The sequence below is a fragment of the Castanea sativa genome, chromosome 10 (genome assembly GCF_040712315.1).
Source record: "Castanea sativa cultivar Marrone di Chiusa Pesio chromosome 10, ASM4071231v1".
Lineage (NCBI taxonomy): Eukaryota > Viridiplantae > Streptophyta > Magnoliopsida > Fagales > Fagaceae > Castanea > Castanea sativa.
In genome coordinates, this window is record NC_134022.1 from 12,485,834 (window position 1) to 12,630,012 (window position 144,179).

The window sequence follows — 144,179 nt, forward strand, 5'->3', positions numbered from 1 at the left end:
GTAAAATACGAATGGGCTATCTAAACACATTCAATCCTCATGAAATTTTACAGAGCCACTCCTTTGGATATCTAGTAAATTTCAGATTCAAAGCATAAAACCACGATTTATTAAAAATCATATAAGACAACATGTTCAAATCTGTCTTGCCAGAATTTCATGCAACTTAGAAATTAAACCATTATTTTTATATTGATCCAATGGCTGTGAGACCACTTCCATTAGAACCATATGTGTCTTAGCATTCATAAGAACTACTCCTAGTATCATAATTCACTATATACAATTTAATACATAATTTATCATGTGTAAACTCAGAATCTATCACAGTGATAGTTTTGAAACATTTTCTTGTAAAATTATAAAATGATTGCAAATAGTCTCATTATCATATGGGAATTTTAATACATTCATTAGACATGTTAGAAAACACTTATTTACAGTCATATAACCATTTATAGCAAAATTAAATATAACAAAAATCCCAGCAGTAACATCAAAAGTACTCACCCTAACTTTATCTTACTTCCTTAATCATATACCATCATTAATTAGTAAAAACTCTAATTTACCTTCAACAAACTATCAACACAGTTTCAAAGCATCTTAAAACACTATATATATATATATATATATATATATATATATAGAGAGAGAGAGAGAGAGAGAGAGAGAGAGAGAGAGAGAGAGAGAGAGAGAGAGAGAGGTAAAATCCTCTCTTTGAAAAAATCATGGATTCTAAGATGAGAGTAGCTAGAACCCTTACCAAGTTTCTTGTTCTTGAGGGGAAAATAGGAATAGAATCACTCTTGCATAAAAGGATTTCCCTTTCCTAGTGGCTGGACCTGAAAGTATGAGAGGTAAAGACCTTGAGAGAGTTTTCTTTCTTTTGGTGTTGGACCTGTGGGTATGAGAGAGAGCTGAGAGCTTCTTGGAAGTTCTAGTTGTTTTGAGAAAGTCAAAGAAGAATGAGATGAGGTGCTACCGATAAGAACAAAGAAAGAAGAAAACAATGGAGTAAAGAAAGAAGAGTGGTGTAGCAAAGAAGTTAAGGAAAATATCTTGGGTGGGGCACGTGTATGCTAAGGGGAATAGTGAGTTGATGACTCACTTTACAACCTTTTAAAGTTTACTTTCCACTCCCCTCACAAGCTTAAACACTTAATTAAATACTAACAACTATATATCTAATAACTTAACCACTTAATATAATTTTGTACATACTTAGTATACATTATAATACAATTAGCCATTCAATTATTTATAATTTTTTAAAATTCTTATTCAATGGCATTTTAAAATAATATGTTTATTAAATACTCTTCTATTAATTATAGAAAGGAAAAATGGCTTAAAAAATAATAATTAGCAACTTGAACACATAGGTTAACTATAAAGTTGGGCTGGGGTGTTACACTTAGTCAACATGTCTGCCGAGTTCTTAGATCCACAAATCTTCTCAAGTATTACCAGCTTATCTTCAACAAGGTACCGAATAAAGTGGTATTTTGTTTGTATATGCTTCGACTTTGAATGAAAAGCTGAATTTTTAGCAAGAAAAATTGCACTCTGATTGTCACTATGTAGAATGCCTATCTCTTGCTTCTTACCCAATTCATCTAAGAAGCCATGTAGCCAAATCATCTCATTTCCAGCTTCAGTTGCTGCAACATACTCAGTTTCTGTAGTAGACAAAGTAACATTCTTTTGTAAATTTGAAGCCTAAGATATAGTTGTACTACCTAGAGTAAATACAAACCTAGTAGTACTCTTTCTACTATCAATATCACCACAAAATCAGCATCTACATAACCTTGCAATTTCAAACTTGCACCTGTGAAGCAAAGACATGTATTTGATGAACTTTTCAAATATCTCAGAATCCACTTGACTGTCTCCCAACGTTGCTTTCCTGGCCTACTCATGTATTTGCTCACAACTCCCACTGCATGTGCAATGTCTGGCCTTGTACACATCATAGCATACATCAAGCTGCCAATAACTAAGGCATAGGGCACCTTGCTCATACAGTCCCTTACTTCTTCTGTCTTCAGTGACTCTTCTTTGCTTAGTTTGAAATGACTACTCAAGGGTGTGCTCACTGGTTTAGCTTCATTCATGTTGAATTTACTGAGAATTTTCTTCACATACTTTGACTGTGAAAGCTTCAATATACCATTAGCCTTGTCTCTAATGATTCTCATACCAATGATTTGTTTTGCAGCTCCCAAATCCTTCATTGCAAACTGTTTTGACAATTACCTTTTCAGATTATTAATCTCCTTAATGATAGACCCTACAATAAGCATATCATCCACATACAACAGTAAAATGATGTAAGAATTGTCAAAAGACTAAACATAGCAATAGTGATCAGCTTCACATCTCTTAAACCCAATTTTATGCATAAAACTATCAAATTTCTTGTCTTATTATCTAGGAGCTTATTTTAGGCCATACAAGCTCTTTCTCGGTTTGCAGACCAAATTCTCTTATCCTTGAACAATGAACCCTTCTGGCTGAATCGTGTAAATTTCTTCCTCCAAGTCACTATGAAGGAATGCCGTCTTCACATCTAACTGCTCAAGATGTAAGTTTTCTGCGGCCACCACTCCTAGTACCAGTCTAATTGTTGACATCTTCACAATTGGAGAAAATATATATGAGTAGTCAATGCCTTTATTCTGCTGGAACCCTTTAATCAACTAATCTGGCCTTGTAACGTTTGCTACCATTATGCTCATTCTTTATTCTGTATACCCACTTGTTGTGCAAAACCTTCTTTCCTACTGGCAATTTAGTCAGTTCCCATGTCTAATTCCTCAACAAGGAATCCATCTCATCCTTCATGGCTAACTCCCACTTGCTTGAATTCTCATCTTGCAAGTCTTCATCATAACACTCTGGCTCACCACCATTAGTCAACAGGAGATAATTTAAAGCGGGTGAATAATGTTGTGGAGGTCTAATGGTCCTAGAAGATTTGTGGACTTCAGCTATAGGTGTACTCTGATCTACCTGTGAGTCTACATTCTCCTTATCTTCTTCACCCATTTTCTGGACAGTATATTCAGTCAATTCATCTAAGTTGACAAACTCAAATTTATTTTGATCTATCTTTGTAACATCTGACACTACAGTTGACCTGTCCTTATACATAACCTGTTCATTAAATATCACATTTCTACTTCTGATGATTTTCCTGTTTCGTTCATCCTAAAACCTATAGCCAAATTTCTCATCACCATAGCCAATGAAACATATTTTAGACTTTGCATTAAGTTTACTACAAGAATCAGAATCAATATGAACATAAGAAACACAACCAAAAACTTTTAAATAGGAAAACTTTACCTCTTTACTGCTTCAAACCTCCTCAGGAAGTTTGAACTCCATGGGAACTAATGGTCCTCGGTTTATCAGGTAAGTTGCAATGCTAATAGCATCAGCTCAGAAAGTTTTTGGTAGTCCAGCATGCAACCTCATACTCCTAGCACGCTCATTGAGAGTTTTGTTCATGCGCTTAGCCACACCATTCTGTTGTGGTATCCCATGAATGGTCTTTTCCATCCTAATTCCTTGTGTAGCACAATATTCACTGAACCCTCCATCTATCTACTGATATGCATGAAATATATACAATGAAGTACCATAGATTTGCATAGTTAGCCTTATTTTTATATTATTTTATGACTAATTATATATTATATTTGTTTTGTGGAAAATAAAGGGTATTCACAATTGAGAAGCTGAACAAGTCACAAATTGAATGCTAGGTGGGTCATGCTGATTATAAAGCCAATTCAAGAGAAAAGAGCTTGCCATGAAGTAAAGATTTAGCCCAAGTAAACATCCAGCCCAGGCGTGAATTCAAAAGCAAAGAAAGAAAAATAAGAAGAAGCCAAGATGCATTCCAACGTGTATGAAGTTTGCAAGGAAAGAAACTCTAAAAGCAAGCACAGGTGTCACAAAAGAAAAGCACAACCAACATGGTGGGCTTGGGCTTGAGAGTCCAAATTTGTTAATTGTTGGTGGGCCTCTCTATTTCTTATTGAAACACAAACACTCTTGGGCTGGTCTTTGGTTTCGGCTGGGCACAACTTGAAGCATAGCATGTGGCTTACAATCCTAGTCTCACTTGTATTAGGAATTTTTATAGAGTCAGGCGACTTCTCTTTGAAGTGCGTGTGTCTTTGTGTGATATGAATAGGAGCAAACAGAAAAGTAAGGGAGGGTGGCTAGCGCTGGAACTAAAGGGCAGGCAGCAGCACGTAGTTTCTTTTATAGCTTTTCTCTAGCACTATGATTATTTCTTTCTCTATTTTATTTGTCTAGTTTAATGTTTAGTATTTTATTTTTATGTTTTCTTTTAATTACTATGAGTAGCTAAATTTATAATTAGGGCTAAGGATGAAACCTTGTTAAGGATTATCAGTAATATTTATGTGATTTGATTTTTCCCACAATAGTTGTTCTTTAATGATTTAAATTGTTCTTACTTCATATCAATTGACTGAGATGAAATTCTAGATATGAGTTCAATCATGTTTTTCTCATGATTTAGGATTTGTTTTAATTAATTGAATGCTTGGTTTATTAATTCTTGATTATGAAATTGGATATCGCTTATGATTTGTTAGTTAATGGATACAATTTATGATTTGATTTTTAGAATTGGATATATCTTGTGATTTGTTTGGCTACGGATATAATTGATGATTTGATTTTATACTTAAGAAGTGAAGAAGAACATGCTTTTGATTTTTAAAATAAGAATTTTAATGAGAATATTTTCCATGATAGCAAGATTGATTTCTAGATTATCATGTAGTGAGTTGGGAAAAATTAATGATCATAAATATATGTTGATATGACTTACAAGGCGGATTCCAAAACCTTAATTCCTTTCCTTTGATTGTTTACATCTTTTTAGTGCTTTATATCTTTTGCTTAGTTTAACTATTTGCTTAATTTGATTTTTTGCTTAGTTTATTTAATTTCAAAACAACCAATTTTTATTAAACTAGATTAGGATTAATTTGGTTAAGATTTAATTAATTTTCCTACGTTCATTCAAGTCCCTATGGGTTCGACCTCATTCTTGTCAAACTATACTTTGGTACGGTTCGTACACTTGCGAGTATTTTAAAATTTCACAACATCTACTCTCTTCCATTATCTGATCTCAAACATTTTACTTTTAAACTTGTTTCTGTCTCAACTATGGTCTTCCACTTCTTAAAAGTTTCAAATACATCAGATTTATTTTTCAGAAAATAAACCCATACCTTTTTGCTTGAGTTATCAATGAAAGTGATGTAGTATCTTGAACCTCCAGGGGATGCAACCGGAGAAGGCCCCCACAAATTAGTGTGTACTAACTCTAATTTTTCAGCTTTCGAAGTCCTACCAGTTTTCAAGATGCTCACATTTTTTTGCTTTCCTAAGATGCAGCTTTCACACATGTCAAAATCAATGCACTTCAATTCTGGTAGTTTTCCTCTTGACAGTAGCATCTTCATCCCTTTCTCACTCATGTGACCAAGTTTTCCTCTGGACATCTCCCATACTGACAACATCCAAGGCTACGCCATCAACTAAATACACCTTATCAAAATCGCATGCAACATAATTCTGTATGATTTCTCGATGTGGAGTGGTATGAAATGAAGCTCTTGAGTCCAAAACCCAATCATCAAGTGGACTGTCTACTGCAATAAGTAATGCATCTTATACCTCTTTTGTTACAGTATTAGCAGAATCATCTTCATTCTTCTTCTTAGGACTTTTGCATTGTCTCCTAAAGTGACTTGTTTTCCCACAGTTCTAGCAATGTATTTGTTGGCCTAATCTAGATTTACTTCTGTTCCGATTAGAATTTCTGGATTTTTATCTTCCCCGATTAGAATATTTGTCATTACCTTTGCCTCTTGTCTCAAGGTTTAGGGTAGAACCAGATCCTGAGGTTTCACCTGCATCTCTTCTGTGAATCTCCTTAGCCAGAATTAAATCTTGTATGTCATTGTACTTTAGCTTTTCTTTTCCTTGTAGAATTGCTTACTGCCATCCTCGTTGCCTCCTAACTGTTTGGCAAAGAAGCCAAAATGATCAGTGCACGGATCTCATCATCAAAATCAATTTGTACAGACGACAATTGATTTGTGATAGTGTTAAATTCGTTCAGATGTTGTGCTACTGATGCATTCTTTGCCATCTTCAAATTGAATAGTTTCTTCATCAGCTGCACCTTGTTGTTTGCTGATGGCTTTTCATACATACCAAACAAAGCCTTCATCAGATCTGCTATGGTCCTTCCTTTACAACATTGTGTGTAACAGACTTAGACAGAGTTAACCTAATGACTCCTAGTACCTGTCTCTCAAGAAGAGCCCATTCCTCATCCTTTATAGTTGTAGGTTTTTCCCCTAAAAGCAGCAGATGCAACTTCTTCTCATAAAGATAATCCTCGATTTGCATCCTCTAGAATCCAAAGTTTGTGCTATCAAACTTTTCTATTCTAGACGCCTTTCCTGTTTCTTTTGTCATTGCTCACACTCAAACCTAACCCTAGGCTCTAATACCAGTTGTAGGGAATTAACACGAAATTCCCAAACCTGTGAGAAATAAAAATAGAGAAAACACACGCTAAAGAAAAAAAAATCACATGCATAAGACAGTATTTACGTGGTTCGGCAATTTGCCTACGTCCACAGAGTTGCAGGAATTTCAATATTATTAGGGAAAAAAATACAAAGTGCGGCCGTACAGTTTTTCACTCCGCTCCATGGACTAAGTCTCAGAAAATCTCCCATTAAAAACCACGCAATATTATTTTGGGTCGGTTCGGGTCGTCAACCAGATCAAATACAACTAGGTTCCACAAAGCCCAACAATTTTCACCTTAAAACATGCTGTTTCCTTTGCCTCAACACAATCCTAAATACATAGCAATCAATCTTTAATTCTGTAGCTACAAAAGGAAAGCTTAAAAGGAGAAATTATAAGGGGGCGTTTATCACGGCAAATTTACAAAGATGTGTTAGTCAACCTTTTTATATACCTATAAAACCAAATGTAATGATGTTTCTTAATACATACGAAATAGTAATAAAATTCCTTATTCTGTGTTTTACTCTTCCTTCAACTTTTGTGGGCATTAATATGAGTTCAAAGCTTTGGTTTGTGGGTGCATACAACCATAACTTCAAGCAATTTCTGCACCAAGGATAAATTGCATCCAATGGGTGCAAAAATCACATTTTAGGATAGTAGATTGAGTTACACGCCTCGGCTCTCTCTCTATCATCGATAAATTTCCTCTAATCTCTAAAATTTACTCTAGTGGATATGTTTTGTTTTTGTTTTTTGTTTTTTAAATTTTTTATTTTATTTATAAAGAATCGGGTTTTGTTAATTAGGATGGGTTTGGATTGGGCTGAAACGTAGTGCATCTGCGTTTCAGGCCCCCCCCCCCCCTTTTTTCCCCTAGACGCGCACCTGTCATTGTTCATTGGTCATGAACAGATAAATAATGTTTTGAGGCGTGAACAGTATTTTTACACATTAAAAAATTATTTTATTACAGTGTTTTTTAATTTTTAGTTTTAATTTTCAGCTGTATCCAAACGCTAAGGGTTCATTTGGATAGAACTTATTGCTGAAAACTAAAAAAACTGTAGCAAAATAATTTTTAAATGTGTGAATAGTGCTACGGGACCCATTCTTAATAAAAAATTGCACAGTGCACTCATGGCAGTTTTGGCCCGGCAACATAAATGAAAAAAAAAAAAAGAAAAAAAGAAAAAAGGAAAATGCAAAACACAAAAACGCAAAAAAAATAATTCGGATCTAAACGCATTCTTAGGGTCCGTTTGGATAGAACTTATTTTGCTGAAACTGAAAATTGAAAACACTATACAAAATAATTTTTAAATGTGTGAATAGGACTATGAGACCAATTTTTAATGAAAAAATGGCTGAAAGTGAAATGTGAGTCCTATGAACAGTAAACAGTGTACTGTTTACAGTTGAATTGGTCAAAAGTTGCGGCTACTAAAAAAAAGAAAAAAAAGAAAAAAAAGAGAAAACGTGCTGAAGAAAACACAGACCCACAAAAGTTGGATCCAAACGCTACTGGTCGGGCGGCTACTGGGCTACTAGTCTCAGATGTTTCCAACTACGGACAGACTGAAATTTTCGGGCGGCTACTGGTCGTATTTAGGAATTTTCGGGCGGCTACCTTCGTAGAATGGTAGTGTTTAGGAATTAGGAGTAGGGGTTAATTGAGCCTGAGGTCATGATATGAAAAAAAGGATCGAATCGTGAGATTCTAAAACACATGGTAGCCATTAGCCAACCTTATCGTGAGATTCAAGATACCTTTAAATATCTGCCAATGCGTTACAGGGCTTACCACTCAAATCACGATAGACTCAACACTATCACTACCCCATCCACAACCACCATCAGTCACCATGGCCCTCATCTCTGATTTGCTCCACACAAAGGAACTCCCACTCTCACCTCTCACCCTCCTAGTTCTTCTCATCTTTACGCTCTCTTGGTACACATGGAAGAAGCAAAGGACCTCGCTGCTGCTGCTGTTGCCTCCAGGTCCACGTGGCGTCCCCTTATTCGGTAACCTCCTCTCTCTAGACCCAGAGCTTCACTCCTACTTCGCTGGCCTAGCCCAAATCCACGGGCCCATATTCAAACTCCGTCTCGGCTACAAGCTTGGCATCGTCGTCACCTCACCTTCCCTCACTCGCGAAGTTCTCAAAGATCGTGACGTCACCTTTGCCAACCGTGACGTTCCCGAAGCTGGTCGGGCCGCCACCTATGGTGGCTCCGATATTGTATGGACCCCATATGGACCCGAGTGGAGGATGCTGAGAAAAGTTTGTGTGATCAAGATGCTGAGTAACACAACGTTGGACTCTGTTTACGAGCTTCGTCGTAAACAGGTCCGAGAAACAGTTGGGTACTTTTACAGGCGGGTCGGGTCGCCGGTGAACATTGGGGAGCAGATGTTCTTGACTGTGATGAACGTGATTACGAACATGATGTGGGGTGGAACAGTGGAGGGGGAAGAGAGGTCTAGCCTTGGGGCTGAGTTCAAAGAAGTGGTGTCGGAGATGACGGAGCTTTTGGGGAAGCCCAACATCTCGGATTTTTTTCCGGGTTTGGCCCGGTTTGACTTGCAAGGCATAAAGAAGAAGATGGATGGCTTGGCCAAACAGTTCGATCGGATCTTTGATGTTATGATTAATCAACGGCTGAAGATTGATAAAGAAGGTGGGAGCAAAGACAGTAAAGATTTTTTACAGTTTTTGTTGAAGTGGAAGGATGAAGGTGATTCCAAGACACCTATGACCATGATCCACCTCAAGGCCTTGCTTATGGTACGTCCTTTTCATTCACAGTAAACACATTGTCTTAGGACCCTTTACTTTTAAAGCAATTGTTAAAAAGTAATTGGAAAAAGTATAGTTATAAAACTGGTTACAGTATAAGTTTATAACTTTAGTCGATAAAATTCTGGATAGCATTAGCAAAACTGGAAATAGGGTGAGCAGCCCGGACCTTACTCTTGGCATGTTAGAGAGAGAAAAACTAGGTTCCAAATTCCAACCCCAAGCATAATTTTTTCTTTTCTGCCAAAAAAAAAAAAGCATTAATGTTCTTTGTATTTAATTTTTTTCCCCCTGCAGTCCTGCTAGATTTATGTTTTTCTATCACACTTTCCCCACCTTTTGGTCCAAAGTTCACCAGAGGGAGAGAAAAAGTTTGTTTGGCCCTTCAAGATCCTTGGCACCTAGGGCCAAAGGAAAAATAAAAAATAATGAACGAGAAGATGAACATTGTTTGTCACTTTGTTAATTGTTTGCTTGCTTGTTTACGGAATTGTAATCTCCATAATTTTAAAATGTGTATATATATTGCCGTTTGGATCCACGTTTGAGATGCTTTTCACATTTTAGTTTTTCCTTTTTTATTTTAATTTTTTTTTATTCACGCGCAACCACTTTTAGGAGGAGATAGTTCACTGTTCATGCACTGACAGTGCATTGTTTATTACTATTTGTATGCTGTTTGTGCTGTTTATTAGAAAAAAAATATTAAAAATAAGTTTTATGTTAGTATTCACATTTTTAAAAATTATTTTGCTACAATATTTTTAGTTTTTAATTTTCAATTTTCAATAATAAGTTTTATTCAAACCAACCTATACTATTTTAAGTGTAATTAATTATTGGCGCTGCAGAAAGAGAAACATATTACAATATTCCAATATTTTAACATATTACAATATTTTGATATCACTAAGCACAGGGGCCCCATATTTCACAGGGATCAGTCTCGGTAGGCAAGACCCTCGCTAAAACACCGTATTATCTTTTTAGTTGCAGCATTAATATTACAAGAAAAATGTTAAAACCATATTTTATTTTACAAAATATTTTATAAACTGTTCATATGATGAGTAATTATTGGTAAGTAGAGAAAAAATATTAGTGGTGTTCTGGTAAGAAAACCAGTAAGAATTTGCTAAATACAATTTTTTTAATTTTTCGTTTGGTTTGGTAGCTAAATTGTCTAGTCAGGCATTTGCATAATGCCATAATCTAGTGATATTGTGAACAGGATATGGCGGTTGGTGGGACAGACACAACCTCCAATACAATCGAGTTTGCCATGGCTGAAATTATGAACAAACCGGAGGTGATGAGGAAAACCCAACAAGAATTGGAAGCTGTAGTTGGCAAAGATAACATTGTAGAAGAGTCTCATATTCACAAACTACCATACTTACATGCTGTGATGAAAGAAACATTGCGCTTGCACCCAGCTCTGCCATTGTTAGTTCCTCATTGTCCCAGTGAGACATGCACTGTAGGAGGCTACACCATTCCAAAAGGGTCTCGGATCTTTGTGAATGTATGGGCGATACAAAGGGACCCCTCTATTTGGGAAAATCCATTAAATTTTGATCCAGAGAGGTTCTTGAATAGTAAATGGGACTACAGTGGAAATGACTTCAATTATTTTCCATTTGGGTCTGGCCGAAGAATATGCGCTGGAACAGCAATGGCAGAGAGGATGGTGATATATTCACTTGCAACACTTTTACATTCTTTTGATTGGAATCTGCCCCAAGGAGAGAACTTGGACATTACAGAAAAGTTTGGGATTGTACTTAAAAAGAAGATCCCTCTTGTTGCAGTACCTACACCAAGATTATCTGATCCATCTATGTATGAGTAAGTTAGAAGTTTATATGCTCTCGATATGATGAGTGGAATTGCAACGTCCATAGTCCATACTACCATAAGAGAGCAATAAGTTCACGGGCACAGCTTTTTCCATAATGGCTGGCATGCCTTGATGTGATTGATATATAATAAATGTGGTGTATTCAATTAAAAGTGATATTACTTTAATCCGACTATGTCAACAATGGTGAAACATTGCCCCTAGTATTACTTATTACTCAAAAAAGAGTAGTTTTCTTGGCCTTGTCTTTTGAGTTTCCAAAACTGACATACACTTCATAGTTTATACACTAATAAAAAATTTGAGACGCCTCTAGAGAGTTGGTGTGAGCGTTTTAGACAAATATTTTATTATTGTTATTTTTATGTTGATTAAAAGTCTGCTTCTTTTTTAGTTTGTATATTCTTGTGGCTTCTTTTAGTATCTTTAGATATTGGGATTTGTTTGGTGATTGGATCTTATTTCAAGTTGGAGGGTTTTTTGAACCCAATCCAACACATCATATGTATAGAAACTAATCCAACTTGACCCATGGTGGGTCGGACTTAAATGTTTCATTTTTTGTAAAAATGTGTTTTCATCAGTTATCTATGACATCTTTTTTAATAAATTATTACAACTTTTTTAATATTCTTAAAATATATATACATATATATATATATATATATATCAATTATCAAAATACCAATATATAGGAAAAAAAGTGTAATTAACTTATATATAAGTCGGGTTGAATTGAAAAAAACTGTCAATCAAAATCTAACCCAACATGAGTCTTAAAAAGAATTCCAATTCCACCCATTAACTAGTGAAAAATTAATATGAGGCATTGTGTTGTGTTGGGTTAGGTTAGTTTTGTTAAGTTTGTGGATTGGATGCACACCCCTAACTGTTGGGGGCTTTGGACTGCTGGGTGCTTAGCATCCTTGGGAAGCTAAGGGCTTGTATGGTAAGAGATTCTAAACAACAATTTTCAGTGTTTAGATATTAAAAACTATGGGCTAAAAAAAAAAAGGCGTTTGGTTGGAAATTTCATTTAGGAGTATTTGAGTTACGTTTCTCATTTTAGGGTGTTTGAATACTGTATTTAGAGAACTCCTCCATACCAATTTTCAAATAACATTGTTTAGTAGTACTTTTGTAAATATGTTAAAAACTGTAGGCCCAACTGATAAAATTACACATACATGTACCAAACTGTAGGCCCCACTTAGTGAGGGAATTTTCTCTCTCTCCAAATAAAATAATAATACTTTTATTGTACTCATTAGTTTTTTTTTTAAACACATACACATACCAAACAAAAAATTATGTTTTTTATATTTTAAAATATTTTATTTGGAACATGGTACTAAACACATTTTTTGTATTATAAATACTTTTAATACGTATTTTTATAACACTTTTTAAACCACAATTTTCATATCATTTTAAACAACAATACTTGAAATTTGCTATCAAATAGGCCCTAATACACTATGTGGTTATTTTGACCAAGCCAAAAGCTTCTTAGACACACCACTAGACCATTTTACATTTCTAGCTTCTTCTCTACGTATTCTTGACTCTCTCACATATGTTGTTTTCTGGAAAAGAAAAGAAAAACTAGTTTCTCTCTATTAGCATGGAACAATAATTTCAAAAGGTTGTTCTTAAACCTTTGTATACTGTGTAATCCCTTTGGTTGTGTAATAACCTTTAAAGAGAACGCTTTCAATTGATTTTATAGTTTGGTGGCATTTGTTCTTAAATTTGATCTAAGTTTATGATTAAACATTATTTGTGATTTTTGGAATATTTACAGTTGTCCTTTAGAAAAGGAAAATATTATATATTGTCCTTCTTGTTGATTTATTGGATTAAACTTTGTTTCTTTGATTATTGCATTATCAATATTTCTTTCTAACAATTTTAAAGATTGATTTTTCTTGTATTTTGGTTGATACACAAATTCTTTTGAAGGCAACAAAAAATGGACATGTTAATGGAAATAATTTTAAATGTTGGCAACAAGAGGTTCTTGTTCTTTAAGATTTTACTGACATCTCTAGTGCTTAAAATTATTGATAAAGCTTGAACTTTGTGATTTATCAAAAGAAGGATTTAAAAATTTAACAAATTTGGAATTAGCAAATAAATTTTGTGTAGATACAATTTTAAATGGCCAATGAATTGTTTGATGTTTAGAATCACTTTACTATTACAAAAAGATAATATTGGGTGAAATAATGGGTACATATGCATTCAAGGATGAGTGTAACCCAAATTGAAATCTTGAAATCATGAATTTTTATATTTCTTAAGTATTCTTCAATTACTCTATCATATTTGAATGATGAATACTTCACCATCAAAATCAACACAAAAAAGAATTTGTATTAAAGAAATTAATAACTATACAATTTATATAAAGATACAAAACGTCAAACAATTTAAAAGCAAAATCACTCAAACAAGGGCAAATAGAAATTTTCTTTACAAATAAAGATCAATAAAAAATTAAACATTGTGAAACATATCAAGTCTCAACGTGTACATTACACCACTAAGGGAGATGGTGATTTTCTAGGGTCAGCAACTATGAGAACACCCCTTATTAGTTGAATGCATGTTGGACAACCTTAGAGACACGTGTATCATTCACAATATTCATGATATCTCTCTCAATGTCTAGGACTTGTTTCACAAGTAGTGGCAAAGTCGCCTAACCACGGGTCCCAGTGTCATGTTGGCGCAATTTTTATTTTTTAGTCAGTAGATAATATCACAGCTGTGGAAATGTCCAAAATAGAGAAATAATAACTTGACACAAGTCTTTGTACTCAGCCATATTCCTCAAACTATAAGAGGAACATGCAGCTGTATTTTTAGGGTAAGAACCCAAGTAGATATTTAGAGAAGAGGGTAGAAAGTTGATAAGATAAGAAGGTAAAAAACAAGGTCTCTTTTTAAGGAAGAACACCCTTATTGTATAATAGTGACCTCTTTTCCCCACCTAATACAAATCTGAGCATAGCAAGAACATTCTATTCTTGTTCAAATCGTGGTTTTTGATTCCTTTTCTAGTGTTTTCCACATACATCTTGTGTCCTTTTACGTTCTTGCTATCACTTTCTTTTTCTCTAACCTATGTCATGTCAAAGCTAGCATCTTTGTCACTTAAAAGCTTTTTCATGTAGATATACTGTTAGAAAACTTATTTTATTCCTCTATATAAGCTCAAATCTAACTTGCACGTACACAACATATCGTGTACATTGTGCAAGTGTATGTAAAACTTTATTACTTTCTCTATGGAGATTTAAGGAAACACAACTTTCAAAGCTTAAAAGTAGTTTCCCATCATCAATTACGTGTTTGGCAAAGGTGTTTAAGTATTATTGTTTAAAATGATGTGAAAATTGTGGTTTAAAAAGTGTTGTGAAAAAAGTGTTTAAATTATTTATAATGCAAAAAACGTGTTTGGTATAGTATCATATTTCAAATAACATGTTTTAAAATATGAAAAAAATATTAATTATGCATTTGATATGTGTATATGTTTATATATATATATATATATATATATATATATAAAGGCTATTCAACAATGTTACTTGAAAACTAAAAAGTAAAAACAGGTATAAATGTGTTTTCAAAAAAATATGTTTCACCCTAAATTAAAAATTGTGACTCAAAACACTTTTTGATAAAAATAACTCTTACCAATCACATTTTTCTGTTGGGCTTACTATTTTCAGTGTTTAAACCATTTTATTTGGGCTTACGTACCAAGCAAGCACTCCATTATTAGCGTCAGGTCGTGGGAGAGCTGTCATGAGCACCTTAGAATACTAGTGTTATATTATTTTTGGGTTGGTCAGTTTTGTTGGGTCAACGGGATGGATGCACACCGTAAGTCTTAAGGGCTTTGGACTGTTGGGTGCTTAGCTTATTTTGACCAAGTCAAAAGCTTCTAAGACCATTTCACACCCCTTCTCTACACGTTTTTCCTGGCTCTCCCACACACGTCGTTTAAAAAAAAAAAAAAAAAAATACTAGTTTCCCTCCATAAGCACATAGAGTCAGTTTGGATAAGACTTTATTGTTGAGAATTGCAAACTAAAAATATTGTAATAAAATAATTTTTAAATATATAAATAGTATTATGAGACTTATTTTTAATGAAAAAATTGTTAAAAAGTGAAGTTTGTAGGTCTCGTGGATAGTGCACTACAGGAAAAAAGTCAACACGGCTTAAAAAAAAAAAAAAAAAAAGAAAGAAAACGCGCAAGAAAAAATCGCAGCCGTGAATAAGTTGGATCCAAAAAATCGAGTCCGTTTGGATAGAACTTATTTTGCTGAAACTGAAAACTAAAAACACTGTAGTAAAATAATTTTTAAATGTGTGAATAGTATTGTGAGACCCATTTTTAATGAAAAAGTTACTGAAAAGTGAAATTTGTGAGACCCATGAACAGTGCATTTGTGCACTGTTCATGGCTGAATAGTCAAACCTTGCGGCTGGGTTTAAAAAAAAAAAAAAAAAAGGGAAGCAAAACGCGACGTGGAAACACAGAAGTTGTATCCAAACTCCACCTTAATATCAAAAGATTGTCTTTGAACCTTTGTATTTGGAAGTCTATCGTAGATGCTATAGTTTAATACTGAGGTTTGATAGGCCAATCAACTATATATGTATTTTGCACTGAATAATCGCTTTGGTCGTCTGAGAGCTGTCATGAGCATCTTGGAATACTAGTGTTATATTATTTTTGGAGTTACTCAGCCTCAGCTGCCTCAACTAATCAACTTCTGTCTTTTTTTAGCTGGTTGTTGCTATGTTTGTCTTCTTGGTCGGTTTGTAAAAGAATAAGATGTTATGTTTCCCAAAGCAAAAAAACCTATTATTTATTCTTCTGCTAGACTTACTGGGGGAAGGTGATAAGTGATAATAACTATGACAACTTCAAAAACCTAAAAAAGTAAAAGAATAAACGGATCGGCTCATGAGATTCCTAATCATATCAGAGCAAATGATCCCTGTCGTGACGCCTATTTGACCTTCTTTAAGAACCATTGAATGTCTATCGATCAATGGCAAGCCACGTACGTACATAAGCTTGCCATCCTTGAATCCATCCATCGATTGATCACAAACCAATACCAACATGACCCTCATCTCAGATTTCATCCATGCTACTCTTATCACCGCAAATGAACTCTCACTCTCACGCTTACTTCTCACTCTTCTTTCACTACTTCTTGTCATCTTTACGCTCTCTTGCAACTACGCATGGAAGAAGAAAAGAACCTCGCTTTTGCTACTGCCTCCAGGTCCACGTGGCGTCCCGATATTCGGGAACCTCCTCTCTCTTGACTCGGAGCTTCACTCCTACTTCACGAGCTTGGCCCAAATCTACGGGCCTATATTCAAGCTTCAGCTCGGCAACAAGATTGGAATTGTGGTGAGCTCACCTTCCCTGGCTTGCCAAGTTCTCAAAGATCACGACGTCACCTTTGCGAACCACGACGTCTCAGCAGCGGGCATGGCTGCCACCTATGGTGGGTCCGATATTGTATGGAGCCCATATGGGCCTGAGTGGCGGATGTTGAGAAAAGTGTTCAAGATGCTTAGTAATACAATAACGTTGGACTCCGTTTACATGATTCGTCGTAAACAAGTCCGAGAAACAGTTAGGTACTTTTATGATCGGGTTGGGTCGCCCGTAAACATTGGGGAGCAGATGTTCTTGACTGTGATGAACGTGGTTACGAACATGATGTGGGGTGAAACAGGTGAAGGGGAAGAGGGGGCTAGCCTAGGTTCGGATTTCAGAGAAGCGGTGTCGTTGATGACAGAGCTTATGGGGAAGCCCAACATCTCGGATTTTTATCCGGGTCTGGCCAGGTTTGACTTGCAAGGCATAAAGAGGCAGATGGATGGGTTGGCCAAACGGTTTGATCGGATCTTCGATGTTGTGATAAACCAACGACTGAAGATTGATAAGGAAGGTGGGAACAAAGAGAGTAAAGATTTTTTGCAGTTCTTGTTGAAATTGAAGGATGAAGGTGATTCTAAGACACCTCTCACCATGATCCACCTCAAGGCCTTGTTCGTGGTATGTTCTTTTCATTTACAACGTTGTAGTAAATATTATTCCTAATTTTAACGGTCCAATTAATGTAAACGTGTGCAGTTAGGATATATATTAATTATCTATTTTAAGAATTTTTTTTTGAAAAATTAAAATATTATAAAAATCAATTACTCTTTTATTATCTCATAAAATGTTTTTCAAAATAGTTTTACTAACGTATGCCTTAAAAATATATGTTATGAATTAAAACTTTATTTTGAAATGAATCACTGCACAGAAAGACTTATAAATTAGAGAGAGTTGTAGTACAAAGGCTCTTACTTAAAATAATATAGTGATTACTGTTGTACACGATGTGCTACACAATATTATCATATATACTCTAGTTGATATCATGTTTTGAAAGCATGATTTCAATTTTTTGTACCGTACAGATAATGTTTAACCATCACCAATTAAAATAAATATTATATTTCTAGTTCTGGCATTAATATTACAATCGTGTGGAGTTGTTTTATTTGGTAGCTATATTGTCTAAGAGACCTCCACATAATGCCATAATCTAGTTTATAATGTGAACAGGATATGATGGTCGGTGGGACAGACACATCCTCCAACACAATTGAGTTTGCTATGGCTGAAATCATGAACAAACCGGAGGTGATGAGGAAAACCCAACAAGAATTGGAGGCTGTAGTTGGCAAAGATAACATTGTAGAAGAGTCTCATATTCACAAACTACCATACTTACATGCTGTAATAAAAGAAACATTGCGATTACATGCAGTTGTGCCATTATTAGTTCCTCATTGCCCAAGTGAGACATGCACCGTGGGAGGCTACACCATTCCAAATGGGTCTAGGATCTTTGTGAATGTATGGGCAATACAAAGGGACCCCTCTATTTGGGAAAGTCCATTGAATTTTGATCCAAAGAGGTTCTTGGATAGTAAATGGGACTACAGTGGAAGTGACTTTAGTTATTTTCCATTCGGGTCTGGTCGAAGAATATGCGCTGGAACTGCAATGGCTGAGAGGATGATGATGTATTCACTTGCTACACTTCTGCATTCTTTTGATTGGAAACTCCCCCAAGGAGAGAAGTTGGACCTTACTGAAAAGTTTGGGATTGTGCTGAAAAAAAAGATCCCTCTTGTCGCAATACCTGCCCCAAGGTTATCTGATCCATCTATGTATGAGTAAGTTAGAAGTTTATATACTCTTAATATAATGAGTGGAATTGCAATGTCCATGCTACTATAAGAGAGCAATAAGTTCAGGGGCACAACTTTTTCCATAATGGCTAGCATGTCTTGGTACATAATAAATATAGTGTTAGTGATGGATCTAATTGAAAGTGATGTTATTTTAATCTCAATAGACTATATCAACAATTGTAAAAACATTGTCCCTAATATTACTTATAACATTCTCAAAAAAAAAAAAAAAAAAAAAACTTATAACTCATAAGAGAGTAGTTTTCTTGGTCTTACTTTCGAATTTCCAAAACTGACATCCACTTTATACACTAATAAAATTTTTGAGACGCCTCTAGAGAGTTGGTGTGAGTGTTTTAAACAAATATTTTATTATTTTTATTTTCATGTTGATTAAAAGTCTGCTTCTTTTTTAGTTATATATATTCTTGTGGCTTTTTTTGGTATCTTTAGATATTGGAATTTGTTTGGTGATTGGATCCTATTTCAAGTTGAAGGGTTTTTTCAACCCAATCCAACACATTATATGTATAATAACCAATCCAACTTGACCCATGGTGGGTTGGACTTAAATGTTTCAAGTTTTGTAGAAAATGTGATTTCATTGTTTATCTACGGCATTTTTTTTTCAATAATTTATTACAATGCACTTAATATTCTTAAATTATATTAAATCTCAAAATACCAACATATAGGGAAAAAAGTGTAATTAACTTATATATAAGTTGAGTTGGATTGAAACAAATATCAACCAAAATTTGACCCAACATGAGTCTTTAAAAAATTCCAATTCAAACCCATTAACCAGTGAAAAATTAATATGAGGTGTCATGTCATGTTGGGTTAAGTCAGTTTTGTTAGGTTTATGGATTAGATGCACACTCCTAACTGTTGGGGGCTTTGGACTATTGGGTGCTTAGCATCCTTGGGAAGCTAATACACTAGGCCGAGTTTAATCCTGAGAAAAAAAAAACCACAAGTTTAATCCTGAGGTTTAATAGGCCAAGCAACTGTTTTGCACTGAGTAATTGCTTTGGTTGGGTAATAACCTTTAAAGAGAACGCTTTCAATTGATTTTATAGTTTGGTGGAATATAATTTGTTCTTAAAATTTGATCTAAGTTTATGATTAAACATTATTTGTGTTTTTTGGAATGTCTATTATTGTCCTTTAAAAAAGGAAAATATTATATATTATTCTTCTTGTTGATTTATTGGATTAAACTTTTGTACGACCAAAATCTCAGCTTAATTATGGGTGATACTAAGCAAGATAAGGATTACAACTAATTCATATTATGGGCTAATATTGATCTACAATGGGAAACTTGGATGAGAACACATCAATAACTGCATGAAAAATATATTGAAATGAACTCCTCTTTATTTAATCTTCTAGATTGTGTTACAAAGATTTTTCTCAAAAACATGGATACTTTCTTTCTCTCTCTATTTCTTTTTTCTAGTCCCTTCCTACTCTAGTGTATTTTTTGTGCATGTTCAACTTTATTACATTCTCTTTGGACATTTGAGAAAACATAGCTTTCGAGGCTTAAAAGCAATGTCACATCAGCAAGTAAACCTCCTTTAGTGACAGGATTAGCATCCGGTTGTTGGAGAGCTGTCATGGGCATCTTGGAATACTAGTGTTATATTATTTTTGGATTAGGTCATTTTTGTTGGGTCAATGGGGTGGATGCACACTAATTGTTGGGGGCTTTGAATTATTGAGTACTTCACTTCCTTTTAAGGGGAAATTCTTCGGTGATCCGGGACTACAAGTCTACAAGATCCCAGTCAATAGAAAAGAAGCATATCAACAAAAATAGCTGAGATTAGCTTATCTACCACGTCACTTAAAAACAGTTACATATTTAACTTCCGTTAGTCCAACAATTTTAACCCTCTGTTGAAATTCAAATTTTGATTTGGAAATTGGGCGGGTTAGTGAAGGTAAAAACTGAAAATAAAACTTATCATTTTCAATCTTCTTAATTTTTGGAGCTCTCTCTCTCTCTCATCACCACCATTTGGCTGAGACTTCCTTCCATCTCAACATTGGCAACATTTCTGCACCTACACAGTTCCAATTTTGTTCCCTTTTTAGTGACACAGAAAGTGCTTGTTGAAATGCTTCATAGAGGTTCTTTTTTCCAAAATTCTTGTTGTTGCGGCCTTGTGATCTGATTATTAGGGGCTTTGGTTCTTGTTAGTGTGGTGTTGAAATTTGATTTTCTTTTTTTCTTTTTTGGATTTGATTGGTTAGATCGAATTTGATATGGACAACAACTATATTGATATGAGGTGCTTGCACCCAACGTAACAAAGAATAGGGGGCTGGTACTTTGCAACAATACCAGAATCTAGAGTTAGAAAAAAAAGAAAAAAAGCAAATATTTGTTCATTAGTTGGGTGTATCTCAGTTTCACCTTTTTGACCCTATCTTTTTTAAGGGAAATTTGACGTGGGTCATTGCCATAGAACTAAGAGCATCTCCAATAGATGCTCTATATCTATTTTTTGAAGCAAAAACACCACTATTCACACTTCAACAGATTCTTTATCTTCATTTTTTAGATTAGAATTGCTACAGTGTTTCTCTATAAGTAGAGAACGCTGTAGCTTTTACTATTCATCAAATGTTTTTTTCTATTATAATAATTAAATATTGAATAAAAAAAATATTGGAAGATGTGTAGTTGTTAAAAAAAGAATAAAAAATGAATGAAGAAATAATATTTAAATATGATAAAGAAAAAGATAAACCATGTGGGAGGGTTCTCTAACCGATGTGGGACTTGGTGTCAAGCCTGCGATTACAAGGCCAGCCCTTGGTTCGGGTGAAAATCCTACCTACACTCGGGGACGAGGACAAAACCGTAAGGGACTGACTCCCCAAAGAAGACAATAATCGATTAATTGGAGAAGTGACCTCACAGTGCTAACATAAGTTAATGAAATTTCTTGTCTTATATCATGTCAAATAATTTTAAATTATTTCACTTTTCTTTTGTCTTTTCGGTTTGTTTTGTGATTTTGATAGCACTTTATGTGTAATTTTTATATTTCAACTTGATGTATGAGGCTTCAGCATGTATGCAGCACGGATGTGTGAGGCTTTTGCAAGCTAAGAATGATGATGAGGATTAACATCATCAATTTAGCGTGGATGGCGTGAACATCTTGCAACAGAAATAGAAGATGCAAATGACTAGCAACATGGATAAAAGTATATATGAGTAATAGGTGGAGTGGTTCCTTTATCCAAGGGAGCTGTTAGTAGTCGATTAGAGTTAGAATTCAGGTAGAGCTATCAGATTGAGTTATTAGATTATTATATGTTCAATTATCTTATCATTGTAATTCGGTTGATAATCAACTTTGAGATTTGAATAATAAAGCAGGCATATTAATTCCAGAAATTCTCCTCTTGCAGGTTGCAGCTAGAAGTGTTGGGGAAGTTAAAAGTTGTTTGGGGTTTGATGTAGACGTTATATATATTGTCTTTGCAAGGTCTAGGTATATCCTTTTGGTTCTTTTGTATTTGATATTATTTTAGCTAAATCGCACTTAAATAAATCACATTTATAAATAAATCTTTTTTGGCCTATAACAAGTTATTTAAAATGTATTATTTTACAATCTATTCAAAGAAAAACTATTTGTTTTTGCCTCTATTATGCAAATTAATTTATTTTACAAGTCATTGGAAAACTATTTTGAGTGTTCAATAAATCTTTTAACACTAAGGTCTGTTTGAGATATGCTTATTTTGCCCAAATTGAAAACTTTTTGTTGAAAATATTGTAGATAAAAGTAAAAGTTAGTTGAAATAGTATAGTGAGACTCATGAACAGTATCAACAAATACAGAGAGGCCGATGAATAGAAGCAAAAATAAGCTGAATAGTAAAATAAGCTAACTTTTTAAGTTGTAGTCAAATGCACATTAAAATATCATAAATTTTCTCATAAGCAGTCTAATATAAATGTGATAATTTGCCTTAATTCTGCCTGTAAAAATAAACACTCTGCCAACGACAAGACACTTTTTTTTTATAACAAATTTAAAAGTAATTAAAAAAACTCTTTCGATGTGTCGATTAGGTGTCTTGTTAAAATAATGGAAACCTAAATAGTAGTGCCAAAGGCCTTGTAACTGAATTAGCACCTCCCCATGCGCAAAGTACTTAGAGGTCTAGGGGGGAAAGTGTTTGAGTTGCGGGATTAGCAAGATGTTGTAATTATCTCTAAAAAACAAAAGTAAATAGTAAGTTTGTTTACAAATTTAAAAATAATATTAAAAAAAAGTTCCACCAAATGTCTTCAATAAATTGAATTAGAATTAGATCCCAATACATTACAAGACTATTCAAACCATCCTTCCGAGTTTAAGCACATAAATGCAGTACATAACTTTCAATTGGCCCTATGTCAAAATGATTACAAAGTGAACAAATGTAATAGATAAGTCACATGATAATTTTAAGTACACAGTCTCAACTATCATGTAATAATAATTTTTGCTAGGGTTGTACACGGTATAGTGCGGCCGGTTTTCATGGCTATTTCTGCACCGCACTAGAATCTTCGGTTTCCTAAAAACCCGAGCCACCGCCGCGCCTAAGGAACGGTTCTCCGGCAATATCGGTGGCAGTTCAAGTTTGCGCGGTGGTTGATTTCCACCTGTCTATCACATATAAAGAGGAAGAGAGATCTAAAACCAAAATCAAACCCAGAAAACTCAAGGATTCAAACCACAAATCAAAACTTAGATCAAATCTAAATATCAAAAGATCCAAAACTCACTACAAACCCAAATATTAAAACCCAAACAAAGTAAATATTCTTAGGACTAACTATCGATTGACTCACCTATGAAGTCTAATCGACCACCAGGTGATGGAAGTAGAGACAACAACTTGAAGATTTGACCTAGGTGTAAAAATAGAGGTAATTACGAACGTGATTACGAACATGATGTGGGGTGAAACAGTGGAAGGGGAAGAGGGGGCTAGCCTAGGTGCTGATTTCAAAGAAGCGGGGTCGTTGATGACAGAGCTTATGGGGAAGCCCAACATCTCGAATTTTTATCCGGGTTTGGCTAGGTTTGACTTGCAAGGCATAAAGAGGCAGATGGATGGGTTGGCCAAACGGTTTGATCGGATCTTTGATGTTGTGATAAACCAACGACTGAAGATTGATAAGGAAGGTGGGAACAAAGAGAGTAAGGATTTATTACAGTTCTTGTTGAAATCGAAGAATGAAGGTGATTCTAAGACACCTCTCACCATGATCCACCTCAAGGCCTTGTTCATGGTACATTCTTTTCATTCACAACGTTGTAGTAAATATTATTCATAATGTTAATGGTCGGAATAATGTAAATTTGTGTTATTAGAGTATATATTAATAATCCATGTTAGGGAAATTTTTTTGAAAAATTGAAAAAGCAATGAAAAAAAAAGTCAGACATTTTTTCATTTTCTGATAAAAGGTTTTCTAAAATAATTTTATTAATGTATGCCCTAAAAACATATGTTACTAAAACTCTATTTTGAAATAAATCATTATGTAGAAAGTCTTATAAGTCAGAGGGAGTCGCAGTATAAAGGCTCCCACTTTAAAATGATGCAGTGATTAATATTGCACACGATGAATTACACACTATTGTATATTTCTAGTTGATATCGAGTTTTAAAAGCATGATTTTAGCTTTGTGTACCATACACACAGTGTTTGGCCATCACCAATTAAAACAAATATTATATTTCTAGTTCTAGCATTAATATTACAATCATGTGGAGTCATTTTATTTGGTAGCTAAATTGTTTAGCAAGGCCTCCACATAATGCCATAATTTAGTGTATAATGTGAGTAGGATATGGTGGTCGGTGGGACAGACGCTTCCTCCAACACAATTGAGTTTGCCATGGCTGAAATCATGAACAAACCGGAGGTGATGAGGAAAACCCAACAAGAATTGGAGGCTGTAGTTGGCAAAAGATAACATTGTAGAAGAATATCATATTCACAAACTACCATACTTACATGCTGTAATAAAAGAAACATTGCGGTTACATGCAGCCGTGCTGTTATTAGTTCCTTATTGTCCCAGTGAGACATGCACTGTAGGAGGTTACACCATCCAAAAGGGTCTCGAATCTTTGTGAATGTGTGGGCGATACAAAGGGACCCCTCTATTTGAGAAAATCCATTTAATTTTGATCCAAAGAGGTTCTTGGATAGTAAATGGGACTATAGTGGAAGTGACTTTAGTTATTTTCCATTTGGGTCTGGTCAAAGAATATGCGCTGGAACCGCAATGGCGCGCTGAGAGGATGATGATGTATTCACTTGCTACACTTCTGCATTCTTTTGATTGGAAACTTCCCCAAGGAGAGAAGTTGGACCTTACTGAAAAGTTTGGGATTGTGCTGAAATAAAAAAGATCCCTCTTGTCGCAATACCTACCCCAAGGTTATATGATCCATCTATGTACGAGTAGGGCTGCCCAAGGACTAGGCCTGAGGCCCCCACCACAAAAAAACTTCTACCCCTTCATAAAGAAGGCCCCATCGCCCATTTTATAAAGACCCAAAATTTATAATTATAATTTTTTAAAAATGGTTCTGCATTTTATTCTCATGAGTGATGATAGAGATCCTATAAATTTTACTATAGGCTTACAAAATGGCATGCCAATAAATAAAAATTAATTAAAACATTCATTAACTAGATTTTATTTCATTAACAATGTCTAAAGAACTATTACAACAATTCTTAGTCCCATATTTTTGGAGTCAGTTATGGATACTCAACAAATTAGTTAGGGTCAGTCACATATATGAGATGATTAAATCTAGACATGGCAAAACGAGTCAGAATTCGCTAACCTGACTCAAACCTAGTTTTTTTGAACTGAATAAAAAAACAGGTTGATTCATGAGCCGACCAGTTTTTTGTGGGTTAACCCGAACTGACTTGACTAACACGTGACATCCCAACCTCTCTTTTAAAAAAATATTTTGGATAAAATATAATAAAATTAAGACATAGTTGGTTTACTTGTTTCTTATGGGCTTTACATTACACAACCCAAACACAATTGAAAAATTAATATAGAGTTCATGTTTTTTTTTTTTTTTCAAAAAAAAAAAAAATCAAATTTTGAAAAAGAAAATTGTTCAATTCCATTAAAAAAAATATTTATATTTAACATCATTCAAATACAATGACCTCAAGAAAATGATTGAGACTTTTATATAGTTGCATGCAAATGAATTAAAAGATGATTATTGAGGCATTCTTGCTTGCTTGAGTAACTGATAAGTAAAGATTTTTAGATATGAAATGACAAAATACATACAAAAATAATTTGGTTGCAGTAAACTTAATAACATATATTTGAAATTATAAACATATATGAGAAGAACTTATAAGCATAGAAAGAGTAAAGTCAAAGTATATCGATGAAATTGACATAAATTATGGATGCTTAGGCCTACTTTTTAACAATCCATAGCCAAAATAAAAGGTTTTTAAAAATAAAATATGATATTTTTGGAGTGCATATTGCTTAACAATAACATGATATTTATAAAAGAGATCATGTATTCAAACTTTGATGTATATTCCCAAATTAAAATAGAATGTCAATCACAATGCATCTAAAATTAAACACGGATATCAGATTCTTTTTAGGATACTAGGTTATGAAATTAGTTTTCAAGATTTTTAAAATTTTATATGTTTTATTCTTCACAATATATCTAAAATTAAACACGGATATCATTTTTTTTTTTTTAGGATATTAGATTATGAAATTAGTTTTCAAGATTTTTAAAATTTTATATGTTTTATTCTTTATCAAATTAGGTATCGGCATTTGTAATTTGTTTTATATTTTGGGATGTTGATATTGTGTAGTAGTGAAATTTGAGTGTTTGTTTTAATTAGATTTTCAAATGGTAGACTAGACTCCTTTGTGTTTTTGCTATTTATTTTGATTAGTAATATTGGGATTTGTATAATTTTATAATTTATTGAACAAGTATAATTTGTTGAGCTGAACGCTTTCATGAAATGGGTGGTAAATTCAAAATAATGCATTTCACAGGAAGTAATTTGCTACATGACTTATCAAGTGACAAATACATGTTTTTTTTATTTTTTAAATAAACAAAATATTCATGTGAAAGATAAAGGTTAACCCGACCAACTCATTTTAGCCCGATTAAAATGACCCATTTTGTTACACAAACATGTTTTCAACCCAAACCCGATTGACCCAACCCGTACCTAACTTGACCCGCCTATTTGGCCACGTCTAACTAAAACATCGTTAAGTAGTTTAAATTCATTAGCTTATTTTTTTTGTTAATATAAAAATATAACTACATCAAAGAAAGAGAAGTGCTACCTTTACAATATTATCACAATAAATTGAAGGTGATAAGTTGCTATTGGTTCTAATTTAAATTCATCATTAAAATTACTTTTTTGTCCACTAATAACAACTAGTAACAACTTGCCACTTAGAATTTATTGTGAAAGTATTATGAAAATGTTATGGACATAGCATTTCTCAAAATGAAAATTAAAAATTAAAAAATTTGTACTTAAACAAAAGTTAGCTTAAAATCTCAAATTTTCTTATTTAGAAACAAGAACTTGATTTCATTTATATTATAAAATTGCAGATACAAAAAACTCTTTCAAAATAATAATATACATATAATCAAGTATTTTCCTATCCAAACATATTCAGACTCGTTACAGTCTGCTTGATGTTTCTAGACCTTGTTTTTGTTTTTTGGTAATGTGGGGGGATGAATTTGAGCTTGGGCAGAGAACCAAGGGCCCAACAGATTATGTCTAAATAGAGGGGCTCAGCCCAAAAAGATGGGTATAAGTAAGGAAACTCGAGAGATAGAATACAACTCCCAAGAACAAGTCCTATGGAGGCTTGAGGTAGTTGCCATTACGAAGGTCCACTCCCGAGGTAATAAGCAAGGCTCTTCCCCTAGCAGACATACATGGAACCACAGGTAACCAGTGCCCCTCTGACCTGAGATGTCATTGTCATCAAACTCGCCTTGAGAAACTCCATGAAGAGATAAGGACCACAAAGCTAGTCACTTTCGCATTAATGAGATGTTCTCTACCTAACCTCTTCTACATTAAATGCTTATAGACAAGCTTGAACAGTAAAGACACTCCCAAAAGTCTTGTTTCATGATGAAATAATGACAAAACAGAAGGGTGATGGGACAAGCATCCCCTGGATCTAGCTGGAGGAAAGCTAGCTGGGGGGATAAGGAAGGGAAATGTGCCTATAAAAGGGGGGGGGGGATGTGTAGCAGGAAGGGGGTTTAGAAAAATAGAGAGAGAAGATTTAGAGAAGAAACAGAGATAGAAGCAAAATAGGACTTAGAGTTTTCTAGCTTTCAATCCAACCTTTTGTACCTCGGGAAAACAATTTCCATATCAATAAACAACCATTTTGTTACTGGTTGCCTTGTAATCAGTTATTTAGATCTCACATTGTGGAATTTTCTCCCTTTAGTTCTTATAAATATATTGTGTATGTCATCTGCTAAGCACCAACCTTCTTGAGTGTTCGTTATTAACGCCCACAAGTAATATAAGATACTAATATTCATAAAAATTAAAGAAGAACATTAGCAGGCACTCCATGCCTATCACAGTACATGCCCAAATTGTCTAAACATAATTAAAGCTACATCAGAAGGGGTTCATCTAAAATTACAAAGTGTTGCTCTACCTAACACCCTTTTTGACAAAGCATAGGTACATTTGTTTGAATTTGCTTCTATATAGTTGTGCATGATCACCTTTAATAGGAATCTCCTAAGAATCTCCCTGTAGTCATCAACAAGTAAAGCAAAATCTCCTAGATGTTCCTTGGAACTATTCATACACTACGAAAAACATGACCTATAGTGGCGTTTGTAAAACACCACTACAGGTCCAAAAAACGCTACTATAGGCTGAAATTGTTTTTTTTTTTTAATGCTATAGTAGCATTTCAAAACACAATAGTGTATGACTTATAGTGGCGTTTCAGAAATGCCACTATAGCCAAATTATTTTTATTTTTATTTTTTACCTATAATAGCGTTTGTAAATGCCACTATAGGAGTGACCTATGTAAAATGCCACTATAAGGGTGTACCTATAGCAGCATTTGCAATTGCCACTATAGGTCAAGAATGGATTTCTAACCAATTGTCTATATTTGGCGATTTACAAACGCCACTATAGGTCCAAAAACACCACTATAGTAAATTTTTTTTCTATTACAAAATTAAAATAGCTAGCTGGGTCCACAAACGCCGCTATATATACATGCACACATATTTCACTTGTCCTAGGCAAATCACAAGCATAGGATGCACAAAACATATCACCCTTTCTAAGGGTACACAAAATAGGCCCTAATATTCACCCTTTCTAAGGGTACCCAAAATAGGCCCTAATATATATATATATATATATATGTTTTGTGTGCATTCAATTAACTACATATGGAGAAGTAGGACAATAATAATAACTCCATCAAAAAAAATATGTCATCACCATCATCAAGAGCATCCTCATCATCAAGTGCATCCCCATCATCAACATCAGCATGAGCATCATCTTCACCTTGAATAAGATGGAGGTAACATTATAATAAAGAAACAAACAAAGCCAAATATTGTATCAACTAAACTTGATACATGCATACATATATATATATATATATATATATATATATATATATATGTGTGTGTGTGTGTGTGTGTGTGTGTGTGTGTGTGTGTGTGTGTGTGTATCATGCATTCAATTAAACTACATAATCAATATAAACACATGGAGCAGAAGGATAATACTCATAACTCCATAAAAAAAACCTGTAATGACCACCATCATCAAGTGCATCCCCATCATCAAGTTCATCCCCATCATCAACATCATCATAAGCATCTTCTTTACTCTGAATAAGATGGAGGCAACATTATAACAAATCAACAAACAAAGCCAAATAGTATATCAACTTAAGCTTGATACATATATATCTCTATATATTAAGAGAATTCACAAAGTTAGTTATTGTCTTTTCTAATTTCTAAATTGCCCCTAAAATTTGAGAAGCACATCACAAAGTAATCGAGTATAAAAGTAATTTTTTTGGTAAAATGAAAAAAATAAGCCTGCAATATATTTTTCTCTATTTCACTTCTAAAATATGACACAAGGGTATAAACAAAATCGACATACCCAAATCTACCCTTGAATAACTCCCACTCATCAGTCTCTAACTGATCACAACCTTCCCACTAACACATACATAATAAAATGACCTATCTTTAAGCCATTTTTCAACATAAAAGCCCAAGTCAAGTGCTGAAATGACCTATCTTGTCCTTGTATGCATTTGTATCAAAGAGTACCAATGACTAATACATGAAACGACATTAATAAATTAAAAAGCTATACCTGACTTTGCAATGCACGCACATGCTGGCTAAATGAATCCATCATTTTTTGGAATTGGGCGTCTCGTTCTATCCTTTGAGTTCTCTCAAGTGTTACTAATCAGGCTAGTGCCTCAATTTTATTTGCATCCTTCACTCGAGCTTGGGTCAGTGCATCTATTTTATTTCCATCCTCCACTCGAGCTTGGGTTAGTGTCGCTATTTGATCCTCCAACTCCACAACCCTTTGATCATTGGCATAAGATTGTTGCGGAGTAGTACTGCACGGCAAAACGTCTTTCGCCTTTCTACCGAATGGGGTTGGTCCAAACCCTACTCCACATATGCGTTCATGACGCTCTTGCCCCATCACTTGAGCATAGGCATCATCTGGTGCCCAAAGAATGCCTCCACCATGACTATTCTCTCCTATTAATTGGGCTCCTGCATTCAGCAATTCTTTCATCCTCCTCTATTTTCATAATTTTACCAAATGACTTATTAGATTCTACCTATAGTGCAAAAAAAGTAAGTATATTTATAAACATTAATTTCCTTGTCAGTTTAAAAAATAAGCAAGTCACAAATGATTAATAGAGAAAATACTTACAATGTTTTCAGCAGCTTTATTTGTTACAGGTGTCCCATCTTTATCTCTATAAGCTTTATTATATACTACAGCATGCTCCACTGGCCCGCCTGTTTCATTTTCCTAGAACACGTTCATTATATCCATTAATTATTGTGCTAAGTAAAACTCTTAACATGTAAGACAACAATAAAAAAAAAAAAAAAAAAAAAAACACAAAACAAGACAAACCACCTTATTTCTATATGCCACAAATCTAAAATCTTTAAGAAACAAATATGTGATGCAAATTGCAATGCTTATATATTGGTTCTAAGCTCATGCATGCTTATATATTGGTCCCAAAAGTGTGACTATATGTCATTTATGGACTGATTCCTAAATTTTTTCCAAGGGAATAAGTAAAAATTCTTTTCTTTAAAAGAAAATTGTTTGCTAAGTAATTATGGAGGAGTCGAGGAGATGAAGGCCTTATGATCTAGAGCTTATATTGTCTATAATTTCCTAATGTATTAAGTAATCCAAGATTAATAAATCAAATTTGCAACTATGGCTGCTAAGAACTTTTCTTTTTTGAAATTTAATTCAGAATTTCACAAACCAATCTCTAATAGATGAACTTGTATCAACTAATGCTACACAAACTATAGTAGCTCTATTCATAATATGCGTAGCCCAAGATAAGGCTTATGAGTGATGAACCATGATATAGCTTTATAGCAAGGCCACAAATAATGAAGCAATGACTTTTTCAATAAAAGTAACCTCTTTAGTAGATTTGCTTTTTGATATGCTTATTATGGTAGAAAACTGAATTGTGAGAATAGCATAAGAAATATATAATTATATATTTGCTTTTCAATATATATAATTTGTAGCACTAAATCTCATATTTAAATCAATAGCCTATTTAGCATATTTGGTTTTCGTTTTTTTAAAGAAGTAATGTAAGAGGTAAACATCATACCATGATAGCAACTAGTTGGGCTAAACTTCTTAGTCCAATTGTAGGTATTTCTTCTTGGAATCCACGGCTAGCCTTGTTTAGCAGAGCCTTGTCCTATATGCGGTCACACAAATCAACACCAAACAGCATCATCAATCTAATATAGTACGTAAAGTCTAATAATATCAACCAAGTGTTACCGCAAATAATTTCAATAGGCAAAAAATGTTAGTACCTGTACTTCCTTTGTAAACCAATATTCCACCAACTTCTTCCACTGTTCTTCATTAAAATTATTTGGTATATTGTCTAAAACTTATTGTGGACTCATACCTTCCAAACAACGTTTCTTCTTTAAGAACATCCTGTGTGCCCTTCTCAAGTTCCCCAATAGTTGCATTGCTCAATCCTCTTGTTCCGCTAGCGGGACTTTGTCTACAGGGATGGCCCATCGTCTCTAGAAAGAACACACTTAGTAATATACATGTCAAAGTTGATCATTGTTGAAATTATAATTACATAGCTAATCATAATGATACTCTAGTCTATATTACATCATCTAGCATAACTACACATAACCATACTTATAATTTGATAATATTAAAGCAACATGCCAAAATTGTTGTCACTATTACCTCAATCTCCCCCCAACACTCTCGTTTATACTGGATAGGTAGTTCTTGCCAATCAGTAGGCACCACTAGGCACATATAGTACTTTCTCGTAATAGTGCCTACCCACCTTTTAAATGTCGCCCCGCTTTTCCCAATTGGTTGGCCTTGGCCATTCAAATATAGTACATGTTTTGTTCGTGGTGATAGATTCCAAATGTCTCGCATTAGTGTACTACCACTTTTTGCACGTGGTCCAACATTAGCAGGGGCTGCAATCACGTCATCTGTATATAGTGAACCACAATGAAAAACTACTTTCCAATATTCACATCACAACTAGCACACAAATGGAAGGAAGGATTTGAAAAGTAGAGTTCATACCTGGAGGTTGTGTGGCATCATCGTCATATGTAGCACCATGTGGAATGTCTTCCTCCAATGCAGCATCACGTGTCTCTTCTTGTTGGCTCCCTATTGCATGAGAAGAGCACTGCCACCTTTCCACTAACTCTATCCGCCGTTTTCTACCCATTCCTCCCTCCAAAATCTGAAAAACACAAACATAATAATAGTTATACAACAATAATTGCATTGAAAGGAACTGTGAAAGCTACAATGCTTATAGTAACAATCAATACTTATAGTAACAATCAATACCATGTAATTATTTAGGATATACTTCAAGCAAGTAATCATCTACCATTGGAGGAAGACAATCATTACAAAATACCATGCGCTAGATTTAAAGGTTTGAGCATAAAGGGACATGCTATCAACAACTTAAGAACGCATGGGTTAGTAAACTATACATACAAGTTACTCAATTATATCTACGGATCATTAGTGTTCTCATAATCTTCTTCGTCATCAATAACATCATTCTCGTCTATGTCATCCCATCCAGAAATGGCTAAGTCCCCAATGACTGAGGCATCAATTGTCATGCCCTCTATATTATCTGGAGCCCAGCCTTGGTTGTCATTGGCATCACCTAAATAATTGTTCGTACTTATATTGTAAGGAACGTGCTAACAATATGTATATGCATCATCATCATCATCACCACACTGTGGACCAGTACCAGCATCAAAAACATCTCTCGCTTTAGTTTTAACAACAACATACCAATCTTTCTCCATTTTGTCTGCAACATAAAAAACTTGTGAAGCTTCAGATGCCAAGCCAAATGGTTCATTAGTCATTTTATCCCCACGATGTATCAAGAGGGTTAAATTTACCATAGGAAACCCAAACTCATCAACCTTGTATCCCCTAATACTATGAACATCAACCCATCTTCATTTGAATAAGACGTGTCTAATTTGGTCACTATAATTTAGCTCGATAATATTAGTTAAGACACCATAGTATGTTACGCCACCTTCTGTGACAACACTAACTCCACTATTTTGGGTTTTCCTATGTGCCTCATCATCCACACATCTGAATTTCAATCCATTTATTAAATAATGCTTCATCCGCTTTACTGTCTCATATGACCATCTAGATAGTGTTATTATTGTATCACTCAGTCTCGCCCTATCAGCATCAATCATTGTCACCACCTAACAGAATCAAGCACATTAATTATTAGTAATACAATAGTAATTATTACAATGTTATGAATAATTAAGTTACATTTTTGAAACGTACGTGACGTCTAAGCCTACTACAGAATTGCTCCATGTGGTGCTTATTTATAATATCCTCAGATATACGACGGTGGGCATTTTGGAGTTCTTCCTCCACCAATTTTCTATGCATCCTGTGAAGGAAATTATGTTAGTCTTATGACTAGCTAGCATTATCGGATTGACATGTAGCGATATCGGTATACTTCTCTATTACTTACTCAATGAACTTGGTAATTTCTTTGCTCCATGTGGTGCTTATTTATAACATCCTCAGATATACGATGGTGGGCATTTTGGAGTTCTTCCTCCACCAATTTTCTGTGCATCCTGTGAAGGAAATTATGTTAGTCTTATGATTAGCTAGCATTATCAGATTGACATGTAGCGATATCGGTATACTTCTCTATTACTTACTCAATGAACTTGGTAATTTCTTTGCTACTAAATAGAATGCATTGATGAGCTTGGGTTAATTTGATATTCATTAGTTGCATACTCGACACAACCCTTGTAGATCCCTCAATCAACCTGGTTGGTCGATTGAATATAGTTTCAACTCAAAAGACCATGAAAATGCAATCAAATCAAATCAATCATACCTTATAGTTGTGCGTTTGTGGGTGGAGGATGAGGTGGAGGCTGGCAATGGCAGGACGCCTTGACGGTGACAGCTGTGAGAGAGTGAGAGAGCGAGAGAGAGAATGAGAAAGAGAGAGGAGTTTTTTTTATTATTATTAATTTTTTGAGTAAAGAGAGTTCAGATGATAGTGGCTAGGGTTTTTCATTTTTTGGGGTTGCTATAGGGTTTTTTTTTTATATATTTATTTAATAGATCCTTATTAATATAAAAACAAAACCCAGCCCAAAAGACAGAACGAAATAAAAAGGACTCTCAAATTCTTATTCTTTGTGGGTTGGGCTGTAAGTCCTTCTTTTAACTTTTTTCTTTATAGATCTTATATATATAATAGATCATTATTAATATAAAAACAAAACCCAGCCCAAAAGACAAAAGGAAATAAAAAGGGCCCTCAAATTCTTATTCTTTTTGGGTTGGGCTATAGGTCCTTCTTTTAATTTTTTTTAGATATATATATATATATATATATTTATTTATATATATATATATATATATATATATATATATATATATATATATTAATTTAAAAACAAAACCCAGCCCAAAAGACAAAACGAAATAAAAAGGACCCTCAAATTCTTATTCTTTTTGGGTTGGGCTATAGGTCCTTCTTTTAATTTTTTTTTAGATCTTTTATATATATATATATATATATATATATATATATATATATATATATATATATATATCATATACTATATAATAGAAGTCTCATTTAGAAGCACTGGTTACGCCAGTAACTTCACTAAATTGTAGTGGATTTTTTAAATTTTTCTTAAAAATAGATATAATTTTTCTTCTCCTATAATTTTTAAGTTGATAAAAATCATAATTGAAAAAAGAAAAAAAAAACCAGCAACATAGTACATGTTTATATGATTTTAATTTCTACTATAATTTCTAAGTTGATAAAAATCATAATTTGATTACAATCTAAATTCTATTTTATAAGAAAAAAATTTAATTAAAAAAACTAGCAACATAATACATGTAAGTTGAAAAGAGAAAATCTTAATTAAAAAATAAACCAGCAACCCAGTACATGTTTCTATGATAAAAAATAAATAAATAGATATAACTACCCTTAAAAGGAAAATAGCAAATAAAAAAAACATATAATAATAATACCACACGTAAAAAGGACCATAATTTTTATAAAAACCAACAACATAGTAGACATTTATATGATTTTAACTTCTCCTGGTGTGACTAAGTTGATGAAAATCTTAATTTGATTACAATCCAAATTTTATTTTAATTTGATTTCAATGTAAATTCTCTATCTAATCCTTTATAAATTCTTTATCTAATCCTTTATATATAAAAAAATTACTTAAACAAAACTTGCAACATATATAGTACACGCTTGAGTGGCCGGAAAAAAGATCTTATAAAAAAAAGTTGAAAACAAAATCTTAATTAAAAAAAAAAACTAGCAGCATAGTGCACGTTTATATGATTTAAAAAAAAAATCGATATAACTGCACTTAAAATGAAAACAGCCAATAAAAAAAAACATATAATAATACACGTAAAAAGAAAACAGCTCTACAAATGAAGTTTCAATCCAAGAGAAATTGAGTTCAACTCAAACTCTACTACAACTTTACTAAATCTACTCTACTTTACTATTTAAGAATGCTAAAATCAATGAATAAATAAACCAAAATTAAGTGAAGAACTACTAAATGAAGGATTTGGCTTTTTTAGTGAGAAGAGCTATCTTCTTTTTACTTTTTATTTTTTGCATTTATATTTTTCTATTAACGTAGCTCAATTATTGCTTAAATTCTATGATTTTTTTTAAAAATATTTTACATAACACAATTCATCTTTTTAAGTTGGATAAAAAAGAGCTACATATTTTGTAGGGGTGTCAAATGGGTGGGTTAGGGTGGGTTTAGAGTGGACATAATTGGGTTGGGTACATAAAACCCATTTACCCATTTATTGCCCATCTTTATGTTTGAAATTGGGGGGGGGGGGGGGGGGGGCAGGGGGTATTTTGGTAATTTTTTAGATTTAGTAAGTGTTTTGGTCATTTTTTAGGTTTAGGGAGTTTTTTGGTCAATTTTTAGGTTTCGAGGTTATTTTGCTCATTTTAGGTTTCAAGGGTATTTCATTCATTTTGAGGTTTAGGTGGTATTTCGGTTTCGGGGATATTTCGGTCATTTTTTAGGTTTAGGGGGTATTTTGGTAATTTTTAGTGGTTTTGGGGTATTTTGTAATTATGATAGTTGGATCATATTAGGTCTAATTGGGTAAAACCCAATAAACATTAATGTTAATCAGGTTTAACTGGGTTAATATCCATTTAATCTAATTGATTGGGTGGGCAAATGGATGTAGGTTGATTTTGTCTCCCCTAAGTTAATTAAATTTGTTAATTTATAATGACTTTTTTTCCTTCAAAAATTTACGTTTCATAAGTATTTTTTATGTTGCTATAGGTCTTCTTTCTCCTCTAGCCCTTATTAAAAAAAAAAAAAACCGGAAAGGAAAAAATAAATTAAAAAAAAAACTAAAATAAAAAGTGCCTATAATGGTGGTTTTCAAATGCCACTATAGGTCTTTCTTCCTCCTCTAGCCTTCATTTAAAAAAAAAATGCCTATAGTGGCAATTATCAAACTCCACTATAGGTCATACTCTTACAAGGTCCTATAATGGCGTTTCTCAAATGCCACTATAGGGCAGGGCCTATAGTGGCATTCGTCAAACGCCACTATAGGTCTTTTTAGCCCTTAAAAAAAAGTCCAACGGAAAAAAAAAAAAAAAAAAAGTGCTTATAGTGGCGGTTATCAAACGCCACTATAGGGTAGGGCCTATAGTGGCGTTTGATGAATGCCACTATAGGTCTTTTTAAGCCCTTATAAAAAATGTCCAACCAAAAAAAAAAACGAAAAAAAAGTGCCTATAGTGGTGGTTGTCAAACGCCACTATAGGTCCTTGGGAACACCACTATAGACCCATTGTTTTAAAACGCCATTATAGGACGACCTTAATGCCACGATAGGGTACCTATAGTGGCGTTTTTGACAAACGCCACTAAAAAAAAGGCCACTATAAGCCCAATTTTTTGTAATGATAAGACGTATCACAACTTTTGAATCAAGTTCAATTTCAATGGTAGAAAAGTTTAGTTGAAAGCAAAGCAATAAATCATCATTAAGACCCCATAATTCAGCCATGATCCTAGAGGTAAAGCTCAAAACTCTTTGGATTGTGAGAGACCGGACCTATAGGGGGGCTTTCAATCAAAAGAGAAAGTATTGACACCTCTCTTTAGGGGTTTTGATTATTGTAGAGTCTCCACTTATTTTTTTTTTATATTACAAAAAATAAGAAAAAATTAAAAATAAATACAAATTACATGAATAACATCGAGTTCTTTTTTATTTGAACATTTACAATTGATAAAAAGAAACTTTACATGGCTATGTTTCCTAGTTTACAATCTATAAAAAAGTTACGTGGCCTTGTTTTCTAGTTACAATCTACCAACAAAAAAGACTAATCTACGAAACTAAGATCTATGGTTCGGGGGCTAGGTTAAAGGATAGGAAAGTGTTAGGCACCCATTCTGTCTAGACAAAATCTAGTCTTCTAAACTCTAATGATCATTTAAGTACCCATTCATGTATAGTGATGAAAGGCAGCATGTATTTAAATAATAAATTTAAGATTAATTCAAGAAGTGAGATTTATGAATCTACCCTTTTTAAAACGAGGGGAGATTTTGACAAAGGTATTCAAGATCTGGTTTTATTTATTAGGACATAAGAGATTTATTGAGAAAAATCCAGATCTATTTTATTTAGAAGAAAAATAGTAGATTCTAAGAAGAAATTTCATATATGTTTTTAGTTGTTGTACAAAAATAGTAATTTTAAGGAGAAAATTTAGATATATTTTTATTGTTCTAGGAAAATAGTAATTTTAAGAAGAAAATTTAGATCTTTTTTTAGTTATTAAGAAAAACAGTAATTTTAAGAAGAAAATTCAAATCTGTTATATTAATTTTAAGAAGAAAATTTAGATTTGTTTTTATTGTTGTATGTAGAAAAATAGTAATTTTAAGAAGAAAATTCAGATCTATTTTTATTGTTGTAGAAAAATATAAGATTTGATAGAAAGAGTTATAAATTCATAAAAAGAACTTCATAAACCATCTTAGATCTATTATGCATGAATCATATGATTATGAGATGAACATACTAATCATAAAACACGAAAGAAGTACATCAATAAATGTAGACATGCATGCAAACAAATATATGAATCATGGAAACATTGAAAGGAAAGGACTTACAGACTAAGAACTTACTTGCATGAATTTACTCCATGAGAAGGGATTACTTTAGAGATCAAAGAGAATGAATCTCTCTGAGATCTAAAGTATGGTTACTTAACAAAAAATAAATTCCTAAAGTATGGCTTCTAGAATTTCTTTAACATTAAGGGGAAGAGGGGAGCTGAATTTTGAGTTTTCTCCTCTATTTATAGAGTGCATTGCTTAAAAATAAGTTAGGGTTGCTTTAGAAGTCAGCAGACACGAATTGGGCCATACCTTATCCATGAAAAATCGAATATGATGAGTTTCAACCTAAACAAAACATATCTGAGCCTATTCTGCAGTTTGTGCCAATCAGCACTGTTGAAGTGCCGAATGGCACTCCTGACTGCTTCGCCCAGTTGCGTCTGTTGGCACGTTTTAGACTCTTTTTTGGGCATTTTTCTGAGTTGGGAACTATACTTGTACGTGTCTTAGACTCATTTTCTGATAAAATTCACCTTAATTTGATAATTAAATCTTTCAAATAATTATCTCAAAGATAATAATCCTTAAAACTTAATTATCAATTCAATATTAATATTATCAAATTATTCTTTTTATTCCCATGCAACCAGACTTATTTTAATTAAAATAAACTACCAATCACAGAAATTCATTTAATTAATTTTGATTGTCGACTAATCAAAATTAATTTCAATTAATTACGTGTGATTAGTTCCACTCAAATGAATGCATGCCGACCATCAAAACTTGACTTGTGATATCTTTCAACCCGACGGTTCGATTTGGAAACCGAGCATATCATCATGATCGTTAGAATCACAAGATCATTTTTATGATATGTGATGAATGACTTAAGACATGAAATGTAACCATGATTTTTGGATACTTCGAGTAATTATTTGGTCATCTTTCAAGGTTAAATTATTGGCGTAAAATTGAGTGTCTACATGGATAACCTTTTACCCAATTCCCTTAACGTGCCAAGACTTTTAAACCTTAATCATTGCCGGTATCAGGTATGATAAGTACAATTTTATTTTTTTATGAATCAATAACTATGGATTTTTTTTTTCCTTTTTATGAATCAATAACAATGGATCATTATATGGAATAAACTGGCGATCTTGTCTAAAGGGTCATCTAAAGTATGTTAGACCGTCTAGGATAGAAGAACGTTGCCTACTACCACAATAAGGTCACAGTGAGCCGCCATTGAGTGCTGGTCATCCACTCTTATAGTGCTCGTCCGTATCAATTGCCACTCAACAGTTAGATAAATTCAACGATGCTTATATCACAAAATGGAATCTATCCCACAAGTCTACTACTTCAGAATGTAAGAGAAATCTCAATGTAATTCGCTCCTACTATCTCCACCTAGCTAACATGTCTCATATGAGGAGAGTGGCATAAAACAAGAAGACTCATTCATGATTTCCTATATAAAGGCCAAACCTCACTCAAATCAAGGTACATGAGAAAAAACTTAACTCTTATTATACTTTTTAGGTTCTTGGAGATCTTTATAGAATTCTAACATAACTATCGGAGGGACCTTCACCATTGCCACTTCAATAGTATCACTTTTCTATCTTTTCAAGTCTTCCATCTTACATTGGTTTGGAAAATCAGTTCATTGATATCTTGCATCTTCATATTATATTATTTATAATGGACCACAATGTTTGAGGGTTTTACAAAATATTAGAATGTGTACCCCTAATATTATAGAACATGATTGTAGAGTGTTTCCGGGTGGGGGAATTGTTGTTAATTTTTAGAACTTGGCATTGGCCCTTGGGAGTTGGGAGTTGGTACTTGGTACACGGAAGCAAGAAACTATTCTTTGGCACGATAATTGGCAATCATGCACGAGCTGAGTTATGGGTAAATAGTTTAGTTTAACATGTGCTTGCTAGTTTTCTCTCAAAAAAAAAAAAAAAAGTGTTTACTAGTCGATTTAGTATATATATAATCACGTTCATGCATGTGAACTGCTTTGAATTTGACGGGATTTGTTGGGTTGGATACTTGGACACTTGGATAACCATAGGACACATCGAAACAAATGATCTTTGTCCCTTGTGGTGTCATCTTTGTCCTATTGACTTACTGTCTGTCTAAGCCCTTTGCCAATTCCATGCCTACAAAAGCTTTATATATATCGCCAATACCGGTTGCCTTGAATCATAAACCAAAACCACTACCATGACTCTCTTCTCAGATCTTCTCCACGGTCTTAGCCATGGAAATCACCAACTTTCATGCTCACTCCTCACTCTCTTTATTGTCATCTTTACGCTCTCCTGGTACGCATGGCTTTACAACCCCAACAAATCTCACAAAAGGACCTCTCCACACCCACTGCCGCCAGGTCCACGTGGCGTCCCGTTATTCGGCAACCTCCTCTCTCTCGACCCAGAGCTTCACTCCTACTTCGCTGGCCTAGCCCAAATCTACGGGCCCATCTACAAGCTCCGTCTCGGCAACAAGCTTGGCATCGTGCTCGTGGTCACCTCACCTTCCATGGCTCGCCAAGTGCTCAAAGACCAAGATGTCACCTTTGCAAACCGTGACCCGACCGAAGCGGGTCGGGCTGCTACCTATGGTGGGTCCGATATAGCATGGACCTCATATGGGCCGGAGTGGCGGATGTTGAGAAAAGTTTGTGTGCTCAAGTTGCTTAGTAATACAACGTTGGACTCTGTTTACACGCTTCGTCGGAAACAGGTTCGGGAAACTGTTGGGTACCTTTATAGTCGGGTCGGGTCGCCCGTGAACATCGGGGAGCAGATGTTCTTGACGGTGCTGAACGCGATTACCAACATGTTGTGGGGTGGAACAGTGGAGGGGGAAGAGAGGTCTAGGCTAGGGGCAGAGTTCAGAGAAGTGATGTCAAAGATGATGGAGATTTCGGTGAAGCCCAACATCTCGGATTTTTATCCGGGTTTGGCCCGGTTTGACTTGCAAGGCATAAAAAGGCAGATGGATGGGTTGGCCCGAAGGTTTGATCAGATCTTTGATGCTATTATTGATCAACGGCTGAAGATTGATGAAGAAGGTGGAAGCAAAGGCAAGGACAGTAAGGATTTTTTGTCGTTTTTGTTGAAATTAAAGGATGAAGGTGATTCCAAGACGCCTCTGAACGTGACCAAAGTCAAGGCCCTTCTCATGGTACTTTCTATTTTCTATTCTTTCACAAATTTTGTGAAATAAAATTTGTCAATGGTTATATACTTATATTGATTAATAAAACACAATTTTTATATATTATTAAACATAATTAAATTCAATATAATTATAAAGTTTGAATCTAATAGAAAATCTGATGTTACATGTTTATTGAAACACTAAATTAATCTGTTACAATGGAACGACACTGAGCTCCATTTATCTCACAACAATGGTAGATATATATATCTACCATTGTAGTAGTAGATTTTGCAATATAGTAGTAATAAAATATGACAGTCAAGCCTATTAAAAAAGGTTTGATTGTTTTCCATAAAAAAAAAAAAATAAATAAATAAAGGTTTGATTATTATCTCAATTAATTACAAATATAAATTTTTTTTTTTCAAGAGTGAAAACAATTTCTCTTAAAATAAATGCTTCCAAAAACTCACATTACAACTGTGAAAATGTTGGTTATATATATAATTGAAATAAAAGTATTATTCAACTTCTATTTTTGATTGTTTTCTACGTTCTTTTATTTGAATCGAAGGAAAATATGAAAAAAATAGTCTTTTAAATTCGAAAAAGTTGATCGATTAAATTAAAGAGTGGGTAAAAGTCATAAAAATAACAACACAATTTAATTCGAAAAGTTTCCAACCCGCAATCAATCAGGTCAACTTCGAACACATCACCCAACTCGATTGTAAGTTAATCGTGTACCACATTGGAAAATCTCTAAGTTTAAAAGGAAATACTAAAGCAACTCTCAATTTTACTACATAAAATATAGGGGTGGCAATTCGTATTCGCGTGTCGGGTTCGTGTCGTATCAAGTCATGAGTATTCGACTACATAGGTCAACACTAACCCAACATGTTTATTAAACAGGTCAAGATTCCTCAACCCTAACACGACCCATTTATTAAACGGGTCAGTCGTGTCGACCTGTTTATCAGATTTTATCAGAATGAAAAATAAAAATTAATGAAAAAACAAACAAATAAATATTTTTAATATAAAATTCAAAACTAACGAGTAACTGCATCACAAATAATCATTCAAAATTAAAACATATCCCAATATCACAAATAATCAATCACAATTTGTCAAAGAAAATAAATCACAACAACTAATAAGTTTATATACCTAGAGTTTGAAGGGTATATTGGTAAAATATCATTTAATTAAACGGGTCAAACGGGTTCTATTGTGTTCAACACTAACCCAACCCATTTATTAAACGGGTTAGTCGTGTCAACCCGAATATGACATGAACCCATTAAGCCTCAACCCATAATCTACTAATTTCGTGTCGTGTCGTGTCGGGTTCGCGGGTCGTGTCAAATTTTGCCACCCCTAATAAAACATACTTAAATTGACATGGCAATTAATGTGTTTGGTGAATTTCAATTAATGTCAGAATTATTTTTTTTTTTTGTTTGTTTTATTTATTTATTTTTTTTACAACTGAATTTTTTTTAATGCATTTTGGGAACAGGATATGGTGGTTGGTGGGACAGACACATCCTCAAACACAATTGAGTTTGCCATGGCTGAAATTATGAATAACCCGGAGGTGACGAGGAAAATCCAACAAGAATTAGAGACTGTAGTTGGCAAAGATAACATTGTAGAAGAGTTCCACATTCACAATTTACCATACTTGCATGCTGTGATGAAAGAAACACTGCGGTTGCACCCAGCCTTGCCATTTTTAGTCCCTCATTGCCCTAGTGAGACGTGCATTGTGGGAGGTTACACCATTCCAAAAGGGTCTCAAGTCTTTGTGAATGTTTGGGCAATACAAAGAGACCCTTCTATTTGGGAAAATCCATTGAATTTTGATCCAGAGAGGTTCTTGAATAGTAAATGGGACTATAGTGGAAGTGACTTCAATTATTTTCCATTTGGATCTGGCCGACGAATATGTGTTGGAGTAGCTATGGCTGAGAGGATGGTCATGTATTCACTTGCTACGCTTCTACATTCTTTTGATTGGAAATTGCCTCAAGGAGAGGAGTTGGACTTCACAGAAAAGTTTGGTATTGGACTGAAAAAGAAGATCCCTCTTGTTGGGATACCTACCCCAAGGTTGATTGATGTATCTTCGTATGAGTAAGCGAGGAGCTTGTGATGTAATGAGTGGAATTGCAATATCCAATACTCCATACTATCATATAAGACAGTAGCCTGTTTGGGTACTATCTTTTGAATTTCCGAAACTAATTTCAAATTTACAGACTAATCAAATTATAATCTAAGGGGTGAAACATTCATTTACAATCATGTTCTCACAAAATTAATTAGAATAACAAAAGCAAAAAAATTAATAACAAAAAGGGGCAGAGACACCAATCAGACCCTATCTTGGTCGCATGTCCTTGGTGGAAGGGTGAAGGACTGAGGTAGAGATGTTGCTTAAGAGGGGAAGAGTGCAATAGAGATATTGTCAATGGAGGGAACAACAGGAAAGAGGCTTGGTGGTTTTACAGATGGTGGGCCTTGGGATGATCTAGCGATGGAGTGGACGAGGTGACATTGTGTGGTGAATGCTATTATGAAAGCTGGGCGAAGATGGAGTGGAGTAAATATTTAGCTGGGAAGTAAGGAAGAAATTTAAATAATTATTAGAAATGAAAATAATAAAAATTATCATTTAAATGAAGTAAAGAACGGATAGAGAGGCTATTGAAATATGTTTGGAAAAGTGAATAGATAAAATAGAAAGTGGGTTTTTTTTATCCAATTTGGGTTAGAAAACAAGAGCATCTCCATGGTTCTTCAAAGCCAAATTTCTTTCCAATTTGGATAGTGAACCCACAAGTTTGATCTTCAATAGACTCTCTATCTTCCTGATTTTTTTTTTTAAAGAGCTACTGTGACTCTCCATGCATGAAGAGCCATAGTAGCTCCATACAAAAAATTTTGGGACAAAATATTTAACATATTTTTTTCTTTAAATCTTTCTCTCCCTACCAATGTCCCTCTCTCTCTCTCTCTCTCTCTCTCTCTCTCTCTCTCTCTCTCTCTCATAGAAGTATAGAACAACTTCCTCCTCTCATTAAGAAAAACAAAGCCCAAAAAAGGAAAAAAAGAAAGATATCGATATGGACCATTGTTATTGATTCCGTTCCGTTCCGGCCGGAACGGCCGGAATTTTTCGTTCCGGTATGCAAACCGGTACCGGGATACCCAACGTTCCACCTCGGGCCAGATTTCGGGCCATTCCGGTCCATTCCGGCCATTCCGGCCAATTCCGGCCGAGATGTGAATTCCGGCCGGTACATGATTTGGCCTATGGAAAAAAAAAAAAAAAAAATTTTTTTTTTTTTATGGCTAATATTATGTTATAAATTTTGTTGGCTTATTAGTTATTAATTATTATGTGCTTATGTAATGAGTAATGACTTGTTATAAATCTTCTTATTGTTTGATGTTGTATTGAGGTTTAAGACATAAAAGTTAAGACTAAATATTTTGTATTATTTGATGTTTAGTTATTGTCTTGTAAATCTTCTTATTGTGTGATGTTAAATAGATGTTATATTGATGTTTAAGACTTAAGAGTTAAGACTAAATGATTTGTATTATTTGAAATTTAGTTATTTATTTATTAGAATTGACAATTTTATGTTTTACAAGAATATATATAATTTAATTTTTAGGAACCCGAAACACCTTAAAACGGTACGCCGAAATCGGCCGGTACCGAAATATTCCATTCCACTGGACAAACCGAAACGGGGTCCGAAACGGTATTAATAACAATGATATGGACTAAGTGCAATGGTTGTGTTGACAATATGATTCTCTCTCTCTCTCTCTCTCTCTCATCTAAGTGGATGAAGAAGACGTTGAGGAAAAACTCTTGGAGAGAAAATGAATGGATAACAAATTGACAGATATTTGAAGAAAAAAGTAATTTAAAAAATGAATAAAAATGATTTTTAAAATAAAATAAGGAAATGATAAAGAGAGTGTTGGAGAGAGTGTTAAAAAAGTGGTTTGGTAAAATAGAAAAAATAAAATCTTTAAATTTGGGTGAAAATTTAAAGATGCTCTTCAAAATTTTTTTTTTTTTTAAAGGTGGTGTGTGATAAATGCTCTCTCTCTCTCTCTCACACACACACACACACACACACACACACACACACACACACACACACACACACACACAGAAGTATAGAACAACTTCCTCCTCTCATTAAAAACACACACACACACACACACACACACACACACACAGAAGTATAGAACAACTTCCTCCTCTCATTAAAAAAACAAAGCCCAAAAAAGGAAGATATCGATATGGACTCAGTGCAATGGTCGTGCTGCTGATAGGATTCTCTCTCTCTCTCTCTCTCTCTCTCTCATTTGAATGAGGAAGAAGGCATTGAGGAAAAACTCTTGGGGAGAAAACTAATGGATAAAAAATTGACAAATATGAGAAGAAAAAAGTAATTAAAAAAAGGAATAAAAATGATTTTTTTTAATAAAATAAGGAAATGATAAAGAGAGTGTTGCAAAGACGGTTAAAAAGTGATTTGGTAAAATAAAAAAAATCTTTGAATTTGGGTGAAAATTTAAAGATGCTCCTCAAAAAAAAAAGGAAAAAAAGTGGTTTGTGATAAATGCTATGCTCTCTCTCTCTCTCTCTCTCTCTCTCTCATTTGAGTTGGTGAAGAAGACGTTTGAGGAAAAACTCTTGAGAAGAAAATTAATGACTAAGAAATTGACAGATATGAGAAGAAAAAAGTAATTAAAAAAAGGAATAAAAATCATTTTATTAAATGAAATAAGGAAAAGATAAAAAGAGCGTTGGAGAGTGTTAAGAATTTTTTTTTAATAAAATAGAAAAAAAAAACTTTAAATTTGGGTGAAAATTTAAAGAGCTCATTTTTTTAAAAGTGGTTTGTAATAAATGCTATGTTCACATATCTTTACAAACATTTTCACAATAAATTTTAAGTGTCATGTGGTTACTAACTTGTTACTAGTAGGCGAAAAAATAATTTTAGTGATGGATTCAAATTAAAACTAGTAACTTACTACTTAGGATTTATTGTAAAAATAGTGTAGATGTAACACAAGTGCAAAGAATTTATATTTATACTATATATAAGAGGATTCACCTCTTTCAACTGGATTTTTATGTGGTTCAAAAATACTATTATTAATTAAGGGTAACTTCATTTAAAAATATGGTCATAAATCTTAAATAATAAATTTTATTTTGAATTCAAAAAGAGAATTCTTAAAATTTAGAATTTTTTTTCTTCAATGTTCAAAAAGGAAATTATAGTTACTATTTATCTCTAAAATTTATCATTTTTATTTGATTGAAAAATAAATAAAAAATATTTCTAAATTATAATAGATCCTTTATTAACAAGTGGATCATCAGCACACCGCCACACCCATTATAATTATATATTTCCGGAGTATATGTTCCTCGACAAAGTTTTGATGATGACATTCTCAAAAAAAAAAAAAAAAACAAGGTTTTGATGATGAGTTTATCTTCCACGACAACGTTGTCATGATCTCAAAGGAGACACTTGACACCATTTTACAATCTTGGGGACTTTTAAACCTCCAAAGAAATGAGGTTCACATCTAAAATTTTACTCTCTACATTCCTTGAATTGACGGACGCTTCTTTTGTGCTATAAGATTCATTATCTTTTTCATATACTTACTTTAATCTATAGCCACTAATTTCTTTTCATGTTAGATTTCTGTCTAGTAAGTGCAAAACACATACCAGCAGAAGTATCTGATCTCCTGCCTAAAATAAATTGAAATTTGGAGACTTCTAATTCTTGATTCTTTCATTTCCCTTTTTTCCATTCACAAAGCCCTGAATGTTGGATACAGTCTCCACCATGTGGTCGTGGTGGGATGCTAACAACGACAAAGAAATCAAGAAACGTAATACCTCCATTGCCACCAGGTCCCCGTGGCTTGCCAATTATTGGGTACCTTCCACTTCTAGGCACCGAACTTCATAGGAAATTTGAGGAATTGGCAGGGGTCTATGGACCAATTTACAAGGTTTGGCTTGGACAAAAATTATGTGTAGTGGTAAATTCACCATCACTATTGAAAGAAGTGGTTCGTGACCAAGACACAATATTTTGTAACCGTGACCCTCCCATAGCTGCACTAGCTGCCACTTTTGGTTTTGGAGGAGCTGATATTGCATTTTCATCATATGGTCCTGATTGGAGGAAGCTGCGCAAGATATTTGTGCGAGAGATGCTAAGTAATGCAAATCTTGAGAGCTCTTACACCCTACAAAGGGAAGAAGTTCAGAATTCGATTAGAAATGTGTATGACAAAATTGGCACCCCCATAGATTTCGGGGAATTGGCATTTGTGACAGTGATAAATGCCATGTTGAACATGTGGGGTGGCACGCTACAAGGATAGGAAGGGGCTAAGTTTAAAAAATTGATAGCTGAAATGGTGCTATTTGGAAAACCAAATGTTTCAGACCTTTCCCAGTGCTTGCAAGGTTTGATTACAAGGGATTGAGAGGCAGCCAAAGATACTGCAATTGAAAAGCGGATGAATTCCAACGAAGGCAAAGAAGATGGGACAGGAAAGTTTGAACAAAAGGAGGACTTCTTGCAATTTCTGTTGGAACTAAGGAGAAAAAATGACGCTGCAACATCAATTAGCATGACCCAAGTCAAGGCCTTGCTTTGGGTTTGTCCAATTTTCTACTCTCTAGTTTGTACTAAATTAATTCAAAGCCAACAAGGAAGAGTCGACCTAGACCTAGACAATCTAAAGTAAAACCTTGTTAGACTAAGTTCAAACTGTTATGATAAATCCAGCCTCCATAGTTAATGTCACATTCTTGGTAATTCCTTTTCATTTTGTTTATTTTGAGTTAGTTCATAGTTTCTAATGCATGGCACATGATAATTTTTTATATTACTTGAACTTCTAGTATTACATTTCTCAGGCACTGAAACGTTGCTTTAATATTCTGCTTGTGCCATCCAATGAATACCTTAAGTTGTTAAAAGGTAAGAATGGTTCATATTCTGAATTAGAAATAATATTGGTCTATACTCTAGAGGTCTTGTGGGTGAAGCCAAAATGGGGAGAGGGGGATTAGGGTTTAACTGGATGCACTATAAATTTGTGGATGTAGGCACACTGTTGAACCACTGGGGATTAGGGTTTATCTCTTTTCTCTCTATACTTTTTACTAATATTGATAAGATCCGGCTTAAAAAAAAAATATTGATAAGATCCGAAATTTACAACATAAGTTTTTAACAGGTCATAATGGTGGGTGGATCCGAGACCACAGCAACCATGGTGGAATGGGTGATGGCAGAGCTAATGCAGCATTCAGAAGCAATGAGAAAAGTCAATGAAGAATTAACAGAAATTGTGGGATCAGACAGCTTAATAGAAGAATCCCATTTGCCCAAATTACACTATTTAGATGCTGTCGTTAAGAAGACATGCCGCTTGCACCCTGCGCTTCCCTTCTTAGTACCTCGTTGTCCAAGCCAATCTAGCACTATTGGTGGGTACTATGTACCCAAAGGTACTAGGATTTTATTACATGTTTGGGCTATACATAGGGACCCAAATATTTGGGAGAATCCCTTGGAATTTCAACCAGTGAGGTTCCTAAATGATCCTAGCAAATTTGATTTTTTTGGCAATGATTTTAACTTTTTAAGTATATTCCATTTGGATCTGGGAGAAGAATATGTGCAGGGATTCCACTAGCAGAGAGGACTCTAACATACACCATAGCTTCGTTCTTGCATTCGTTCGAGTGAAAATTGCCACAGGGTACAGAGCTAGAGTTCTCAGACAAATTCGGTATTGTTGCGAAGAATTTGAAACCAACAGTTGCAATTCCAGCACCAAAGTTATCCAAGTTTGAGCTCTACACAAAATAAAATTTTGTACGTGTGAAAGGTAGTTTGGGTTTTTCTCTTATTACCTCCGCTTGAATTTTCCTACCAATATATATGGCATTTTATGTACTGCAACATAATCTCTATTAATTTCTTCGAGTATAAATAAAGCTGAGATACTTTCTACATAATCCTGGATTGCCTGTGAGCATGAAGGCTAATGCATTTATTTGATTGGAGATTTGCGTTACCTTTGAAGTTTAGCCTTTCCAATCTGATCAAAACTCTTCCAACAGACTCCCCAACTTGTTTGAAACTTGACTCATCTTATCACCATCCAGTCTTAAGTTATTTAATGCAAAATTTCAAATCATAATCTGAAGTCCAATCAATCACGCTATTCTATAAACTCTCGTAGAATAGTGCAAGATTAAGAACGCAGGCATTCAGAATATTTGCTCATTGGCTTTGGAATCATCTAATTTTATCAAACTCTCTCTAATGTTATGAAGCACGGGTGCGTTTCCGGATTTGGATTCGGATGCGGGTGCGGGTGCGGGTGCAGGTGCGGGTGCGGGTGCGGGATTTGAAAATTTTTGAAAAAGTTGGGTATGGGTGCGGCGATTAAAAGATCATTAAAAATATTTTTATTTATAGTTTCTATATATTTTTACTATTAAAATATTCTTAAAAAACACATTACTATGCCTTGATTCACAAAACAAAGAAAGAAGAAGGCAAGAAATACAAAACAAAACACAAAAGAAGCAACAAATATTTAGAATAAAATTAAGGAATGACAGATTTAGGATGTTTGGGCCTCATTCAAAGCCGATTTCGGCTGTTCTGGCGTAATTCAAGGTAGATTTTGGCCTGTTTCGGTCGGTACATTTCGGTTGTTTTGGTCGTCGGCCGATTCTGCCGATACGGCTTGATTCTGGCCGAATCTGCCCGGTTCGGCCCAAATCAAAGTCGATTCAGCGAGAAGCGAGCCAAGTCAGCGCGAATCCGTGAAAAAAAAAAAAAAAAACTCAGACACAGCACCGACGTGTAGGCAATCGCGTCGGGCCACATCGGACTCCGGTGCGGCACCCTCCCAGCCACGTCCGTGCTTCATAGCTCTAATGCTTTGTATAAAATCATTCATTCAAGCTTTAAAAAAAAAAAAAAAAATCTTTGAATTTTCATGGGTTCCAAATTTCATGATCTCCTTTACACTTAGATGTCTGATATGCATTCTCTCTCAAGGATTCAGTTCATATGTTAAAAATTGAATGTCATATTCTCATTGAGGGGAGTATCACTAGAGTGGGGACTCCGCACAGAGTAGATGTGGAATTATGGGATCCCAAAAAAATTGTGTTACGTTTTAATATTCATGAATTGTGCCTAACTATTGAGGAATCTGTCTTCGTTGGATTGTCTTCATGACAAGGAAGGACTAGACCATCAAATTGAACCATGTAAACTTTTGTTTTTCTTCTCTTTCTTCTTATTATGTCTAGCTCTCACAACAATTTTATATATATCTTTAATTTTAACAAAGGTCATCAATGTGAGCCATTAATTTTTAAGGCTTTGTTTGCAAGTTCATAAAAAAATAAAATGAAATGGAATATAATAAAATGGAATGTATTATTATTATTATTATTATTATTATTATTATTATTATTATTATAAAAGAAATGAATGTATTTAATTAATGGAAAGGATAAAAGAAAAGAAAATGGAATTAAGTAATCTTATTTCAAAAAGTGAATCAAATAGTGAGGCTTTCATGGAGTTAGTATGGAATTTTCCTTAAGAAAATAATTTCCCTTTCTTATATATAAAAGTTGAAATGTATACGTAATATTTATTATTATTAAGCTTCTGTTGAACTACATTAGCAGCCGTATCAATATTTTTTTTCCATTAATAAATAAAATTATTTTTTCCCATTATTTTTCTATTAGTCTTGTAACAGTTCTACAGTTTTCACTTTAGTTCCATAGCACCCCTAACTCCATCTCTACATTGTTTTCAACTTCCCATATAAGCTTTTTAATGCCTTACACTCTCCATCTCCTCATTTCTTGCCTTTTTCTCTCCTCATTGAACTCAACCAGTTCACACATGTTCAGTAGCCATCACCCCTATAAAATCAAAGAGATAATATATGATATATAAAACTGTTAGACATCCTCAGTTGTCTCTTTAAATGGAAGGGGAGTGATTTCAGATTTAGCTCTTGCTAGAAAAGAATAAACAATACAAAATCATAATAAACTATCTAAAAATTGTGACTCTAATAATAATAATAATAATAATAATAATAATAATAATAATTATTATTATTATTATTATTATTATTATAACAAAATCAAAGCCCTTTCTAAAACGATTCACCAAATATAGAAGTCATCAAACACTATAAGAATAACTCTTTGTTTTCCTAGGTAATATAGATGTATGACCCAATGAGCATGTTCTCAATTGTTTTAATTACTTTAAATGAAAATTAATTGTATTTTCCTCCATTATATTAAAAAAAAATGTCTTAGGTTTTAATTATGTGATTTATTCAAATAATAGTTACATTCTTACTCACCTATACATTGTTTCAAACTATTGGTTTTAATTATGTGAATTCAAATTTTGAAAATCCAACCGTTGAAATACATGTTTTATATGTTTTTAACATACATGCCAAATTTCATGTAAATCAAATGTAATTTACCATTCGATTCACAAACTAATCTTTTATACCTTATTTCAAACTACAAAAATTGAATTTAAATAATTAATTGATGACATGGCTATTAATCTTTGATCGCCTTGAAATTTTACAAGCATGGAGAATATACAAAGATAATGTAATCTAACGGTGGATTTATCAAAATTTGCATCCAATTAAAAACTATTGGTTGGTGTAACATTGCTTAGAGTTACACCAGGTATAACTTGATCCTAACCCTATTATATATATATATATATATATATATATATATATATATATATATATATATATATATATATATATATATATATGAGATGAGTTCAAGTTACACCTAGTGTAATTCTAAACAGTTACACATTTTTTAAACTATTGGATTTAAGCAAATCTAACAGTCAAAAATAAGATTCCCATTAATGCTAGTATCCTAATTGATCTCATTTATTATCTCTTATTTAATACATTTTATACTTATTTCTAAGCCCAAAAAATTTATACGATTGACTCTTTCTCTCTCCACTTCACGTCTCTCTCTCTCTCTCTCTCTCTGTGCACCTTTTTTCTCTCTATCTCCTCCACGGTCAGCTCCTCGGTAGCAAAAAAAAAAGAAAAGCCACAGATGGTGCAGATTCAATCTATTGCAGACACAAAAATATTAAACATGCAATATATTTTAGAATGATTGACAACTCAAATAAAAAAACAATGTATCCATTCATAGTTGGCTTAACGTGCAAAAAGGTGATGAATCATCAAGGCATTTCGTGGAATACTATGGCAGGTCGGTGTTGTCAGTAGTGTTGGCCATAGCTCTTGTTCTTAGAGCATTTGCTACAATGGAGCTAAATAGCTATATAGTTATTTTAGCTCCACCAAAACACAAGAAATTACCTTCCTGCAGTGGAGGTATAGGTATATTTTTTTAGCTTTGAGATACAGTGCACATGGCCTCAGCCGGCCTTTATCTGTATAGATACATGTGCACTGTAGCTCAAAGCTAAAAAATAAAATAATTTTTTATTGCAGCTGAAGATTAAAATAATGCCACTTGCTCTTTTTTTTCTTTCTTTCTTTTATCATCTCATCACCATGCCTTTGTCTCTCTCATTCACTCTCATCACTAAAGCTCAAGCTCACTCTCTCACTCTGTTTACCGCCGCTGGACTGACTTATTGTCAATGTCGTCGCCACCGATCCACCAGCCGTCCCAAGCCGCTGATCAACTTAAACCCACGCCGCCGATTCGCCTCAAAGCCGCTTTTTTTTTTTTTTTTTTCATTCTTTAATCACACCGTGCCTCTCTCTCTCAAGTTCACTCTCTCAACTTCGGTCTCTCAAGCGCACTCTATATACCGCCGCCGGACTACCTCATCGTTAATGTCGCTGCCACAAACCCACCAGCCGTCCCAAGCCGCCAATTAGCTCTAACCCACGCCGCTGATCCGCCTCAGACCCACTTCTCTTTCGTCGATCGACTTCAGGTCAGTTGTCTCTGTCTTCTTCATGTGGATGCTTGGGGATATAGAAATTGTATTGGAATGGACAAAATGTATTTGTATTAGAATGTATTGGGAATTCTCTGTTTGCAGGAATTTGTTGTGTGGGTTTCTTTAAGTATTTGTGCATAATCATGTTCTACTGTTATAATTCTAAGTATTTTAATTTTTGATATAAATATTAGTTTGGGAATTTTTTGTGTGTAGGGAACTCTACATTTTTTTTTTTTTTTTGGCTTTTGATTCAGAGCATCCATGAATGGACACAATGATTTTGTATTGGAATGTATTGGGAATTTTCTTTTTGCAGGAATTTGTTGTGTGGGTTTCGTTAAGTATTTGTGCATATTCATGTTCTATTGTTATAATTCTAAGTATTTTAAGTTTTGATATAAATATTAGTTTGGGAATTTTCGGTGTGTAGGGAATTTTACATTTTTTTTTTGGCTTTTGATTTAGAGCATCCATGAGGTGGTGGCGGTGGCGGTAGCTATTGCGGTGGCGGCGGTAGTGGCGGCGGGTGGTTGTGATTGTTGTTTATTATAATAGATATATTATTTTATTGTAGTGGATATATTATTTTATTGTGATGTTTATATTATTTTATTGTGTTGAAAGCTAAAATAGATCCACTGCTGCAGCATGTTTTGTAAAGTGAGTAAGTAAAATAGATAAAGTAACTTTTTGTAAAGCTAAATTTTTAGCTCCACTGCTGTGGATGCCCTTAAAAAGCCAAATGGAAGAGTTTTCAACTTTGATGTGGTTAACAGATCGAGTTGATAATGTTGCTTGCTTTCTTTTCTTTTGATTAATTTATCATATCATAGTGGCAGACAGATCAATGAAAGAGGAAAAAACAAAAGCATGTAAAAGGGAAACCACATGTGCTATTGTATTTGTGTTTGGAAAACTTTCAAACCATATACAATCTGGAAAATTAAGTGGTCAATGGTTGTTAGAGTTCCCAATTAATATTTAATTTTAATGTTCAAAAATGACTAAACAAGAGTTGTTCTTTTTTAATATTTTTGTGTCTGCAATAGATTGTGGCTTTTTCTTTTTTGCTATCGGGGACCTGATCGTGGAGATAGAAGAGCCGTGGAGGAGATAGAGAGAAGAAACATGCAAAGAGAAAGAGAGAGAGAGAGAGAGAGAGAGAGATGCAGTGGAGAGAGAAAGAGTCAGTCGTATAAATTTTTTGGGCTTAGAAATAAGTATAGAATGTATTAAATAAGAGATAATAAATGAGATCAATTATGATATTAACATTAATGAGGATCTCTTTTTGACCGTTGGATCTACTTAAATCCAATGGTTTAAAAAATGTGTAACTTGAACCCGTCTCTCTCTCTCTCTCTCTCTCTCTCTCTCTCTCTCTCTCTATATATATATATATATATATATATATATATATATATGAGAAAACCATAGCATGGAGTCTACAATTATGAGAGTAATATTCAACCGCAAAAAAAAAATTACATAAAGGTTTGTCTTCTTTTCATTTTTCTACTTCTTTTTCTTATTATTTCAATTTGAATTCATTGTTTTTATAAAAGCCATGTTTACTCTATATTATATTTAATTATGAAGTTTCTAGGATATGTCATATATTTGATGGCTGATTTAAATGATTTCTTGATAAAATTTTGTTTGAATAATTTGATACATTAGGTTATATATCTTTGGTTTTTTTTATATTTTTTAAAGTAATGGTAGTTTATTAACTTATGTGGTAAGAATTTGTTTTGGTGATTCATAAAATAATCCATAAATAATTATTTTTATAAAATTATTACTTTCAAATAAGTTTAACCATAAAATAATCATTAATAATATTCCCATGTGGCTAGTGATTAGTAATAGACAACCATATATTTAAAAAGCAATGCTTATTATAGACAAAAAAAAGAAGAAGCTATGTGTAACAATGTAAGGTGTGTGTAAGAGTAATTGATGAAGCTCAGAATCAACCTTGTCAGTGCCAATGGGCGAGCTTTGGTACCTGTTGAGAAAATAAGGGATAGAAATGAAGGACATCAGGGTGGCACCAGCCAAATACCCTTCGATACTTAAGTTAGATAAACTCTAGTATATACTCTGTAATTAAATGTCTCTTAGGGTATTTACCTGAGCTTATTGGCTTTATATAGCCTAGCCTTGAGTTAATGCGTTTGCCCGTTGCACCTGAGTGATTTATGGCATTGATGGCAATGAAGTCTCTTAGTGAATAGGGGTTTGTAACGCCAAAACGACTCATTAAGGCTATTGTAATGGCTCGCTTGCCGTTTCCCCATTATTAAAAGGTTTAATGGAGTTTATATGTCTTTAATGTGTCTGTTTCCATCTTTCCCACTGATGATCAGAATGTGCTTACGGTCGTCCATACTGATGGACGACTATTTACTCACATATTCATCAGTTTCCCCCTATTCCATTCTTGTCTATGTCATGGATGAGAACTGGAATATGATTAGAGGTGATGGTTCGTATCTCTTCATTTCCCAAAGTTTTACTATTTGCAATAAATGTAATTTGACTTCCTTGCTAGATGACGAACATGTGTCCCTATTCTATTTGTGGCGTGTAAGAATTTTTCTTGGTTTTGGCGCGCCTTAATTTCAGTTTCTCCTTTTTTAGAAAAAACAGTTTCCTCTCCATCTACCTTATTTTCTTTGCATTTGAAGCTTCAGAGGATTTTCAAATTTCAAAAATTTTTCCTGGTAAGGTCCTTCTTCATGCTTACTTGATGGTTAATTTTAATTTCTTTAGACAGGAGTGCCCCTCGATTTCTTTTTTCTTTGCCAGACTAGGAGTTTTTCTTGAATATTCTTCTGGTTGGCGTCCCAAAGTAAGTCTGTTTGTGTCTCATTTTACCGCACTCAAACCTGTTTTACTTTCCCTTTTTCCCTTGATTCACCATTCCTTGATTAAACACCATTTAGGGATGGCTACCATAGAGTATAGGGAAGATGATGTTAGGTCGAGTGAGTTAGGGACAGGGTTGTCATCAAACGCTAAATCCCTAGGTAAGATGGTTGATACTGCTGCGTCGAAATTGCCCTCGTCTTCTTCTTCGCCCCCTTTGTAGCCCTTTCTAAAACTTGTTCCTTGAAAGAGAATCATTTGAACAAGTTTCAAAAAAGATTCCAGTTTCCCAAAGGCACTTGCATTTGTTTGCTCCGCTCTAGCGAAAAAGCTTGTAGCTTTGCCCACAGGGAAGTGTGCTTCTATGAAGCGAATTTCCTGTGTGGTCTTCACTTTCCCTCCACCCGTTCGTTATGTAACTTCTTCATAATTTCCAAATTTCCCTTGGTCAACTCATCCCTAATGCCTGAAGGATGATCATAAGTTGTATGTCGATCTAGGTGTCCGCCTGTGAGGTAGATATGATAATGTTGAACGAATTTTTGCATTTGTACCACTTAAAACCTTCCACCTACAATGGGTATTTTGAGCTCTTACCCTGGGATAGAAAGTCTAGGGTCGTCTGTAGGTTTCCATCATCCTTTCATGACTAGAAATCACTATATTTTTCATTTATGGAACTGGTTGGGAAACCGTGTTTGATGACTTCTGGGGGGAAGTCCCAAGATTACTACGGAAATGGGAAGTCCCTGCGCTTGGTGTGTATTTTCATCGTTTTTCTTAACTTTTCTTGATGGAAATATGCATGTTCGCAGCGAAAAACAAACGGATCTACTTCATTCATAAAAGTTAACATATACTAAACAAGTTTCAGAATTTAAGAACAAGAGAGTGTACCTTAGAGCGGTGAATTTCAAAACCGAAGATCAGAAGCACTTGGAAACGCTTTCAATCTTCACTCCAATTCCACTAACGCCCAAGATGTGTGGTCTCTCAATCAGTTCCAAAGGGAGAATGTCAAGGAGTGTCTAACACTTCTTACACCACTTCACAATAGTGTTCTCTAAAAAAAAAAACTTTACAGAAAATTCTGTATATTTTTCCCTTTGTGTCTAACCGATTATCTAATTGGGCTGGCCTTTTGGGTCTTTCCAATTGGGCTTAAGTGTGTGGCTTGGAGTGGGACCAAAAGGGACCAATAAGACACTAGCTCCAATGAGTCTTGGGCTTTTCTGTCAACTCTTGACAAGTCCAAAGTTACCATTAACTATATTTAATACCACTATATAAACATAGTTGCACTCTAGGCCTTATCAATAAATTATATCCCAAGACTTTATTGTACACGCAACCCCTTCATTAAAATATTTATAGTAACACAAAGTCATAAATGTAGACTGCCACTTTGTAAATTTCATCTTATCCTTGAGTACCCGGTTTAATTCTTTAAGTTATTCATCATATATTTATGAAATCCAATTCCATAAATATATACTCTAGTAACTATTTACTAAAGTAGTTAGGCCTAACATTCTAAATAACAAACCTATTAAACTTATCTCAAGGGAATATTTTGTATCTCCGCTAAGAGACTATAAATTCCATCTTGAGAATATATGTTCCATCAATATTAAATGTGGTTGCCCAACATAGTGAGGTTTTGACCGTAACTCTAGATCTCACTCCTGATATATCAAAGCAACCTACACCTCATAATCAAGTCCATTATTCTCTCAGGATTAAGAGTTCATGCAAATATAAGTCGTAAGTTTATTATTCATTTGACAGTCGTTAGAAGAATAATAAGTCTCACACCGGTCCTGTTCAATATGTTTTAATTCTTAAAACATATCAACCAGAAATCTCAATTTTCATGATCAAGACGAATCATCTTAGTTGATATATTATAGTCTTCGTAGATCAAATGCCCAATTTTCATCACTAACTATGAACTACATTTTGAGTTTACAAGGAACTTGTGATTTACATCTTCTGTGACTAAATCACATACAATGCATCTCATGGACTAAAAGATAATGTCCCAATATTCATGTTACCATTATTTTTAGATATTAATAAAAGAACTTTATTAAACATAACATTAAGTCATACATAATGTCATAAATAATAATATACATAGCATCATACAATAGGATTTAAGGGCATTAATCCTAACAATCTCCCACTTGCCCTAAAGACTATTATGCAATAATCTAATTCCCATCTCCTCTAAATGTGACTCGAAAGTTCTTTGGAGCAAGGCTTTGGTAAAGGGATCCGTTAGATTCTTTGCACTATCAATCTTTGCTACAATCACATCTCCACGAGCAACAATGTCTTGAATGATGTGATACTTTCTCTCTATGTGCTTTCCTTTCTTGTGATTCTTTGGATCCTTGGATTATGCAACCGCTCCACTATTGTTGCAGAAGAATGTAATGGGAACTTGCTCAATTCTCACAACACCAAGATCATAATGGAATTTCTTGAGCCAAACAGCCTCTTTTGCTGCCTCACAAGCCGCAACATATTTGGCTTCCATGGTGGAGTTGGCAATATAAGATTGCTTAACACTCCTCCAACTTATGGCTCCACCTCCCAAGGTGAAAACACATCCTGACGTGGATTTTCTGAAATCTAGATCCGATTGAAAATCCGAATCTGTATAGCCAATGGGAATCAAATCCTCACAATGGTAGACATGCATATAATCTCTCGTTCTCCGTAGATACTTGAGAATATGCTTTACAGCTTGCCAATGTTTTGGTCCTGGATTTGATTGACATCAGCTGACCATGCCAATTGAATAACTAATATTCGGTCTAGTATAAAGCATGGCATAGATGAGACTTCCCACAGCAGAAGCATAGGGAACTTGTCTCATCATATTTTTCTCCTCGAGTTTTAGTTTTTGGTCATCAGACAGAGGAACTCCATGTCTAAAAGGAAGTAATCATTTCTTGGAGTTTTGCATACTAAACTGTTCTAGAACCTTATCTATATATCCAGCTTATGACAAACCTAACATCCTATTCTTTCAATCTCACCAAAGCTTGATCCCTAGAATATTGTTAGCTTCGTCCAAGTCCTTCATATCAAATTGGCTTGACAACCAAACTTTAACTGATGACATTACTCCTACATCATTTCCAATGAGTAGAATGTCATCAACATAAAGCACTAGGATCATTACAATTTTGTCTTGATGTCTTTTGTACACACATGGTTCATCAAGATTTTGTTCAAAACCAAATGATTTGATTGCCAGATCAAATATGATGTTCCATGACCTAGATGCTTGCTTAAGTCCATAAATGGACCTTTTCAATTTGCATACCATATGCTCTTGGTTCTTTGCTATGAAACCTTTCAGTTGCAACATATAGATTTTCTCTTCAAGATTGCTATTAAGAAATGTAGTCTTGACATCCATTTGCCAAATCTCATAATCATAATGAGCAGCAGTGGACAAGAGAATTTTGATAGATTTAAGCATGGCTACTGGCGAAAAAGTTTCATCATAGTCAATGCCTTCTTTTTGTGTATACCCTTTCACCACTAGCCTTGCTTTAAAGGTTTCAACCTTTCCATCTATCCCTCTCTTCCTCTTGTAAACCCATTTGCAACCAACAGGTTTAATGCCATTAGGCGCCTCTACAAGATCCCAAACTTGATTGGAATACATGGAATCTAATTCAAATTTCATAGCTTGGACCCAATGATGTACATCTATATCATTTATTGCTTCATCATAAGTGTAAGGATCCGATTCAGCCTCTTCTGAGATAGCTTTATAAGTTTCTCCCAAACTTATGAATCTCACAGGAGGCCGAACAATTCTCCCACTACGACGAGGCTCCTATATACTAGACATCTCATAAGTAGTATCTTGCAGTGTATCTAATACAACCACATCATTCCTAGTTTTATCCAACGGTTATTGATTTATAGATTCATTCATTTCAGCCAATACAACTCTACTTCTAGGAGTAAAATTATTCATGTAGTCATTTTTCAAAAATCTAGCATTTGTACTAACAAAAACTTTGTTATCATTTTGACTATAGAATAAATGACCCCTAGTTTCTTTTGGATAACCCACAAGCAAACACACTTCTAATTTTGGTTCCAACTTATCAGGCTTCCCCTTTAGCACGTGTTCTGGACAACCCCAAATGTGGAGATATCTCATACTAGGCTTACGCCCACTCCACAATTCCATGGGTATTTTAGGAACAGATTTTGATGGAACTAAATTCAAAAGATGTATTGCTGTATCTAAGGCATACCCCCAAAAAGAAATTGGTAAAGTTGAATAACTCATCATGGACCTAACCATTTCCAAAAGAATCTTATTCCTTCTCTCCGCTACACCATTCTATTGAGAAGTTCCAGGTGCAGTCAATTGGGATATAATCCCATTTTGAATTAGGTAATCCTTGAAATCCCCAAGAAGGTATTCGCCACCTCGATCAGATAAAATGGCCTTTATGCGTTTGCCTAATTGATTCTCAACTTTAGCCCTAAACTCTTTGAACTTTTCAAAGGCTTCAGACTTCCATCTCATTAGACACATATAACCATATCTTGATAAATCATCCGTGAAAGTGATGAAATACTCATAACCTCTTTTTGCTTGGGTTGACATAGGACCACATACATTTGTATTAACTAATTCAAGCAACTCTTGGACTCTTCTACCTTATGCTATAAAAGATCATTTGGTCATTTTACCTTCCAAGCAAGATTCACAAACTAGAAATTCATCAAAGTCCATTGGCTCTAAGAGTCCATCTTTGATCAATCTTTGAATTCTATTTGAATTAATATGACCTAAATGCAAGTGCCAAAGATATGCATCACTAAAAGAAAACTTTCTCTTTAATGATTTTACATGAGAGTTATCATCTAATTCAGAATTATATAATTCATGCTTATCAGGAATTAAAATATAAAGACCATCCACAATATTGCCAGAACAGATAAACATGGCTTCTTTCTTTATTACAACATTGTCTTTAAGAATAATACAATACCCATGTTTACCTAAATAAGTAGCAAAAATCAAATTCCTACGAACATTAGGTACAAACAAACAGTCTTCCAATATTAAAACCCTAGAATTAAAACACAAATTAAGCACTTCAACAGATACAACTGGAACTCTACTCCTATCCACTAAGGTAAGAAACAATTCTCCTTCATTCAGCTTTCCCCAAACCACTAGCACTTGTCACATCTCTCAACGACCTAGATGGTATCATTCTGCATGGTCGGCCAAAAACATCCTGCTAGAACTGCTTTCCTAACGAGTGATCATGGGCCCAAATGATATCCACAAACACCTTTATGGATTTCTCGTAGTGTATGTGGCATCCTTAGAATCTAGGCACTTCAAGTAAGTTTGGGAAAACCCCCTCTTGTACAATTTTTCATCTAAAATCTTGAATCTAGACAACCTTACTCTGATCTTCCTGGCCTTTGATAGATCTAGCGGGAGTTTCCCATCTCTGATGTAAGTGAGTATTGGGTCCATCCAGCTGCTTTTTGGTTGGACATAAACTACATCCAACTCTTCTATGCTTAGGATGGTTTGCACTTCCATGTATAGCCCTGGTCACCCTGTGCCACTGTTAGATGAGGCTAGCCTAGCCACTTTGTCTACTTTGAAGTTCTCCTCCGTTGGTACCTGGCTGATCCTGACATCATCAAAGTTAGAAACTAACTGATCGGTCAGTTTTAAGTACCTTTTCATCCTATCTTCCTTCGCTTCATACTCCTTGGTTATCTGCCATACCACCAGCTTTGAATCTGTATTCAGCTTCAAATTTATGATTCCCAAGGCCTTCGCTACCCTTAAATTGGTGAGCATTGCTTCATATTCAGCTTCATTATTTGTTGCTGAAAACTAAAGCTAGAACTCGTATTTGAGGATGTCTTTTTCAGGAGAGAGAAGTATCACACTTACATCCCCAACACCTGCAGCTGATGACCCATCTGCATATACCGTCCAGTATTCTGCCTCTGGCTCTTAATTTGTCATAGTGAACTCGGCGACAAAGTCAGCTAATGCCTGAGCGTTGATAGCAGTCCCTGACTTGTAGTCAGTGTCAAATTGACTTAGTTCCACAACCCATTAAACCATTCTCTCTGCAGCGTCAGGCCTGCTCATGGCTTTCTAGATGGGTTGGTCTAATCATGACAAAGATGGTATGAGCTTGGAAGTACAAAGGAAGCTTTCTAGATGTACAATTAGAGAAAAAGCCATCTTCTCTATCTTCAGGTACCTTGCCTCTGCACCTTGGAAGGCCTGGCTCGTATAATAAACTGGCCTCTGAACTTTGAGCTCTTCGCGAACCAATGTCGAGCTTACGGCTGTTTGTGATACAGCAAAATAAAGGAAAAGGTCTTCTCCTTCTATAGACGGACTTAGGAGTGGTGGTTTGGACAAATACTCCTTGAGGGTCTGGAAAGCCACTTCATATTCTTCTATCCACTGGAAGGCTTGCTTTAGCGTTTTAAAGTATGGAAGGCACTTATCTATAGCCTTGGAAAATGAACCTGTTCAGGGCTGCGACCCGTTCAGTCAGCCTTTACACTTCCTTCACATTTCTTGACGAGGTCATGTAGAGTATGGCCTTAACTTTCTCCGGGTTGGCCTTAATTCCTTGTTGGGAAACCATGAGCCTAAGAAACTTTCCTGACGAGACCCCAAATACACATTTTGCCGGGTTTAGTCTCATCTAATATTTCCTCAAAGTATCAAAAGTCTCCTTGAGATCGTCCAGATGTGAATTTTCCCTTTTGCTTTTGACGAGCATGTCGTCCACATAAACTTCCATGTTTCATCCTATCTGTCAACTAAAAATTTGATTCACCAGCCTCTAGTAGGTAGCCCATTTATTTTCTAGTCCGAATGGCATGACCTTGTAGCAATATAGCCCCTGGCTAGTGATGAATGCCATTTTCTCCTGATCTTTCTTGTTCATGCAAATCTGGTTATAACCTGAAAATGCACCCATGAAAGTTAACAATTCATGTCCAGTTGTGGAATCTACGAGTTGATCGATTCTGGGGAGAGGGAAGCTGTCTTTTGGGCAGGCGTTGTTGTGATCCGTAAAAAAATGATGCACATTCGCCATTTTCCATTGGACTTCTTGACCATGAAGACATTGGCAAGCCACTCGGGATAATAGACTTCTCGAATAAAACCAGCGGTCAAAAGCTTCTCCACTTCTTCCATGACGGCCTTATTCCTTTCAGGGGCAAAAACCCTTTTGGTTTTGCTAGGTGGGCTTCTTTGTTGGATCGACATTCAATCGATGCTCTATCACCTTGCTGTCAATACCTGGCATATCCTTATGAGTCTAGGCAAAGATGTCTAGGTTCTTCTTCAGGGATTCCACTATCTTCTCTTTTATTGGTAGATCAAGTTCTCAACCTACTTTGGTGACTTTTGAAGGATCTCCCTCCACCAATTCTACATCTTCCAGATCTTTAGCTGGCTTTTTAGGCTCCTCCTCAACCATCTAGGCGTGATTTTCTTTTAAGGCTAACACTTCCTAATAGCATTCTTGGGCTAATAACTGGTCTCCACTCCAATCCCATGTGGGGTTGGGAACTTGACTTTGAGGTAGTAAGTCGAGGTTGCAACTTTGAGTCGATTTAGCATTGGCTATCCAAGGATTACATTATATGATGATAGACAATTGACGATCAGAAAATCCACCTGCTTTGTTACCTGAGCTAGATGCATCCCTATGGTGACTAATAGCAAAATGATGCCTTTTGGATAGATACGGTCTCCGTTGAAACTGACCAAAGGTGACTTGAAAGTCCAAAGCCATTTAGGGTCTAACCTCAGCTACTGGTATGCCGTCATGTACATGATATCTGCCGAACTTCCATTGTCAACTAATACCCTTCTTGTGTTGAAACCTTCTATTTCCAACATGATGATAAGGGGGTTGTCATGTGGTTACTTGACCCCGTTAGCATCTCATTCAAAAAAAGTTATGTCGTCATTGTCTGAACGTACTTTGTAGAAGGATGCTTGATGTAGATGCTGCTAACCTGTCTTTGATACGCCTTCCACAAGGACTTGTATAATCCTTCGGATACCAGTCCGCCAGTTATCATCGTTATTTCCCCCACTGCCTGCTTTGGATGATCTCATCCATCGTCCCTATTGTTGTCGTGAGACTTGTCTTCCATCCTTGGTCGAGACTGGTGATCTCTCTTAACAAACTTCTAGAGTTTTCCCCTCTAGATTAGTTCCTCATTTTGTTCCTCCAAATCATGACATTCTTCAGTGTAATTACCGTGATCCTTGTGGAAGCAACAATATTTCTTCGGATCTCGTTTCCTAGGGGACGAGCTTAACGGCTTTGGCCACTTCAGGCCAAGTTCATCCTTGATTTGCATTAGGATCTTGTTCACAGGCATTTCTAGCGGGGTGAAGTTCAACCTCTTCTTCAGAGTCTCTAGGCTGCTCTTACTAGCCTTGGTTTCCAATGAATGGTCTTTTCGATCCTTCTTCGTACCATGGGAGTCATTAACTTCTTCCTTCTTTTGTTTGCCAACCAGTCCCTTTGCATTCAAAGCATCCTCCCCATTCATGTACTTCTGAGCCTTGAACAGCAGATCTGCCATAGAAGTTGATGTTGTCTTTCCTAGTGAAAAGACGAGGTCGTGATTGTTGAGTCCAACTTGAAAGGTCGTCATGATAACCCAGTCATCAGCCTCATCAATCTCAAGAACAGCTTTATTGAAATCTTTCACATAATCTCTCAAGCTTTCCCTTTCCTGCTACCTTATAGTCAACAAGTAAAAGGTTAGCCTTTTGTGGCACTGACCTCTAGTGAAGTGTCGAACGAACGAGTCACTGAGCTGTTTGAAATTTGCACTTGATGATGCTGGCAGTTATTGAACCACACCTAAGCAACTCCCCTGAGTGTGGTGGGAAAGGACCTGCATACTACTTCATTTAGAGTTTGCTGGAGATTTAGAATTGTCTTGAAAGCCCCTATATGGTCAAGGGGGTCTTTTGTGCCATCACAGAACTCCAGTTACGGGAGGCAAAACTTTGGAGGCAAAGGGCATTCTAGAATGCTGGCGGTGAAGGGCCATCGAGGTTCATTGCCATCTTTCCCTTCATGGCATTCTTCACCTTGTCCAATTCCCTCCTCAAGCTCTTCATCATATGATCGTTACTGTGCGTGGATTGCTAGGTGTGCTCGGAAGCGTCTCTTCCCCTGCTATTCTCGAGGCAGCTAACTTCTTTGTCATGTTGGCTATGGTTACGTCACTAAAGGAAATTGTTGCTGCTCTCAGGACACGCTTGACGCTTCAACTCTTCATTCTATTTCATTAGCTCTTGCACATTAGCGGTTAGAGCTTGGATCTATTGTGCCATTACCACTGGATCCGGGGGTGCTGTCGTAGCTGATTCCATCGGTCTTAAGGAGCTTTATCGATAGAGTTACAATGACTTGTCGGAGGTTTCCCATAGACAGCGCCAAACTGATGAAACTCAGAATCAACCTCGTCAGTATGCTCCTCGTCAGTGCCAATGGACTAGCTTTGGTACCTATTGAGAAAACAAGGGATAGAAATAAAGGACACCGAGGTGGCACCAGCCAAATACCCTATGATGCATAAGTTAGATAAACTCTAGTATATGCTTTGTAATCGAATGTCTCTTAGGGTATTTACCTGAGCTTGTTGGCTTTATATAGCCTAGCCTTGAGTTAATGCGTTTTCCCATTGCACCTAAGTGATTTGTGGCATTGATGGCAATGAAGTCCCTCAGTGAATAGGGGTTTGTAACACCCAGATGACTCATTATGGCCATGGCTCTCCTGCCGTTTCCCCACTATTAAAAGGTTTAATGGAGTTTATTTCTATCTTTAATGTGTATGTTTTCGTTTTTCCCACTGATGGGCAGAATGTGCTTACGGTGGTCCATACTGATAGATGACTATTTACTCACATATTCGTCACTAATGACCAAATTTTTTAAAACATTTCAAAAAATCTCGAAAATCGTGGAGTAGGTTGATGTTTACGTTTTTCCTTGAATTTTATTTTATGGATAGGTATTTTTCCTTGAATTGGTAGGATTTCTTTGTTCCACGTGGTTCAATATTATCTTTGTGATAATCTTATCTTTATCTATAGCTACTAAATGCTTTTCATATTAGTTTTTTTTTTTTTTTTTTTCCCAGCATGGACAAAATATATGCAGGAAGTTTCAGATCTTCTGAACAGAAAATTCCAAGTTCATCGATCTTGTGCGTCCACAAAGATATTGCCACGAAAAATGTAATATATTAGCTGTCAACTTAGATGAAAAAGATATTAGTTCTGATGCCAAAAGAGTTGTTTTTGACATCAACTTTCATCACTTTGCATCAACCAAATAATTCACGTTTTTAGCGACAACATATTATTATTTTGCGTCGAAGTCATTTTTATTGTAGTGTCGGTTAATCTTTGCAATTTAAGCGGAAGGAACTCGCTTGGGAGTGCGCATAGAATAGCTGCAAGAAAACAAAAGGTCCCAACTTCCAATAATGAAAGCTGTGTAAGATAAGTTTGGCACACCAAGAAACACTTTACAACAAAAAAAATAGATCTTTTTCAACAGGATCCGGATTTTAAGTCAGCAAAAACTGGAGTATAAAGAAAAAATTCAATTCATATAGTATTAAAAAATTATAAATACTTAAATTTATTGTTTCTGGATACATTAAGATACAATCATTTATTAAAAAAATAAAAATAAAATAATATCTTTTTTTAATACTAAGCTGACTAGGATTTTTTTGTTTTTTGGGTTGAAGTTAGAGCATTTACATTAGTGGTGATAAAAATTTTAGCACCTCAAAAAGTTACTTTATCCATTTTATCATCTCACTCTACAATACACCTAATATCAAATATTCTATTTTTTTTATAACTTCATTTAAAATAATATAAATAATTTATTAAAATAATAAAGGAAGCAAGAGAATTTGAGTTTTTTAATTGAATGAAGAAATATAATCTTAATACAATATTGTATTTTATTTTTAACAACTTGCTATAATCAACTGATATTCATACCAATTTATTGTAGTTGTAAAAAATTAAATTTTGGCTTCTCCAATAACACACGATTTTTTGGTTCTTTGGTAGTAAAATAGTTTTTTTTTTGCCAAAATACAATCACCATTGTGAAGATTTTTATTAAGTTTTTTGGTCGGATAGTTGTTATTTGGGTGATACTTGATGATGTATAAATCCTCAGTCAAGTTGGTTCGTCAAGATGGTGTTGAACCCTCGTCACTACTCCTGCAAAGTGGAACAAAGGCTCTCTTAAGGTGGTCATCGGTGTGGTGTCTGCCACAACGTCTCCAATGCCAAAGTCAGTATGTAGAAATCTTCTGGGAGAAATAAGAAGGTTCTAAATATCAAAGATATCTATGTAAAAGTATTTTTTCTTGGGTGAGAATTATGTACCTTCTGTGCCTCTAATGAGTGTGTATATATAGCTTTGTGGTTTCTAGCCATTGGGGCCTTGATTGTGGTTATAATCCTCTTCTTGTAACGCCTTAGGGCTTATTAATGCAGGTCTTGATAAGCTTCTAATGGTCTAACAGCTAGCTGGTAACTATCAAAGGCATTGAATCCTCTTATTAATGACTTGTCTGCCCTTGTCCATGCCGTGTTGCAGGTGGACGACGGTGTTTCACGAGGTTGTCCAAGGAAAGTGGTCTCGTCAGTCCGATCAACTACCCCCCAGGTTTCATGGTTGCCATGGTATGTTAGGACGACCATCAGAAGATGAAAGGTTTTCTAACCAAATGTGGCTATTGGGGTTTTGCTCCACATTTAATGCATAGTGGCAGTGCCACACGCATCGTGGCCACATGGCGTGTTCTGACCAGTGGAGTTAATGCCCCAATTGTGTGACTCTTAGTTTTCCCGCTGAATTTCAGTTTTTTGTGCCTAGTTTTTAAATCTTCTCCCTTTCCTCTTTCCACTTCACTTTTTCCAACTCTCAATCATTGCTCTGTGTATCTTCTTCTCCAACCTGTTCTCGTGATTTTCCTCAAGTTTTTTGTGTTTTGTGGTTTGAGCTTTGGCATTCTATGGTTGCCCCCGTCAAGGTATGCCTATCTTTTCTCTCTTTCTTTATTTTTCTAACGCATAGAATGATTGTGTTGGGTTTTGATTTGATATACCTTTTTTCTTTGGGGGCTTTCAGGATTATCTTCTCTCCCCCTCCGTTTTTTGGTTTTTCATGGTTAGTAGCACGGAAGTTAGGATAGCTTGCCCTTCAATTTCATTCATTTTTGTGCAATTAGTGGCAGCCTTAGGCATTTCGCGCACTTTTCTCCCTTTAGTTGAAAATATTGTCTTTGAGGGTAGTGATTTAAGCGTTGCTTTGGCTGACTTGGTCCCCTTGCTTTGTCAGTCAATTGATTGGTTTGGGGATTTAGTGAATGAGCGAGGGGTGATGTCTAAGGTAAGATCAAGCGAGCTTGAGACCGGGTTGTCGTCTAGCAATGATCTTGTGGCGGTGGAGGAAGATACAACAGTCTTCGTCCCTCAGGAAGTTAGGGCTTTCCGCGCCCTTAGGGAGGTGTGCAATTTGGACGACGAGACGTTGTCTAGGTTTAGAGAGAGATATTAATTCCCTAAGAGGGTTAAGGTTCGTCGTCCTCATGAGGAGGAAAGAGCTTGCCACTTCTCGCCTGGGGAAGTATGCTTCTACGAGGCTGCTTTCTTGAGCGAGCTCAGATTCCCCATCCACCCTTTCATCATGAAACTTCTAGGCCATTTCGGCATTGCTCCTGGGCAACTTATGCCCAATTCATGGAGGATAGTGGTCAGTTGTATGGAAATATGGCTGACCGTTACTAAAGGGGATATAATTAAGGTAGACGAGCTTGTGTATTTGTATCATCTAAAGGAGTCCAAGGAGCACGAGTACTACGAACTGGTGCCTTGGGAGAGAAGGACTAGGATCCTCAGGCACGAGCTTACAGTGGAGGGCCGCGATTCAGGAGCTTGTTAGTGTGGGGTTCGCTGTAGAGTTCATCCTGGATCATCTTTGTGAGACCGCTCGTGCCTTTTTCATGAGGAAGGTTCAGCCTACCATGGATGCCATCGACACACGCCTTGAGGTTCTGAAGAAGGAGGTGGCAGACTTGGAGGGTCGTCGTGAGCACCTTCTTTCCAGCATTGGTGGTTCCAGCCGTTTTGGAGACCAGGCCCTTATCTCTGGACTTCATTGATGATGATGTGGTTCCCTTCCTTTTCTATCTAGTACCCTTTATTTTTCCCTTTTTTTTAGCAGTCATTTGGCAAGTTTGCCACAATTTAGGTTTTGTAACTATAAGATGCTACACTTGGTTACTGTTTCCCTTTTTTTTTGCTACTGCTATGAGATAGAATATTTTATAATACTTCATAAATTTTTATTGCATATTTCATGAAAGCACGTTACAATTCTTTGTTTTGTGACATAGTCATTTGAAAAAAAAAACAAATGGGAAACATAAGACTCATTAAACAAAAAATGGTGATTTCGTAACCTCTCATTCTTTATCATTCTACGCATAATAACACTTCAGCCACTTCCCATTGATGGGATCCATTAGGTCTTTGCCATCCATCTAGGTCACACGGTAATACCTAGTGGGATGCGCCTCTCTTATCACAAAGGGTCCTTCCCATTTTGGTGCAAACTTAGACGATCCTGCCATGCCTCGCCTGACGTAGTCTGCCACCTTTAACATGAGTTGTCCTTCTGCAAACACTCTTTCTTTAGTCCTCTTGCCGTAGGCTTCTGTCATCCTTCGTCTAAATCTGCAGTTGGGCTCCTGAGCTTCTTCTCTCTTCTCGTCGAGCCCTTCTAAGTCCTCATACCTTTCTGCTGCAAAGACCTCCTTCTCCTTTTCCTTCTCCATCATTTGCATAACCCGTAAGGAAAGGGTCATTACTTCTGCTGGGCTCATCACTTTTATTCTGTAGACTAGAGAGAAGGGTGAGAATCCTGTGGCTGACTTCGGCGAAATTTTTGTAGGCCCAAAAGGCGTCAGGCAGATGCATTGCCCATCCTCCTGTATACTCTTGACTCATTTTTCTAGTGATTTTTATGAGGGTTTTTTTTACGCCTCCACTTGCCCATTTCCTTGCAAGTAGTAAGGTGATGATCAATGGTATTTAACCTGATAGAATTCCAGCATCTTCCTCACGTCACTGTTGACAAACGGCGTGCCATTGTCGCTGATAATTCTTTGAGGTACCCCGAACCTTACAATTATATTTTCCTTAATGAAGTTTCTCACTGCTTCTCCAGTGGCTTTGCAAAGTGGCACTGCCTCTGCCCACTTAGTGAAATACTCTATAGCCACCAAGATCCATATGTATCTGCGAGATGGTGGGTTAACCGGCCCTACCAAATCAAGCCCCCAGGTATGGAATGGCCATAGGGTAACCATACTGTGTAGATTCTGCGGGTGGGTGTGAATTAAGTTGGCTTGTACTTGACAGCTGTGACATTTTTTCACGAATTCTGCCGTATCCTTTTTCATGACAGGCCAGTAATAACCCATCTGCAGCAGGCATCTATATAACTTCCTCTTCCCCTGGTGTTCCCTACATTCTCCCGCGTGCACTTCCTTTATCATATCTTTTGCTTCCTCGGGGCCCAAACAGCGTAATGGGTCTCCATTATACCCTTTCTTGAAAAGGATCCCTTTGTGTAAGAAGTAACATGATGCTAGCCTCTTAAGCTTGTACCGTTCACTATGCTTTTGTGGCAGGATGCCTTCTGCTAGGTACTGGGTGAATGGTTTTCTCTAGTCTTCACTGACAAACACAGTATAGCTTTCTTCCCTATCTGCCACAAGCTGGCAGGTCTCGCATTGGACTTGGACTTGGACTTGGTCCGCATCTTTTCCCATACTCGACCAATAAAAGCCTGCTCTTTGAAGTTTACAGTAAAGGTTGATCTCTCCACTAGATCCACAAGTCTTATCATGCACTTCCCTCAACTTTCTTTGAGCCCCCTCTTGCCCCATGCATCTAGACAAGACCCCACTTGGCATCCTGCGGTAAAGCTCTCCTCTTACTAAGGCGTAATCCTTTAGTACCTTTAACTCCGCAGGTTCTCCTTCCTTCATCAAGATCTCCCTTGTAGGATTCCGCCAATCTTCTTCACATTGTTTCTCCTGGAACTTTTCTTTCAATACTTCGATAATAGACTCTTTCCTCTTGCTGACTTCTATCCTGGTGCTATCACCTTCGAAGAATATTTGTGAGCCTAACGCGGCCAATGCATCTGCGAACCGGCTTTCGCTCCTCGGAGTATGCTCTATTTCAAAGGTCGAAAACTTTTCCTTCATCTTCTGGGTCATTGCCCTGTATAGGGCTAAACTGGGTTCCTTTAAAGAGAAGCTTACTTTGGTCTGGCAGACCACTAGGTTTGAATCTTCTATTACTCTTAAGTGTTTGACCCCCATTTCAAGGGCCGTGGCTAACCCAGTTAGATAGGCTTCATATTCTGCCGTGTTGTTTGAACAGAGGAATTCTAATTTGAATGATAATGCCACAACCTTGTCTTCCTTATGATACAGAACTACTCCCACTCCCCTTAATTAGGTGGTAGAAGACCCATCAAATTTCATTACCCACCATTCACCGACTTCTTCTGCCACGGCTACTTCTCTTTGGACTTCATCATCTAGCGAAAATTCTTCTTCTCTTGGGAACTATGCCAACAGATCCGCTATAGCCTAACTCTTTACCACCCTAGGTGTTCCCGCCTTCAAATCATACTATGTCAATTGTAACAACCACTGGGATATTCTGCTAGAGAGAATCAGCTGTTGTAATAAGGCTTTGATGACGTGGGAGTTAGTCATTAGTCATACCTTGTAGGCTAAGAAATAATGACGTGACCTTTGCGAGGCATACACGATAGCCAAGCATACCCTCTCTGCCCTTGGGTAACGAGTTTTTGCGTCTTTTAGAGCTCGATTGATGTAATAAACTGGTTGTTCCATACCATCTCCATCCTCTTGGGCGATCAACATGCCTATGGCATACGGGCTGGTGGCCAAGTACAAAAATAGTGGCTTCTTACGAATTGGAGCTTGCACAATAAGGAGGTTCATCATAATCTGCTATAGCCTTTTGAAGGCCGCTTGCTGTGCCTTTCCCCATTCAAAATTTTGCCCCTTTTGAGCAGTTTACTGAAAGCCAAGGTAATGGATGCCAATCCGGGGATGAATCTTCAGATATATGAGACCTTCCCCTAAAAGCTTTTCAATGCCTTTACTGTGGCTGGAGGCTTCATAGTGGCTATAGCTGTAGCTTTGGCCGGGTCTACGTCTATTCCTCTACTATGAACTAGGAAACCCAAGAATTTTCCTAAAGACACTCTGAATGCGTACTTGAGAGGGTTCATTCTTAGCTTGAAAGTTCTACATCTTTCAAATACCTTCCTTAACACTTGGACATGTTCTTCTCGCTTCTTTGATTTTACCACTATGTCATCCACATAGTCTTCTAATTCTTGCTGCACCATGTCATGGAATATAGCCATCATTATTCGTTGATAAGTTTCACATACATTCTTTAACCAAAATGACATTACTGTATAGTAAAAGTTGCCTATAGGTGTTTTGAAAGCAGTCTTCTCCGCGTCCTTCGGCGCCATTCTGATCTAATTGTACCTATCGAATCTGTCCATGAAGGAAAATATGGCGCTTCTTGCCATGAAATCTATTAGTAAGTCCATGTTTGGTAGTGGGAATTCGTCTTTCGGGCAGACCCTGTTGAGATTTCTGAAGTCTACGCAACACCTTATCTGCTCGTTCTTCTTCTTTACTGGCACTATGTTGGACAACCAGCGTGGATGTTAGATGGGTTTGATGAATCCTGCGGCTAACAACTTTTGTACCTCCTTAACTATTTGCCCTTCTATTTCGGTGTGGAATATCCTGGCAGGCTGGGCAACTGGCTTGGCCTCCGAATTCACATTCAGCGTATACACTACCAGTCCAGGATCTAATCCTAGCATTTCGCTATAATCCCATGAAAAGACATCTTTGTACTCCTTCAATAGCCGTATTAATTCTGACTTTTCCTTTTTTGACAACTTTAAACTGATTGAGATGGGCCTTGGTTCCTGTGAATCGGATCCCAAGTTGACTTCTTCTAACTTCTCTTATGCCATAACATGTACATTCTTATTTGCCATAATCTCCTCATCTTTCTCTTCATTACTTTCTTCTTTTGAGCCTTCTTGAGCTACGCAACACACCAGGCTTTTGTGTTGCCACTCTTGTCTGGGGCTCGCTTGTGATTCACTCATGGGCCCCGCACACCTTCATAGTTTATACACAATCCTGCCATCAGGTCATCAGACCCTAATGCATTATGGTGTGTCATCCGGCTCTACAGCAGGTGCTTCTTTTCTCTTCTTCTTCTGAGATAATAATTTTCTCAAATCAGGCTCTAGGTCACCTTGAATGTCCTCCCACCTAGGGACAAAGGTGCCTCCTGGTTTTGACACTGAGCTTTCCCAAATGGTGCCCATTGGTCAGAAAACATGGTTTCTACTAAATGGGCCTCTGCCTGCACAAACGGCAACAGGTTTGCCGATATACGTATCATTCTGCCATTCAACCTTCCTTTTATGCATTGGTGGTAGGTGGACAGTACCAACCGATGTTTATGCAACCATGGCCTTACCAAAAGCACATGGTATGAGACCTTCGTCTTTACCACGTGGAACCGAGCTAGAGAGGCTATAGGGCCAACCTTTAACCATAGTTGAATGTGGCCTGTGGTATATTCACCACTTCCTCCAAATCCAGTCACTTCCATTGGGCACCCTTGGATCTTTCTTTCTAAAATCCCTACCACTTGCAAGGTGCTTAATGAGACGAGGTTTATCGAAGCCCCTGTATCCACCAAGGCTCTCTTGATAGGGGCCTAATTTATTTATGCGGCTAAGTAAAGGGGCCTCTTGTGGTTGGGGCACCCCACTTTCATATCCTCATTACTGAAAGTGATTTCGCTTGATTCTTGCAAGAGAGCTTTGTCATCTGTAACCTCCGCTGACAAACATTCCACTCCTGCTCTAGAGGCAATGCTCACCAGGGCCTCTGTGGCTATCTTTCGCTCTTTCGCTGTAAGGCTTAGTCAAACAAATTTTTAAATTTGGAGCTCTTCTGTAGGGTGGTGATTGTTGCGGCAGGCAGGGTTAGATTCTCCTTATCGTCTTACCCTGGATCTGCACAAATTACTACCGTTGCTACACCCTTCCCTTTGTGATTTGGGAGTGGATTTCTTTGAACTTCTTGTTGCGACAGTTCTAGGGTCCCTTTTTTGATCCTGCGGTGTATCAGTCTATGGAGTGCCCAACGTTCTGCGATAAGATGTTGCATATAGTTGTGCAAGCGACAGAAGTGTGGGTCCTTCCACTCTTCTTCTGTAGGCTCCCTAGAGACTTGATTGGGCTTAAAGACTCCATCTGCTATCCACCTATCCAGGAGCACATCTAGCTCCTTTAGGGTGCATGCTATTGGTGGAAGGGTATTGTACTCCCTCCCATTAGTTTTCCTCTTCCTCTCGCCAGTGGACGCTGCCATGGCCTGCGCGGCATTTCTTTTGTCAAAACTTGGTCTTACCAATTGAGCGGTCTTTCTGGCCTTCTGTAACAACTGCGCAAACTGGGAGATCTCCAAGTTTTCTAGAACAGCTCTGTATTCCCTGATCATATTCATCATACACATCTCTACCAATGTCTTTTCCTCACAATGGTTATAGCAATCAAGTGCTATGTCTCTAAATGTCTTGATATACTCCATTAAATCTTCACCATTTCTTTGCTTGGTAGCTTGCAAAGTCGCGAGCGTCACCATTTCTTCTCCGTGGAAGTACTTAGTGCAAAATACATCCACCATGTCGTCCCAAGTTGGGATTGATCCTGGTTTCAGACTGATGTACCAGGTGTAGGCATGGTCACATAGCAATTTAGAAAATTCTCGAAGACATAAGTCCTCGTCTGCTGCATAAGAGCCAAGAGTATCAATAAATTTGCTCACATGCTCAATAGCACTTCCCTTCCTACCATCATATTGCACGAAAGCACGTGGTTCATACCTTTCAGGGTATGGCTTGCCAAGCACTCTCAATGGATAAGGAGGCCTCCACGCGTAGAATCTCTCCTTGGGCGCTATAGCCCTCTCCTGCTCTAAGAAAGCCATTACCTCGGCCATGGTGATGTATCACTGTCCTTCATTCTACGGAGTGCCTTCGACTAGCGTCCCCTCTTTGTCTGCCGCATGCTCTAGGACATGCCGGCTCCCTTTCTCTTTCGTCTTTCTGTCTTCAACTGAGGGATTTCCTCCATCATCTACTGTTGTGAATGTTGCAGTGCTTGCAGCACCTCAACAAAAGCATTGGCATTGTCAGCGGGATTCCTTGCATGCGGTTGGGGTCCAACCCCCAACCCGTTAACACCTTTCGCCTGGTTAGGCTAATGCCGCATTGTTGGCCTCGACTCTGCCTGAGAGGGCACAACGCTCATGTTTCGCGTTGTTAAGGATTTTGCCGGCATTTTTTTCGAGGATCTCTGTCCCTATCTGCTTCCCAACTCCCTAGTGGAGTCGCCAATTTAAATGTAGCGGGCCTTTTGTGTGGTATTAGGCTAGATTGGTTCCTGCCATACTAGGCGCAAAGTGTTCTGGATCAGGGAGTTGGGACCAGTCCAATTGTAACTCACCTTGGTCCGGCTTGTGAGCAAACTGTGTCTAGTTTAGCCTAGGTTTTGATCACATGCATGTGGCAGGCAGAGCTGTTATGACAATTACGACAAACAAATACAAATAAGATAATAACAAAGATTCATTCACCACTTAGACAAAATAAATAGTGGGTCATTACAAGAAACACACGTTTTATGTGAGGACAATACAAATAAATACGGAACATGTGATAATAAGCTTATTGAATCACAAAGAAATATTAGTCTTCCGTGCAGAGTCATGTCGCAAGGTCTAAGTTAGGAAGGAAAAAACCATTACCTCAATGCGAATAATTTCTCCGGTGAAGAAATTAACTGCTTTGAAGGAACGGGCCCTAAATGACTTATGCCCAGATGAGCGTCTCGCTTTTAGCAGAGAGTGTGGTTTGAGAGGGAGAAGGGGAAATCATCCTATTCGGTGCATGCCTGCTGTACTATTCTTTTTTTTTTTTTTTTCCTTTTCTCTCCGATTCTTTCTTTCTTTTCCCTCTCATTTTTTTTTATCTCTTCGTGTTTTTACCTAGTCCTTGTGGTTCTCTCTGTTTAGATTACTGTTGTCGTCCCCTTCCCTGTGCACAGTAGGGGTTCCTTATATGATGCCCGCCGCGGCTAGCTTTTACCATTTTAGCCCTTAACCGTCTTTGTCTGGTGTGGGCGTCCTTGCCGACCACTACTGATTAGTCAGTCGCCCAACCAGTGCCACTTACCTGTGCTGGCCATGCCATTCCACCTCACCAGTCGAAGAAGACTATTTTGTTTGTTTGCTTGCCGTGACATTCTTACATGCCACGGTGTAAGTACTCTCTTCCTCTTCGTCCCCTATGGCATGCACCTAGTGGTTCCAACTCAGCTTTGCTTCTTTTAGGCGGTATGTCATCACAGTAGAACACTACCTCCAAAAAAGTCTAAATAGGAAACACAAAAATAGGTTTTCCCAATAGGACGGGCCCTAAATGACTTGTGCTCAGATAAGCGTCTCGCTTTTAGCAAAGAGCATGGTTTGAGAGGGAGATGGGGAAATCATCCTATTTGGTGCATGCCTGCTGTACTATTCTCTCTTCTTTTTTCTTTTTTTCCTTTTCTCTTCAATTCTTTCTTTCTTTTCCCTCTCGTTTTTTATCTCTTTGTGTTTTTACTTAGTCCTTGTGGTTCTCTCTGTTTTGATTACTATTGTCATCCCCTTCCCCGTGCACAGTAGGGGTTCCTTATATAATCCCTACCGTGGCTGGCTTTTACCATTTTAGCCCTTAACCATCTTTGTCTGGTGTTGGTGTCCTTGCCGACCATTACTGATTAGTCAATTGCCCAGCCAGCGCCACTTACCTGTGCTGGCCACGCCACTCCACCTCACCAGACAAAGAAGACTATTTTGTTTGTTTGCTTGTCGTGGCATTCTTACCTGCCACGATGTAAATACGTTTTTCCTCTCCGTCCCTCATGGCATGCACCTAGCGGTTCCGACTCAATTTTGCTTCTTTTGGGTGGTATGTCATCCCAACAAGACATTGCCTCCAAAAGAGCTTGACCATGAAACACAAAAATAGGTTTTCCCCCCTCCCCACCGCCAGACCATGCCCTCTTACCTCTAACCCGACCCACCACTTCCTGTATTGGTTGGGTGCAGGCTGGTGGTCTCTAGGCCTTGTGCGTGCCTTACTTCCATACTCGTCCAAAATCTGTCGGCTGCTCATGCGCTTGTCGCGATCTGAAGGTTCGTCTGCCTGTTCTATCATTTGTTGTTGACTTCTTATGGCTTAGGCTGCTTTGTTGATTTCTCATTCTTTACGGCTTGCTAGGCTTTGCCCGATTGTGGGCTTCCCCTCCTTCATGCCATTCTCCGTGTTCTATTCTCAGCCTTGCTATTACTTCTTGCCACATCATTCTACCATGCCTGCCGTGATGTTTACTTGACCCAGGACTGCTGGGTCTCTTTGGGCTTGCTGTTTATCCCTTTTCTAATGTCCCAATAAACTCATTGGGCCTTTTACTACATTACTTGCGGGCTCCCGCGTCCCGCTTACTTCCTTTTGGGCATCCTTGGCCCGTTTACTTTCTTGAGGCATCCTTGGCCCTTTCTAATTCTGTGCTTCCCATGGGCTTTTTACTAACTCCTTGAGCTTCCTTGGCCTAAGTACTTTATACTTCATCCTTGGGGCTTATGGATTCTCCATTGCCCCTTACTTTCTTTACTTACATTGCTTTGGGCCTGTTGTGGTAGCTGTGGCCCATTCTCACTTTTCTACATCCATACAACCCATGAGTTTGCTACTTCTCTCTTTCCGGACATTTTTAGGTCCATTTACTTCTTCAAGGTCCATTTGTTTGCTTTATGGACCCATGATCCATTATTCCTACCGCTTGGGCTTAATGGTTTTTCTATCCAACTTTCTTCTGCCCACGTTGTTAGGCTTCTTCCTCCTGCTAGGCTTCCAAAAAATGAGCATCTACACTAGAATCATATGGCCAATTGGAGCCAAAGAAGATTAATGGGTGGCGCCGTAGGGATGAGAAAAGGAGGACAAGCAAGTAGATAAGTAGTGATGTGGTGGTAGGCCCGTAGAAGATATACATGGGCAAAAATTGTGGTAGAAGTCTAGGAGATATATTCTTTTGCAAAAATACAAGTAGATATAAAACATTAAAGTGGGTGTCCCTTTCTCTTTTTTTTTTTCTTTTTTCTTTTTTAAATTTTTAAGAGAACTTTTTCTTATTTTATAACAAGTCATTACCATATAAAAAAAATATGCTATTATCATACGCCTTACAAGTTACAAGATGACAAAGGAGCCTTAACAACATAGTTATGTCCATTTTGTTAAATTACACCTACCACATACATTTTACACTAATTTTATCCAAATGTTCATTTTATACTTTATAGAAACCACATTTATTCATGATTTTAACAAATGGTTAGGTGTGATTTGATAAATAGTGTTTTTAAATAGCACGTTTTAAAAATGCTATTTTTTATATTAAAAAAAAATGCAATCTTTAAAATAACTTATACAAATAGACCTTTGGGAATTAGTGTCAAAAGACTCAAAATGTAAAAAGTGTTTTATATGTTTGGGCTCCACATGTTTATAAATTGTATACATATGGGTTGTACCTGCACTTCTTTGCTTTATACGGCAATTCAATGCCATCTCTCAACCTACTTTGCATTTGCTTTCCTCCTATCTACCGACACTTCACTACATACATATATAAATGGCTTTACTAACTTATACCGTATACATAGGAGTGTCAATTTGATTGGCGTGTCGGGTTTGTGTCATGTCAAGGTAAGAGTATTCAACTAAATTAAATGCTTCAACTCAAACCCGACCCATTTAATAATTGTATCATGACTCTTCAACCATAACCCAACACCCTAACCCAACCTGTTAATGAAGCGGGTTGACATGACCCAACCCACTTGACACGCTTAATAAACAGGTCATGTTGGGAAGACACAAATGTGATACAATGCATTCCAACCCTCTTAATATTAAGTATAACATCCACATAGAAATAAGTTCTTTACATCCTGAAAGTAATAGATACACTTCAAGTCTTCAACCCACATTCAAAATAATATAATTTAACAAAAATATAACATCCATATACAAATAAGTTCCTTACACTCCAAAACAAGTGCATACATTTCAACCAAATTCAAAATAACATAGTTCAACAAAAATATAACATCCACAAATCTCATCAAATGTTAAGAATCAATATTGAAAGAGTTGATGCAAATAGTAGACTGATCATGACTAGGGTTTATAAAGTTTAAATTTACAATTATATCACTTGTAAGTTTAAGATATAGGTTGGATATAAAAGGTATTTGACAAATCTAAAATAAAATGAATATTTATTTGTTATACGAGTTAAACGGGTTGTGTTAAATGAGTCATTTCAGGTTGACACAAATAAATTGGCGTGTCAAACGTGTCTATTGCAGGTCACACAAATTGATCCGCTTTTGACATATTTCTTATCGTGTCACTTTCAAGTTGACTCGTTTATGACCCAAATCCACTAAGGCCTAGCACTAACCCGGAAAAACTCATGTAGTGTTTGTGTCGCATTCGTGGGTTGGGTCAAACATTAACACCCCTACATATACATTAGTAAACCATTTTAAGAAACTTTTTATGGAAAAATGAATAAAAGACTAACTTTTTTCTATAGCTTTTTCAATTTTTCATAAATAATTTTCTAAAATGGGCACACAATAATTGGACCCATATATATCATTGTAATGCATAAATGATATGAATTCTAAGAGGTATATCATATGAGTTATAATGTGACTAACCCCTTGAGTTTTATGCATATTATTTAATTCTCATAGTCTTGATATTTCCTTTATTTCACAAAAAATGGTAATGTGACATATGCCTCTTGTCAAAAGTATCACTCAATTATGGAAATCTCGATCTGAGGGGTTGAGATTTTTGAGTATTTCCTTTGGTTAGTGAGTCTCAAAATGAAGGTTCAATTAACAAATTTGATATGGGGTTTCATTGATTACAAGACAAGTATAAAAGCTGATAAATCAAGAATGTATTGACCCCTTGTGATAAATTAACCAATTAATTAGTCAAGTTAATTAATTAATCCAATTAACATGCAATATGCGTGGTAGCACAAACAAATCATCAACTAAGTTAATATGCAGCAGAAAATAAACTTGACACAATGATTTGTTTACGAATGAGGAAAACCACCGAGGCAAAACCTTATAGGATGAATTTAAGGTCACCACTCTTAAGAATCCACTATTATCACAACAAGCGGTTACAAGTAAAGGAATTTCAGTACCTTATACCAACCTATAGTTAAACATTTACCCCAATACACAATTGGACTTGTTCTGTAGTAACAATCTCTCATTTTCAATGCACGGCTCTCAGTACGTAACTAACCAATCGATGCACAAATCCCAGTACGCAGCTTACTTACCAACTTGAGAAAGATGTTGGCTACAAAGTTTTTCAGTTCATCAACACGATGAAGATCACAAAGCTCCTTAGTCACAAAACCCAACGGTTTACAAACGCAGCAGCTTCTTCAAGAGAAAGATGAACTACGACAAATTTTGTCTCCGATCACAATTTGCATGTACAAAACTTTGCTTCACACTTACGCCCCTTTGATGGCCCTTAAAATAATCCTTATATATGTTTAGGGTTGTGAAAAAATAAAGCCTAAACATGTACACACGAATTAGAGGGAAATAAGATCTGAAAAACTGATTTTCATAAATCTCGATAGATAGATTATCTATCAAGCAGCTATCGAGCATTGGGCTAAACAAGCCTTTTAAACCTCGATAGATGCTATCTGTCGAGCTAGTTGCCGAGTTTTAAAATTTAACACTTCTTCACTTATTTCTTGGACAAATTTGCATGGCTTCAAAACTTGAACTTGAACTCTTATTCCTTGAAGTATTAAATGAAGGAAAAATTCTGGTTTTGTATCTCATACAAAACACATAGCGGAAGCAACAAATAAGGATCTATTTCATTCATGATTGATAACGTGCACTATGTAAATTTCAGAATTTAAGAACAAGATAGCGTACCTTAGTGTGGAGAAATTCAAAAAAAAGATTAGAAGCACTTGGGAACACTTTTAATCTTCACTCCAATTCCACTTTACGCCCAAGATGTGTGGTCTCTCAATCAATTTTCAAAGGGAGAATGAAAGTGTGTCTCACACTCTCTCACACACCGTTTCTTAATTTTCTTTTTTCACTTTTTTCTTAAAAAAATTATGTATGTTTCTCCCTTTATAACTAACTGATTATCTAATTGGGCTGGCCTATTGGGCCTTTCCAATTGGGTTTTAGTGTGTGGCTTGGAGTGGGACCAAAAGGGAACAATAAGACACTAGCTCCAATGGGCCTTGGGCATTTCCGTTAACTCTTGGCAAGTCTAAAGTTACCATTAATTATATTTAATACCACTATATAAATATAATTGCACTCTAGGCCTTATTAATAAATTATATCTCAAGACTTTATTATACACGTAACCCTTTCATAAAATATTCGTAGTAATACAAAGTCATGAACGTAGACTGCCACTTTGTAAATTACTACATCTTATCCTTGAGTACCCGGTTTAATTCTTTAAAGTTATTCATTATATATTTATGAAATCTAATTTCATAAATATATACTTTAGCAATTTCTTACTAAAGTGGTTAGGCCTAACTCTCTGAATAACTGAACCCATTAAACTTATCTCAAAGGAATATTTTATATCTCCATCAAGAGATTATGAATTCCATCTTGAGAATATATGTTCCATCAACATTAAATGTGGCTGCCCAACATACGGAGGTTTTGACCGTCACTTCAGATCTCACTCTTGATATATCAAAGCAACCTACACTTCATGATCAGGTCCATTATTCTCTCAGGATTAAGAGTTCATGCAAATAGAAGTCGTGAGATTTATTATTCATTTGATAGTCGTTAGGAGAATAATAAATTTCACAGTGGTCCTGTTCAATATGTCTTAACTCTTAAAACATATCAACATATCAACTAGAAGTCTCCACTTCCATGATCAAGACAAATCATCTTAGTTGACACGTTATAGTCTTCGCAGATGAAATGCTCAATTTCATCACCGACTACGAACTATAAATTCTAAGTTTACAAAGAACTTGTGATTTACATCTTCTTTGACTTTTCACATAAATCACATACAATGCATCTCATGGACTATATGATAATGTCTCATATTCATGTTACCATTATTTTAGATAATAATAAAATAACTTTATCAATCATAATATTAAGTCATACATCATGTCATACATAATGTTATACATAGCATCATACAATAGGATTTAAGGGCACTAATCCTAACAATCTCCCACTTGCCCTAAAGACTATTGTGCACTAATTTAACTCTCATTCCCTCCAAATGTGACTCGAAATTCCTTTGAGGCAAGGCTTTGGTAAAGGGATCTACTAGATTATTTGCACTTTCAATCTTTGCTACCACAACATCTCCACGAGCAACAATATCTCGAATGATGTGGTACTTCCTCTCAATGTGCTTTCCTTTCTTGTGATTCCTTGGATCTTTAGATTGTGCAACCGCTCCACTATTGTCACAAAATAATATGATGGGAACTTGTTCCATTCTCATAACACCAAGATCATAAAGGAATTTCTTTAGCCAAACAGGCTCCTTTGTTGCTTCACAAGCAGCAACGTACTCGGCTTCCATGGTGGAGTCCGCAATACAAGATTGCTTAACACTCCTCCAACTTATGGCTCCACCTCCCAAGATGAAAACACATCCTGAAGTGGATTTTTTGAAATCTAGATCTGACTGAAAGTCTAAATCTGTATAACCAATGGGAATCAAATCCTCACTATGGTAAACAAGCATATAATCTCTCGTTCTCCTAAGATACTTGAGAATATGCTTTACAGCTTGCCAATATTTTGGTCCTGGATTTGATTGATATCAACTGACTATGCCAACTGAATAACAAATATCTAGTCTAGTACAAAGTATAGCATACATGAGACTTCCCACTGCAGAAGCATAAGGAACTTGTCTCATCATATTTTCTTCCTTTTGAGTCTTAAGCCTTTGGTCATCAGACAGAGGAACTCCATGTCTAAAAGGAAGCAATCCTTTCTTAGAGTTTTGCATGCTAAACCGTTCTAGGACCTTATCTATATATCCAGCTTGTGATAAGCCTAACATCTTATTCTTGCGATCTCGCCAAAGCTTGATCCCTAGAATAAAGTTAGCTTCACCCAAGTCCTTCATATCAAATTGGCTTGACAACCAAACTTTAACCGATGACATTACCCCTACATCATTCCCAATGAGTAGAATATCATCAACATAAAGCACCAGAAACATTACTACTTTGTCTCGATGCCTTTTGTACACACATGGTTCATCAAGATTTTATTCAAAACCAAATGACTTGATTGCTTGATCAAATCTGATTTTCCATGACCTAGATGCTTGTTTAAGTCCATAAATGGACCTATTCAACTTGCATACCATATGCTCTTGGTTCTTTGCTATGAAACCTTCTGGTTGCAACATGTATATTTCTTCTTCAAGATTGCCATTAAGAAATGCAGTCTTGACATCCATTTTCCAAATTTCATAATCATAATGAGCAGCAATGGATAAGAGAATTCTAATAGATTTAAGCATGGCTACTGGCGAAAAAGTTTCATCATAATCAATACCTTCTTTTTGTGTATACCCTTTCGCCACTAGTCTTGCTTTAAAGGTTTCAACATTTCCATCTATCCCTCTCTTTCTTTTGTAAACTCATTTGCAACCAACAGGTTTAATGCCGTTAGGCGCCTTTACAAGATCCCATACATGATTGGAATCCATAGAATCCAATTCAGATTTCATAACTTGGACCCAATGATGTGCATCTATATCATTTATTGCTTCATCATAAGTGTAAGGATCCAATTCAGCCTCTTCTGAGATAGCCTCATAAGTTTCTCCTAAACCTACGAATCTTATAGGAGGCCGAACAATTCTCCCACTACGACGAGGCACCTGTGTACTAGACATCTCATGAGTAGTATCTAGTGGTGTATCTAATACAGTCACATCATCCCTAGTTTCATCCATTGGTTGTTCAACTATAGGTTCATTCATTTCAGCCAAGACAACTCTACTTCTAGGAGTAAAATTATTAATATAGTCATTTTCCAAGAATTTGGCATTTGTGCTAACAAACACTTTATTATCCTTATGACTATAGAATAAACCTCCAACTGTTCCTTTTGGATACCCTACAAAAAATACCACTTCTGTTTTAGACTATAACTTGTCAGACTTTCCTTTCAACATATGTGCTGGACAACCCCAAATGTGGAGATGTCTCATACTAGGCTTATGCCCATTCCACAACTCTACAGGTGTTTTAGGAATAGACTTCAAAGGTACTAAATTCAGAAGATACATTGCAGTATTTAAGGCATATCCCCAAAAAGAAATTGGTAGAGTCGAATAACTCAACATGGACCTAACCATATCTAAAAGAGTCCTATTCCTTCTTTCTGCTACACCATTTTGTTGTGGAGTTCCAGGTGCAGTCAACTAGGATATAATCTCATTTTCAGTCAAGTAATCCTTAAAATCACCAAGAAGGTATTCGCCACCTCGATCAGATCGAATGGCCTTTATGTGTTTACCCAATTGATTTTCAACTTCAGCCCTAAACTCTTTGAACTTTTCAAAGGTTTCGGACTTTCGTTTCATTAGGTACACATAACCAAATCTAGAGTAATCATCAGTGAAAGTAATGAAATACTCATAGCCACCTCTTGCTTGGATTGACATAGGACCACATACATCTGAATGTACTAGTTCTAGCAAATCTTGCGCTCTTCTACCTTTTGCATTAAAAGGTCATTTGGTCATCTTACCTTCTAAACAAGATTCGCAAACTGGAAAACCATCAAAGTCCATGGGCTGTAAAAGTCCATCTTTGATTAGTCTTTGAATCTTACTTGAAGTAATATGACCTAAACATAAGTGCCATAGATATACATCACTAGTAGAAGGAACTTTCTCTTTAATGATTTCACATGAGAGTTACTATCTAATTTAGAATTGTATAATTCATGCTTATCAGGAGTTAAAATATAAAGGCTATCCACAATATTGCCAGAACAGATAAACACTTTATCCTTCTTTATTACAACATTGTCTTTCAGGATAACACAATATCCATGTTTACCTAAGTAAGTTGCAGAAATCAAATTCCTACGAACATTAGGTACATACAAACAGTCTTCCAATATTAAAACTCTAGACTTAAAACATAAATTAAACACTCCAACAACTTCAACCGAAATCTTGCTCCCATCAGCCAAAGTAAGGAATAGTTCTCCCTCATTCAACTTTCTAGTCTCCTGGAACCCCTGCAAAGAATTGCAGATATGATTAGTACAACCTGAATCCACACACCAGGAATCTGTTGGATTCTGTACCAAACATATTTCAAGAAGAAATGAACTTTTCATACCTTTATTCTTGGCAGCCTTGTATGTTGGACAATTCCTCTTCCAATGTCCTTTCTCACCATAATGGAAATACTTTCCTTTGGTTTTCTTTCTTTTGTTGGCAACCCCTAAGGCAATTTGTTTACCATCTTTCTTAGTGAAGTCATTCTTCTTCTTCTTCTTACCCTTGCCTTTCGACTTAGGTTGAGAAGTAGAAGCTTCACCCACATTGGCTTCAACACTAGAAGTACCAAGGATGCCTTCCGTTGCCACTAACTCATTCATTAATTCAGACAAAGTATAAATCCTTTTGTTCATATTATAATTGAGTCTAAATTCCTTGAATGATTCTGGTAGTGACTGGAGTATCATATCCACTTGGGATTCTCCATCAATGTCGGCACCTAAAACTTCTAATGTGTTCAGATTAGCAATTATCCTAAGACAATGCTCTCTCACTGAACTTCCTGCAGCCATTTTGGTATTATAAATTTGCCTCATGGTTTCTTGCCTTGCAGAACGGCCTTGCTCACCAAACATCTCCTTCAGACTATGCATTATGTCCGAAGCAAGTTCTACATCCTGCATTTGATGCTGTAGAACATTTGAGATAGATGCTAGGATGTAGCACTTGGCCATCTCATTAGATTTCTGCCAACGATCATATCGCTGTTTTTCCTCAAGAGGAGCATCTAATGAAGGAAAGGTGGGACATGGTTGAGGTAAGCACATATTTGTGCTCTTCAGCAGTAAGAACAATGTCCAAATTTCTTTTCCAATCAACATAGTTGGATCCAGTCAGTTTGTTTTGGTTAAGAATAGAAACAAGTGGGCTAAATGATGCCATGACAAAATCTGAAAATAATAAACATAAATATAATAAGTAAACTGGACATTATCAATTTAGCATATAAGCATATAATATGGAACCTTAACAAAACCATAAAAATAATATATGCAACAACAACCCAATCTCATATTCAATATCCCTCAGCATAGAGTGAACATAAAATACTATAATTGATTAAGAACTATTCTCATTATTAGTGCTATCATGATAACTCTTATCAAACACTAATAATATGCCGTTTTACATTTAGCCTCTAAGTAATAATAATAAGAACTCAGCATAGAGGATACTATAATACTTAGTCTAGTGTATACCATTGTCTAGAATCATGTGTAACCACATTTCATCCCTTTAACAGGCTTATTTTGTAGTACCATGATAAAACACCCTCCGCATGGAATGCAAAGCTCAAAACTAAGACAAAGTGTTTATCAAACCACTATAAACCAGGAAATTCAATTTTGTAGGACCATGAAATAAATACTCTCCGCATGGAATGCTAAGCTCGAGGCAAAGACAAAGTATATATTTCACACTACTATGAACCAACAATGGAGGCCATGAGATCCAACCCTTGTATCTCTCTCCCACTGGATATTTTAAATTAAAGGTTTTTAAGATCAAGAATGATAATAATGCTAGACACGTGAAAAAAAAATAATCATAATCTCATTAGGAATAAATTTCATTAAACTAGCATTAATGTATATAAATATATATATATATATATAACGTAATAAAAACCTTTATTACATATAAAAATCCATATCATATTATATATAATATAATATACAAATTAATATATGTAATATATATTTTTTACATTATATATATATATATAATTTATGGCCATCAAGAACAACAATGTACGGATTCTATAAGCAAATAGAATCCTATATCTATATGCATGCAAGTGGACTATATTCATGCAAGACAAATGACCAAGCCATGCATCAATTCCAAGTACAATATATAATATATGATAATTATATTATATTATATATAGTGCTATCAAATGGTGGAAATCTCCATATACGAATTCTATGTTTTTTCATGCCCATAAAGCATTTGCACACAAAGCCAATGCATTTGGACAAAAGTGAATCAACCGTGGGCCATCATTCTGTCTATTTTAACTTGCAATAACTGCTCCTCATGCATGTGGCAACCAACCCGTATAAATCATGGCATGAAAAAAAAACTAAGCCAAGCAATTAAAGACCAAGCCATGCCATAAAAACAAGCCATGAAATGCATGCATTAAGTCCAAGCCAAACGGTGCAATGCCAATCCAAAGTTATTTGACAGTTACATAACTCCCATTCAATAACTACCATGAAAAAATTGCAATCCATACAAACTTGGTAAATAACAATCAAAGCATCAACACAAGTTTTTAATGCACTAAACAAATACTTCCAGTGGTTGAACATGGATTCAAATAAGACACGGCCCACATGAATAACTACTCTTCAAGGGCAGTTATTATCAAAAGATTACTTTTGTTAATGTATGGCTCCTCTTCATTATATCCATATGATGCAGAAAATTGAAACACAAAGATAATAGTTTTCTTAAATTCTAAAACTCAATCACACGCTATACAATCATAATATGAAAACCTGGCTCTGATACCAATTGAAGGAAAAATTCTGGTTTTGTATCTCATACAAAACACATAGCGGAAGCAACAAATAAGGATCTATTTCATTCATGATTGATAACGTGCACTATGTAAATTTCAGAATTTAAGAACAAGATAGCGTACCTTAGTGTGGAGAAATTCAAAACAAAGATTAGAAGTACTTGAGAACACTTTTAATCTTCACTCCAATTCCACTTTACGCCCAAGATGTGTGGTCTCTCAATCAGTTTTTAAAGGGAGAATGAAAGCGTGTCTCACACTCTCTCACACACCGTTTCTTAATTTTCTTTTTCCACTTTTTTCTAAAAAACATTCTGTATGTTTCTCCCTTTATAACTAACTAATTATCTAATTGGGCTAGCCTATTGGGCCTTTCCAATTGGGCTTTAGTGTGTGGCTTGGAGTGGGACCAAAAGGGAACAATAAGACACTAGCTCCAATGAGCCTTGGGCTTTTACGTCAACTCTTGGCAAGTCCAAAGTTACCATTAATTATATTTAATACCACTATATAAATATAATTGCACTCTAGGCCTTATTAATAAATTATATCCCAAAACTTTATTATACACGTAACCCTTTCATAAAATATTCGTAGTAATACAAAGTCATGAACGTAGACTGCCACTTTGTAAATTACTACGTCTTATCCTTGAGTACCCGGTTTAATTCTTTAAAGTTATTCATTATATATTTATGAAATTCAATTTCATAAATATATACTTTAGCAATTTCTTACTAAAGTGGTTAGGCCTAACTCTCTGAATAACTGAACCCATTAAACTTATCTCAAGGGAATATTTTATATCTCCATCAAGAGATTATGAATTCCATCTTGAGAATATATGTTCCATCAACATTAAATGTGGCTGCCCAACATACTGAGGTTTTGACCGTCACTTCAGATCTCACTCCTGATATATTAAAGCAACCTACACTTCATGATCAGGTCCATTATTCTCTCAGGAGTAAGAGTCAAAGCAAATAGAAGTAGTGAGATTTATTATTCATTTGACGATCGTTAGGAGAATAATAAATCTCACGGCGATCTGTTCAATATGTCTTAACTCTTAAAACATATCAACATATCAACTAGAAGTCTCCACTTCCATGATCAAGACAAATCATCTTAGTTGACACGTTATAGTCTTCGCAGATGAAATGCCCAATTTCATCACCAACTACGAACTATAAATTCTAAGTTTACAAAGAACTTGTGATTTACATCTTCTGTGACTTTTCACATAAATCACATACAATGCATCTCATGGACTATATGATAATGTCTCATATTCATGTTACCATTATTTTAGATAATAATAAAATAACTTTATCAATCACAATATTAAGTCATACATCATGTCATACATAATGTTATACATAGCATCATACAATAGGATTTAAGGGCACTAATCCTAACATTAAATACATTCTAAATCTACCCAATTACAAGTAAAGTGTGTTTTATCAAAAGATTAGCCAATTTTAAATGACATAAGTTTCTAACATGATTCACATATGTCCTAACAAAAGCAACCCTAAAGCACATTTTTCAAGACTTTTAAAAAGCCGTGTTAACATACACATATATCTTTGAGTTTTCCAACTCTTTTGAAGTATCAAAAAGAGATCTACTTCTATATTGAAGATCAAGTGATTAAAGTAATAAAGTTACTGCAATCTAGTTTAACTCAAAGTTATTGGTCTAAACATTCGAATGCTTTCTCAAAGTTTTGAATAAAGGACCATGAACAACAAGATCCAAAATAGTAGTCTATAAATTAGAAGTTTTGTGTGGTCACATTAGTAAATACTACATGAGGTAATAGTAGTAGATTTAAAGTTAAATCTATTTAATAAAGTTTCATTCTATTCTATTCTAGTGGATTTTATTTATCTTGGGATTATAAAGCTAAATCCCTCCACGTTTTTACTATAGGGTAGTCTGTTCTATTAGTTTTCCCTAGATCACCATATCGTTTGTCTTTGCATGTAAAGGAACTCAACTTGATTGGGAGTGGTGGGAAGTGCACTCAACTTGCTGCTGTTGTTTCGCTACTGATTGTGAAGAGTTTAAAACAATTTCAGACAGATGAGGTTGATCAAAACCATTTGGATTGGATGGGATTCATTTTTTCTTGTTGAAAATTATATGGGTTTGAAGAATATTTCAGGTTGTTGTTGCTGCTGCTGTTAATTTTTAGATGACCATTATTAATTGTTCTTTTGCTTGGATCGGTAGTTCCTCCCACCCAAGATATGTGTCTTGCTTGTAAACAACAAGATTATTAATTAAAAATATTCCTAGAAGCCAATGTCAATGTGCAGAATTTTCAAATTTGAACTTTTAAGTGTGATGTTGCTTAATTTTTGTATGTTTTAATGTTTAATATTCCTTGAAGGAATAGAAAGTTTGTTCAATACAGTAAGTTGGGATAGTTAGATTCTTATATATGGGTTGATATTAAAATTCAGACTCTTCTGTGATAAATTGGTCACTGGGCATCGATTAAAATACAAAATTTTTGGCTATGATTTGATATCTTATTGCACATTTGCCTATGCGTGTTTTCTTTGCATCTTTTCTACCATAGACATGGATGGGTTGGAACACATGTTCATTTGTTTCTTTACTAAAGATGATTTTCTTAAGGTGTTTGAAGTCCCATTTTCAAGATGATAAAGTCTTCTGAAAATTCATTATTGATTCTAATAAAAAGTTATTCCGGTAGATTACAGAATGGAACATTTAGTGATTTAAAGGAAAATGATACTTCTTGTTTACTTAATTTCTAGTTCATCAGCCCAAGTAGCTTGGCTGAGGATGCTTAGGTGTTAGTGGCAAAATGACAGCTATTATGTTTTTGACATTGAAAGGCAGGGTGATTTAGACAATCAAATAAAAGCTTGGCATGTGTGTAACCCTGGCAATCAAATAAATTCATTCATAACAAAATAACTAGATTTTAGTCGAGCATTCAATCTATGATGAATAGGTAGGGGAATGGACATCCGAGAATTAGTAGTTAATTTTGTAGCTTGTGATTTCTTTTGGGTTTGTAGAAGTTGTAGCCTTGCTGCTCATTCTGCAGCAAAGTTCGCTCTAGCTTAAAATTTGTCTTGTTTTTTCAATTCGGCCAACCTTCCTCCTTGTCTTGCTGATGTTTGTAAGGAAGAGGCCTCCCTTGTGTCTCCTTTGTTTTGAGTTATAGACATGGCAGATTATCAACAACAAAAAAAAAGGGCAGGGGAATGTGGTGCTCACACGCTTGCTAAGTGGGGTAAATTCTCAGTTTTTTGTTCTTTTTAATTTGTCTATGGAATCCTTCTCATTGTGTTTCTAGCTTAGTGCGGTCAGAGAGGCCTTAAGTAATTTTGTTTGTTCTTATGTCTTTTGTTTTTGCCTTTTGCTTTGGGCAGCTAGTTTATTGTGTTTTTGTTTATTTATAGATTCTTACTTAATAGAAGGCTCCAACCACCGACTTATTCTATTGCTAGTTCTGCCGTTTACTAATTTTTGACTAAAATGTATTGCTAGTGTATTAAGTGTGAAATTGTTTTACCTATAACAGAGCATTGTTTGTAAGAGTATTGGAACTTTTACATATTTGATTGAACATTGTTATTAATAAACCTATATTTTGTTTAGATGGTTAAGAACAAGGATACTTCAAATCCCAACACCAAACAATCCCAAAATAGCTCAAATGTTAGAGTTCAATGGCCATCAAGAGTAACAACTATCTTTTGTGAAGCTTGCGTGGATGAGGTATTTAAGGGCAATCGACCTAATACCCACTTTAGTAAAAAGGATTGGGCAAATATTATAGCAACTTTTGAAAAGAAAACTGGAAAGGAATATCCTAGGGCGAAGTATAAGCATAAATGGGATAGTTTGAAGAAAGATTGGGTACTTTGGAATAAGTTGAAGGGAAGTGAAACTAGATTGGGATGGGATGCAACCAAAGGAACAATAGCTACAACTGATGAATGGTGGGAGAGAAAACTAATGGTATGTTTTGTATAACCCATTGTACATATTTTGTATTAGTAGATAAACCATGCTATTTGAGTTATTCATGAAAATATTCAAAATTGTAGGAGGTTCCTGAAGCTGCAAAATTTCGAGAGAAAGGTTTGGAGAATGTTGACTTATTAGACATTATGTTTAAGGACATTGCGGCCACAGGAGATTTAGCATGGGTCCCCACTTCAGGTGTGTTACCCAATGATCTTGAGACACCTAAGGAGGGGTTAGGTGATACTTCTGCTGACTCATCTTCTCCAAATGATGATGATGACGTTCATGAATATGAGACTCCTAACCTCACACAACCACCTAACCCAACACAAAACAAAGGAAAGAAGCGAGTTTTACCATCATCCACACAGAACAAAGGGAAGAAAGGAGGAACGGCATTACAGTTAACACAACAACTTAGTCGTATCTGTGATGTTGTGGAGTTAAGAAACTCAGCTTTTTCAGTTGAGCCAAGTAGTACTATTTGTAATGTCATGGAACGCGTGTGCACCTTGGATGGCATTGAGAAGGGTTCCAAACTCTACCTCATGGCAGCACGTATTTTTCAAAAAAGAGAGAAGAGAGAGATGTTTGTCGTGATGGAAGAACCATATTTACAACTTCAATTTTTGCAAGAGGAGGCAAGATTGTTAGGAGGGCACTACTTTGGCACTTAGGGTGTTTTATGTTTTATCCTTTGAATAATGTTTTACGGAAGAGAGAGATATTTTACATTCTATTGTTGTTTTATCCTTTGAATAATGTGGTTGTTAGGGTGTTTTAACTTGTTGGGTTGTTAGGGTGTTTGAATTACGAAGATAGAGTATTACATGGAGGGTAATTTTTTATATGGTGCTTTTGTAGTGAATCTTATGGAAATTTCTGAATTTGATTAGAGGTCCTTAGTTTATCTAATATGTTTGATTGTTTAATGCATGAATCAGTCACATTTGTACTGTTGAAAGTCCATATAACATTGATGGATAAAGAAGTCATGGTGATGCATGGGAGTGAGTGACAGAGATGAAGCAAAAGGACAAATGAGTGACAGCCCAATTTGTGTGACTTGGAAGCCTTAAATGGAAAAAGGAATCCCAAAATTAGAATCTACACACGTTAAAAGAAAGTTGTAAAATGCCCTATCCATAGAGAAAAGTAGTTTGTGAAAGATATTTTGGGACAATAGCTAACAATGACTAGTCTAAGCTAGTGACTGGGCCGAGGGATGCTTGATGGTGGGCTACTTAAACCCTATTGAAAATTATAGAAATTTAGCTCTAATACTATATTAAAATAATGAAAGAAAATAATAAATTTGTAGAGAAAAGGAAAGAGTGAAAGTAATGCAGCTTACAAAATGTAGCTACTTAGAATCAGTAAATTAGATATAGCTCTATGTCCTCTATTGCATCCATTTCAGTAATGATAATTTCCAAATCAATAGATTTTAGACTCTAATTTGTTAAGATTGAGACAAAGTGCAGGGCTTTCATTTGATTACTGCTATATATCTAGAATGTATTTTGATATTTTATTGATTCCCTTAACCTTATCCCCCTATCATAGTCGCTTGGCTTGCTTCTCTTGCCACCTTTTGTGGGCTTTTATTCTATTGATAGATACTTATGTTGATTTATCGAGTTACATAATTTTAAATGTTTACTCATTTTCTTTATTGTAATTTATCTAATTTATTGCTATAATATTTTAGGTGATATTCCTATGGATTACAATGATCATATTGATAATAGTGATGAAGATCATTCTTATGATGTGGAAAACGATGAATATGATGATGAGGAATTATATGATCTTGCTGTTGCTGGATGTCATGTTGCAGTGACATATTATATAAAATATATTGATAAACAACCTTGTAGAGATTCTGAACAAACTGGCTATATGTGGTTGATGGATTGTTTGACGGGTAATGAAACGAAATGTTACGAAATGTTTAGAATGAAGCCACATGTTTTCCTTCAATTGTGTAATGTTTTACAACATACATATGGACTTCAGCACACAAGGCATATTAGGCTTGAAGAGTCAGTAGGTATATGTTTAATGATACTTGGACAAGGAGCTTGTTATAGGATGATTCAAGAAAGATTCCAACATTCTGGTGAAACTATACACAGACATTTTCATAGAGTTCTGAAATGCCTTAACATAATGTCAATGGATATCTTCAAGCCTTCTGACCCTACATTCAGTGTAGTTCCAAGACATATACAGAAGAATCCATTGTACATGCCACACTTTCAGGTATTCATTTCATACATTCTAATTTGTTCCTAATATTTGTTAGGATTATTTCCTAAGTAACTAAAATATATATTCTATTTTAGGACTGCATTGGTGCCATTGATGGTACTCATATCCAAGTTGTTGTTGGAGACGACAAGAAAGCTCCATATTATAATAGAAAGGGTGTGACATCTTTTAATGTGATGGTAACATGCGATTTTGATTTACTTTTCACATTTGTTATGGCTGGATGGGAGGGTGCAGCACATGATACACGTATTTTCTTAGATGCTATCCGTCGACAATCTATCAACTTTCCAAAACCACCACCAGGTATATAAAATTTGAATATATTAAATATGTATGAAGGATATTATTTATGTACATCTTACATTTTTTTTTCATTTTACTAGGAAAATATTATTTAGTTGATGCTGGATACCCCTTAAGGAAAGGATATTTGCCACCTTATAAGGGACAGAGGTATCATCTTTCAGATTTTCGACGAGCTGGGCGAGGAAATCACATAGAAGAGAGGTTTAATTATGTCCACTCATCTCTTAGAAGTGCAATTGAGCGAACTTTTGGAGTGTGGAAGAATAAATGGAAAATTTTGAAGCAAATGCCACCTTATGACATTAAACACCAAAGAAACATTATAGTTGCTACTTGTGTTTTGCATAATTTTATTAGAAAACATGATAGGGAAGATGAAGGATTCAATTGGGATGAACATGACTTGGACAGACCAAGAAGCAATAGTAGTGGAGAAGGTAGTAGTAGGCAGGCAAATGTTGAAAATATACAAGATGTTGAGATGAAATTTGTTCGTGACAAAATAGCTCGATCCATTTGTGGGTTGTAAACAATATTTTTATTATTTATGTTTTGGTGTTTTGGTTTTAATTTTTCGGATAAGAACTTTTTATTATTATAATGGATTGTCTAGTATTGATATTGTTGGCAATTAACATTTTAATAAAATTATTTTCCTAATCATTTTAATATCTTTTTCTTGATGAGTTATTTTTAATATTTTAAATTTGATAAACTTCTCTCCATGAATTTCAACAACAAAAACATCATTATTGTTGTTATTATTGATGTAATTGTTAAGCTTAATTACATATTTTCAATAATAAAAAAACACTGATCACAGGAAAAATGACAATATAACATTCAAAAAATAGTTAAGTCATTTTTTGGAATTTACTCTCAAAACAGCTATTTTTAAAACAGCTTATCCAAACGCTTAATATGGCTTTAAAAATAGAAAACGCATATTTTTACATTTTTACCAAACACTTATTTGTGGTTTTTAAAATGGAGTTTTTAAACGCACGTTTTAAAAACGCTAGTTTTTAAAACACACCTTTTGAAACAGCTTATCCAAACAGGCCCTTAGTCATGTAAGTTCTAATATTTTGAGTTTCTTCAGTCATCTAAACTAACGTGTAAAAGCCCAAATCAATATAACTATTTCAGAGATGGGTAATGGAGAATTTTTACCTGAAAATCGTGATGCAGAACAACGACGGCAATCGGAGAGAGCAACTGAGCAATAACAGAGAAGAAATCAGTGAATATCTAAAATTGATGAGTAGAGAACCAAGACTAATGAGATATGAGAATGCTTACCTGGAAATCGTGATGCAGACGCAGAAAAACGACGGTAATCGGAGAGAGCAATTGAGCAATAACAGAGAAGAAATAAGTGAGCAACTGAGCAACTAAGCCTATCCCTTCTCCATATATATACATATATGGAGAAGGGGTAGGCTGGGATTTCGGTAAAAAATTCCTGAACCACGCAAAACAATTAGCGGCAACCAAATCGTCCCAACGCGCAATGCTGAAAAAGCAGTAGAAATTTTCGTTTTCGGAATCGCGAAAATCTGCGGAATTGAAAACGCAATCCCGCAGATATCGCCTAGCCAAACGCAATCCCTGAATCACGATTTGCGAAACTGCCGTTCTGTGCAATGTAAACGCCTAAACAAACAGGCCCTTTATCATCTTGATAGAGAAAATATCTAATATGAAAAAATAGCCACTAAAATCCTTTTGAAAAAAGAGCCACTAGAGTTCTTTTCAAATATGAAAAAAGAGCCACAAAATCCTTTTGAAAAAAGAGCCACTAGAGTCCTTTTCAAATCGGATAACAGATATTTCCTCTATCAAGTGCAAAATATATACCCGAAGAAGTCACAGATCTTCTGCATTAAACATTTCAATTTTTGAGATTTCCTATTCTTAATTCTTGCATTTTCTGTTTTACATTCACGAAGCCTGACATGTTGAATGCAGTTTCCGCCATGTGGTCGTGGTGGATTGCTAGCAACGACAAAGATGGACTTTCTAGAGTAAATCTCACTGCTTTAGTCTCTATATTCGCAGTGTTGATCTGGTTCTTATGGGCAGCCAAGAAACCAAGAAAGCCTCCATTGCCACCAGGTCCACGTGGCTTGCCACTACTTGGGTACCTTCCCTTTCTAGGTACAAACCTTCATAGGAAATTTGAGGAACTGGCAGGGGTCTATGGACCTATCTACAAGGTTTGGCTTGGACATAAATTATGTGTGGTGGTAAGTTCACCATCACTGGTGAAAGAAGTGGTTCGTGACCAAGACACAATATTCGCCAACCGTGACCCTCCCGTAGCCGCACTAGTTGCCACATATGGGGGATCAGATATTGCATTTTCATCATATGGGCCTGAGTGGAAGAAGTTGCGCAAGATATTTGTGCGAGAAATGCTAAGTAATGCAAATCTTGATAGTTCTTACACCCTACGAAGAGAAGAAGTTAAGAAGTCTATTAGAAATGTGTATGACAAAATAGGCACTCCCATAGATCTCGGGGTATTGGCATTTGTGACTGGAGTAAACGCGGTCATGAACATGGTGTGGGGTGACTCGCTACAAGGAGAGGAAGGGACTAAAATTGGAGCTGAGTTTAAAAGATTAGTGGGGGAACAGATGGTGCTCATGGCAAAACCAAATGTCTCGGACTTTTTCCCAGTGCTTGCAATGTTTGATTTACAAGGGATTGAGAGAAAAGGAAAGAGGATTGTGCAATATATTGAGCGCATTCTTGATTCAGTCATTGAAAAAAGGATGAATTCTAACATAGGCAAAAAGGAGGGTACTGGAAAGATGGAACAAAGGAAGGACTTCTTGCAACTTCTCTTGGAGTTAAGGGAACAAGATGGTGCTGCAACATCAATTAGCATGAGGCAACTGAAGGGCATGCTTTCAGTATGCCCAACCTTCTACTTTGTGGCTTGTGCTCCATTAATTTAGTGTGCGACCTGGATGGATCCACTAATTGAACTAATACATTGTTAGACTAGGCTCACCCCATTTTGAGTCCTGTCATTGGACTGCTGAATACAGATCAATTGTTTATGATAATTTGATTGTTACAACAATGTAAGCAGGGGGATTGAACACTGTACATCTTGGTGGGAAACACTAAAAAGTGCCTGTTGAGCTACAAAGCTCTTGGCAATTCAGCATGTCTTTTTTTCTTTTTCTTTTTTCTTTTTTCTAGTTAGAAGTAGAGGAAAGGGTGGCGGGTGGTTTGGTGGGGCAATAGCATATATTAATGGAGCTTCTAGTATAAATTTTCTTAAACATCAAAACATATTGGGTTCATATTTTGCTTGCCACTTCCAATTGAGTACTTTATTTATCTTTTTAACAGGACATATTGGTGGGCGGAGCTGATACCACATCAACCATGGTGGAATGGGCGATGGCAGAGCTGATGCAGCATCCAGAGGCAATGAGGAAAGTCAATGAAGAGCTAACAGAATTTGTGGGTTTGGATAGCTTAGTTGAAGAATCCCATTTGCCCAAATTACACTATTTAGATGCCGTCATTAAAGAGACGTTCCGCTTGCACCCCGCGCTTCCCTTCCTAGTGCCTCGTTGTCCAAGCCAATCTAGCACTGTTGGTGGGTACTACATACCCAAAGGTTGTATGGTTTGGTTAAATGTTTGGGTGATACATAGGGACCCAAAGCTTTGGGAGAATCCATTGGAATTTCAACCAGAGAGGTTCCTAAATGAGCCTAGCAATTTGGATTATTCTGGCAACAATTTTAATTATATTCCATTTGGATCTGGGAGAAGAATATGTGCAGGGCTTCCATTAGCAGAAAAAACTTTGATGTACATCTTAGGTTCGCTCTTGCATTCATTTGAGTGGAAATTACCACATGGTACAGAGTTGGAATTTTCTGACAATTTTGGTATTGTTACCAAAAAATTGAACCCAATAGTTGCTGTTCCAACGCCAAGGTTATCGAACTTTGAGCTCTACACAAAATAAAATTATGTACTGTAGTTACTTTCTTTTTTTAAGTCAACATGTCATGTAAGATGTTTCTATTTTTGTAGTCTAAATAAAGCTGATATGCTTGTCCTTGATTGCCTATGAGACGCATTCATTTGGGGGGAGATTTGCAAGGGCGTTTGAAGTTTAGCCTTTCCAACATGATCAACAATTCATATTCTTGAACATATGTTTTTTTCTTTCTATTCAAATATGACAACAAAAAAAACAATGAAACCACATAAAAACAAAAGTTGGATAATACAAAAATTCTTAAGTTTATGGTCAGATGATTATGCTAACAGTTCACAAGTCTAATAATTTCATTAAAAAAAGTTGGATGCCGTAGAGCGTATGTAAAACCTGAAATAAATGGTAACAGGTATTACTGTGTGAAGATTCTGAAGAATGCAAGCCTGGTAGCCTAGAGATCTGACACACAAAAGTTGCTGGACAGCTTTTCAAGTATCAACTTTGAGCGTATAAACATAGGTGAAAACAGGAGTCTGGTAGATTCCCCGGCCACTTTGGCCTCTAATTAGGGGAAAAAACTTATAGAGTGGTTGTAAAGCAATTGCGTCAGCTTATGCAAAATTTTCTTCTATTTTGCCTAAAGAAATTACTTTTTCTATTTTAAGAGGGCGTTTGGATAGGCAAATGCGCATCCACGTCCAGAGTTTTTTTTTTTTTTTTTTACACGTGTTTGTTACTGTTCATTGGCCATGAACAGTGATTTTAGGCCAATGAACAGTAACTTTTGGCATGAACAGTGTTTTTTACCCATTTAAAAATTATTTTGCTACAGTGTTTTCAGTTTTCAGCAATAAGCACCCATTTTTACAAAACGCATATATCAATCTATCTATTCGATACATTTATTCAATAAAATATTCATTCTTTTATAATTTTTTATTATTTCCTCACTCACTACCCCTCTCTCTCTCACATACCCAACACTACCAAAAAATACTAAAATATTAAATGCACGAGTTAAAGTAACCATGCATATATGCACAGTTACTGTAGCACTTGTACATTTATGCACAATTTTACACCAATTGATATAGGTGTTTTTTTGCTTAAAATGTCTAAAATTGACTACTTTTGTATTTTGCAAGATTATGCATGATCTATTGCTCTTACCCTCTAGGTGAAATGTCAAGACACAGGAAAAACTATCTCAGTAGTTGTTAAGAGATGTTAAGAGAGAAACCCGACTTACAAGGAAATATTGTGATGCTGCTAACAAATTATATAAATTTTTTTTTTTTGGCTTAAATTATCTACTGTGGTCTCAAATTAATTTTTGTTTCAATTTTATTTTAAATAATAAAAAAATTAAATTTTAACTTTTTATCTCACATTATACAAATAAATTATAAAAAATAAGTAGTTTTCAAACTAACAAAAATACGCATTTTTCTTGCCTCATAAACTTTTCAGGAAAAGATTGGACCCTTACCTTCAATGGCAGGACAAAGACAACAATTATAAGTGATGACTTGCCTTTTAAGGCAGCTCAAAGCTAGATTCATATCTCGTGCAATAGCTAGGTATTGCACGGCGTGCAATAGTTACAATCCCAACTGTTTATTTAATCCAACGTATAAAAAATTGACACCTAACAAAGACAGCTTATCAATCCATGTGACACCACCTTCTGGCCTTGCTCTTTTCTCTTTTCTCTTTTCCTTTCAGCTACCAAAAAAAACAAAAAAAAACCCTCTTTCTTTAGATCTTTCACTATCCAAAATTCAAAACTCTCTCACACCATTGCTGAATCTCCATGGCTATAGCAACCACCGCGTCCCACACCTCCACTGCCGGCAGTAGTTCCTGTACATTCCTATCTCTCTCCTTCGGCCGCTGGAGGTGCTATCGCTAGTGCCACCACCACTGGTGGCCGCTGGGTCCTCCTCTCTCTCTATATTGTCTTTTCTCTTTTATTTTTCTTTTTGTTTCTCTTTTTATTTTCCTTTTAGAAGTGACTGAATCCCTTAGAGTTTTGTTTAGTGATTGGGTCTCTTTTTGCTTCTACTCACACCTATCGTCGTTGGCAATGCCCCTCATCAGCGTCATAACCAAAGAGAAAGAAAATAAAGAATAAGAGAGTTGGACCCACGGCCACCTATGGCTGTGATGCCGGTGAGAGGCACTGCCAACGACAATAGGTGTGAGTGGAAGCAAAAAGAGACCCAGCCACTAAACAAAACTCTAAGGGATTTAGTCACTTCTAAAAGGCAAATATAAAGAGAAACAAAAAGAAAATAAAAGAGAAAAGACAATATATATATATATATATATAGAGAGAGAGAGAGAGAGGAGGACCCGGCGGCCACCAGTGGTGGTGGCACCGGCAATAGCACCTCCAGCGGCCAAAGGAGAGAGACGGGAACGTACCGGAACTACCGCCGGCAGTAGAGGCGTGGGACGTGGTGGCTACTAGCTATAGCCATGGAGATTAAGCAATGGTGTGAGAGAGTTTTTGAATTTTGGATAGTGAAAGATCTGAAGAAAGAGAGTTTCTTTTTGTTTTTCTTTTGGGTAGCTGAAAGGTAGAGAGAAAAGAGAAAAGAGCAAGGGCAGAAGATGGTGTCACACAGATTGATGAGCTATCTTTGTTAGGTGTCAATTTTTTATGCGTTGAATTAAATAAATGGTTGGGATTGTAACTATTGCACGGGATATGAATCCCTCAAAGCCGTTATATGATTAGTGGATGTCACTATAAGATAAGATTGTATATTATTGAAGATAAATAATAAATAAAATTAAACAGATCTTAACACAGAATATTTGCCTATTTATTATGTATAATAAAAATTGGATCTATAAAACTAATGAATGCACTTAATAGTAACATTTGTCCTTTTGTCAATGCATATAATAATGATACGCCATATTTTGTAAAACTAAAGATTAGGAGGGTATGATTAAAATGGCTCATCCTCTAACCTCCATCAATTCCTTCTAATTATTATCTATTAATTTCTTTAAAAAGCAAAGAGAAAATTCATTTTTAATCATTACATTTTGGATCAATTCTCGTTTTGATCCCTAACTTTTAGTTGTGCCTACCTGGGCCCCTGGAGAAAAAAAAAAATCATATCCATTTTGGTCCCTACCGTCAACCAACTAACATAAAATTCCTACATGGCAAACAAAGTGCACTGTTTGCCTAGTAAATTCTAACTTGACTAATAAATTAATAATAATAAATTTATTTTCGCTTTTAAAAAATAACATGTCAGCATTTTAATAAAAAAATATTAAATTTTCCAATCATTTTCTTCTTCCCTTTAAAATTTTCCAATCTATCTCCCTCTCTGTTTCTTGAAACATGTTGTCCGGCTAATGATGGATGAAGGGTCTGTTGTGTCATAATTGGGTTTTGTGATGATGGGTCTGGTGATTTTTATTCCCCTATTGATCCATTGCATGTTCAATTTCATGGTTAAATATTTGAGTTCACGTTGTAAGAGCGAAATAAGGGGAAAAAAAATAATGGTAAGGGAAACAGAGAACAATGGAGGAAGCTGGAAAATAATGGTAAGGGAAAGTGAAAATTATAGAGAAATGTTGGTGAGCATTATTGCTCTATCATTGATGGTGACTTTACATGCGAATGGAACCCATTAATTGAGGAAAATTACAACTTTGTCCCTGTAAGAGCATCAGCATTAATGGGCCAATTCCAAATGTAGGCCAAATCCCAAAGTAGTTTACAATTCAAGCCTAAAAGAGAACTCCATTAGAAGTTGTAAAATACAACTATGGCAAAAAACAAAAATACAATTGAGCTACAATGTGCGAATCTAAATGTAGAATCGCATAGTAGCTCAATGGTAAAAACAAAAAAATATTTTTTAATCGGTTTGGTCCTCTCTCTCCTCTCTCTGCAAATCATAATTTTCATTATCTTTCTCTCTCTTTCTTTCTACTCTCTTTTCTTTCTACCCTCTCTTCTTCAACAGCATGGAGGCAACGGCGTGGAGGCTCGATCAGCTTCTGTGGTGGAGGCGTGGAGGTCATGAGTTTGTTCATGGGTTTCCGACATGGATTTGTTCATGGGTTTTCGGCGTTTGGGTCGGATTTGGATTGACGTTTGGGGGATTTGTTCTGATGGGTTTGCTGGGTTTGATGATTGATTTTGATTTTTTATTTTAATTTGGCTGGATTTTTCTCAACAGAGGTGGGTGGTGTAATTGAGAATGGTGGAGATTGGCGTGGGTTTTGACGAGAACGGCGTGGTGGAGATCGGTGGGTGGCGAGGTTGGCGTGGCGAAGATCGGTGGAGCTGTGGTGGCTGTGGCGTTGTGATTGGCGTGGGTGTTAATAGTTTTTTTTTTTTCCGGGTTTGCTGGTATATGTGATCAACGTTGTGGTGGCTGTGGTGTTGTGATCGGCGTGATGGTTTTTTTTTTTTCTAGTTTCGTCGATCTAGGTTGATATGGATGATGGAGGAGTTGGGTTGATTTGGATAATGGAGGAGGAGTCTGGATGAAGATGAAAAGTAAAATAATTGAGGATTCTGGAAGGTATGCGCATGTGGAGGATAAAATTAGGAAAAAACAAAAAAGGAAAAAACATATTTTATTGTAAAGATATATTATTTTAATGAGTAGAATAGAAAAATAAAAGTTGAGATATTAGATATATTAAAAAATGATATTGTATAATTGATAAAGTAATTTTTTAGATGGAAAAATATGATAGAATTGAAATAAATCAATCCTGATGCTCTAGCTCTACTTCCATGATTCCAAATGCTTCTGCCTAAAAGCAAAGTAAAAAGTCATATTACCCGTCATCAATCAAACCAAACAGCTCTAAATGCTTCCACCTAAGAGCAAAGTAATCTAAAAAGTCGTATTAAGTGGCACCTAGCACCTAACTACACGTTCAAGCCAGCAACTTTTTTTTTTTTTTTTTGTGTAAGTAAAATAGTATTGAACAGGAAGCCCAAATGTGGGCAAAGACAACATAGGAAAACTTGCCCCATCAAAATCCTCACAAAAAACCCAAAAAGGGATAGATAAGATAGGTTGGGGTCCCCAAGTTGAACAAAAAGATGCCCAAAATGAAACTTTGGCTTCTCACCTAGGCATGAAAAGCATGTAGAAATAACTGAATAAGTCACACATGCAAAAATTTATCACCTTATCACCGGCCTAATGGTATACAGTCTATGATGACTGCTTACCAAAAACAAGTCTATGTTGCACTGGCAGCTATACTCCCTCACTTGTCAAAAAAAAAATTTATATAAATAATTATATTAAATTAATATGTTCTAGGATCACTATGACTTGAAAATATTGTATATAATTTTTAAAAATATATATATTATTTACTAAATCAACATATTTTAACTACCCTAATAAAAATGTTGAACACTTTTACTTGAGACTCATAAGAATTTGAGTTCAATAAATATAAGAGTAATATTACATTCACAACATTTTACAATAAATCCTATGTGGTAAGATATTACTAATTCTAATTCGGGTTCAATATTTACATGTTTTACCCACCAATAATAGGCTAACAACTTGTTGCATAAAATTTTTTATGAAATTATTATGATTACTTTATTATTCTCAAATCAGTATTTTCAATTTGCACTTTATCTTTTATTAGTCTATTTTTTTCTTATTCTCTTTGTTAATACAAAAAATGGTAATATTTTATGTATTTGCGTTTTTTTTTTTTTGTGACGTTATTATTTTGAAATTGTCTCTTTATTAAATTTTGTTAGTGACCACCCTAACAAAAATTTCTAGAGCCACCACTGCTATGATGACTCGTACAAAAAGGATATAAAACAATTGTTTGCATAATAAAATTGTTCCAGTTAAGTTTGGAGGTTGTCATTTCTTTCTTGCTAATAAGTTTGGAGGTTGTCAATGTGGAGCTTTCATATATGTATTATGCTTTCTTGAGGTTAGCCATGTTTCAACTTTCAATTTCAAGAATGCATTCTATTTGAAGTTGTCTATTTAGTTTTTAGTATAGGTTAGTATAACTTTATATTACATTTGGAGCTATTATTAATTCTTTTAGGAAATTTCTATACAATTGATTTGATTATTCTTTTACGTCATGTGATTTTGCCTAATTTGTGTCTGTGTGTTGTTATTGTTGTCTTTGTGCTATTTTATCTAAAAAAGCGATATATATATATATATAACAAAAATGAACATGGATTTGTTATCCAATAGGAAATTTTAATATAAATCTAGTTATAAATTCCAGAATGAAGATAGTTTCCTTATGTCAAATATAAGGAATCCATGTAAAGCACGGGACTAGAACTAGTTACGTATAAAACGAGAACTTTAACCCATAGTGGTCTAAGGTTCTATTATCAAAACTTTGCATTTTGCCTTCCATATCATCAAAACATTGCATTCATGTCAAAGTATTATTTCGCGATAATTTGTTAATATATATATATATATATATATATATATAAAGACAGTCCTTCTAACTACAGAGTTCGGTTTATTCAACTCACAATCCTTATAGCTACAGCTACAGTATTTGGTTTATTCAACTCATGCTATACTGACCCTTTTTTTATTGAGTGTTAATTCTTTATAGGTCAAAATAAAATATTGTACGGCCACACCCCCCGTCAAGCCCAATCGCCCTAAGGCCCATGAAAATTAACTCTTATAAGAGCCCCGCACTGATCACACATGGTAACGCACGTGCCGTCCGAGGGGTTTGAGCTCGGAGTGCTCAAAGCAGCCTGCGGCGTGCCTCTGTCTGGCATAGAACTTACAGGCGGGGCTGGACCCAACGCCACTATCATTTTCTCCTTCCCGTCACCAAACATCCACTTAGGTGAAATGGTATTGGACCTCCCTTCCATTGCCTAGGGAACGCCCCTACCGAGCATCAAATCCAGCGGTGGAGCCAGTTCTAATGCCACTCTCATTTCCTCCCACCCCCAACTAAACCCTCACTTATGGGTAATAGTATTGGACCCCTCCTTCCACCCACCAGGGGAATAATCATAACCGTTCCACTAAGTTTGGTTATAAATAAGCAGGGAAGATTCAGTTGAAGGGGTTGGCAATTCCAAAGTGGAAAGACTAGAGAAAGTAATATTAATCATCCCCAAGGAAGAAAGGGGAGTGTTAGTGAGAAAAGATGGGAGACTCAGGAAACAGGGCAATGGAGCATAACGCCTCTCGTGGTAGGAAATCCAAAAGCCCACCATACAAATAGATTGTGAGCTCAAACTCCTCTTAGGCCCAGTAGCCTTATTTTGGAACGCACAAATATCATTGTAGAACCAACCGTAACTAGAAATAAAGGTATCATGAAGAAAGAAATGATACATCTACATCATTTTTCGCAACACTTTCATAGCAAATTATATGTGGTAAATTGGTATTGGCTCTAATTTAAAATTACCAATGAACTTACTTTTTTGCTCACCAATAACAACCTACTAATTATGATTTGTTGTAAAAATGTTAGGACATCTTGTTGTTGTTATATTATTTTCACAAATGTTGGTCTATCAATTCTTTTCCAATAAAAAAAAAAATATATATATATAACAAAATTATAAAGGAATTTTGAAAGTATTGTACCATTCTTTTGTGTTTCTAGAAAGGTTTTTTTTGGTTTCGTCAACTTTCTTGAGCCAAAATTTACTGTTTCCCAAACAGTTTTCTTAGGTTGAGTTTTTGTATTTGTTTATTGTATTTTTATCTTTTTGCACCATTTTAAATAAAAACACATAGTTTTACACTACAAAAATAAAAAATAAAAACTTAGGACAAAAACATTTTTCATTCTTTATGTTTAGGGTAGTTTACAATTCCTCCTTGAACTTTAAAATCAAGCAATTTTTCATTTAATATTTTGGAAAAGCGCAAATATGTCATAATGTTATTCTCATAGTTAAATCTTAATGAAAGCTTATAATTCTTAAAATATTCCATTGTATAATGTCTAAAATACTCCAAGTAAATTTTAATATCCCAAAAATTTTCTTAACGTGTTTTGAGTTTTAGATAGTAGGGGTGTGATGAGTATTATATGTTAGCAGGTGAAATAATTTTTAATCACACTCCTAGATTATTTTGCAATTGAAAAATATAGTAATCTAAAATTATAATTGACGCAAATTATTAACTTTTTCCCAAAAAAATAGAAGAGCCTAAGGCTAGTTATTTTTTATTCATTTTTTATTCTCTCTCTCTCTCAACCCAACTATTCTAAGCACCGTCAACCACCACAATACCAACAGCCACCACAAAACCTACCACCCATTACCCATACCACAAACCTATCACCCATGCCACAACGAACAAAAACCCACCATCACCTCCATTAGCCACATCCACCCACCACCACAAACCATAGCAAAAAAAAAACCCTCCACCATCACACCCACCAACAAATGCCACCTGCAACCACAAACAACAATAGAAAAAATCAAACTAACGACAGCCAGATCCACCTATAAACATCATAAACAACAATAGCCAAATCCATCGCCCCCATGACCTCATCGAAGCACCAAAATTAGACCATTGGACCCACGACCATCAAACCCACAACCCATGACCCCATCAAACCCACTGTAGCAAGATATCGAATTTTTTAGCATATAGCATCTTTAATAGAGTAGATTTTTGTGGTTTCAGTTGCTAAAAACAAAATGACAACTTGCCACAGATTCTCAAAAACAAAAGGACAACTTGCCCGCTAAGATCATTCGAATTGGTGAATGTAAAATTGTTTAGCAACTCAAATCCTTACTTTATCTATTTACCACCTCACTTTATAATACACTTCACGAATCTTTTTTTTTTTTGCCACTTTCATTTAAATATTCTTTTTTATTCTTTCTCTTTTCTTCCATCTCTTTCTTTCTCTGTTCTCTTTCTCTCTCTCTCTCTCTAAAGCAAGAACCATGAACAAACCCAACAAACCAACAGCCACCGCCATAACCACTTATCCAACCTAGCCACAGCCACCTACCACCACAACCAACCACCATCCACTACCACAACCACATCCACAACTAATCTACTACAAATCTGATTTTGAAAAATAAAAAATAAAAATAAAAATAAACAACCACTACCACTACCACTACCACCACAAACCCACCTCAACAACCACCATAAATAGCCACAAAACCAAGCAACCCACCATCATCGCCACAAACCTCCCAAAGTCCAATCATTGCCGCCACAACCGAATCCAACCAAGCTACCTACCATAGATCTTGGCTAAGTCTGGTTGAGTGAGAGAGGTCTGATTGAGAGAGTGAAGAGAGAAGGAGAGATCCAATTGAGAGAGAGAGAATGGAGAAAAATAAGAGAGAGAAAGAGAAAGAGAGAGAGAGAGAGAGAGAGAGAGAGAAGAAGAAGAAGAAGAAGAAGAAGAAAGGGAGAAGCTTGACACAGTGAAGAGAAATAGGAAAAAAGAGAAGATTGTGAGGAGAGAGAAAATAGTATTTAACTAAAAAGGGGAAAAGGTGAAATAAAAATTAATTTTTGGGTTTAACTATGAACTACAGTGAGCTGCCATTGAGCATCCACATTGGTAGAGCCATAAATTTAGCTATTTAGCACCACAAAAAACTACTTTATCTATTTTACCTTCTTACTTTACAAAACACTCAATATCAATTGTTTTATATTAACTTTCAACGCAATAAAATAATATATCCACTACAATAAACAACCATCACAACCACCGCAGCCACAACAACCACCACCACCGCCACACAATAGCAAATAATCGTCTAGTGTAAAAATAATTTTTTTAACCCCAAGTTATATATATATATATACACACACACACACACACACACAATCTTTTTTTTTTTTTTTTTTTACTAAAACAATTTCTCAATTGTAAGGAAGCAATCTTGGAGTAAACTATCAACCCGTCAACGACCATTTACATGAAGCATGTATGTAAACTACGAAGTGGAGGAACCTTATCAAAAAAACATATAAAATGGAACACATATTAGAGCATCTCCAGTAGCTTATCTAAATTTGTGTACTGTTTGGACAGTAAACAGTGATATTTAACTTTTACCTACCTACTTTTTTAAATACATTTTCCAACAGATTCTCTATCCTTTTCTCCATCTCGTTTAAATATTATTTCTTCATTCATTCTTTATTCATTTTTTTTAACAGCTACACATCTTCCAACTTTTTTTTATTCAATAGCTGATTATTATAATAGAAAAAAATATTTGAAGTGTGAACAGTAAATGCTACAGTGTTTTCTACTTGTAGAGAAGCACTATAGCAATTCTAATCTAAAAAATGGAGATGGAGAAGCTATTGGAGTGGGTTTTTGGGGTGTTTTCTCTCTAAAATTTGCTTTAAAGAAGCCATTGGAGATGCTCTTATAGCTACAACAATGTAGTCCATACATAACTCCTATCAAATTACAATAAAAACTTACACACTCAAGTTCCTACGACTCATGCTTCTCAACATATAAAAAAAAAAGTTTCTAAGACTCGCCTTGCAATTTCCATAAATGTTCAACAAGTTCCGACTGGAGTTGAGAATGAATTTCTCAGTCTCTAAGGCCTTATTTGGTTACTGAGTGATAGGTAACTCATCACTCAAATCTCATCACTCATCACTCTATCATTCATTTCTCATAACTTAAAAATCACCAAAACACTCCCACCCTTGTTTGGCAACTAAACCCAGTTAAGTTTCTTTTCTAAAAACTCAAAAAAAAAAAAAAAAACTCACCTTTTTGTTGGATCCACGAGCCTACCACTGTGCAGCTGCACATAATGGTTACCCACGGAGAGCCCTTCATTTTTTGCTTTGCACCTTCATCTCTCAAACACCTTCCCTAGCTCACAAGTACTTAAAACCAACTCACTTCACAAAATCACCATTTTTACTAAGAACCAAAAATAAACAAACACTAACACAGAAAGAGGATTTGATCAACAAAAAAGGTGGAGAACCAACAAAACAAATTATAGGCAATGTAGGACCCAAGTGGATAGAACTATAACTCCTTTTTAGCAAGGAAATGAAAAGAGAAATGCCCCCATGTCCATGTCCAAACCAACCAACAAAATTCTCTTCCCTTCTTTCCTGTCCTTTGTGACTCTCACTACAAGATCCTGCCAGCTCGGCTAGGACCCACAATGGCATTGCACCATATGATGACATGGCAAAACATGGTTGGATAGTCCCTCATAAAAAAGATGCTACAAATCCAAGACATTGCAACCTTTGGAAGTGGAAGAGACTGATGGAGGGAGCATCGATGCCTTGTACCAAACTAGAGCGGCAGAGCTGATGGAGCGATAGAGCTGAAGATGTTTAGAGGCCGGAGTTGGAGCTTCAAAGGTCGGGAAGGGTGTGCAAGACTAGAGGTTGGAGCTTGTTTCACCATGTGGTGCTGTCGTGGGTTTGGGAGAGGAGAAAAAAAACTTGAGACTTGCTTTAGATGGCCTGATGAGAGAGTGAAGAGCGTTGGTTGAGATGGGAGTGCATGTGATCATTAAGGGGAGTGAAGACTGATGAGATGATGTGACCAGTCACTGCCGTAGGGCCCACACGTGTGAGAGTATTTACAACTTTGCCATAAGAACTCAATTTTGGTGTTTTGAAAACAAGTTTTTCTCCTCACTCAGTTCTGTAACTCTTAACTCAAAAAAGTGGGAAATGAGTTAAGGAAATTGGGAGAGGAAATATTGCCAAACAACATTTGTATGCATGGGGCCCACTTGTTTTGAGTAATGAGTAAACAAAACTAAGATATGAGTGATGAAAACAGCCTTGTCCAAACACCACCTAATGCGTTCTTGACTTTGAGTGTATGCCATAAATCCATCAGCTTGCACACAAAAAATTCTCAAACTAACGTTTCCACCAATAAATTAAAAAAATAAAACATAAACTTCCATGCAAACACAAATTCCCAGAACATTTCCCAAACTAACCATTTATTGTAATAAATTAGAAACAAAAAAATATAAACTTCCCTGCACACAAGAAATTCTCAAACTAACATTTACACCAATAAAGTAGAAACGAAAAACATAAACTTCCTAGAAACAAGATGAATCGAAAACTATAGTCATCAGATCAAAGAAATCGAGAATAAGCAAATGCATCGCATACCCTTCAAGTAGCTAATTAGATTTTCGAGTTCACTCATCGGATCAAAGTAAACAAAAATCCTCCACCTATTCAACTAACGTAAAGTCATTCTTCCCATTTTACAAGCTAAAAATAATAAGCACAACAATTTACCTCTTTACTCTATTTTCCTCAACTCAATCTTAGGCTGATTATTAAATGCAGGAAAAATACTATTTGACACAGCAAAACCCAATTTCAATTAACAATCAAATTATTTACTTTTCCTTTGTTTTCTCTGTAACCAAACAATAGGGTTACATTACCTCAACCCCAATCCCCAATATTTTTCCTCAAAAATTCCAAAACCCCACCAACAAAAACATAAAATTAGGATCAACAAATTACCAGAACGATTCAACACAAAACTCTAAGATCACCAATCACAAACGAAACTTCAACAAATTTAGGATCTTTCCAATAACCACAAAGCAAAATCAACGACAACTTAATCAAACACACACACACACACACACACACACACACAAAGACCCAAATGCAAATTGAGAAAAAGGGAAAAGGGACAAAGCTGAGAGAAAGTACCTGTAGCCGCATCTGTCAATAGAAGGGATGGGGAGATCGGCGAGATGGGTCAGTGCCAGGGGTGGGTCGAAGCTAGGTTAGTGGCTGGGCAACGAATCGGTGAGGTGGGTCTATGGCGACTGGGCAACTCAGTTGGTAAACTTTTTACCAATAGATACACTAATGCAACAACATTTTTGTGACGTTAGTAGCAAAAATTAGCAATATAGTTTTTTAGTACCACCAATGGTAATGCTCAAAAAACAGCTTGCCCATGTCTATTAAAATAAAAATGAAAACTTGTCCCTTATCACTTCACATAGTCATTCTAATTTTTTATGTTGCTGGTGAGTTTTGCATACTTTTCTAAGTGGATTGGTGTAAAGTAATTGGTTGTCTTTATGCTTTGATGATGTCTAGGCTAATAGCATCTCCAATAAGCTCTCTAGAGCCATATTTGACAGCAAACTCAACAACAACAAAAACCCTCCAACAACCTCTCTAAGAGCACTCATAGCAAAGGAGTTAAAATTGCTAAAAACCTATTTTAACACCTCTACCATAAAAACATACCTACAACAAAGTTGATATATATAAAAAATAATTTAGCTTTCAACAATTTTGAACTGTTATCAATAACAATTCACTATAGCATGAAGGTAAACATAAAAATCATTTTTTTATTCACCAACGTCTCTTTTTTCTTAGTCTCTTCTCTCTTCTCTTTCCTCTCTCTCTCTCTCTCTCTCTCTCTCTCTCTCTCTCTCTCTCTCATGCCTTTGTTTGTTCTTGGTGGTTCGGTGATTGTGGTCCAACAGTTCATGGGTCTAATTTGGTGGGTGAGGTCATAAGGCATAGTAATGATGTGGGTCTGATTTGGTGGGCCTTGGCTAGTGGGTCTTGGTTGTTATTTATTGGTGGTGCCTCGGCGACGGTTTTGATGGGTCTTTGTGGTGTTGTTGATGGTTTTGGTGGCACCATGGGTTATTGATGGGTTTGTTGGCACAGTGAGTTGTTGATGGATCTGGTGGTATGGTGAGCTGTTGATGGGTTGCTTGGTTGCTGGGTTGCTGGGTTGCTCGATGGGTAGCGGTGGTGTTTCTCAACAACAGTGGGTTGCTTGTGATTGTAATGGTGGTTGTTATGGTTGGCTGTGTTGCTTTATTTTAATGGGTTTTGTGGTGGGTTTTTAATGATGGTTGTTGTTGCTGTGGTTGTGGCGGTGGTTTTGTTTTGTGGTGGGTTGTGGCTGCTACGATGGTGGTGGTGATGAAGTTTTATTTTATTTTAATAATTTATTTATATTATTATAATGGGATGAATGTAAAAATAGAAGTTTTTATGTACGTGTATTGGAAAGTAAGTTGTTAAAATAGATAAAGTTGCTTTTTAAATTGCTAAAAACTATAATTTTTAGCTCTCTTACCGTGAATGTTCTAACTTTAAACTGTCTTTTAGAGTTGCTACATAGCTCTCTTGACTTGGAAAGCAATCTAGCAACTCCAAATGAATTTTCTCCTTTAAAAAAAATCAAACAACTAAATAAAAACAATTCTTTCTCTGTCATCTCATCTCTTTGTTTTAGCCTCTTTACTTCTCTCTCAAAGACTCAAATGTCTTACATAATCCAAACACAAAACAAAATCTAGTTCTTATTAGAACAACAAAGTTGATTCAGAATAAGAAAATAAGGAGAGGGAAAAAAAAAAAAAAAAAAAGACAAGCCGATCTAACCTAGTCTAGCGGTGGGGAGGAGGACGAGCGGCAGTGGGGAGGCGGATGAGGTGGTGTTGCATGGTGAACGCCGATCTCCACCGGCTTTGTCCTTCCAGCGACTCTCTATCTCCACTGACCTTCTCTCTCGGGTGTGCTGTGATCTTTCTCCATCTCTTTGTGCTAGAGCTGAAGGTATAAAACTAAAAGCAAGAGTGGGGAATGGGGATACGTGCGTGGAGGAGAAAACAAGAGGGGTGGGGATAAGTGTGCAGATGAGAAAAAAAAAAGATAAGAGAAAAAAAAATCATATGAATAAAATAAAATAAAGAGAGAGATAGAAAAATAAAATAAAGAACAAGAAATTAAAATTGAGAAATGCTACTATATTTTCACAATACTTTCATAATAAATTTTAAGTGCAAGGTTATTACTACAATTATTGGTGAGTTAATAAATAATTTTGAATTCAAATTAGAACCAACAATAACTTATCACATAGGATTTATTGTGAAAGTATTGTTAAAAATATTGTAAATTTAGTATTTCTAATTAGAATTAGATGACTAACAACTCATTATATTATTACCACTAGTGCTTCACAAGATTTCTTAAAAGATTATTATTAGGAAAATTTTAAAGATATTACCGTTGGGAGATTTAAAATATGGTTATTGGGCATTTGAAAAATATAACCATTAGAAACAAACAAAAGAAAAATGAAAAAAACAAACAAAGAAATATTTAAAAAAATAAAGAAATAATATTTAAATAGGATAGATAAAAAGATAGAAAATCTGTTGAAAATTGTATTTGAAAAACTAAGTAGTTAAAAGGTAAAAAAAACTGTTTACTTTCCGAACAGCACAAAAATTTAGAAAGACTACTAGAGATACTCTAATAACTGGATTGTTAAGTTATTATTATGTTAGTGGGTTATATAGCATATGTGCAAGTATTTGAGATTAATTTTCGACACAAGTATATGCTAAGATCATATCAGAGCTTATGCTTCTATCTTTTCAATTTTTCTTCTTAGCACCCGCCTGCTCCTAACCCTAACCTCAGTATCCAAATGTGCAGTGCTGGTGACAAAACAGGCATGTCTTCACAAGCAATGATAGCTACTTTGGCTACAATACTATGTATATTTTTTGTTTTTACAATACTATGTATATTTTGGTTCCTATGGGAATTCAAGAAGATGATGAGTAGAAATTACCACTTGCCACCAGGTCTTAGAGGCTTGCCTTTAGTTGGGTACTTCCCATTCCTTCGCAAGTACTTCCACCAATCGTTTAATAAGCTTGCTCGAATTTATGGTCCAATCTATAAGCTTAAGATCGGAAACAAACAATGTGTCATCATAAGTTCACCATCTTTGGTAAAAGAGGCGGTAGGCGACCATGACATTACGTTTGCCAATCGTAACCCAACTGTTGCAGCATTGGCTTTCTCATATGGTGGAAATGATATCGCATTTGCTCCCTATGGCCCTGAATGGCGCATGTTGCGCAAAATATTTGCACGCTAGATGCTAAGTAACTCAAACCTTGATGCTTCCTACACCCTTAGGAGAAATGAGGTAAAGAAGTGTATTAGAGATATGTATGGCAAGGTTGGAACAGCAATTAATGTTGGTGAAATTGCGTTTTCAACAGTGATTAATATGATCACTAGTATGTTTTGGGGTGGCACAATAGAAGGAGAGGAAAGGACTAATCTTGGTGCAGAATTTCGTGCAGCAGCCATGCAACTGACAGTTATATTGGGAAAACCAAATGTTTCGGATTTCTTTCCAACCCTTGCAAGGTTTGACATACAAGGAGTGGAGAGGGAAATGAAGAAAGTATCACTTTGGATTGGGAGGATCTTTGAAAGTGTTATAGAACAACGGAAAAAGTTGGGCAGCGTAAAATAAGAGGGGCCAAGAGAGCTTCGTGGCAAGGACTTTATGCAGCTCCTCCTAGACTTCAGAGAGCAGGGCACTGGAAAATCAATCTCGCTGGCACAAATTAAGGCCATGCTTATGGTATTTCATTTGAAAAATTATTCAGTTCTCCATTTTTCTTTTTTCTTGTTTTAGAAACAAATACACACTCATACCAAAGGAGAGAGAACAGGATTCTAAGTTTTAACATAAAGGTATACCACAATTCCCAAATGCACTCAAATTCTACAATAACTTTTAAGAGAGAGTTGAACGAATTATAAACATACTATACACAATATATTCTCTTAAGTAATATTGGACAATTACTCTTCTTTCTTTTTCTTCAGAAACAAACACACACACACAAGAGAAATGTGGTATTCAATCATCTTACATGATAGTGGATCCTAATAATTGATTTAATAATAAAATTCATTGCACATTTAAGAGCAGAGAACATTACGTTCATTATACTTCAAAATAACTACTAAATTTCCATTTTTAATACTTGCTATCGAGTTCCAAGTTCTTAATGAAACTGTAAGACCTTCAAAATGTTGTATTTTGTCTTTTTAGTTTGGTTCAGTTACTATTTTGGTTATTTGTTTTATGTGTATACAAAAAACAATTTCAACTGTAGTTAATCCAAATGCAAAATATAGTCACCGCACCACCGGCCGGCCAGTAAAAGTGCAAAAGCGGCACTGGCCAAACATATATATATAAGCGTTACAGGTTATATTTGTTTAACATGTTTATAGGTTATATTGGTTATATTTTTTTACATGTTATATTTATATTTTTATAGTTTATATGTTATATTTGTTAATTTGTGTTACAAAGTTATATATTTATTCTTTCTCGAAAAAAAAAAAGTTATATATTCATTGTTTTGAAAGTTGTCATGTTTTTTTTACTCGAAAGTTACTATCATGGTGTTTCTTAAAGCTACTATCATAATTAGTAGTAGTAACTGGTGTTTGCAATACTAGCAGGTAGTTGGTTCGTTAAAAATAAAAATTTTAGCCCCTTTACACCTAAAAACACCTCTGGCTACTTTAAATCAGCCCAAAACAAGGGGGGGGGCCCAAAACAAGGGGGGGGCCCAAAACAACCCAAATGTTTTTGGTTTAAAGGCCTAGCCTATAGCCTAGCACAGATCAAAGCGCATTGCACGGTGAGTTGGTGACCAATCCATTAAGATGAGGTGGGTGAGATTTTTGGGCAAACTGCACCCCAAGGTAGATGCTGCTAAATACAGCCCAAAACTCCAAAACATAACTAAACCTCACCATATACAACTTAGTCAAATGTATCAATTTTAAGTCCTAATCTTTTGGTATTGTATCAAAATAATTAATTATATGAACTATTTTGATACAATACCAAAAAGTTAGAAACCAAACTAATATAGTAATATATTTAAAACGTTTGACTCTTTTGACCGTAAGGTGAATGTTAGAGAACAAAATAATAATTAAACCTTCTGATTTTATTTCTCACTAGTATGAATGAATGAACCTATGCCCAAAAACCTGTCATTCCTGATATATATAATATTATACTTGGTAGTTTTTTCTGTTAACAGGACATCGTGATCGGTGGTACTGACACTACATCAACCATGGTCGAGTGGGCAATGACAGAAATAATCCTACATCCAGAAGTTATGAGAAAATCCCAGGAAGAATTAACAACTGTGGTTGGTGTTAACAATACTGTTGAAGAATTCCACATATCCAAATTGGAATATTTGAATGCAGTGGTAAAGGAAGCGCTAAGATTGCACCCATCAGCCCCATTGTTACTGCCTCGTTGCCCAACACAATCTTGCAATGTGGGTGGTTACACTATACCGAAAGGTACAAAGGTCTTTTTGAATGTCTGGACAATGCATAGGGACCCAGAGTTTTGGGATAATCCTTATGAATTTAGACCTGAGAGGTTTTTGGGTGATGGGATCAAATTGGATTACCACGGTAATAGTCATCACTATCTTCCGTTTGGGGTCGGAAGGAGAATTTGCGCAGGGCTTCCCTTAGGTGAGAGAATGTTGATGCATGTGTTGGCTTCATTGTTGCATTTGTTCGAGTGGAAATCACCGAATGGAATAGAGCAAGATTCTTCAGAAAATTTTGGTGTTGTTTTGGAGAAATCAGCACCTTTATGTGCGATTCCAACGCCTAGGTTATCCAAATTAGAGCTATTTGCATAGGACAACAAGATACAAATATCACTGCATTGGGTATAAAGTTCGATAATATAATAAGTTCATAGGATCACAATAATTATGTGATGGTACTTTGCATTCATGGGGAGGGTTTGTAACTCTGGCAGTTCATACTCTTTTTTTACCCACGAGGGATCTAAATTATGTTGCATATACTCTTGCTAAATGTTCTTGTGGTGTTAATATATTGTTTTATCAGCTGTAATAATATATTCTTCCTTCCCAACTTTTGTTTGGGATGCTTGGAAGAGAGACATGCTTGTTTCTGCTACTATTGGAGTTCGAATGAAAGTTTGTGTTAATTAAAATTAAAAATAAATAAAAAGTTTATGCTCTTTTTATGACAAGTCTAAGCCAATCCCTCTTTGTTATTACCTCGACTCTGTACTAGACCCTGACCTTGGGATTTGGATCCCATGCAATAAAAAGTTCAGAGGTTAAAAAATTTTCTATTCCAAATGGATATTGGTAGCTACAAATTTTTTATTAAATGGGTTAAGTTGTCCGCTAAAGCTATTCAACAAGTTATGGGTGATTTCATAAAAGAGTTGCATCATATTTGGCTTTAAAATTCTTAGGATAAAATACAATCAACATTCATGAGGTTTGAGCTAATACCAACCAAATCTAATATATTTAAAAAATGATCAACTTGACCCCTAAACCCAGTACAGTCCCTAAACTATTACTTATGTTTTTCTCTTTGTCACGGTGATTAAGGATCAAATTGGTTAATTAATTTTGAAACATGTTGGACCCGAATAGCATTAACCCAAACATCAAAGGTGTTGACTGTATTTTACCCAAATTCTTAAGTTATTACTATTGACTACTTTTATGAACAGAAAAATAAGTGACCTAACTGACATTTATCGATTCATCATACAAAGTTCATGCCTTAATACCCCCGAAAAATGGGCAAGTTAAAGGAAGCCCCCTACCCACCCACCCACCCCCCCTCCAAAAAAAAATATTTAATCATATTTATAAGAAAGAGTAAGTAGATTAACAATATTATCAATTAAAAAAGAGAAAAATTTTTAACTTGAATACAAAACTTTAAATATTAATATTTCATCTAAAAAATTAAAAGAAAAGATTTTAAGTAAAAATATTTTTTACTTCAATTTAATCATCAAAATGCAAGGTGTTCCCTTTTAAATATTGCCCTAGCACCTTTTGCATTAGTGTTCATGTAGCATGTACGTTTTTAGACCTCTTAAAATACCAATTGATTAACGTAGTTATTTAGCCAAGTGATTACTTAGATAAATTATTCAGATCCAAGTTAACACAAACAAATCATATCATGTAAAGAGTGCGGAAAAGTAAATAACATACGATATGATAACCCAGGAAAACCAAACTGGTAAAAAACCTGGAGATGATTTAACCTAGCTATCCTCAAGGTAAAACGGGATCTACTATGAAGGAATTGAAGTTTTACAATAGCGACTTAGACTACTAACATCCTATTACTACCTCAAGTAGAAAACTCACTACCACGACCACGTAACAACTCCGAGTCCACGGACTACTTCTTTCTCAAATCCACAGCATCCACAAGTATACCACTTGTTTTTCTTTAAGCTCTTGAAACAGCAACTAAAGCGATTACCAAGCTCTCAACATCAATCTTGATCTTGATAACCCTAAGTATGTATGAAGGCAAACACCTCTAGATCTCACAAGAAATTCACACACACAGCAACAACAACCACAAAAACGTGGCTAGGGTTTTTCTATTTATATGAGACATAAAACATAAAACCCTACACATCAAACGAGCTTAGGTTGAGTTGGAAAAATTCTGCAGAAAAATATTTTGCACGAGCTTCAATCGATCGAGTCTAATTTTCGATTGATCGAACCTTGCAGAAATTGAATAGTAATTTCCTGCAATTACTCAATTCCAACTTTACATAAACACACTTTGAGCAGCCAACATCTAGACTAAACTTTTTAATCATGGTTTGTCAACATATACATATTGAAGTTCTAATGCATTAGTTCCTAATTTCTTAGAACCTACAAACTCCCCCTTTGGCAATCCGTGACAAAACACATACCAAAACAAAAATGCTCAAAGTTACAAAACAGCCCATTACAACAAAATACCCAAAAACAATTCAACCTAACTATTATCTCTCAGTTACCAGTGTAGACAGCAGCACAACTAAATCAACTTATATATTCCTGTAACACTCAACAAACACATAAACGCATGTGTGGAAAATACAACTAAAAGCAAAAGAAATTCTTGATTTCACAAAACCAAAAAATAAATTACATATTTCATGAATAACCTCATAACATAAATCAATAATCAATGCAGCACATGAGAAACAAGAAACAATAAAAGATATAAAAAAAAATAAAAAAAATGTCTCCCCCTAACATATACATCCCATATCATGAGCCAAAAATGAAAATACATCATGAATCTCCCAAATACAATCTAAAGCTCCAAAGCTCAAAACCATCAAAACATCAAACCTCCCCCTATCTCCATCAATATGTACTCCCCCTTTTTGTGACAAATTGTCAAAGGACAATCAAGGCTCATCAATATCAAAAGGACGTAGTGGAGGAGATCACCGAAGACTCGTCAAATCTGCACACAAAGCCTGAAGCTTCATGAGCACGTCAACCAAAAGCTGTCCATGCGCCGCCTAAATGGTCACGACAGTATCCAACACACTCCGAATGGATGAATCATCTGAAGTAGTAGGTAGAGGATCAACTGCAGCAGTGGGATCAACAAGCTCCTCAGCGGATGGATCACCAGATGAAGGAGGCCGAAATGCATCACCTGTAGAAGACTCTACATGAGGGCGTATAGAGCTAGCCTTCATCTGAGCCGCTATTTGCCTAAGAAATGTGGCACCTATGGGGGCTATGATATAAACAGACTCAAAGGCAGGAAAATCCTCTAAACCCAAATCTAACAAAATCCAATGAATGAAAACCGAAAAGAAAACAGCATGAGACCTAGAACTACTCCTGTGAACCTTAACCAAGGATCGAATGAAAAGAGATAGAAAACACATAGGAGCATTAGTCATAAGAGCATACAAAAATGCACACAAGAGGAATGGTGTGCAAGTGAGAGATAGGCTAGATAGAATGACAAAAGATTCGGAAAAACAAGTAATGAATCTCAATAAGCTCATGTGAGGTGATATGAGGATCAGAACCCCACTGAATGGTAGTACCAGTGATGAGGGACATGATGTCTTCTTGGAGAGGGGACTCATCATAAGGATAAATAGGCTATTGTACTCAAGGTACACCAAGAGCAGAGACCACTACCTGAGGAGTAATGACAAACTCTTCTCCCCTTATCCAACTCTTCACAAACTGAATGTTAGATGAAGTGGAGTGAACAGAGAGATTCGAATAGAACTTTCTAATCAGAACAGCCGAAGGAGGGTGATCTACATCTAAAAGAGGCAACCAACCATTATGATCAAAACTCCTACAAATCTCAGGATCAACCTCATCTAAAATCACTTTCCTCTCATCCCACACCTTCCTATATACATTCTGTTTCTCAAAGGTTTCCTGATTTTTCAAGCTAAGGAACCTATCACTCTAGAAATCAGGGGTAAAGGTGGAGGTGGTTTTCTTATTGGCTCTAGTCTTCCTAACCATGATGCTAAGGGAAGGAAAGGAAAGACCAAAATAGAAACAAAAGAAAACAAAAACAAAAACAAAAAACCAAGGGCGGACTGCATCAGACAGGGTTAGAGAGAAAAGCAACAATAGGAAATATCATTCTATATGATGCATGAACTGAATGAACAAATGATGCATTCTTTATTGCATTGAAAACAATTCAATTATTCTTTTAGAAACCAACAATAGACTTGAACATAGAGTTTTAGTACAAAAACCCCAAATTTTGAAAAACCCAATTTCAAAAGATAACCCAAATTGAGCAATTAACCATCATACTAGTTAGGAAACATCATATAATGAATTAATCAATCAATTACATAAGTCAATTTTACCAATTACAGTCCAATTGAACAAAATTCCTAATTTCATGTAGTTTCAAGTCCTAGAATTTCAAATTGTTCTCAAATCACCAAATTAATCAAATTAATGCATGGAAAAAATATTTATAGCATCTAAGAACATAAACCCAATGATTAATTTTGAAAGAAAACAACTCAAAAATCAAAAACCCCAAATTCCTATAGGTTCAAAAATTACACCTAAAATGCATGGAAAATGTAAATAAAATGAGAAAGAAAGGGTAATAAGGTCTTACCGCCACTTAGACAAAAACCTTGAGAAAAATTTGGAAGAAAACGACAAAAATCTGACTTGAAATGGATCGGTCGAAGAGAGAGAGAGCAAAAAAACTTTTTGAAAAGTTTGAATAAGGTGAAGAACACGTGAGAAAAGCTTGTTTTAAAAAGCTCTCTGAAAGATTTTCAATCGGTGGAAAAAATAGGTTCGATCGATCCAAAAACATCTTTGATTGATCCAGCACCAATCAAGCATCTATCGAGCCAAGCAGATTGTGACCAAAATTATTATCGCATCTTCGATCGGTTAAGCAAAAGGTTCGATCGATCGAAAATCTTAAAAAAACAAATTTTTGAAAAACAGCACGTATTAACGCAAAAACTCCTCAAAACACTTTATTTTATGAATGAAATGCATGAGTATGAGATGAAAAGTTTTTAAAAACCCTTGAATTCAACCCAAATCTTCCAAAACAAGATTTTCAATCAAATTGTCTTCAAAACACAAACATTAAAACATATTTTGCATTAAAATCCAGACACATTTAATCTAGGATGGTCACAACAAGATCACACACAATATTATTACTAAGTTTAGTAAAGAGTAACTTGTGTAATGTGTGCAACTAGTAAAAGTATGAGATACATGTGAGGTGATAAGTAAATAGAAATCAATCACATTTTCTACAAAATTCATCACATGAATTTGAAAGTGACTATTACCTAAAGAGTTACATCATATAACTCCCACATCTCTTAGAAAATAAGCATGCAATCATGTAAGTTTCTTGATTTATCTCATAATGTACACACCAATTTTTATTTCAATTTGAATTTATTATAGCCAAATAATGTACACACCAATTTTATTATATTTGAATTCATTATAACCGAGGCTACACCTTATATTCTTTTGTGCATGTGCTACACTTTCTCGAGCACAAAATCATATGATATGCACTAAAGTATTCATGAGTGGCTAGTAAACAGTGGTGAAATGGTTATTTATATCTTTCTCTTAGAATTTTTTAGTCCTTACAATCAAAAGCATGTGACTTTAAAATTAAGATCATGTGATCGAAAACTATAAACAACTCCCACACAACATGCACATCATAGCCAAAACTAGTACAGTGCAATAAAATAAGTTCATCCAATCTAAACAAAGGACATAAACATGTTATGTAAAAATAATATGGCCAGCCTTGATTTCAAGTCCAAGAACAATAGTGCAAAACACATTTTTCCTTCCTTTTCCTTTTTTTAATTTTTTTTTTTTTAAAAAAAGCAACCTAACATGAAATGCATGAATGTTATGCAATGCAAATCCTAAAAACAAAACAAAAAAACACCAAAAAAACAAAAGAAGAATGGTCATAAAGAATAGAGAGCTGAAGCACAAGGACCATGTCAGAAAAACTCAATTAGATTAAGCCTTTTACATCCAAAACCTCTTAAATGCAACTCTAGCTAGGGGTGTTTCGGTTCGGTTTCGGTCGGTTTTTTTTAAACTGACCAACCGAAACCGATATTTTCGGTTTTCAATATTGTCAACCAAAACCGACCGAAATAGCTGAAACACCGTCGGTTTCGGTTCGTTTCGGTTTCGGTCGGTTTTTCGGTGAGTGCTCGGTTTTGGGCCTGGGCCTAGAGTTTGGGCCTCTCGGTTTTTTTTATTTTATATAATTCTATTTGGGCTTCTTAAAAAAATTAGTTTGGCCCTTTTATGCTCTAATTAAGCCTATTTTAGAAACATGTTTTGGGCTTATTTTTGGAACCAATTGTGGCCCAAATTCGGGCCTTGTCTATTTTGGCCCATGGCCATCTGTAGGAATTTTTAAGTTTTCTATTTTGGCACTTTCAGCCCAGATTTGGGCCTTTCCTATTTTGGCCATTTTTGGGCCTTTTTACAACCTGCTGCTTTGTATTTTACACATTCATCAAAAAACAAAAAAAAATCACAACCTGATCCTGTTTTATACTTTACACAGATTCATCAAAAAAAAAAAAAAAAAAATCACAATCTCAACCTGAACCTGCTTTGTATTTTACACAGATTCATCAAAAAACAAAAAAAAATCACAAGCTCAACCTGAAGCTGCTTTGTATTTTACACAGATTCATCAAAAAACAAAAAAATCACAACCTCAACCTCAACCTGCTTTGTATTTTACACAGATTCATCAAAAAACAAAAAAAATCACAACCTCAACCTCAACCTGCTTTGTATTTTACACAGATTCATCAAAAAACAAAAAAAATCACAACCTCAAGCTGTCACAGATTCATAAATCCAAAAATACAAACACATATAGCAGATTCATAAATCACAACCTGTAATACAAACAAGATTAAAAAATAAACTGTACAAATCACAATAAAATAACTAGTGCAGATTTCAATACTTACATAATAACATTATAACAAAATAACACCAAAATACTTACATAACACCAAATTACTTACATAACACCAAAATTACTGGTGTTGATTTCAATACTTACAAAATAAACTAACTAGTCCATGTGTCAATACTTACATAATAACATTATAGCCAAAGACTCAAAATAAATTGGCCATATGTCAATGTCAATGTCAATGTTAACATATACTATTCATATTTAATATTTGGCCAAAGATTCAAAATAAATTGGCCATATGTCATTGCCTATTGACTAATATCTATATTTTCTATGTATAGGGCACTGTCAAAGCACAAAATAAAAGCCCATACCTATATATCTATACGTAGGCCACTATCTACTAGTGCCTAATAGCAAAAAATGTGAATATCATATACCATTATACCACCCTTCCAAAGAGCAAAAAGCAATCTTCAACCATCAATGTCAATAGATGTTGGTGTGGACATGCCTAGTTCCGATGTAGCAGCATCATTCACAAGTTCTACAAACAAAAAATGAAAAAAATGTCACTTATACAATAAAACAATATATATGCCAAGAATCGAGAAACATGCGAGTTTTTTAATAATAACAGACATGCAGAATTTTTTTTAATAAATAAAGAAATAAAAATAAAATTTTTTTAATATAACAAATAATAGTCATACCTCCATCAAGCTTTTCAAACTCCTCAACATCATCCATGGTAGCACGAAGGCAGATTGGAGCCGATGAAGGATGGAGCCAATTTTGACCACAAATGAGGGCTTCCACCATAAGTGGAGACAATGAACTCCGGAAGGGATCAAAGACACGACCAGCCGTACTAAAGGCAGATTCTGAGGCCACAGTGGATACCGGAATTGCAAGAACATGTTGTGCAACTCTTGAAAGGACACGGTATCGTGGAGAATTAACCTTCCACCAAGCCAAAATATCAAAATTATCATCAAAGACATCTTCACAACTCTCTAACAAGTATTTATCAACCTCTGATTTGATATTTGAAGAATCAATACCCTTCAAGTGCTCCTTAAATCCCACCATCCTCATTGCCTTCGCATCAACCACACTAGAATCATCTCCCTCCATTGATCCACTTGGTTTTTGGCCTTGGCCTTGTGCAGCAACACTTGCACTACTACTCCCCACTTGATTTTGAGCATAGGCATTATATAAATCCATCAAAACAGCCTTTATTCTTTTTGCCATATCAACAGCCTTTTGGCTCTCATACAAAGTACCAAACGATTACTCAAGATACCTCGTCTTGTATCGAGGATCAAGAACTAGCCCTACATACAACAAGTGATTCATATTATCAAAGTTCCCCCAATACTTTTCAAATTTGGTCTTCATGTAACCAGCCATTTTTTTCAACAAATAACTATATTTTTCATACTCCAAATCAATTGTGTCATGAATTGACATGAGCTCCAAAAAGAAAGAATTACTAGTGACATAATTAGCACCCGAAAACCGCAAGGTTGCATCATAAAAAATTTTAAGAAATTTAGAAAAGATCCTAATCTTTTCCCAATCCACATCACCCATTCCCAAGCAAACTCATCTATATCACTTCCATCTTCCTTTTCCTCCTCTCTAATTGTCATAAGATAATTTGGATCTTCTTCCTCCAATCTCTCAAAAGCTTTTTGATACTTCTCAGCCTTCTCCAACATAATATAGGTGTAGTTCCACCTAGTGGGCACATCTAAACATAACTGACCTTTAAACTCAACTTTCTCCTTCTCCGCACATAACTTAAATGTGTTTTGTCTTTGCGGAGACGATCTCACATATCGCACAGATTTTCTCACCTTCACTATTGTCTCATCCATTTCAACTAACCCTTCACGAACAATTAAGTTCAAGATATGAGCACTACACCTCACATGCAAGTATTTATGCCCTAAAATTGTTGCCTTCCTATGCTTAGTCTTTTTTTGAATAAAAGAAATCAGCCCACTATTAGAAGCAGCATTATCTTGTAATAGTTAAAATCTTGTCTATCCCCCGATCAAGTAAACACATCTCACTGCCTTCCCAAGTGTTTCACCCTTGTGATTTTCCACTAAACAAAAACTAAGAATTCTCTTGTGTATTTTCCAATCACTATCTATAAAATGGGCGATGAGACACATATAGTTCAAATTTTGAACGGATGTCCATGTATACGTGGTAAGGCGGACCATGTACTCTTTTAGGGCTTCTTTCAACTTTTTTTTCTCATATAAAAAAACCTTAAAGCAAGTTTTGGCAATTGTTGTGCGGCTAGGGATTGGATTGAACCTAGGTTGGGTTTTAGACATAAACCTCTTAAAACCATAGCCATGTACAAACCTAAAAGACAGCTCATCTAGAATAATCATCTTCCCAATGCTATCTTACATTCCTCAAAATTAAACACCCATGGCACTAGTTTACCACTACTTTCTCCTTCTTCTTTAGGTTTGAATGCTAGGGTTGATTGGTTTTTTTTTCTTCCCTATAAGGATATTTCAAACATAGTGATTGTATGTGAGTTCTCATGGTTGTAGTGCCATTTTGCTTAGTGTCACAAGCATAGGTTGTGCCACAGTAGTTACAAGCTGCCCTAGGTTTATCCCACTTCGATGACGGTAAAATGACCCCAAACAAAAGATCTTTTTTTACCAGTATTACTTGCATTTGGTGGGAGTGGGGGTTTGCCTTTGTCTTTATGCACATTGGTTGTGCCTTGACCCGCTTCAAGGTCTTGACCCTCTGGGATTTCCGTTGTCTCATTCATCTACAATAAAAAATAAAACACAATAAGTCAGCAACTATAAAAAGTAAAAAATAAAAAATAAAAATTAAACCCCAATAACAATAAAACAATAACACAATAAAAGTCAGCAACCAAAAAAAAAAAAAAAAAAAGGAAAAGGAATCTAGTATACACCAACAAGTATCAAATAGTATCATTCCTATTTTCAAACACTTCATCAAACTACCTTTTTGCATCAACAAGTCAACTTAACTTGATCCCAACTCAGACACATTGCTAACTAAGGAATGCACACTGATTCAACACTAGAAAAACAGCAAGAAACTAATAATCATAGAGTAAAATTCTAAATAATTCAACATAGAAACTAAAAAAAAAAAAAAATGATCTTCAATTGTTACTTTTTTTTCCATAAAAAAAGTTACAAAAACTAAAAAACTTATATTTCTTGAACTAAATGTTATGTGACCAAATAAAAAAGTTGATTGATTGTAATTAAAAATATAGTCTTTACGAATGCACTTCATGCACACATTAACAAATAACATATATTCTTTCAACTGTCTATAACAACAACATGTTAATACGTTGTTTATTGTAAATAAAACCATAGCATATGCATCACACTTAACAACCCACTATCCACGACAATAAGGAGGATTATGACTTTGTGCACTAACACACTTCTACAACTACTCATTCAAGGCTTAGTCTTGTATATTAGCATTTGGATTACTATTTGTGTAGAAAAATATTCTCTTTACTGCTCTAATGAAAAAAGGGCTCAAGGGCATCAAAATCTACTCTCTTACCATTGGAATCACTAGCAGACCATATAATTCAACATAGTTGAAATTTATTTCAGCAAAATCATAGAGTAAAATTCTAAACAAGCAGTTGGATGATCCAGACCAGAAAAAAACAATAAAGCAAAGCAAAATTAAACAAAATAAAAAAGAAAAGACAGAACTTTATGTCTGGGCATCCAAAATTTAGACCCAAGAATTTATATACACATACAGAATCAATGCATTTAACAATTTACACTAGGAAGCTTCAGATACCCACCAGAGAAAAAAAAATGGAAACAAAGAAAAAGGTAGTTCTGAGGGGTTTCGTATATAAGCTGACATGTTGAAGTTTTCCTGGACTGTTGTATACATGTTTATAATCTATACTCATAAGTACACAAATATTTTCTAAAAACAGTTTTTAGAGATTGTAAAATCTAAAAAAAATTTTAAAAAAATGCATCGAGAAAATACTTTTAAATAATTATTATAGATTTTACCATTTGCAATTTTGAAATTATATTCTGTTTGCATTAATAATTATTATCATTCATGTTTTTCATAAATTATCACATAATCTTACCATATAATTTTGTTAGTTGACATGCATGTTTAGTTTGTCAAATAAAATAATCACATGCAATATGCGGTTTCATTTTTCTAGAACAAATTTTAAATAATTAAAATAAATAATTTTAATTTTAAATAAATAATTTTAATTTTAAATAAATAATTTTAATTTTAAATAAATTATTTTAATTTTAAATAAATTATTTTAATTTTAAATAAATTATTTTAATTTTAAATAAATTATTTTAATTTTAAATAAATTATTTTAATTTTAAATAAATTATTTTAATTAAATTAAAATAATTAATTTTAAATAAATAATTTTAAATAATTAAATAAATTTTTTTATAAAAATATTACAACAACCGGTTTTTGATGACAACCAATTTTAGAACACTTTGATAAAAATAAAAATAAAAAACCAATTTTTGGACACCAAATAGTCCTTTATTTTTTTCCAAAGCAAAACACAAGTTACTGAAGTTAGAATCTGTTAGATCCATTAAATCTAACCAAAATAAAAAACCAATTTTTGGACACCAAATAGTCCTTTATTTTTTTCCAAAGCAAAACACAAGTGACTGAAGTTAGAATCTGTTAGATCCATTAAATCTAACCAAATAGGCAAATATGGAGAAACGTGAGATGGGTGATGGAAAATTTGAATGGACGTAAATGGGCGTTTCGAAGGTTGATGGAGGCCGTCTAATGGGAACGACGGCGTTTAAGCAAGGAGCGGTGAAGCTGGTCAAGTGAACATCATTTGCGAGAGTCAACCGAGTCGAGTCGAGTCTTGTTGGATCGAGAGCGAGAGTCATGGCTTGGAATCAAGAGTGAGAGCGAGTCATGGCCGAGTCACGAGCAATCGGGGAGACGAGAGTGAGAGACTGAGTCATGGCCGAGTCATGGCTGGATCGAGACGAGAGTGAGAGACTGAGTCATGGCTGGATCGAGACGACTAGATGAGAGTGAGAGACTGAGTCATGGCCGAGTCATGGCTGGATCGCTCAGTTCGGTCAGTCACTCCGTCGGTGCATGAGTGAGTGTTAATCAGTGTGAGAGAGAGAGAGAGAGAGTGGAGACCGAAAAGTGTGAAGAGAAGCAAGCGATGGAGATGGAGATTGGAGAGGCAGAGCGGCGGCTAAGTCTGAAGAGGAGAGACCGAGAGAGTGGAAAGTGTTTGACTGTTTAGTGAAAATGTGGGTTGTGGGGTATGTAGGGTTTCCATCTTTACATGATATAGGTAATTAGTTTTAGTTTAATTAGAATCTTAAATGTTTATTTAGTTTAATTCTAGGTAATTATCGGTAATTAATTTAATAAATTTCATTTTAATTATGGGCCAATTCCCATTAGGCCAGATCACTTATCTGTAGGGCCGTAGGGGTGTTTCAACTTTCAAAGTCAAACAAACAACAACAACAAAAAAAAAGGGCCAGATCAGTCCAGACTCAAGGCCCACAGTGAAAAAAATTGGGCCAAACTTTGCCACTTATTTAAATATATATTATATTATATATTTAATATAATAATATATAATAATGTTTCGGTTCGGTTCGGTCGTTTCGGTGTACAAAAATTTGACACCGAAAACCGAACCGAATATTTCGGTTTTTTATAATACAAAACCGACATCGAAACCGAACCGAACCAAACCGAAAATTTTGTCTCGGTTCGGTTGGTTTCAATCGGTTGTTTCGGTTCTACGGTTTTTTGCACACCCCTAACTCTAGCATTGGAGTTATTATTCATATTAGAATGATGAGAAACTCTAGGATTGAAATAAATGTTTAATGCCTTTACCAACTCACCAATAAGTACCATAGGATCTTGTGCTTGAGGCATAGGTACTTTTGGCTCATTTTGTTCGCTTAGCAACTTGCAACTTGAAACAGTTTGGACGGATGTGCCCAAACTTTCCACAAAAATTACAAACTCAGACTGGTATATCATGCAACTTATCCTTAGTAGGGTTAGAAGTATTAGGCTTAGACTCTTTAAGATCAACCATAATCTTCCTATGAGGTATAACTTCTACTGGTTTGACAATCTCACTCACAAGAGGCTCAGAAAAAGGAACAAAATTTGTGGAATGAGTTTCAGACAAAGAGATGATTTCTACAAAACCTAGACCAGTTTTTTCTGAATGAGACTTCTGAACACTCAATATGTGACCAAGTTTAGAACTAGCAGACCTATTAGTTATCAACAGATAATTCTAGCTCCAATTTCTTAATCTCGTCAGTCAACATCATGTTCTCAGTCTTCACTTTATCAATTAAAGTGCTAGCATCAAGCAATTTCAACAACAAATGTTTCTTATCAAGTTCAAGAGAAGAAATTTTCTTTAAAACTTTTTCAACATTCATTACATCTTTCGTACAGCTTATTGTAGGCTTCTTGCAAATCAGCACATTCTGAAAGTTCCCCATCAAAAGGGTTCTCTTCAACAACAATAACACTTTCATCAACTATAACAGTAGATGTGAAAGTAATGAAGTTTCCATCCTCACCACTACTAGGCTCATGATCAGAAACTTCATCATCACTATGGGTTACAGCCATAGCCTTACCATTTGATCTTAAGTAAGTAGGACATTCTGATTTCATATGACCATACCCTTAACAACTAAAACATTGTTGACCCAAAGAATTATTAGAGATTTGACCTACTTTCTCTTTAGGTTTATCAGTATTGTTCACTTTAGTGGATTCATTCCTCTTAAAATTCCTAAGTTCAGCATTATTTTTACCTCTTGCCCTTCTGTTATTATTCCTAAGGAAATTTCTAAAATTCTTGGCAAGATATGCAATCTCTGTAGAAGAGAGTTCATCATCAAATCCATTTCCATCAACATCATCAACCGACTTAAGAGCCATTGATTTGGATTTATTTATCTTGTGTAGGTCTAACTCATAGGACTGGAGAGATCCTACAAGCTCATCAACAGGGATGGAGTCCCCTTTAAACACCAGTTGATTAACCTAGTTATTTAGTCAAGTGATTACTTAGATAAATTATTCAAATCTAGGTTAACACAAACAAATCATATCATGTAAAGAGTGTGGAAAAGTAAATAATACACGATATGATAACCTAGGAAAACCAAACCAGTAAAAAACCTGGGGAGGATTTAACCTAACTGTCCTCAAGGTAAAGCAAGATCCACTATGAAAGAATTGAAATTTTACAACAGCGACTTAGACCACTAACATCCTATTTTTATCTCAAGTAGAAAACTTACTACCACGACCACGTGACAGCTCCAAGTGCACGAAATACTTGTTTCTCAGATCCACAGCATCCATAAGTATACCACCTGTTTTTCTTTAAGCTCTTGAAACAAAAACTAAAACGATCACCAAGCTCTCGACATCAATCTTGATCTTGATAACCCTAAGTATGTATGAAGGTAAACACCTCTAGATCTCATAAGAGATTCACACACACAGCAACAACAACCACAAAAACGTGGCTAGGGTTTTCTATTTATATGAGACATAAAACATAAAACCCTATACGTCAAACGGGCTTGGGCTGAGTTGAAAAAATTCTGCAGAAAAACATTCTGTACGAGTTTCGATCGATCGAGTCTAATTTTTGATTGATCGAGCCTTACAAAAATTGAATAGTAATTTCCTATAATTACTCGATTCCAACTTTACATAAATACACACTTTGAGCAGCCTAAATCTAGACTAAACGTTTTGATCATGATTTGCCAACATATATATATATATATATATATATATATATATTGAAGTTCTAATACATTAGTTATTAATTTCTTGGAACCTAACATAGCAAAAGCTCAACATCATCTAATCTTTATCCATTTTTAACTTTATACCAATGAAAGTTCTTTAATGTGGCCTTTGTATGAAATGCAAGTTGGTTAGTGGAATAATGAGACAGCAATAACAATATTATCGCAAAGGGGTGTGAAACCTTGCAGTTCCAAGTCAGCAATTCTAGCTAGTTAATTACCATGAAATTGTTTTGGCCGAAAAGAACAAGCAATTTCTCGGTCTTTTATTTTAAAATTAGGCAATTATTAGTTTAATGCAGTAATAGAGACATTTATTTTATATAAATGTAAAATTTTGATAATTATCATCATTATTAATAGACATATATTATAACTGTATTTTGTATATGGAACTATATTTATTCTACCATTTAGGATATATTTGAATACTGCTTATTTTGCTGAAACTGAAAACTTATTGCTGAAAGTATCGGATTGGATTGTAACAAATTGTTCAAGAAGTTGTAAGAAACTCTTTCTTTATTTTATTCCATTTTATGAAATTCAAATTATAAGACAAAAACAAGATAATTAAAAAGTCGATTATATAAAGGTAAAAGTTAGTTGAAATAATACATTAGGGGTCATGAATAGTACCAAAAAGTGTAGTAGGACCCATAAATAATAACAAAAATAAGCTGAATAGTAAAATAATTTTAATTTTTCATCTCAATCCAAACGCATACTTAGAAAAATATATGACACAAAAGAAGATTATATTGAAGTGTTTGAATATAGAATAAAATTTAAAATCAATTATAAGAATATAAATTAGAATAACGATGTGTGTTCTTCAAAGTCTTCCGACCTATTATTTCCATGAGCTACAACGAGCCTAAGCCCATGAAAAGTCCAAATAATGTGGCCACCTACGGGGACAAAGCCCAAATTTAGACAATGTCCAATAAGACCAGCAAAAAGAAAAATAGAAAGGACTCTGCAAAAAGGACAACCCTAAATTTGCCCATAATGGCCTAAGCCAATAAAATTAATAAAAACCTAAAAAACAACACAAAGTCATGCCACGAATAAGAGAGCTCAACATTGCATAATAGAAAGGGGTCCAAGTCCAACAAAGAACTCGATGGTTTCAAAAGTCAACCACAAACAAGTCACAACACTCAACCATATCCCATTCACAAGGTGAATAGCTAACCTGGGTGGCCTGACCTAGAAACCTAAGCTTTCAAAGGAGTCCAACCTGTTAGGACATATGTAAATCATGTTAAGAACATATATCATTTAGAATTAGCTAATCTTTTAACAAAACGTACTTTACTTGTAATTGAATGACTCTAGGATGTGTTTAATACTTCAAGGAACAATATTCAAGTTCAAGTATTGAAACCATGCAAATCTGTTCAAGAAACAAGTAAAGAAGTTATGGATTTTAAAGTTCAACAACTAGCTCGACAGATAGCATCTATCGAAGTTTAAAAGCCTTGTTTAACCTAATGCTTAACAGCTGCTCGATAGATAACCTATCTATCGAGATTTATGAAAATCAGTTTTTCAGATCTGATTTCACACCAATCCGTGTATACATGTTTAGGCTTTCTTTTCGCACAACCTTAAACAAATATAAGGATGATTTTAAGGGCCGTCAAAGGTTGCACAAGTGTGAGGAAAAGTTTTGTTCATGCAAATTGTGACCAGAGATAGAATTTGCCTTAATTCATCTTTCTCTTGAAGAAGCTGCTATGTTTGTACGCCGTTGGGTTTTGTAACCAAGGAGTTTCGTGCTCTTCATCGTGTTGATGAACTGAAGAACTTTGCAACCAACATTCTTTCTCAAGTTGGTGAGTAAGCCGCGTACTAAGATCTGCGCATCTATTGGTTAGTCACGTACTGGGAGCCATGCATTGAAAAGAAAATATTATCACTACAGAATAAGTCCAATTGTGTATTGGGGTATGGGTTCAACTGTAGGTTGGTATAAGGTACTGAGATTCCTTTACTTGTAACCGCTTGTTGTGATAGTAGTGGATTCTCGAGAGTGGTGACTTTAAAATCACCCGGTGGGGTTTTTTCCTTGGAGGTTTTCCCTATTCGTAAAAAAATCAACGTGTCAAGTTTATTTTTCACTGCATATTAATTCATCTTTCTCTTGAAGAAGCTGCTGTGTTTGTACACCGTTGGGTTTTGTAACCAAGGAGCTTCGTACTCTTCATCGTGTTGATAAACTGAAGAACTTTGCAACCAACATTCTTTCTCAAGTTCGTGAGTGAGCCGCGTACTAGGATCTGCACATCTCAAGGTTGTCAAAATCGGGATCCTATGTAGGATCGTGGGAGGTAGGTAGGATTGGATCGTGAATCGTAAAATCCTACCTATTTTCAGATTTTAAGCAAAAAACCTATTGATAGTGATTTTGTATGTTATATAATCACTTAAAATATGAATCCATCCATTAAAAAAAAATTGCATCATAAAATGTAATTTGCACGCACTACATCGTTCTTATGTCATTCTAACAAAGCAAAATATATTTAACTTTTGACATAATGTATCTAAAAAGTTCAGTACATGTTTAATTAGCAACTAAGTACCAAAATATTATCTACACATATGGAAAATGTTTTCCAAATTCTAAATTCCAAATCCAAAATAAGTTAGGCTAGTTAGCATATAAAAACTAGCTAACTACAATTTTACAATATGTAATCCAAAAGAGAATTCTCAATCTAAGGTAAACTAGCTAATTAAATAATGAAGATCATGTTTCATAATTTTTCAAAATTTACTTAATTTAGTTAACAAAATAGAAAAATAAAAACCTTAAAAGCTTTGTCAAAATCATATACACAACACAACAATATGGAATCAAGCTATCAAAGTACAAATAAATGATAAACTACTAAGTACTAACTACAAAAACAAATTACCAGAAATTTTAAAGGCAGCAATGGCTCATGGAAACATCATTGAGGGGGCTGAGAGGTGCTGGGTTTTTGACAAAGGAGTTAGGAGGCGTAGAACCGAGGTGCTGGGTTTTTTACTAGGTTTTTTTTTTTTTTTTTTAACGTTAAACTTAAGTTAAGAAAGCTTAAAGGCAATGATGGCTCACCCTTAACAGGGCTGAGAGTGCTGGGTTTTTTACAGAGAGCTGAGAAGGCACGGGACAGAGGTGCGTGCTGGAACTTTATGTTACTAAATAGTTTAGGTTTTGTTTTTGAAAACGTTAAACTTATACCATAGGTTTTTTTTGAAATTTTATGTTGACATCAGGGTAAATTTGGGACTTCAATTCATTATTGGGCTTCTAAAACCCGTTGGGCTTATGGGTTTAGGTTTACCCAAATGAATCCCACTTAAAAAAAATAAAAAAATCAAGCCAAATGGTAGGATCGGTAGGATCCCATACGATCCTACGATCCTATACGATCCTACACGATCCTACCTATGATCCTAACATTTTTGCGATCCTGCTACGATTTTAAACTTTTTTGTGAGATGGGATCGTAAAATCGTGCGATTTTACGATTCGGATCGCGATTTTGACAACCATGGCGCATCTATTAGTTAGTCACGTACTGTGAGCCATGCATTGAAAAGGAAATATTGTCACTACAGAACAAGTCCAATTGTGTATTGGGGTATGAGTTCAACTGTATATTGGTATAAGGTACTGGGATTCCTTTATTTGTAATCACTTGTTGTGATAGTAGTGGATTCTCGGGAGTGGTGATTTTAAAATCACCCGATGAGGTTTTTTCCTGGGAGGTTTTCCCCATTCGTAAACAAATCAACATGTAAAATTTATTTTTCGCTGCATATTAATTTAATTGGTGATTTATTTGTGCTACCAAGCGTATTACATGTTAATTGAATTAATTAATTAACTTGGCTAATTAATTGATTAATTTATCACAATGAGTCAATACATTTTTGGCCTATCAAGTGGTATCAGAGCGAGCACACTCTGATTAGGGTTAATCTTTACTGTGTGATCCATTGACCCTTGTTGTCATGGATAGAGGACAATCGTTGATTATACCTTATTTATTTGATGGCACTAACTATGCATACTGGAAAGTACACATGAGAGCTTTCTTGTAGTCATTAGATGATAAAGTGTGGCAACCTGTGGAGATAGGTTGGACCAAGCCAAAGGAAGCGCCAACCAATTAGGGTAATGCTAAGATTAAGGCGGCTAACTTCAATAGCCAAGCATTGAATGTTTTATTCAGTGCAGTCATGAATGAGGAGTAAACGAAGATATCTTCTACCGAAATTGCTAAGGAAGCATGGACCATCCTCTAGAAAACCTATAAGGGAACCAAGGCTGTCAAGGATTCGAAACTTCAAAGGCTCACTACAAGCTTCAAAGAGATCAAGATGGAGGAGGATGAGTCGTTTGATGAGTTCTATGCCAAGCTCAAGAACATAGTGAACTCAGCCTTTAATCTTCGGGAAACTATTCTCGAACCCAAGATTATTATAAAGGTGCTCAGATCTCTACCCAAGAAATTTCATGCCAAGATCACTGCAATTGAGGAATTAAAGGACATCGACAAAATTCCTTTGACAGAGCTGGTTGGAAATCTACAGACCTATGAGTTAGGTTTGACAAGAATCGAGAAATCGAGTAAGGAAAAGAGCATGGCACTAAAGGCCAAGAGTAATGACACAGATGAGTCTTCTGATGATGAAGATTCTAAGATGAAATTCTATATCATAAGGCAGTTCAAAAAGTTTATGAAGAATGTCAATGCTAAAGGAATTGACAAAGACCGCAAGCAGTCCGGTTCATCTCAGTTCAAAAGGCAAGACAAAGGAAAGAAGGATGCTAGTGATGGCGGTCAATACACTGTTTTCTCAAGACCTAAGTATTTCGGGTGTCAAGGCTTTGAACACATGAAACAAGAGTGCCCTACGTATCTCAAGACCATTGGAAAAAGTAAGGCACTTGCTGCTACATTAAGCGACACCAAACTTGTGGATGATTCAGAAAATAAAGATGATGGAATCCTAAATGCCTTCACTGCCACTATAAATCCCATTGAAGGGATTGTTGAAGATGTGGATGAAGAAGAGGACTTAGTAGAGTCTAAATGTGAAAAGATGGATGAGAAAGATGACACTTACACAACCTATGCAAAATTATACAAAGTCTCCGAAAAGTATGAGAAGTTGTATAGGTTGGCAACCAAGAAACTCAGTGATGTGAAGCTTGAACGAGAAGAAATCTCCACAAAGTTTGATGAAGTTAATCAAACCATTGGAACACTAAGGTTTGAGAATAATTTCTTGGCTGAAAAGACCAAGAAACTTGAAGCGGAGCTATTTCAAGTCAGAGCTCAGCTGGAGAGGACTTTAAGTGCAAAACTTGATGAGATGCTCAACCTTCAGAAATTTGCTTCCAATCGAACCGATTTAGGGTATGATTTCTCTTCTCCTAATATTGCTTCTTCCAGTACTACTGTGTTTGTTTCTCTTGCTAATAATATTGAATCTGAAAATAATAATATGAAAACAGTTTTAGCTAGTAAGAACATAGACAAAGGTAAATCTATCTTAGGAGCACCCCCTAAGCTTGATAAGAAAGATACTAGAAACCCTAGGGCTAAGAAGGGCAATACCCAAAAGTCTAAACAGAAGAAGTAGCATCTCTGTCATCACTATAGAACGACTGGACATACTCAACCTAATTTCTATAAGTGGTTAGCAACTCAACAAAGGAACAGTATGATCTCATCAGGAAACCAGAATTAGTTTTCATCCTCTCTTTCTCCTCTTGGAGATCTACTCAAAGCCCTCGTGTTCCTTTCAAACTTGAATGGTTTCAGTTCTTCCCCCTCATCGCCGGATCAAGGGTTTGTTAAATGGAAATGTTCTTCCAAGGTGTGAAAGAAAAAAGACTCGAAGTGGTTTTGTCACTTTTCTCTATCTCTCCCTCTATTTTTTTTTTTTTTTGTGCTTTGCTTTCTTGTTTTGATTCAATCTAGTTTTATGCTATGCTTTGTTTAACAAGTTTTTGTTTATTGTTTTTAATTTTGCTTTATTTTTTTTTCATAAAAATAAAAAAAAATTGAAAAATTAGAAAAATACAAAAACAATGTGTATTTGTGTACATTGGTACTTATGTACCTTGGATGACCATTGAAACAAAGTTTTCTAAACTTTGTATTTTTTTGTAGCTTAAATGAGCATCTCTATGCACAACTAAGCAAGTGAGTTTTCTGGCTCGTGTTTGTAATGAGTAAGATTAAGTAATATTTTGTACTTAACACTCGTATCACTCTTTTTGATGGGTAGGACTAGAAAAACCCTAAGAGAAAGGCATAAATAACCATCTCACCACTATTGCCCGTCAATCATGAAATGACATCTGTATACTTCGGCATAGCAAAAGTGCAATGTCAAAAGCTTAACGTCATTGGGTATTTCTTTTCTCTCTTTTATATACCCATGCATGATATGCTTAACAAAAGAAAATATGCAAAGAAAAATAAAAGCAAAAAGAATCAAAATGCTTTATATATCGCAAGCGTGTCTTCTAGGAGATGTGGGAATTATAGGATGAACCTTGAAGGTGATAATCGCTATCAAGCAGTTATGATTATGTGTAAGTTAAAGTGATTTTCTCATATTTCAAATCGTCATAACATGTAGACATTTGTACAATCTTGCAATGTTTTTCACACATAACACGCAATATTTTTTGCTACTTTTGATACATGTGCAAGTACAATGTGATTTGGCCTTCACAAGGAATACATGTGTTAATGTATGCTCACTAAACTGTCTTAACTTGTTTTTTAAATATAAAATTGGTTAGACTTGTTTAGTGTGTGTGTGTGTGTGTGTGTGTTTTGGATCTATATGCTAGACATTTTTCTTGTTGAGAGATGATTTTGAGAGTTTAAAATGTTGTTTGGATCTTTGGTTAAGTAGCATACTTGATTGCATTCATATCTGTGGTTTTCTCTTATTGAAAAACTATTTTTAAGCAATCTCAATAGCTGCTGGACACCTCTCGACAGCTAGGCTATCTATCGAGCCTCTTGAGGTTCCTTTCTCGATAGCTATTATCACAATTTCCATCCATCGAAGTTTTTGAGATTTGTCTCGATAGCTTCTCGATCCATCGAGAAAGTTTCTGTATGCTCGATAGATTCTCGATAGCTTCTTGATCCATCGAGGTCACTTTGCTGTGGATACCTCTCGATAACTTCTCGATAGCTCTTTTTGTCAAAATTTAAATCTCGACACCTCTCGATCCATCAAGAATCGTGGATTTTTATATAAAGCTTCAACGCGATCTCTCTCGACTCTTTCTAACTCCTCACCTTCCCAAACACCCTTCTCTCACTATAAACCTCTTCCCCACTCAATCTTCAGCCTCAAGATCATTTTCTTCCTCTGGTGTGATTATATTTCTCTCATTTAATCATGTATTTCATCTCTTTTGACCTAACTTTTAGGGTTTTTGAAAGATTTTGGGAGTTTTCAAAATTAATGAGGTTTTTGAAAAAATTTTGGGATGGGTTTTGTTCAAATGATCTTAAAAAGTTCATACATTGCATCACATTTTCATTTTAACAATATTTCAAGCATTATAGATGTGTGTTTATTATGTTAAAAGCATGTGTGCTAGTAAGTTTGGATTGGGCTGAGCCCATGATATTTTTATTGTTGCGTGTCACATACTCATGCATTTTTCATGCATACGTACCATTTTTCTCTATCATATTGATATTGATCTGTGATGGTACTTTTCTATTTCTCTCCCTCTCTCTCTCTCTCTCTCTCTCTCTCTCTCTCTCTCTCTCGGTTAGTTGCTCTATGGCACCTAAACATAAGTCTACTCCGTCCCAGAACCCTCTTTGTTCCAGGGCATCTACTTCTGATTCTACCCCCTCACATGTCAAGTTCTGTGATGATAAGGCCTGTAAGGACTTTTCGAAGAACTTTTCTCGACAAGGCATTCATTCAGAATGCCAAGTCATCCTATCAAATTTTTCCAATACTGACCTTCCCACTATCATCTACAGTAGGGGTTGGGAGTCCCTTTGTGACATCCCATTCACTGGTCCCTCCATGATCATACAAGAGCTCTACTCCAATATGCACGGATTTGATTATTTTGTACCTCATTTCATCACTCACATTCAAAGTATGCGCATTATAGTTACTCCGAATCTTATATTCAAGGTGCTACACATATCGAGGGTAATGCATCCTGACTACCCCAGCTGTGATTGTCTTAAGACTGTGTCTAAAGACAAGCTCATATCTCTATTTTAGGAGACACCTTCATCTTGGGGTGGTCGTCAAAACACCCCTTGCTCTACCTTTGCTAAAGGCCCGAGATTCCAGAATATGGTGATGACATTTGTTTTATATCCCTTGTCTCACTATAATTCAATTGCTAAACCTCATGCTCGATTTTTGTTATCCCTCCTTAAGAGGCTTACCATTGATTTTCCCTCTCATTTCATACTCTCCCTTATAAATGTCTATAAGGATACAGTGACCCGTGATAAGCTTATATTTCCTTCTGCTATCACGCGAATCATTTGCCACTCCTTTGTTTCCTATCCCGAGTCAGACCACTTTTTTGTCATGTGTGCCATAGATGTGGCAACCATTCCGAAATGGCCACAGACCAAGACAGCAACTCCTTCGGCTTCTTCCACTCCATCCACATCCTCACCCTCTTCTTCCACGGATGGTGTGACCCTCGAGGCGATCATGGCATAGCTTCAACGCATGGATGCTCACCTTAACACTCTTAGTGATGAGTTGTATCATGTGAATACTCGTGTCGATCGCATTGAACGACAACAGGCTCACCTTGGTAGCTTCATAGAGTCTTTCTCTCCTTCTCTTGAGGAATCTGAGGACAATGACGATGACGACGCTGGTGGTGATACTAATGAGAATGATGGTGTTAGCTCTTCCAGTGACGAGAAGATTACTGCTTCTTAGTGACATACCCTTTGTCATTCATGACAAAAATGGAAGGTAGTTTTGAGTATGAGAGTAGTCATGTACTTAAGGGAAGAGTTAGTATAGCAAATATTTTTGTTAGGGGGAGTGCTTAGTGTTTTTATCTTTAAGGGATGTAGTAAAGACTTTTTGTATCTTTTCTTTTATTTCTTCTAGATACATTGTTCTTACATTGTGATAGCAAACCTTGTATTCATTTTAGTGTGTGTGTGTGTGTGTGTCTATATATATATTGAGGTTGTTATTACATTCTTTCACATATCTCTTCATGTGTTGTTTCTTTTCTCTCTTTATGCACATGCTTCTTATTACTTGTATGCAATCTTTTATTTTTTATTTTTGCTTCACACTAAGATGCCGCGATGAGTTTTGTTTAAATTGTTTCAAAAATACAGGTTATCAAAGTCTTTCTTGCCATGAACTCTCTTCTTGCAAAAATTTTCAAGAGTTTGTGTTAGGATAGATTTTATTGTATTCAACAAGTGAGTATGAGTTGAGTAACTTATGACTTCTCTATTATGTTCATTTGTTTGTTGTGGTTTTGTCATAGATTGCCAAAGGGGAGATTGTTAGGATATATGAGAATCATGTTAAAAACATATGCCATTCAGAATTGGCTAATCCGTTGACAAAACGCACTTTGCCTGTAATTAGGTAGATCTAGGATGTGTTTAATATTTCAAGGAACATGATTCAAGTTCAAGTATTGAAACCATGCAAATCTATTCAAGAAACAAGTGAAGAAGTTTTGGATCTTAAAGCTCGACAGCTAGCTCGACAGATAGCACCTATCGAGGTTTAAATGCCTTGTTTAGCCCGATACTCGACAGCTACTCGATAGATAACCTATCTATCGAGATTTATGAAAATCAGTTTTTCAGATCTAATTTTACACCAATCCATGTATACATGTTTAGGCTTTCTTTTCTCGCAACTCTAATCATATATAAGGATGATTTTAAGGGCCGTCAAATGTTGCGCAAGTGTGAGACAAAGTTTTGTTCATTCAAATTATGACCGGAGATAGAATTTGTCATAGTTCATCTTTCTTTTGAAGAAGCTACAAACCGCATACTAGGATCCGCGCATCTATTTGTTAGTCACGTATTGGAGCCGTGCATTGAAAATGAGAGATTGTCATTACAGGACAAGTCCAATTGTATATTGAGGTAAGGTTCAACTGTAAGTTAGTATAAGGTACCAGGATTTCTTAGCTTGTAACCGTTTGTTGTGATAATAGTAGATTCTTAGAAATGGTGACCTTAAAATCACTCAGTGGGATTTTTACTTTGGAGGTTTTCTCCATTCGTAAACAAATCACCATGTCAACTTTATTTTCCGCTATATATTAATTTAATTGGTGATTTGTTTATGCTACCATTCGTATTGCATGTTAATTGAATTAATTAATTAACTTGACTAATTAATTGATTAATTTATCACAATAGGTCAATACATTCTTAGCCTATTACGATCCATTACAATCAAAGCTTAAGGAGCTAAGGTTTGGCAAAAACGGCGAAAAGTCAAGTATAAGGGTATTCTGTCGTGGCTTTTGGGTGTTACGTTTGCAAACACAGATACATCGATGTCAGATAAGGGTAACAAATTAATGTGGTGCAATTAATGAATTCCTTAACTACATTTAAGTTTAACTACAACAAAAGTGATCCATCAATATTCAATACAATAAAGGTATGACCAAACATATCGATGCTAAATGCCATAAAAAAAATAACGTTTTTTTTTATAAATTAGAATTTCTATTCTAATCTAATCAAAATGTATATGTGAGCGAAGCGCCCTCTTAGAAACTTAAACCCCGGCCCTTGCCTCCCACCCCATAAGCATTTATACTTGTAAAATGAGCACCGAACCAAGAGAAAGTGGTGGTAGAAAATAACGTTAAGACAATGCTTATTGTACTAGGAAGATTTATACTTATAGAGTAACCCCTGTACCACATCATCAATCACGTATCAATCATGCTATTTTCCAAACACTTTTCTGTCATTTGAAACTTTTCACGTGTCTCATCCCTTCTGTGTCATTTGAAATTTTCAAAAACTCACATTTCTGTTAAAGATACTGATATTGCTCCTTATAGACATAATTACCGTTTGTTCGTCAAACTTTGAAAATATGTACATAATGGATTAAGGTACAAATATGCTACTTCATATTTCCAGACCCTATAATGAAGTAGGATTACTTCTTCAAACTGAA

The 144,179-nt window shown here is 35.4% G+C and overlaps 8 protein-coding genes and 3 pseudogenes across 8 annotated transcripts in view; 9 read left to right on the plus strand and 2 right to left on the minus strand.

Annotated features, from left to right (window-relative positions):
* The first annotated feature begins 8,184 nt into the window (after nt 1-8,184).
* Nucleotides 8,185-11,518, plus strand: LOC142613714 (geraniol 8-hydroxylase-like). The gene is made up of 2 exons (XM_075786182.1): nt 8,185-9,401; nt 10,645-11,518. The coding sequence occupies exons 1-2, from the start codon at nt 8,475-8,477 to the stop codon at nt 11,263-11,265; spliced, it is 1,548 nt and encodes a 515-aa protein (XP_075642297.1). The 5' UTR covers nt 8,185-8,474; the 3' UTR covers nt 11,266-11,518.
* A 4,906-nt stretch (nt 11,519-16,424) lies between these two features.
* Nucleotides 16,425-18,633, plus strand: LOC142611568 (flavonoid 3'-monooxygenase CYP75B137-like). The gene is made up of 2 exons (XM_075783637.1): nt 16,425-17,375; nt 17,937-18,633. The coding sequence occupies exons 1-2, from the start codon at nt 16,425-16,427 to the stop codon at nt 18,555-18,557; spliced, it is 1,572 nt and encodes a 523-aa protein (XP_075639752.1). The 3' UTR covers nt 18,558-18,633.
* A 2,704-nt stretch (nt 18,634-21,337) lies between these two features.
* On the plus strand, nt 21,338-25,077 carry LOC142612046 (flavonoid 3'-monooxygenase CYP75B137-like; annotated as a pseudogene).
* Nucleotides 25,078-40,877: 15,800 nt separating this feature from the next.
* On the plus strand, nt 40,878-44,134 carry LOC142612802 (flavonoid 3'-monooxygenase CYP75B137-like). Its single transcript, XM_075784961.1, has 2 exons — nt 40,878-41,947; nt 43,452-44,134. Exons 1-2 carry the CDS (start codon nt 40,982-40,984, stop codon nt 44,070-44,072), a joined length of 1,587 nt encoding a protein of 528 aa, XP_075641076.1. The 5' UTR covers nt 40,878-40,981; the 3' UTR covers nt 44,073-44,134.
* Nucleotides 44,135-47,767: 3,633 nt separating this feature from the next.
* LOC142611776 (flavonoid 3'-monooxygenase CYP75B137-like) lies at nt 47,768-49,887 on the plus strand (annotated as a pseudogene).
* Nucleotides 49,888-71,777: 21,890 nt separating this feature from the next.
* Nucleotides 71,778-72,335, minus strand: LOC142612047 (uncharacterized). Its single transcript, XM_075784178.1, has one exon. The coding sequence runs from the start codon at nt 72,333-72,335 to the stop codon at nt 71,778-71,780; it is 558 nt and encodes a 185-aa protein (XP_075640293.1).
* A 4,684-nt stretch (nt 72,336-77,019) lies between these two features.
* LOC142612048 (L10-interacting MYB domain-containing protein-like) lies at nt 77,020-93,942 on the plus strand. The gene is made up of 3 exons (XM_075784179.1): nt 77,020-77,166; nt 92,894-93,256; nt 93,346-93,942. The coding sequence occupies exons 1-3, from the start codon at nt 77,020-77,022 to the stop codon at nt 93,940-93,942; spliced, it is 1,107 nt and encodes a 368-aa protein (XP_075640294.1).
* Nucleotides 93,943-94,987: 1,045 nt separating this feature from the next.
* LOC142612847 (uncharacterized) lies at nt 94,988-96,377 on the plus strand. The gene is made up of 3 exons (XM_075785012.1): nt 94,988-95,530; nt 95,614-95,845; nt 95,926-96,377. Exons 1-3 carry the CDS (start codon nt 94,988-94,990, stop codon nt 96,375-96,377), a joined length of 1,227 nt encoding a protein of 408 aa, XP_075641127.1.
* Nucleotides 96,378-97,654: 1,277 nt separating this feature from the next.
* Nucleotides 97,655-99,950, plus strand: LOC142613042 (3,9-dihydroxypterocarpan 6A-monooxygenase-like). The gene is made up of 2 exons (XM_075785223.1): nt 97,655-98,769; nt 99,218-99,950. The coding sequence occupies exons 1-2, from the start codon at nt 97,807-97,809 to the stop codon at nt 99,845-99,847; spliced, it is 1,593 nt and encodes a 530-aa protein (XP_075641338.1). The 5' UTR covers nt 97,655-97,806; the 3' UTR covers nt 99,848-99,950.
* Nucleotides 99,951-115,357: 15,407 nt separating this feature from the next.
* Nucleotides 115,358-118,403, plus strand: LOC142613059 (flavonoid 3',5'-hydroxylase-like; annotated as a pseudogene).
* Nucleotides 118,404-144,026: 25,623 nt separating this feature from the next.
* LOC142613664 (amine oxidase [copper-containing] gamma 1-like) overlaps nt 144,027-144,179 on the minus strand; it is a 3,742-nt gene continuing 3,589 nt past the window's right edge. The window contains exon 4 of the mRNA XM_075786113.1: nt 144,027-144,179. This exon is cut by the window's right edge and continues 201 nt beyond it. Within this exon, the coding sequence (XP_075642228.1) occupies nt 144,170-144,179 (10 nt within the window). The 3' untranslated portion in view covers nt 144,027-144,169.

Excerpts from the sequence above, each read along its gene's own strand:
- LOC142612847 (XM_075785012.1), top strand. The coding sequence starts at position 94,988 with ATGGATTACAATGATCATATTGATAATAGTGATGAAGATCATTCTTAT. Across the intron at positions 95,531-95,613 it reads TGTACATGCCACACTTTCAG|GACTGCATTGGTGCCATTGA; the intron begins GTATTCATTTCA and ends ATTCTATTTTAG. Across the intron at positions 95,846-95,925 it reads CTTTCCAAAACCACCACCAG|GAAAATATTATTTAGTTGAT; the intron begins GTATATAAAATT and ends TCATTTTACTAG.
- LOC142612048 (XM_075784179.1), top strand. The coding sequence starts at position 77,020 with ATGCGAATAATTTCTCCGGTGAAGAAATTAACTGCTTTGAAGGAACGG. Across the intron at positions 77,167-92,893 it reads CTATTCGGTGCATGCCTGCT|ATGGTTAAGAACAAGGATAC; the intron begins GTACTATTCTTT and ends TATTTTGTTTAG. Across the intron at positions 93,257-93,345 it reads GGTGGGAGAGAAAACTAATG|GAGGTTCCTGAAGCTGCAAA; the intron begins GTATGTTTTGTA and ends TCAAAATTGTAG.
- LOC142612802 (XM_075784961.1), top strand. The coding sequence starts at position 40,982 with ATGACTCTCTTCTCAGATCTTCTCCACGGTCTTAGCCATGGAAATCAC. Across the intron at positions 41,948-43,451 it reads AAGTCAAGGCCCTTCTCATG|GATATGGTGGTTGGTGGGAC; the intron begins GTACTTTCTATT and ends TTTTGGGAACAG.
- LOC142611568 (XM_075783637.1), top strand. The coding sequence starts at position 16,425 with ATGACCCTCATCTCAGATTTCATCCATGCTACTCTTATCACCGCAAAT. Across the intron at positions 17,376-17,936 it reads ACCTCAAGGCCTTGTTCGTG|GATATGATGGTCGGTGGGAC; the intron begins GTATGTTCTTTT and ends TAATGTGAACAG.
- LOC142613042 (XM_075785223.1), top strand. The coding sequence starts at position 97,807 with ATGTTGAATGCAGTTTCCGCCATGTGGTCGTGGTGGATTGCTAGCAAC. Across the intron at positions 98,770-99,217 it reads AACTGAAGGGCATGCTTTCA|GACATATTGGTGGGCGGAGC; the intron begins GTATGCCCAACC and ends TCTTTTTAACAG.
- LOC142613714 (XM_075786182.1), top strand. The coding sequence starts at position 8,475 with ATGGCCCTCATCTCTGATTTGCTCCACACAAAGGAACTCCCACTCTCA. Across the intron at positions 9,402-10,644 it reads ACCTCAAGGCCTTGCTTATG|GATATGGCGGTTGGTGGGAC; the intron begins GTACGTCCTTTT and ends TATTGTGAACAG.
- LOC142612047 (XM_075784178.1), bottom strand. The coding sequence starts at position 72,335 with ATGACCCAGAAGATGAAGGAAAAGTTTTCGACCTTTGAAATAGAGCAT.